The 144,179-nt window shown below is 41.8% G+C and overlaps 3 protein-coding genes across 4 annotated transcripts in view; 2 read left to right on the top strand and 1 right to left on the bottom strand.

Annotated features, from left to right (window-relative positions):
- Positions 1-24,774: 24,774 nt before the first annotated feature.
- POLR1D (RNA polymerase I and III subunit D) lies at positions 24,775-42,600 on the bottom strand. The gene is made up of 3 exons (XM_053936531.1): positions 42,152-42,600; positions 34,287-34,361; positions 24,775-26,142 (listed from the first exon to the last, which is right to left on the bottom strand). The coding sequence occupies exons 1-3, from the start codon at positions 42,175-42,177 to the stop codon at positions 25,857-25,859; spliced, it is 387 nt and encodes a 128-aa protein (XP_053792506.1). The 5' UTR covers positions 42,178-42,600; the 3' UTR covers positions 24,775-25,856.
- Positions 42,601-42,803: 203 nt separating this feature from the next.
- LNX2 (ligand of numb-protein X 2) lies at positions 42,804-102,966 on the top strand. Of its 2 annotated transcripts, none has more exons than XM_053936127.1 (10): positions 42,804-42,954; positions 76,189-76,713; positions 84,553-84,791; positions 85,846-86,045; positions 89,553-89,924; positions 91,437-91,583; positions 93,761-93,938; positions 95,615-95,846; positions 97,588-97,746; positions 100,571-102,966. In XM_053936127.1, exons 2-10 carry the CDS (start codon positions 76,313-76,315, stop codon positions 100,704-100,706), a joined length of 2,064 nt encoding a protein of 687 aa, XP_053792102.1. In that variant the 5' UTR covers positions 42,804-42,954; positions 76,189-76,312; the 3' UTR covers positions 100,707-102,966. The 2 variants fall into 2 exon arrangements, with proteins under 2 accessions (XP_053792102.1, XP_053792103.1); XM_053936128.1 differs by lacking the exon at positions 42,804-42,954 and adding an exon at positions 49,968-49,993.
- A 37,151-nt stretch (positions 102,967-140,117) lies between these two features.
- The window catches only part of MTIF3 (mitochondrial translational initiation factor 3), a 5,461-nt gene continuing 1,399 nt past the window's right edge, over positions 140,118-144,179 (top strand). The window contains exons 1-3 of the mRNA XM_053935665.1: positions 140,118-140,195; positions 142,184-142,647; positions 143,867-144,012. Of these exons, the coding sequence (XP_053791640.1) occupies positions 142,185-142,647; positions 143,867-144,012 (609 nt within the window). The 5' untranslated portion in view covers positions 140,118-140,195; position 142,184. The remainder of the gene's footprint in view (positions 140,196-142,183; positions 142,648-143,866; positions 144,013-144,179) is intronic.

Here is a 144,179-nt window from a genome sequence, read left to right as displayed (position 1 = left end):
TGTCTTCTTTGTTTCTGATGTTTCCTACCCAATAGCAGCTGCCTTTTCAAACTCTTCTCTGCAATTTGGACAACATGCTGGTGTTATGGCTGTTTCTTAGCCCAAGCTGAAAACTACATATAACCCAGAACTGTACAATCAGGACTGAGAAAAAATAGAAATCAAGAGATATTCACTGCATCTGCCAAACATGGTAAATTATAAAGCTCACTGTTTTTTTTGCTGCTGTCCCATTTGCTGTGCTGGTCTGGCAAAAAGTAACCCAGGTAAGGACTTTCTGTTTCATTGCAGACTCCCTACAAGGAACTATTTTCCTGACTCTGTGTCCCCAAGTCTTTCCCCCACCTGTTGCTTTTCATGTGCTCCCTCCTTTCTGTTACCTTGGACACAAGGTGTGTGTTTGTAGTTACTCTGTTTCAGCTGCAGGAAAAGTCCAATCTCCAGCTATCTTTCAGACTCTGAGTTAAGCTTATTTTTTTCTCCACTTCTCTGTCTTTACTCTTTACTTTCTCTTCCCTGCTCTGGTCTAAAAAATAAAAAAAAGTTATATTTGGCTTTTGCTACATAAACAAATGAATGACACATAAAAGAAAAAAGCACAACTATCACGACTTTCACCTTCTCAAGTGAAGCAACCCCCAACTCCAATATTCTATTGAATGGTTATTGAATCTGGATGGAAACTCTTGAAGACAATTTTCTGTCATACAGACATCTTTGTCAAAACCAAAATGTGTCCAAGGAAGAAAACAAGCAAGAAAAATTTTCATTTAGAACTTGCAGTGTGTTATCCTGTTTTTATTATTCCTTAGTATGGAAAAATGGGTATTGTAAAATATTCCATTTTGATAAGGTCAAAACATAATGGTTTGACACTTTTATTCATTATGATGTTACTGTAGCACATATGTTTTATTATTACCTAACTTTTTATTACAATGCTTTCTCTTTATTAACATTAAATGAATTGTTAAATGAAAAGGTACTGAATCACCAAAGCAAAATCCTTTTAATGAAACTTTCCTAATAAAACACCAAAATGTTTGAACTCATCTACTTTCACCAAGGCCGTGTGCACTGATGACACCCTCATTACAGCTTAAGGTTTTGGTTTCAATTTATTGATAATAATTCCTCATTAAATTTTGTTGAAATGGGATGTGCATTTAAAGCAAACAAGGGTGTTCATGACTAAATATGTTTAAACACCTGATTTCAAGCAAGCCTTAGCTGTGTTCTGTCACAGATGAGGCTGAACTGATATGCAGAAAGGAGATGTTTCCAGGATCTTGCGAAGATGAGACATGAGTGGCTGAAACACATCATTCTTCCTCTGCTCTGCCACATGTTCCTCTTCTTGGTTTTCAAGTAGAAGCCTGTATAGTAAAATTCTTGTTTAGATGCCCCTAAACAAAGCCAGACTATCAAAGAATAGAATCAAAACTCTGTGGAAAATAATGGAACATTTCTGACTTCAGTAGGATTGTGAGAAAAAACCCAAAATGATATTTTGATGTTCATAACAGTTTGTGGCTCAGTGGGAATACATCAATGTACTTTGAACTTTAGAAAACTAATTTTCCTGCCCAAGCATTGTGTATTGCTTCTCAGATCAAGACAACATTTGTAAAAGTCTAACTGTATAAAGCAAAGTGAACTTATTAGCTCATGAGATGGACTCTAGGGAGGAGCCACAGGTAAATTACTGTTGAATTTCTTTTTCATGGGATAATCAAACAGAGATCACCTTTCAATATTCTCTGCTCCATGTGGCTTTTGAATGAAGTAGACATGATGTAAGATTTTCCCTTTTTTTTCCTCACAGCCAGTGATGCCAGTCTGCCTTATTCACTGACTTCAGTTTTGGCCCAGCACAAGTATAAATCATTTGATGAGATACTCACAGATCTGTAACCTCTTCTGACTTCATCCAGAGTGTTGATGTCTGACTGACTCTCCTGCATTTGCTCACCTGTATCTGCCTTGGCACAGAGGAAGCCGAAAAAGCTGTAACAAAAAAATCCATATCCTCTCCTTTCCATAGCAATCATAAAATATGTCATGAGACACTTGGCAGTTGTCTTGTGAAAATTCCACTGTTCACTTTTTCCAGTTCAGCTACCACAAGCAGAAATTATTGAAACTGAAACTTTTACTCTAGAGGTGCATTGGTGTCAGGGCTGGACCCTCCCTGACTCCTGTTCATAATCTGGGAGCCCTGTAAGAGATCTTTTGGTCTTTACTATGAATTCTCTGTAGACTCAATTTGTAGGGAGAGCATGAACATCTGGCTACTCCTTTCCAAAAACCTGTAGTAGCTTCTACTCCTTTCCATGCCTCCTAGAAACCATCTATCTACCTTAGTTACAACCTGACCCTCAAACTTCACAGCAGAGAAGATGCACTGCCCACCAGAGCTGTCCACCCTGGAGCTTTAGCAGCAGTGCCTGGGCTCTGTGACTGCTGTCCTTCAGCAGGGATGCTATTTATGGCACGAAAGGGAAAGGTGAAAGGATCATAGCCATCACTATGCTCATTTCCACCAGACTTTGGTTCCACTTTCTTTAATGTAGGGTTGTGGCAAGACATGAAATACTGGACAGATGGAAGGTATATTTCTTTCTGTTGTCCAGCTGTGACTCTCTTATAGAGCACTATAAATTGCTGAAGATGCTGCCTTCATGAATCTTGCATTCTTCTCCTTGCTGATGGATGTGAGGATATGTATAATACTCCATTGTCTGCCATCCTACAGGCACTTGCTCTCTACTGTACTTTGGCTGGTTTGTCTCCTCATGTGTGAGTGTATTATACACACTGTCACCACTAGAATGAGACTTGTCTATACTCTCTACATTTTCAACTACAGAATTGTTAAAATGTTTGGGGGTTTTTGGGGTTTTTTTATTGGAACTTAAACTTGTGAATCTAGCATTTTTGGAGAAAGCTCAGATTGTTAAGGAATCAGCAGGACACATCACCAAGCTACAATAGGTTCACTTTCATGTGGATGCTGTAGCAGGCAAGCCTTCATGGAAAAACTCTGAATGTGAATTTAGCTAGTTTTGGATAAAGACGCCTTTCAGCGTCAATAAACACCATGAATGCAGCCACGGTAGAGTTACAACTTAATGAGATGAGGGGAAGTGCACAGGGTCAGGCCTCATCTCCCGGCCTCTGTCATGCTAATCAGCTGGGCAGCCTGCAGCTGAAAAACTGCTGGAATTTTTATTTGCATTTCATTTAGTTGGAAGGAAATTGACCCAGATGGTCCACAAAGGCAATAGAAGGCTGGCAAGCAGTCTAGTGCTGCACACTTTTCCGAGGGGCTGCACTTGTCCGCCCGTCCCTCTTGGAGCCCAAAACATAAAAGATTAAAACAGCGTAAGGGAATTGATTTCATGATTTTTAGATAATTTCCCTAAGATTTCAGAAAAGACCTAAAAAACCTAATTTAATCAGCCAGGAGCTCAATAGTAATTAAAGGGAAGAAAAGCTGAGATAATGAAAGAGGTGGTGGGGATTTTTGCTGTTGCTGGTGGGAACCTTTCTTAATTAGAAAAAGTCTAAAATCTAAATGATGTTAATGACGACAAGCATGAACATTTATTGCAAAGACACTGTATTCTTGGTCAGTTCAGATGATTGATTGCCAAATCTGATAAACTTCCTTAGAAAAAGCTAAAATAATTTGCTACGCATTTGTGCAAGCTGAATATTTCCATGTGTTTGCTCAAATGAAGTATATTGGTGCCACTGTTATTCCTTTGGACAAAGCTTAGATATTTGCACAAGTGTTGTTTGATTCTACACCATCTGCTCATGGTTTCACCTATTTTGCCTTGAAAGCTTAGGTAAAGCTTTGACAAAAATAAGGACACTTCAGATTCCACCTAGTTTTTCACTGAATTTTTACAGATTACAACATTTCAGAGCAAGTGCAGCAACCTCACAGACCTGATGGCATAGCCCCTTAATTGGAAGATACAAACCATAACTGTAATCGTATTATATAAAGCATTTCCTAAGGGCAAACCTTCAGAGGGAAGTTGTCATGACACACCAGGACTGCATGAAGCTGGAAGAAATGGCTGAGGATCCTTTATCTTCTAGTGAAGATACCACTGTACCAGTGAAGGTTCTGCCCTTCACCTCCACCCTTCCCTGGAAAGGGGGAACTGACTGGTCTTCCATTTCTGCCAGCATTACTCCAGTCCAGGTGAAGCTTCTCTCTTTGTAGATAGTTTGGTGGCCTCAGCCTGCAGCGTGCTAGCCCCTCTTGTCTGGGTAGTTATTGAAGATGAGTAAACAAGTCTTCCCAGTGCAAGTCCTGGGGTACAACACCAAGGTGACCCAGACATACCACCTGGTTCCTGCTACAGTGGAGACAAAGACCTGGCCTTTGTCTTCAAAGGAATCAGTGACTCAGCCATGAATTGTCTGGAGGATTGTTCCTTCCCATCATTAAGACAGTCACACTTCAACTTTGATTTTATAAAGCTTGCACAAAGAACTTGTCCTTGGTCCTCTATGCAAAGAAGATTGGGATAATTTCCTTTTCCAGCACAATTAATAGTCCCAAACTGCTCCTAAAGTCACTGTTAACATTTCAGTAGCTAAGAAACAATGGAAGAATGATAGGTCATTAGCTCCTTTTCTTGATCTGGTAGCGGTCCCTCTAGTAACCTAGGGCAACTTATAGGACAAATATTTATAAGGGAGACAAGATTTATGTGGTTCTGAAGACCAAATAACCAAGATGGAACATCCTGAAATCATACCTAAGAACCATAAGGCAGCATGCAGAGCCACTGTCCACACTGAAGGTGGCTAAAAATGTTTCGGGCTCTGCAAGTCCTTAAATTATCTCTGAAGAGATCAATACTTTCCATGTGGCTTCCAACACCCCAGTTGCCCTCCACTGTGGAAAGGAATTATGCTGACTATTGGGAGTGTCTCAGGGATTGAGCACATTGCATATGAGTGGTGTTGACTTGCTTGGAAGAACAAGCCTGTTAACACTTTTATTTGCACACATCCTCCTATCCACTCAGGATCTGGGAGATAATAGGACTTGACAGAAAATGTGGAGGCCTGAAGTATTCAGATAATGCACATTAGACCTTGAAGCTCATGAGAAGCCTCTTAAAAATGCTTAAAACAGCTCCTCCAATGAGGGTAGTGGTGGCTTCACCACAGGATGATCCCCTGGAAGTAGCAGTGGGCTCAGCAATGGTGCAAAGTGAAAGACTTAGGAAGATCAGGTCAGACATTCAACATCACTTGGACAAACTTACTCACAGATATTGCTGCTTCTGTCTCCTTGGGAGCCTTCTCAGTGCAGATACAATCCAACTTCGCAAATGAGTAGGGAGTCAGTGCTAGAACTGAATGGAGCAGGCCCTGGTACACAAGCTACATTTTGACTCGTGCCCAAAATCCAGATGTAAAACCAAAATTGCCTTCTTTTCATACCAGCAAGACAGGAGAAAAAAAGTCTGAGGTAAAGGCAGAGCTTTTAAATTGTAACTATACCACTGCTGACCCAGAGCTGTCTCATCTGCAGTGTGTGCAACATGCTCACCACTGAGCTGCCCGTTCCAGGTTTCGGTGTTGCATGAAACCAACACTCGCTGTCCGGGGTAGCTGTGGTGTGCACATGGACTGAACTCACTGCGCCACACATGAGGGCAGCGGCAGGCTGGGCCTCAGGAGTCACACTCATAAAGCCCTGAAGGATGCCTACAGGGCAGATGGTTGACTGAGCTTGTTCTCTGCCCCATCTTGCTCATGAAGCTCATGCTGAAGGATTTTGGATGAGTACAGTAGAAATGGAAGCAAAAATATGAAAAAGGAAAAAAAAAAAAAACCAAACCAAAAACCATCTGTGGAAAACAGCAATTTCTTTAGAAATCATTCATTATGGTTAAAGAGCCTTGCTATCACCTTGGCACATGTTTCAGCAGCTATCACTAAAAAGGGTTACCAGAACAGAAGCCATTGCTGCTGGAGAAAATGGAAAGACTCATTTCAATTAAGCTAAAATAAAACTAAAAGCTATCAGATGAACTAAACACAGTTCTGGGATCAATGAGTCCAGTTGTCTCTCACTGCAAGACTCTGAGCCCTACAGGTTTCCAAGTATGTTTTAAGGCATTTCAGTATCTTTACCACATTTTCCTTAAAGACTGCGAAAGAAAATTTGTTGTTTCTGCTGGAATCCTCAGAAGGTCTCTAGAAAAAAAGGGAATGTTTACTCAAACACCTAGCAAGGAGAGCTACAGATGGAGCTGGACTCTGACTAACTCTCCCTCCCTGCTCAGCAGTGATTCATGCTGCACCAGGGCTCAGCCTGAGGCCTGCACACCTGTGAAGGTGCAGGCAAAATAGAGAGCCCAGTGGGGACAATAATAATGACAGCAAGTCCAGAAATTTGATAGACAATGAAAGAACTGGAGTTGCTCTATTGTATGTCTGGGATTTTCTCATAGTATTTTTCAAATATATCAAGACCTGCAGGAAATGAGCAGAATGCTCTTGCTGCCCATACAGGACAAAAAATAACATACTTAGGTGCAGTGTAGGGGTTCCCATGAGACACTTGGAACACTTGCTAACAATGAGAACAGTGAGGGACTGGAGCTGTGCTGGAGAGGTGTGTGCTGTCCAAACAGCTTGTGGAATACCCCATCTGACAGATAAGGGTGATCGTGTCTTATGGCGATGGTTTGTACTAGAAGACGCCTTGAAAACCCCTCCAGCCTTATTTTTGTAACCTTTCAGAGTGAATCTGCTTTGATGACTTCAGCTCTCTGGATATCATTGGTTTTATTCTGTAGAGTCACCTTACACCCTAGGTAAGGGTGTCTGCAAGGATTCATCCCTCTAAAAACAAAATAGTGTCAAGTACAGGTCTCTACTATGTGGGTACAGCTCAGCTAAATGCATTGGGTTTGCAAATTCTTGTCCCAAGTCTGAATTTGATTTTTGTGAACCCAATAGAAAAGGTGTTATAGAATTGATAAAGGGAAATTATTCCAAAAAAGCATTATTTTAATGGAAGAAAAATCATCCTAAACAGATCTGCAGTTAAAATTCAACAGAAAGTTAATTCATTGGTAAAGCCACTCAAGCTTGACTAATAACAGTCTGAGCCAGAAAATCTAGTGATTTAAAGTGAACCCTTAGCTGCGTGCATAACTTGATGCATAAGATGCCAGCTGCAGAAATTGCCATTTCAAACCTCACTCTGGGTTGGCACAATGGGAACAAATAGGTCTCAGCTGCAGGTGAAGCCTACCAGACCTTTCCCCTCAATCCTTGTATAGTGTCAGTTCTTCTTTAAAAACAGCCATTAAATTATTGCCATTGTCTTGGGGGAATGGTGATTGATGCCTCTTCTTTTATGCTAACTCAGCTTGTCTCTCTGCTCTAAAAGGCCTTGTCTTTGGCATGGGTGTTGGTAGCACATCATTAGGTTTTGGTACTGGCTCGCAGCTCGGCAAACAAGGCTGTCAGATGATGAGGCCGTGCAGGATTAGTACAACCCTCCTCAACTCTTCAATGCAGGGAGCCACAGGCTCCTACCTGATGGGGCTCAGGCAGGGCATTTTGCAGGGAGTGTCTTCCCCCCGTGAATGTTATGTGACAAGGTAAAATACCAGGGCTTTGTGGTCCCGTTGTATCAATTGGGTGTCATGCCACAGGTGGCCTGGGAGGATGCACACAGGAGAGTGGGAGCTGTGGGAACTCCCGTGATGGCAGTGGAGACAAGCCCAGCCATTTCAGGTGTTTATGTTGGCATTCAAGTGCTGTTGCTTTGTAGTTGGCTGGAAATGTGAGCTGCTCCCAAGTGTGCTGGTGCACTGCAGAGGATAGCCTGTGTTTGTGCACAGCTGATTGCTGCTTGTGAAAGTACAGCCATATACCTGCAGAGAAGAACCAAAAAGAGAAGTGAGAACAAGGAGAAAGAGAAAGCCCTAGAGGTCTGTAAGGACAAAAAGCTTGATGTGCAAACACCGGTAGAGGTCCCCAGCAAGCACAGAGGTGCTGGTGGCTATCCCTGGGTGCTTTGTGCCATGCTGGATTCCCCAGGAAGCACGGCGTGGTTCCAGAGGTGACCCTGACATTCCTGTGGGCAGAGGAGAGGGTTGGCTGCCATGCCAACAGCAACCTCCCTGCTATGCCACTCTGCTGGCCTGTGCTGGGACTGGGACTGAGCTGGGAGTCTGACCTGCCAGCACTGCACTTCTGGATGAAGAGAGTTTTCAGTCTGAGCTATGATTTCAGCTCAAGTAAGTTGTTTTTTGTGTGTCTTCCTACAAAGCTGTGTCTTCCTACAAAGCAAGAGTAACTGTGCTATACTCACCAGGTAACTTCGGAGAGCAAATTTCTATGGAGCTGTGGGATGTCTTTGCAAGGAGATTATAGGGACAGGGAGGACAACGGTAGGAGTGTTTGAAGATACTTTTATTGTGTGAAAAATATTTCTTCTAAGACTATAAATCTTGCAGTAAAAGAGACAGGCTTTACATCTCTCTGGTCCCACGTGTAGCACCACCCTTCACCTCACTGGTCCTGTTCCCCCTTTTCATCCCTTACCCATTTTCATCGCAAGTTCTTCAAGCAGGGAAAGTTTCTTGCAATGTATCTGAATCAGCATAACATTCCTCTAGTACTGACTGCAGCTTATCAAAATAAAATGAGCCTTAAATGCTTTATTTTTTCATTTCTACTCCTCAAACAGCCATAGTTTGAATTAGCTGTAATCTTCACAGTTCATAGGCTTCAAACTTCCAAGTAAAGACAGCAAGTATTAAAATAAATAGGATACATCAAAATTCTTACTTAAATGGATAAAAAAATGTAGCCTATCAGTTACACATCCTACCTGGGGAGTGTGTGAGGCTTGCCCATGTTTCTGCTCTTCAGAGATGTGTGGCCTGAGCTCAGGGGTTGTTACCTGGGCTGATTTTTTAAGCAGCCTGACTCAGGAGGCAGCCGACGTGTGCTGCAGCCACCAGAGCATCCAGTAGGTGTCACATGGACAAAATCTCTCCTACTGTGAACCTTGTTTGAGCCAAAGCTACCCACAGGACTAGTGAGACTAGGACTCCTACTAGTGAGATTTCTGTGATGCTCGAGATACAAAATAACCCTCTACGTAGTGCATAATGTAGTTTCCATTTATCTCATCTTGTGTTCTTTTTCATTTTTTTTAGGAAGAAGAGAGATTGAAAACCTTATTTCTCTCATGCATTGACTATTGTGTGCAGCATCACAAGAAGGATGTAGTAAAGTCAGAAGAAAGAAAAAGGCAATGAAAATTACTCTGGGGTGAAGCAGCTAATTTATGTGGAGACACTACAGAGGCTCCTTAGCTTAGAGGGGAGAGGGCTGAGGGGTTATGTACAAAGTTCACCAAACCACAAACATGATTGGAAAGGCAAACTTGGAACTGCTGTTCAGTAAATCCCTTAATGCAAGTGCCAGAGAGTGCTCAGGGTAACTTGGGGAGATCAGTTTAAGACAGAGATCAGTGCATGGCTGGTAGGAAAGATCTGGAAATCGTGTCCATGGGAGGCTGCAAAGCTGAGTAGTATCAGCAGGTTCCCAACTGGATTAGACACATCTGCAAACAGCAGGCTCTTCAGCTGGGATTCAGGATCTGTGCAGGTACCTCCCACTAACATCCCATCACCTCTGGGTCTGGGGGCTTCCACAGCAAGTGATAAAAATCCTATGCTGTCCCTCACAGGAGCTCCTACTGCCCACAACAAAGGAGGAGTAGATGGGTGGATGAGGGATGACCAGACCTCTTCCCTAACCCACTAGGGTGTGTCCCAAGTTCACCTTCTGCAGTTTTCTTCCCCAAAGGAAGAAAAACTCTTGCTCTCCCCAGAGCCCAAAGAAAGCTCTCACTGCAAAGGGGACCACCTTGGACTGGCAGGAAAAGGGAGTATGCCATGGACTAGAAGGTTTTCACATCTCTCAATGTGGTCCTGGAGCTACTTTTATTCTGCTCTGGTGGTCAGAAACTATACTCCTTTAATAGAAACATTGTTTTAGAGTGACCCTGTTTACAGTCAACTCCAAACAGCTTTTTGCAAATGTTTTCCCAAATACAAACTAATCAGTCTTCTTTGGTGGCATTCAACTCCTTCTTCATCTCATTCCTTTCCAGAAATGTGAGGGCAATATGGTTTCTTAGGATATTCATGGACACAGAGTCTGGCAAACATGTTCCTTCATGAAGAGTCACAGTAGGAGGGATCATCTGGTAAATCTTCAAAGCTCCAGGAATTGCCCAATTGGACATTAGAAAATAGTGTCTCTAAGTTACCGGTTATGACCCAGTCACAAAACATAAAAAAAAAAATCTTGGAAATGTGCAAAGCAATAGACAAGGAATCTGCAGACAATCCAGAGACTGCCCAATGCTGAGCAGAATGCTATGGGGGAATAATTAAGGCAAACAAAATCCTTCTACAGATAATTTTGCAAACAAGAAAATGTCAAATAAACCAGCTCTGTTCAGGACTCCTGTTCTAGATTTTGGAACCTTGATTTTGTACAAAATCAGAATAATAGAAAATAATAGCTCAAAGGGCTGTTTTAGATTTGGTTTGGTGAGTTTTTTTCCTTAAGTTTGCAATTGCTTCTTCTGAATGAGCACTATGCCCTTGGAAGATTTCTGGGGACTACAGAATTCAATCAAAAGCTATAGAAACCTTCCTTCATACCCACATTTTCCCATCTAGCCGTTCTGAAGGATGATGTCCTGCCATTAGCCAACACCAAAGACTTCCATGTGTTGTTGCTGCTTCTTCCTTTCATCTTTGAGATGATGAGATATATAAAATCATAATTCTGTGAACCTAGAAATAGAAGCAGAGCCTATTCTTTTACAGACCTACTGCTACATGAAGGGGATTAAACCTGCTCCTGGACTTTCTTTTGAACACTTAAACTCATCAGTGATCCCATATGAGCTGCTGTGTTTACTGAGTTAATTCATTTTATGGACTAGAGCACTGGTTTTGCATCAGCTCAGAGCTGGATGCATTCTGCTGGAAGTTCCTGAGAAAATATTTTAACTTCTTCAAAGCTCCTGAGAGCATTGCTACTCCAAGGGACCATGAAGAGCTAGCTGTGTTCAGAGGGAACGAGGAAAAATGGTGGGTGTCAGGATGGCCAAATTTTGGCTGCACAGGAATCAAACACAGCACAGGCTAACATCTCTCTGCTCATTCCTTTTGCTGTCTTCTCCCTCTTCTCACACTCAGTCTGCCATCTCCAAAGGCACCAACTCCCTCAGCCTTTAAGGTGAGCAGGGACCCTCTCGGTTAGGAGCCGTTATCCCCAGTCCATGGGCCTGGTGAGAGCCTTGTCCATGAGAGCCCTGGAAAAGTCAGGTTTCTCCACCAGGTTATCTTGGTTTACTCCAGTTGGATTATGGGGACTCCTGCCCTGTCATCACTGCTGCTCTGCTTTGTGTTCACAGAGCTGAGCCTGCAGTCACATAACCTAACACCTCTAGGCAGCTGAGTCTCCCTCCTAATGCCAGTCATGAAAACAATTTGTTTTTGGAAGGTTGTGCCGCCAAATACTTGGATCTTGCATGATAACTTTTATTGACATTATAAAAGTGCAGATCTTCTTAAGGCAAGTTGTTTTTGAAGATCTGTGTGGCCTGTCATTTGACTGAAGTTCACTCTCATGTTTGTAATTTATTTTTATTCCACTCCACTCTTCCTGTTGTAAATAAGCCATGAACCTCTGCCAGGAAAGCAAGGTGACGAGTCCAATCCAGACTCATACAATGGCATCCCAGGGGAAAGACAGGAACCTTGGCTTCTGCTCTCAAACCCATCTCCATGGGGCAGGACCTGCCTCTGGACTGCCCCTGCCAGTTTTCAGTCAGTCTCCCCCTTCTCAAACCCACAACACCAACTGGGTCAGCCACATGCAGAAACATCTCTGGGTCCTTCTCACTAGGGCTGAGTGAAACCCCCAGGTTTCCAGCAGTTTGATGTCTGAGTCCATGTTGAAGCCTAAACTGAGACTTAAACCTATGCTTATTCTCTAAAGGCCTTAGGTTTTATGCTGTGTTTCCAGGCAGACTAAACACTAGTTGCAAAATTTGATCTCCAAATGCAGAAGATTTATTTCATGATACAGTAAAAGCTGATCACTTCTTTCTCCCCAATAGTGCGGTTGACCCTGAGCATGGCAAGAGTCTAGTGTAAAGCAACAAATCTCATCCCTGCCTGTCTGTGCACTAAAGAGATTTAAATATTATTTATCTACCCCTGAACTTTGCTATGCCCTGTTGAACAGATGACTCGGGGCAAGAAAAAATGGCCTGTGGGACTGTCTGCAAGCTTCAACTTTTTTTGTTCTCATTTTAGAGAGGGAAAGCTCTGATGAATTCCATCAAAGCTCTTGAAAAAACTGGACAAAACTGCCACTCCAGCTATAGCCCACACTTCAAATGGCCGTGAGATGGCCTTTTCTGTATGTTACATAGTTCAAGGAGGCAGTGAAGTGCTCAGTGGAAGATTTTGTATGGGAACTTTAACTTCCCATTCCATTTGACTTTTGGTCTTTAAAATACAGGTCAAATCAATGAATTTAATGAAGGCCGTGAAACACAAAGGCTTTGCCTTGCATTTTGACCTAGATAAAGGAGAGTCAGTCCAGGTCAAAAGGCTTTAGCAGCACTTTAAGTGGTTAGTACACAAATGTGACAGAGTGTTTAGACTCTTGGAGACTTGCAAGACCCAGTGACAAGCCGTTAAAAGTATTTGAAATAGCTGCTTGAATGAACTTTGATAAGGTACCGCTATTGTCTTCCATTGTCTCTTTCTTTTCATACCAAAACACCCCCAAAAGAACAAGAGTCAATGAATGTATAATGCAGTCCCACTTTTACTGGATTTGGGGCTTCTTTTGGCCCTTTGGACTTTTTTTGTGAACGGTTTATGCCATTTTCATTCATTTCCTCACATTAAGCCTTTCTAAGAAGCCAGTGATTAATGTGACTTGTCAGTAAGAGCTTTTAAAGTGCAATGATACTTTCAGAAGCTATAACGTGTCAATCGAATCTAAGATTAAGAACAAATTAAGAATAAATTTACTCTTAGTGAACCTTCTTGAGAGATGGAGCTACCCTGTGTGAAGGTGGTGGTGGCACTTTCCACCTCCTACCTCTCAGAACCAGACATCTGAGGCAAAGCTAGCTCAGAGCAGAAGACCTGTATGTTAAATTCTGGATTCATATCTTTTCCCTCACTGGGATTAAACAACTTGGTGAGACCATCAGGCACTTAACACACATTCACACACTCTATGCAGGCATCTAAGTTAGGTGTTTGAAATCAACTTGTTGGTAAAGGTAAGTTTCTATCATCAAAAATAAGTATATTTTAATGGTGGAAAGGGTACTGTCAGAAAGCACAGGATCTGCCAGATCTGCCAGAAAGCAAATCTCCATTTAAATATGTAATTATTCTTCATTACCAAAAAGCATTTGTCCAAAGAAAACTGGTAAAATGTGTAACAGTTCATTATTCAGGACCAAATTTGTCTAGAAAGACCAAAGTCCTAGTTAATTTGTGCAAGGCAGAAAGGTTCAGTTTTGTTTTGCTTTTCAATTTTGTTGTAAAAAGTCTGCTTCTTGAAAGCTTTCCAGGCCAGAGATCAGGTTCCCCCTTTATAATAGAAGCTATTAATGCCTGAAATGGGCCACTCTAAAGAACCACATGTCCGTTTCACATGGTTTGATAGCTCCAAGATTTTGCTCACTGTGCTTTTGGGACTTTTCTCAGTATTCTCTATAGTGAGATTTTTATTGTATTTTACCCTTTTGTCTGGTTTTTGTGTTAGAAATTTTTCCCTTATTCATTGACCAGCAACTTTCTGTCACCCATCTTTGACTTTTCTTCTTACATCTGCATTAAAGCTGTCATTTACTTATGCTTTTTCCCCTCTCTCCATATTTGGCAGCAAAAGCCTTCATCAGCTTTTATCCCTTTTTGTTCACATTATGACATAACCTGCACAAAGTGGCATAGCTCCCCAATTCTTGTATATAAAATTTGCAACATTTTTTGAGACGGGTCAATGCCCATTTTTGGGATCCTTTTCTTTATCTGAGTACCGTGTTAAAACTTTTTGCAGATGTGAGCTATTCAGGAGCAGCCTGAGGCTGCATGCAGAGATGGGGAAAAGAAGAAAAGGCCTTCCTATTTTGTGATTGCCATAGTAACTCAAACATTGCCAGGGTGTTTGTCGGTTTGGTAGGGCACAGCCAGGGAATTTTATTTCCTGTGCAATCAAGCCCTCTACTGGAGATCATGGCTTGTATGACACAGGGTTACAGAGAGGACAGTGGGCTTGTTAGGCCTGGGATTAAGCATTTCACTTTAAAATAATACCCATTTGTATCCATTTTGTTCAACATAACAACAGCTGCTGGCCCTGGGATGACAGGCTTGCCTTTTTAACCGAAGTCTCGTATGACATTTATGAATGAGACAGACTCCATTCATTTTCACTTTGAATTCACACTGGTTATTTTTGTTTTTTTTATTCTTCCTTTCTTTAACCATGTGGTCATAGTCAACATTGTTCCTCCAATTACATTTGTGGTTTATGAGAGGGCAAAATCTAGCCTTATTCAGGGTGTCAAATTGTCACTTTCATCTGGGGGGAAACAGGTTAAAAAAGAAAGGACATAGAAGTGAAGGAAGCATTTTATGTCAGTACAGTGGAAGCTTTTTATTAAACCAATGATACGGATGGAGAAAGAAACCTTCAGGTGTAGGAGATTTTCTTCAGATCTGTCCAGGAGCCGCAGACTGCAGGCAGTAAAGGTTTCTGTCTCTTTTCTGGGTCAGCAGAAGGACTTGTTGCTCCAAGAACTTCCCATGTTTCCAGACTGTGACAGACACCACTACTCCCTGCATACTGTGCTTTGCATGCACCCGCCCATGCCACTCTTTATCCACAGTTGCTGCTACTCCAAAGCATCCCAGCTTTCACCTGACCATGGCTTAGCCAAGAGGCAGCAGCTCCACCGACCTCGTCTCCCGGCCACCTTCTGCAGTGGGTCCCAAGACAGGACTGGAGACAGATGCACTGGTGCAGACATGGAGAGGAGAACAGCAGCTTTTGGAGAGGCTCCTTCAATGTCTTGATTTCAAAGGGAGTTCGATTTTCTGCTACTTCATGGTCATGCTCTCTGCTGACTTCAGGGCTATAGGCAAAGAGCCACCTGAGAAATTCTGATGAAGCTGAGAGACACCCCTTGTCCCTCATCCCCCCCAAAAATCTTGTTGTATTGGTTTGCACTTGTGATCTGAAGCACGTTAAAAAGTGAGGACCTTGTTGATGCTGGTGGCAAGTTTTCCACCCAGAGAATGCAGAGGAGCTCTGCAGCTGAATGAAGGTCTTGTGGTCTTTGGCCATGGTGGGCCTTCACGCTGCTGTCAGGTCAACACAGGGCATTCCCATTTCAGTCAGGCAGCAATGGCACTCCTGCCTGAGGTAATGCAGAGGGGCAAGGCCAGGGTGAAACACGGCTGCCCTGAAGTCTTCAAGGAACTCAGGATATGGACACAGGTTTCTTGTTTCCACCAGCTTGTCTCCTGACTTACCTCTCCTGCAGCAGGGCTTTGAGAGACTCACAAAGTTGTCTTGACACATCTCTCCAACCTAGACTCTGCATTCACTGTAGAACTTCAGTTCCATTTAAATATCAGCCAAAGTACTTGTAATCTGGCACACTGGGAAAGCTGTAAGAGAAGCCTCCCTTCTATAAAGCAAGAGGTGAAATTTGACTTTCCTTTTCCTTGACATATTCCCTAAAAAATAACAGTCACCCTGACTTTTCTCCTCCACTGAAGCTCATATTTATGAGCTTCCCTGACCCAGGACAGCAGCACAAAGAAGTTTGGTGCAGGTGACCTTTGGCAGAGCCTTGCAGCTGCCTGCAGAAAAAGCAAGATGGGGTGGGAGAAGGGAGAGTGCTCTTGGTGACACCAGCAAGCTCAGCATCAGATCCCTCCTGAAGGAGAGAAGCTGCCTTACACCATATTAGATCATTAAAAAAGCTCCTCCCTTTCATCCCTCTCCTTTTCCCTCTCTCCCCCTTACCCTCCTCCCCCATAGTGAGGTTCAAATTTTTTATTCCTGAATCATAAGAGAGGTTCCAAACTAGGTAAGACCACAAAGCTTCCTTCAGTGCTGGTGACTGAGGGAACAAAGAGGAAAACCACTTTGGTGACACCAGAGGGGCTACAGTCTGACTTAGGCAGATTAAGTACTTGCTTGAGCTGATGTAGAATGAATAACAATGAAAAGAGTGTACGTTAAGATGATGGAGTGACTGATCTTCTTAAGCCTCTATTTTTCATAAACTACCTGCTTTCAGATTGAAAAGTTTGAGATTAATTTTCAGCTATTCCCCTGAAGCAAATAGGATGGTAGTCCATTGCTACTTCTTTAAATATGCTTAAAAACCTGGATCCAGATCACTCAGTCCACAGTATCTTTGAAGCCTGAACATGCACATTACCCATTAACCCATGGAAAACCTTCCTCAAGGCCAGCTTTCCTCTGCATCACCCTGCTCCACTTTCTGCACTGAGGTGGCAAAGCTAGTGTGGGGCCTCCTGAAGAGGGTGCTCAACATGTGCACCCCTCCTGATGTGCTACCCACCTGGTGGGTGGGCTGAATGGGGCTGCAGTCCATGACCTGCCCTCTTAGTGCCCACAGCTGCACAGACCAATACTATAACCACCTGTAACTAATAACATCACACACAATAAGTCAGGAACATCTGGAAATACCACCTCTTGGACTGAGAGCAAGATCCATCTATACTACAACCCCAATTATGCCCTGAGATCAATCCAGTGATCTCAAAAAGGTTCATATGCATATCTTCCTTCCCAGAGGAAGACTTTCTTCATCAGCATAAAGCTGTCTACATTCTGTGCTATTGTGGCCTCTCTATTTTGGCAATAAATCAAATTTCCCATTTCATCTCTTTCTTCCTCCAAGCCAAAGAAACAATCCTGTTGGGAGAGCCACCATTAATAAAACAAACATCTTTATGCTAGCATAGTTGATGATCATAGTATTCTTTAAGTATTTTCTCATTTCCACTACCAGGAATTCTTCTTGTCCCATTACAGAAGCTACAAAATATTAGGGAGTTGGCATGCTTTTATGGTGTCCCTTATCTATGACAGTGAAGTCAGTCACGCTGCTGCCAGTAAACAGTTGAACCAATAACAAATCATCACAATGTGACACTTGGAGATACTCATAACTCCTTGGAGATATTCAGAAGTCTTCTGGACATGGTCCTGGTCAACGAACTTTAGGTGGCCCTGCTTGAGCAAGTGGTTTGAACCAAGTGACCTCCAGAGATGCCTTCCAATTTCAGCTCCTCTGTCATGCTAGGTTGAATGCTGAGTGTTATAATAATGCTAAGATATTGATAAACTAATGTAAACAGCTTTCAGAAAGGAAAGGTAGCAAAAATCAGCAAAGGATATTGAACTTTAAGGATAAAACAGACTGCAAAACAGCTTCACTTCAAACTTGCACCAGCATAAATTCACAGTAACTCTTTGGTTTATGGATTTGTGCAGGTGTAAAAAAGGAGTCCAGACCAATTCCCATAGTTCTGAGATAGGGTGTCTTAAAGGTAAGTTAAGTACAACAATGCATGGAAAATCATTGTTGTGGAAAACTTCACTTGGAAGCCATTTCACACCTTGCCTACTTACATTATTTGCAGAAGAATTTAACTAATTTTTTCCCCCTACAATACGCTTCATTTGTAAGTTTTACAAGCCCAAGCAACTCAAAATATTGTATCTGTATGCAGCTGTTTCCATCATGGTCAGACCTATTATCACAGCTCTGGTTTGGTGGGATCATGGTCTTTCTTGCAAGTGAGTTGTGATTCACTGGGCAGCAGTGAATTCTTACAGCATAGGATTTAGGATGGTAGAGGTATACATTTGCCTTTAGGTTAGAAATATTAAAATTCAGAGAGTGGTGACCTCTGAAATAGAGAGGTTATATGCCTTTTATATGAATTCCCAAATTTACTCTCCCAAATTTATTACATAAAATACCTACTCAATTCCAGAACTAAATGATAGGAAAAACTTACTGTAATAGCACAACACACGGTGTAATCTGGTTCTAGGGAGAGCACTGATGTGTCTCAGAGCTTGTTTGCAAGGTGTGCGCATCTTCCTCACTACAGTTGTCACATTAAGATTGTTATGTAACAGCTAAAATACACCTCTGAACTGGGAAAATCAGTAGATTGCTATTGTAGCTCAGATATTTTGAATTTAGCAGAGCTTAGAAGCTACTTCCATGTTTTTATCCTTTGCAGAGAGACGTTTGCCGTGGGATTTAACTAAACCTCAGTACAATTCTTCTCTGTGTTATTGCTTCACCAGGTACTTTAACATGAAAATGAAACACAATGAAAGCCAAATAAAACCTGCAGCCAACTCCACCGCAGCAAGGTACATAGTATACAGCTCTGTTTCCACTGCTGATGGAAAGGGATGCACAGAGCAGATGCCTAATGGCATGGGAGAGAGGAAAAGAGCCTGTGCTAGCTATGGCACGGCTGTAGTTGGCTCTGGCCCTGGAAGGGTTAAATGCTTTGTGGTGAGGTAGGATAAACTTCACTTAAACTCAATTCTGTGGCCAGTCTGATTGTTTTGACACCTGCACTATGTGAGGGATGGCATGGTCTCCTTTGTGGTGCATAATGACACATCTTCATTATTGTTCTAATACTCTGAAAAAAAAAAAAAATCCCTAATCTTTCTGTGGTGCCAGTGACTGTAACAATGCCGGGACGTTTTATTTTCCTCCTTGCTCTCTCTTTCCCTTAACCCGCTATTGTTGCCATAGCCACGATGGTGCAGTACTGCTGGTTCGGGGAAGTTTCTGTACTGTACCGCCCCGAGCTTATTGTTTAAATCTGTATTATTCAACTGTTCTGAAGATTTACATTTTTAATGGCTCATTTATGTAATCCCATAAATAAAGTAGCAGAAAAGCATCCCACACAAATGAGTGAATTGGGGTTTGAAAAAAGCTGCTGAAGCAGGTCACTCAGGGTCTCAGCTGCGGGGCCTTGATTGGTATCAGCGATATAACCACTGTGGCAATGGACTTAAGACCACCCAGTCAGCCCCAAAATGGTGCATTACCAGGGAATAGGGGAATAGTGCTATAGTTCAATCTCCCCTATTTAACAGGGAGCAGAGTTCTGCTGCAAAAAAACATTTCAGCCTCAGACTCATTTACCTTATAGCTTTGACAGCTGCACCTCTCCCGCCTTAAAAGTTTAGATGATTAGCTTTTCCCTCCTTGCAGCTGATGGCGATGGGCTTTTTTTTCCTTAGCCAGTATATTCCTGAAGGCTGATAAATTCCCTCTGAAGAGCCTGTGAATTCAAGCACCTGTCTGAAGAATTTATTTTACAAACTGAGCACTGAGATGGAGAAACATTCTAACAATTCTAAGCTTCTGCCCAGTGCTCCCTTTGCTGCCTCCCTCCCCACACACAAATCCTTCATGAACTGTAAAACCTCTGAGCAGGACAAGTCTTTTTAATTAGTTGTGCTAATAAAAAGATGGGGAAGATATTTTGTTTCTGGTCAGTTCTTACCCTTGAAAGTTGATTTTTAGTCGTTAACTCATAGAGTAGCCTCAGGCTGCCGCAAATTTGGGGTACTCTGCCTCGGGGCATCCACTGTGGCTCCCAAAGCATCCTGCTCTCAGGACAGGCACCAGCAGACGGCTGCATGGCTGACACCTCACACCCTTATGCTACTCGGCTCAGTCAGTAGGAGAAACCCACCTAATCCCAGGCTTGTGACCCTGGCACAGCTTTGGGTTGCACCAGCAAGCCTTACCACAGAGGGTGCCAGGCTCAGCTTGGGCAGCTTGCCTGGGGCTGCCCCATTTAAGGTGCTGCAGCCAGGCTGATGTGAGGCGCCATTCCTGGGGCTGCAGGATGAACTGATGGCACTGCAGAGAGCTGGTCCTCAGCACGTGTCCTCATCACCGGGACAGCCTGGGCTTCAGGGGAGCTCAGGTCACAGCAAGACTGGGTAGCTGGGGCAGGGGTACAAGCCTGACAAATGGACATAGGACTGGCACTCTTGTCACCACAAGAGCTCTCCTGGGGATCCCAGTTGGCACAACATATTTGGAAAACAGTTTGCTCTCCTATCCCCTCCAGGTGGACACCCTGCAGCTGCAGAGGGAAGCTTGGCAGAGGCACAAGGTGAGACCCTGCCATGGGGAGCATCTACCCCTAGGGCCTGCCATTGCCCACCTCCCAAATGGTACTGACAGGTAACAGTGGGCACCATCCTTCCCCTGGCAGCCAGGCCCGGTCCCACACATTCCCTCCTCCAGGAGAGCTGTGGGAGCGCACGGCTGTGAAGACAATGCCATCTCTCCTCCTGGCTCTTCCCAAGGCGTTCAGGACAAGTGCCAGCCAAGGCACCGGCTGGAGGACAGACAAGCACCACACAGAGCTGGAGTTGACATGACCTTGTGTCCCCATCTGCAATACCTGGCCTGCTGTTACTGAGACACACCAATGCTTCCCTCCACACACACAAGCACTTCAAATGCAAAGAACAAGGTGTTTTCCCTAATTCCACAGCAAAGTAGCCCTTCACAGAGATGTATGTCTGCAGGAAGTTCTGCTGGCAGATAAACTGCAGCAATCGACAGGCGAAGGGCAGACAGACAATAGCCATTCCTCAGTTTACCTGCTGGATCTTGTTCTGCCTAGCTGCATGGACCAGAGTCAAAGGAAGCTGCTCGGAGGCAGGGAGCAGGCAGCAAAACAAAGGCAGGGAGAATACCAGCCAGCCCAAAGGAACAGTGGGGAAGCTGGTAATTGGGCCATGTGTGTTTGGCTTTCGCCAGGCTAGCAGGTTTGTTTTTCCCAGGCTGGAGCCTAGACTGAAAGAGACACGAAATTATTAAAGAACTCAACCTAGAAAGGATAAAAAAACGAAAAAATGTTAGAAGCAATGGCTGGAGGTGAATCTCAAATAATGGGAGTGTGGTGGGGGCTCACCGTTCCTTTCCAAGGGCATAGATGCCTGGGAAATTATTTTCAATGGGCAAAGAAAAATGAAGTTTAGATAAAATTCATACCAGTTGACTTTTATTGCTAATTTAACTAACTTCTTAGCTGGGAGCTTACTGGGCAGGATGCATTAGATCTTGCTACAGAAAGGTAGAGCTGTGCCTTCCTGATCCCTTTCTTGTTACAAGAAGTATCCTGCAGAGATTCAAGTCTATATGAGACCCGTTGATGAGGCAGACACAGAGCCACCCTCAGGGATTCCCCCACAGTGGGGCTGATCCTCAGTCTTTTTGCCAGGCAGACATTGCAAGGAGCTGTACATCTACCTGCAGGTCTGCAGCACTTCTGGCAGGCTGGACATGTGCAGGAGCTCAGTGCAGCAGAACTTCCCTGATTCACACCACCTGTGGGTTTACTCATTGACACAGTACCAGGCACTTCCCTAGGAGTCTGTGCTTTCTCACAGAGATTTATTTAACTAGACTAACTCAGGTGCTTGACATGAAGGAGGTCTTTCCAGTAGCCATGCCCCACACAGCATCTTGCTGGAGTCCTCAGGGAGGGAGGTGGAGAGCCAGAGCATGGGAAACTCCACCTGCCTCTCCTTGGGGCATCCCCCAACTTAGTAAATGGACACTAGGAGAGAAAGAAGGGGGTAACACTCAAACTTTTATAGACGAAACATATTCTGTTCTCCAGGGACTTAGCAAGTACCTTTTCTGCATGGAGGGGTTCAGAGAGGTACTGACCATGCAGCACTGCCTGGAGGAGCAATGGTAGGTAGAGAAAACGGTATTTGAATATAATACACAGAATCAAGACAAGGTAACAGCTCATGTTATACTCTTTTCTTAATACTCTTATTATTTAACTTAAACAACAGCTCCTTACCAGCAACTGTCAGTTGTTACTGGTCCTGATGGATTAGCTGCTTGCTGGCCTTTTTCTTTGAGAAATTTTAAATGACAAGCATTAAGCAAACTTTCATCCCTCTAAAAGACACAGGCAATTCTTTACCAGGAAAAACTGGAGAATTCAGAAGACAGAGTCTCAAGCAGAGAAGAATGCCGACTCAAGTTTCCCAAAACCAGACTTTGGTTGTAGTTACATAATTGATATTGAGATGAGTGGTCACATTGCTGCTATAGCACCTTCTGCAGGAAAAAAATTTAAGGCCTTCTTTTAATCAGAGCTATGTGCTCTTTAACATTTACTCTTGATTATTTCCTATTGACAGTCACTAAAACAAAGTGTATATTAATGCAGACAGGAGTTTCATTCATAGATGGTGAGCTACAACAGGATTATTTGCAAGTGCAAAGATCACTCACATGAATAAAGATTTGGTGGATCAGTGACTCCACTGGTAAAATGACTAAAATCCTTCTTCAAATACAATCCAGATATGTTTTCCTGCTACTTATCCAAACAAGTACGCTCTTGTGTTGTCCCAGCTTAATTAACTGAAAGCACATAATTATTAGTGAGAGCTTCGACAGGACAGGAGAGGAAACATGCTTCTTGGTGATCAACTTGCAGCCACAACAAAAAAACCCCCAAACCAGCTCTGTGCAGGAAAAGCAACCCCCTCCTGCTACATTATTCCATTGATCTACAAACATTTACATCTCCTTTGTTAACTAGTTTTCTGTAGAAATTTCATGATCACTAAGGAACACTCTTTCAACTGCACCTCAAGAAACTTCTGGTTTAGAGTGATCCAGTCTAAAAAAAGAGTGTGTGTTTTTGCTCTAAAGTTGTGTTACACATGAAATCTATCGGGCTTTTCTAGGACGTTCAAGATTCATTGTAAATAATTCAAATTGGACTTACAAAAGAGAAGAGGCTGTACAATGAATGCAAGAACTGCATGTTACTATCTCTCTGACAGACAAAACTAACAAAAGCATTTCATGATGGTTACATTAAATGTTTTCTACTCTTTCACATTGTTTTGTGATCTACATTCAGTACCAGATTGATGAAAATTAACATTTGGAGGATTTCTATCTAACTTAATAATAAAGTCTAAAGAACAAATTGTTCTGGTTATGGCAAGAGAATAGTCTCACCTGAATAAACTTTATCCACATAATGTGCACTGAAACGATACACAGACAACACTGGTAGATTAACAAGGAACACCTGTGAAGTACTGCTGCAGCAACACTTAAGGTAATGTGCATTCCCTTCCCATGGGAGTAACTAGGGAAGCTGAGACCAAAAACATACTATTTATTTACATACTTATTTAACAAGGCACTTTTACAAGTAACAAGTGCACAGCAGTTAGTAACACATTTGGAAAAGTCATGTACAAGTCTTAATTTTCAGGGTTAAATCCTATCTTTAGGTTGCCTTATAAACATGATGCTGGGGCTGCACAATATGAGCAACTGCAGATGAAACACAAAACTGGCTTTGTGCACCCAAATTCTTATTAAAAAAATCATTGTGCTCCCTTCCAGTTTACCCATTCTGTGATTCTATAAAGAGTTGCCTTAAGAACAGTTAATGAGCAGCAGAGGATCTTGTTTTTATTAAGTACACTTAAAAAAGAAAGCATTAAAGATGGAATTAACCAATGGAAGCTTAATAATTTGTGTGTATTCTGTACGTCAGAAAAATGTGGAATTGAATCTGAACCTACCATGACCACTGATGAAAAGCTTTCTCCAGTTATCTGTGCAGGTCATGTCAGATCCTTTAGCTGAGCATTTCCAGTATGCAAGCATTATCAGCAATCCAGACTAATATGAGAGCATGCTCTTATCAGTTTCCCTGCCTGAAAGCCTGGCATAAATTAATACAGCATCCACAACAGCCCTTATCCCAAAGTGGTGTCTGAAGGTCTGAGAGTTGAAATCTCTCAGGACAGCATATACCAGCACAAGCCAGACCAGCAAGAAATCACAAAAAATTGTTCTGTGGAACATCTCCAGTCCAAATTCTGACCATTAGTGAGATGAATTCTTTGCTTCAAAGTCACATCCATCCAGCACTGTCGCTGCAGCAGAGCTCAGCCCGTGTTATAGCTGCTGTCCTTCCAAAAAGGGTTAATAAGGAGTACACAACAGTGATCAGCAAAATAAGGACTGCAAACACCATCTGTTTATTTACACTGAAGATAGTCCTTATATTCTCCAAAGATACTACTTTTTCATTGATCCCACTTAAATAATTGTAAATTTTCTGAAAGGCTGGGAGTTCGATTTTAGTGCTGTGGGTCTTTCAGGGAAATAGAGGACCAGTATATAACTCCTCAGGGGAAATGTCAAAGTACCCCACTTCATTGGATATGTTGACTCTGCCAGTCTCCAGAGGGTTCAGCACCAGTATTTCTATTTTCCCACTACTCAGAAGAGTAATTCCCAGTTCGTGCACCAAAATCCAGCCAGAGCAGACCTCCACCGTGTCCCTCCCGTGTGGAGCTGACACGAGCTCCCCGAGAGGCAGGTACGTGCAGAGAGAGGCGAGGCGCTCACACGCCGATAGGTGGCACTCTTGCTCTGACTCAGCACGGACGGGCCGTGGAGCCGCGGCCCTCCTGTCCCTCAGAGGGGCACATCTCAGTTAAGAAACCATTAAAAGCATTAATTCCGCAGGGCACTTTCAATGAACATCTTCGATTTTATTGTCAACACACTAAAAAACATACCTACGTTGAAAACAATTATTTCTGAGAACAGTAAAATACAAAATATTTCACATAGAAGTTTGTTAATGCAACACAAACAGAAGTGAGACATAGAAGATGCCAATGTGTATCATTTATGCTCATTGTCACAGGTTTAAGAACTGTACCACTCCAGAACTGTCACACAGGCTCGGAAAGTGAGCATTTGACAGTTTAAGCATCACCTCTGTATTTCTAGTATTACATATTCACTTGGAAACTTTCTAGCAGTGAACAGAAAAGATGAAAATTTTGTCTTCAGGATTTGTTTTGAAAGCACCATGACAACAGACTGTTCCAACTACTTCCTTACGGAGGGAAGTCTAAACAGAGACAATTATTGCAGTTGCAGCTTTTTAGGGGTAATGTTTATTGTTATCTATGATAGGTTTCTGAATATACATTAACAAGCAAAATCAGTATTTCCCGGCAGTTCCTCCTGGACAGCAAAACCAGCATTGCCCAATTTAAATTTGTTCTTTTCATATTAAAGAAAGCAATCTCTTATATTCTATACAAAATGCATATGCTTGGCCAGGTACTGACCAGCTTTCTCTTCTTCTAGATTCTAACCCAAATAAGCAAAACTTCCTTTATTGGTTAGCAGCAAAGAAGTTTTGCAAACTTCACACAATAAATAGAATTCTACTTAATTTAAATTTATTTCCAGAAGAATGACATGACTAAATGATTTGTATTAGACAGTGACACACGTATCACGCTCCATCACCAAGACCCTACCAAGACCCTAGGCTTAGTCAGAAGGGGAGAAAGGAACAGAGTAAAGGGAATGTCTGTTCTAAAACAACTGAAAGTTTTATGCTTACTTTGCTTTTCTCTTAAAGGTCCCAAAGAAAAGTTCTAAAGCTACCTCAAGATTACTTCTCACACAGGCAACTTGGTTCAAAACTCAAGTCTGAACATCAACTCTTCTTGAATAACTGAGACTTCCCCGCTTTCCTATACTCAATGACATTCCTGACTTGTAACAACACATTCTTGTCACTCTCCTCTCCTCATCGCTTGCTTGATCGCTTTTCATGTTTATCCTTTGTGTGCTGGTTCCTGCTTTGGTGCCTTGGAGGAGAGTAGCTGACTCTCCTTCTGGATTGAAAGCTGGGTGTATACGGATGAATTCTGCGTTTCTTTGGTTTTTCTTCTTTCCTGCTTTTGTTTGGTTCAGACTCCTTATCATCTTCCTTTTGCTCACGCTCTTGGTCTTGTTCTTTTTGAGACGGCAATGTGTTTTTGATGGTATTAATAAGAAATCTTTTATTTGTACCAGCAAGAGGACATTTCAACCTGTAAAGACATTTAAAAGTCATCAAAAGACAAGGTAAAAACATCCTAAAATAAGTCTGAGATTTTAACTTCAGTGATTTTAAGACAAGTTTGTGATTTTGGCTTTCCTTGCATGCCACCTAGTGTAAACTCCCAGTACAGAAAAGTAAGTTCCAGATCATCACCATTCTTTTATTATTATATATATTACTCTTTATGGGAAGAAAATTATTTTACTTCAACACAGTGAAAATCCACATGATTTTCTCAAGGTAGTGTGTGGAGGGGGAAGCAAAGGATGCCAATATACTTTAAGGTTGATGGTGCCTAACTTAGGTATTCAGAAATCAAACATTTAGTAACATACTCTTAAGTCAAATCAGAATGGCTTATAGAGATTACAATCTTCTAAAGTCAGCATTATCTAGTGAACTGCAATATTCAGAAAGTAAGATACACATGCATGAAGAACCCAAATAGCTGTAGCATAAACATACACACGAGACTTAACAATTTAAACTTATACTTAGCAACCACCAAAGTGTTTTAATCATTTTTCTTAAACAGTAAAGATACGTATCCAACTATTTTCCATTTTTTTTACTTTCTCACTTGCAGCTAAGCACTTTTGCACATAATTTATCAGCTAGTTTTAGGAAACAAGTATTGTAAACTTCATTTATCTTGTTGGTATCAGCTGTACTCTACTTATTCCCAATTTATCATCTCTTAAAGAATGGAATAAGAAAAAAACAAGTTTAAATATATTCCTACATAAAACAGAAATCACTCTGAAGACTTTGTTTATAGTTGGAGTCACTGTGGTGTTACTCTTCACATTTTTGAGACAAGTTACAGGATTGCTTTTAAAAAATCAGAGCTGTTAGAGATCACAGTAACTTATTGAATCAACCACAGTGTCATGGAATCCTAAGAGCACAATGTTAAGATCATCTATTCTACTTGAATATTTTGTGTAAGTGTAGAAATTAAACCCTAACTACTCAAAAACCTTTGACACTTCTAAACCATCAGAGCTATGAGAACAACAAGCAAACTACAACAAAGATCATGTATGATTATTTAACATACTTCATGACTTAACTGGACATGGAATTTACCATGGTGTTTTGCTTCAGGTCTGCCTACTAAGCACTCCTAATCATTTTTCTTGTGCTAAATCCTTCAAGAACTTAGGAGAGCAATTTTATAAGTATACAGCCACACTGTTTTATTTCCACTAGGTATTTTCTGGTACACATCTACTGCATAGAATTTTAGAATTTTTGAAACTTTCTTCATATAAATCTACACTATTTTTCTCAAATCCCTGTTTTAAATAAATGTAATCCAATAAATGTACCTCAACATTTCCTACCAAGGAAGGTAGCCTTCTCTAGGCTGCATCCAGGCAAAATCTATTTCACATCTGTTCTTCCTCTTGCTTTTTCTTAAGAGCTAATGCACTGATTCAAGCACTAATATATAGTGCTAGAATGAGACAGTCAATCTGCCATATAATAAATCCATCTGGCTGAAGCATTTATTTCTTTTTGACACTCTAAGTGCTGCCTGAGCTATACTAAGAATGAAAATTGATGAGAAATGCTGGACTTGAGAGTCAGCTAAGAGATGCCATTAGTTTACCATCATACTGTGATTAAAACGAGCCACCAGGCTTTCATGGAGCAGCAGTAAGTCACTGAAGAAAAACATTAGTTCTTAGTTTTGTTGACTTCAGACTTCAACAAAGCAAATGCTGCCTTTAAATCTTAAAGCAAACAAGATGTATGGCATGTGCTACATTACATGCACACACAGAGCATATTTACATATAGCTATGGTATATATGGAACTGTGAAGATTAAAAGTGAACTGTATGAATCCACTAATATCTTTGAGAGCATCTCTAATGGTGAGGAAATTGACATCTCCAAACATCGGCCATGGGTTTGCTGTAGGGTCTGATCCTGCAGTGCACAACTCATAAACAGGTTTGCCCTCAGGTGAGTTCTGAAGGGCTGGAAGGCAATCTTAGCCTGGGCATGGTGGAACATAATACTGCTGTGACCAGCAAACAGTGCCACAGAACTGATTTGAGAAGCTTTGCTTTAAAACAAACCAACTAACCAACCAACCAACCAGTAAAAACCAAACAAGTTAAAGAAACATTAAAGTTCTGAATTGAAATGTGCCGCAAGCAGAGCTGCAGGCATGTGTGAGGCAAGGACACAAACTGCAGTGCTAGAGCATTCCTATCTACCAGACTCCAGTTCTGTAGCAGAGTATTCACCCATTGTAAGGTTCACTTTTTGCTCTGAGTGCTCCAAAAGCTAGACCAAGCTATTCTCACTGACAGAATCTTGCCTCCCTCCATGAATAAATCTCACACCCCTCAAAATCTCTCCACCAAGACAATGCAACATACTGCATTTTCACAATTATATTACCTTTTGAGAAAAAAAAAAAAAAATCTGTCATTGTGAACATAGGTCAAATATTAACCCTATTTTTGACCCTTCAAGTCAACTTCTGTGCAGTAACACAAAATTTCCAACCAGCACCTGTCATCCAGTGCAGCAGTGCAGTTCAGCATACTATACAAGTTCTTAACAGTAAAAACATGCTGACACCATTTAAGACACAAGAGCACAATGTCATGTGCCAGTCTTGTCTCTGCTGAGTAACTGGACACACCAAATAGGATTGACACAGTCAACCTTATGATACAGAGCCATCTTTCCAAGAAAAAAAGTTCACTGTGGATGAACTGACAAGTACATTTCTAGCATTTCCAAACTATCATAGAAAATACCATATTTCAATAGAAGAGTGACTTAAGGAGGAGGGGAAACAGCTGGAGGTTGTTTTGCCAAACCAAGTAATCAATGCTGTTACCCTGTCATGGGGGACCTTACATAAGAGGATGCCTCAGAGGACACTGAAAGCTTTGAAATATGGTCTTGGCAGCCAGGTACAGCTGGCAGGACTTTGTAGGATCATAGAACCATCTGGTTTGGAAGGGACCTTAAAGATTATTAAGTTCCAACCCCACAGACACCTTTCACTAGACCAGGTTGCTCAGAGCTCCATCCAACCTGGTCTCAAACACTTCCAGAGATGAGGCATTCAGAGCTTCTCTGGGCAATTTGTTCCAGTGACAGCTTGACTTAGGATGTGCCCTGATTACAAGATTTTAACATATTTACTTTTCAATCTCTATCTGTACCCTGTTTCTCCTCCTCCTCCTCACATTCAAATGAAAGCTGAGGGGAATCCATTGCAGTGTTCCTGCACACAACACCCACTCAAAGACAAGATGTAACACAGCACTTCACAGTTTCAGTATCTTCATCTTCATCATCATCATCATCATCATCATTTTGTATTCTGCTGTACTTCTAACAGATTTGGTATTGAACAGAAAGCTATCTACAGGAATGAAAGCAATTTTAGGATTGTTTTACAAAGATAGAGTTAAAAATAATGTAATGCTTCCATATTTTTCTAATTGTAATTTCCTCTGCTCTTACAATGCAGAGCTGAACAAACTATCCAAAAATATAATGTTTTCCTGTTCTTACTTTACATGAGCTTTTCAAATAAGATGAGAAGCTACATTTGATTTAGCTTTAGCTCACATTATCAGCATCTTTGAAGATCAGACCTATACATTGGAAAAAAAGGCATCTAGAACTTTTTTCACACAGTAATTTTTGTGGCATTTTAATTGCCTTTCTTAGTCAAAGCAGAACAACAGCTTAAAATGGGACCTAAATTCACTGCTATAAAGAAGCTCATGAATTATGTACATAGAACAAAGAGAAACACTTCAAAGAAGCTGGCTTTATTTTAACTAGAAACAACGGAAACCCCCAAATAGTCTATTTCATCTATGTTCAATAGCCTCTGATGAAACAAATTTATCTAACAATTTCAAATATTCTTAGACTATTTGTCCAAAACTTCTCAGCCTGGATCCAACTGATCCTCCAAATGTTAGCTTCCAGACAACTGCTCTGCTTTTATCATCTCAGAAGTTCCCACATTACAGCATCATTGCTAGGATTCAGCCACAGATTCTGCTCTGTTCTGATTAACATTTCCAGGATTAAGACACCTTCAGAAGAGGGTTCTTCCTTACCCTTCTCTCACACATTTCCTTATTTGTGATTAGCTGTACTAATGCTTGAGCGAGATACATTAACAGCAGGATCTACATCATGTGTTATCATAGGATTCAGGAGACACCCCCCCCCCAACAAGAATCACCACGGCCACAGAATACATACAAAAGCAACACTGAAGGAACTAGAAATACTGCATTGCTGAATGAAAACTACAAAGAAGAATATCCAGCATTTCTTGGATTCATTTACTATGGACCTACATACTGCCTATCTGAGCAGTCCTGAGAGTATGGAGGTCAATGAGCTGAGATTCTTAACCAACTACGAGATCATGCAGCCCTCTGGCAATACTGACAGTTGTTCCATGTCCAAAGAGCCTCAGATTATTTCCCTTCCCGAACAAATTCTTGGTCAATATCATTGCCAACCTCCCTGCTGGTTACTTGTCCCAAACAGGGACAGGCCTTTCTTCCACTAGCCTTTAAGGTTGCAGCACCTGTCCATGTCATCCACATTAAGCTTTTAAGACAATGTAAAACCAGCAAAACATTCCCAAACTAGAGGAAATACTAACAATACTGTCCTGTATTTCAAAGCTCAGTCTTTGTATGAGAGACTAGGCTGCAGGTTGATTGCTTTGTACATTTTTTTTGTACCTGTCAGCTAAACTGGTTTGGATACTTGTATTTTTGGCTCCAGCTACCATCATCTATCTCAAATGATGAGACAGCAAAAGGTTATGCAGGGTGCTTGGGGAACCTTTTCAAACAGTGTACTTGAGCTACGGAGAACTAATCACTCTGGACAGTAACAGAGCAATGGCTTGAACCTGAGAGCAGTCAGTGTTGAGAGTGTTGCTGGCTAAGGTTTTGCTGCCATCAATATTCACCAGGAGACACTACTCCTTTGCAATGGTATGCACAATATAATCACCCCACCCAGGAAAGCCACTTCTCCATATACCTTCCTTTGACCAACTTCTGTCAAATGCCACTGACTCCAGAAATGTATTTCCCAGTATTCAACAGCTGCTGGAGAGCAACATGAACTGGAATCAGTGAAGTATGAGCAGTAGTAGCCTCTGCTTCTCCTTACCCAAAGACAGATGGCAGAACAAATCTTTTCTTCATAGGTTGAGCTGCTTCAACTTTCCAGTGCCAGTGCAGGACTGATGGCCTTACACTAGATGTCTCCAGGGTGTGTGCACCTCTTCTCCAGGACTCCTCTGACAAAGGGCTGAGGAATCCCAGAAGTCCTCATGAAACACACCTGTAAGCATTTTGAGTTTGGCATGGAAGGAAGGTTTTGTGTTTTACCTGTTAGCACTGTGCTTTTAGACAAGTTGGTGATGACCTTTTCTTTGCTTCTATCACTTATGATTTCCTTGATCTGGTCTACTAATACACATTTTCATGAACTAACTCCTCTGCTCATTTCATTTGCTATCCACAAAGCTCTGAGCAGAAGTTACTTTCTTCTCAGTAGTTTACACCTTGCAAGGTCACATGTCTGTCCTGATGTAATCTCTGAAGCCCTTCAGGATCAGTAACACTTGACAACATTTTGCTGGAGTGTGATACTCAATTGAGCATAGTTAAGTTTTCTTCCAAATATCTTACCCACCCATTTTATCTCCCATGTATTTATGCAATACTTAGCTGTTGGGCCAGTTCAGAAGCACCAGAACAGCATAACAGAGCATAAAAAAAGTTAAAGAGGTGACAGCAGTGGCAGTTTTTGTTCTGTCTGTTGTGCCTGCAGAACTGGACAGCAAAGACTTATTGAGAGTTTGCCTTTGGGGGGCTTGATACTTTCCTTACAGCCACACATACCAGCCATACACTAGCTTATGCCAAACCCTACAGCAGTAGATTTGTCACAGAAGAGATTACTACCAGTCTCTCTAAGGATAAATTCAGTGAGATAAAAATCCTTGGAGGTGCATTACATACAAAGAAATAATCTCTAAGAGCATGATATCCTGAGCTGCAGAAGAAGTGATGTCGCCCTGGTTATCAAGAGTTTTCTAAAGCCTTCTGAGTTTACATTCTTGTAGAGAACTTTCTCACACAACTTCCTGTAAACAATCTATTGTTTTGCATTCTTTCATAGAGGCGGAGAAATTTGATGTACAGGTAGTTTGTCCAGTGTCATTGGAGAGGTGGCACGTTCACCCTCCAATCCACTGGCATCTTTTGAGAACTATAAAAGATTGGAGTCAGAAAAAATAAATTAGTCTCTTCATCGTGACCAAGGCTGTGGTGCGTTGTTTTTGCTTGTGTCATCTGGTGACAAAGTACCTTGAAGAAGGTACTACTGAGCATATTCATAAACAAGGATATTCAGCAAATCACTTCCTAGGCACTGGGTATGAGCCACTGATGGACACAGGGCACCGCAGGAATGGATCCTTTGTTTGACCCAGTACAGCTGTTTACATGTACCTCTGCAGTCGAAAGTACTTCAACAGCCTCAGCTCAGGATATCACCATGCCAATCCCTATGTCAACAGTCTTCCTCTGCCTGAAGCAGTCTTGAAAGCCCTTTCCTTCTAAAACTTTTAACAGAACACTAACCCAACCAGACACCATTAATCTGCAACTGCTCTGAACAACAGGTCACCCTTGCTTATCCCATTCCCTGGCAGGCCTCAGGCATCAGGCTCTAGCAAACTGCATTCTGAGCTGATCATCACAGCCAGCTGAACAGGACCACCATCCTCTTACAAACAAGGAGTAAGAAGGAGCCACATTCAGGAGCAGATGCCCATACACTCTCCTGGCAGATATTCCAGACTGCACAAGTGGCAGCAAAATTGTACAGGGGCACCTGATTACCTTCCCAGAAATCCAGATCCATATCTGGATCAACTTGTAAATTCACAGTGACTGGATGCGTACATCACTTCATGGTGCTAATTATGTGCACTGGGTTACCTGGCCACGTGGCTAGGCTGCCAGGGTCAAAGCACAGTGGATCAGGACAGCTATAGCCACTCTGGGAGATTACACCAATTAAGCTATTTTAACAGAAACGGTATGAACTGCATCCCTGGAAGAAATACTGAGTAAAACATACAGAAAATCCCAAACCTGTTTGAAAACATAAAGGAATAACTTTTTTTTTTTCCAACAATACACTATTTTAATCTCTTCAGAGCTATTAAAACAAACAGACAACTGAACTGAGACCTTAATGAACAGTTCAGGCTTATCTCTTACTACTGTTGATGGAGGAAGACAAACCTTATCTACAAGTGCATTTAGTGCAGTCAACTGGTGCACTACTTGTGTGAATGTCCCTAGATCCAATAGCTTCTTATCAAAGTCATATACATTATTTTATGATGAATGACTGTCCCCAGCATGTTATTACTTCCCTAATTACAATTACATGCATTACATTCCATGTCAATCTAGCTGTAAAATCTGGAATATTGCATTGAAGAATTAATGCTGTATTCCATTTAAGATTAAAATACTGTGATTTTTTTTCCCAGTTACTATACAAATTAGCCCCTGGGTTTTAGGTTTTTTTAGTATTAGAAAGTAACCCTCTTCCAAAACTGGATTATACTTTTGAGTTCATTGAGCAGCTTTTTGGCTACAGTTTATATATGAATTGTCTACTAAAGGATAGTTTGTTGTCTTATTAATATAAGGCTTTAGGTTTCTTTGTCAGGTTATGAATTCCTTTCACATAAAACAGAATCTAACCCGGTAACATGTAGACAGTACGTAAGTACATGCACAAAGACTCATGAGATTCCAACCCAAACTTTGCAATTCCATCTATTATAAGAACATATTCCCAATTTTCCAACTGTTCTGTCTTCAACACATTCAGACAAACAATTTCATGCAGACAGAATTTACCTGATCTTCTTTCTTATTTAGACTGGAATTTTTGCCCAAGTATGTGGATGAAGACAAATTATTTAAACATGAAACACATAAAAAGGTAGAGACTTCTGTCACACATTAAGGACAAGATTTATTTTGGCATCAGCATTCATCTCTTACTGGCACAACTTACCAACCCATAGCTCCCATTGTTTCAGCTCTGGTTCTCCCACGTTTGGCCTCTTTAAGTAACTCTTCCACAGCCTTCCTAAATAAAAGAAAAAGGAAAAGGTCACCACTTGTGGAACACAAGAACTTGCCACTTTATGCACTTAGGCAAATAAAACAGACAGTTTTATTCACTGAAGTGAATTAAGCAATAAAGATGCTACCAAAATCACCTTGACTTTTAAGATAATTAAAATTCCCACGCACCAAGATTAAAATAAACATTCTGTGATATTAAAACCAACTAAAGCTGTTGCAAATACAAAAACTGTAACACTGGTTGAAGAACAGGGCTTAGGGCACTTCAAATCCTTTTTAAGCATACTTTTGCCTGTGAGAACAAGTTGGGTATCCTGTCATACTACAGGAACTCATGGAAAAGGAGTATCTCCCAGGTAAGCCATCATCTGTTGGAGATACATTCTCCAAGATGCCAAGTTCAGCGCCAGCAACCTCACCAGCTACTGCTGCCTTCCCAGGTAAGAGAAGTGATGGGGTGGGATGGCTACTTGCAGGAACATAAAAAAAAATGGTGCAAAACACAGGCTGTAGCACTGGAACATGACAGATGTTGCATACACAGGTCTTCATGAAATTGCAGCAAAATCTGTTTTTTCCCCAGACCCAGAATTTGCTATCTGAGCATCCTGAGCTAGGTTATAGCGATGATGGTGGGAACACATGGCTTTTATAGAAGCTTGCCCTGAGCCTTCAAACAGTAATGTCAGACAAAGGTGAGGAAAGAGGGGAAGAAAGTGTCTGACTTTTAATTACCAGTTACCAAACTTGGTGATTCAATTTTTAAGAAACCTGACTGAAAGATTAAAAGCCTGCCATTGTTATTGTACTACAAAATCTGTAACAATTTATAATTGAAATAAGAAACCAAATAATCTGAGCTACAAAGCATTAATAAAGCACACACATGGGTATTTTAAACAGCTATGACTCAGTTTTAGGGAAAACACCATAATAAATTAATATGGTGAGACCAATTGTAGGAATTAGGCAGGAATGACATGCCTTTAAGCATTTGAGACTTTTTTTTTTTGTTATATCAAAGCTCAGACTGACTTGGCATCCACCGTAGCAGCCTTCTAGTTCCACACCTTCATTATCAGACATTGTTTCCTAATACTGTACTTTCAACATCGCCCTTATTCACTGCAGCTTTACAAAGCCCTTTTAGCTTGCACAGACAAATTAAATGCAATGCCCAGATCCTCTCTGAAATAATGTTTCCACTCACTGAACTTATATCCTCTACACAAGTAAGCCAAAAGCTACACAAACAAGTTTTTAAAATTTGCTTTTAGAGGCCTCGTGGGACTCCATATTCCTCGCTCTCTTCATTTTTACAGCTTGGTTACAATACAAACAGTTCCATGGCTGCCAGCTTCAATTCTAAAGGCAACAGCATGAGCAAAAGGAATGCAGCATGTAACTTTCACATGAGAACCATGCAAACACTTGGGGACTGATAGGAGGGAAAATTAGGGACAGGGGCACATTTAAGAACTCTGTCATCATTTTGACATCTTTTATAGCAAGCACCACTTAAAACTTGCTGTGGCAATTATTTTTGGGCAATCAAGTTGCAGAATTACAGTAACACGAAGGTACAAGCAGTGATATTTTTATCTTCAAGAGTATGGTATAAGACCTATTTACATTTTTGAGTGATTAGACTTTTTCCTCTCTCTGTATTCCAAGGTTACAGGCAAAGTTCCCATTGCATATATCTTAATAACCAGTATCATAAATGTATGTGTCAAAATAATAGAATAATTCCTAGTCAGGCAAAATGAGAAGTGTTTTCTATTCCTCACTCAGGGGAAGAGCTTCATAATTTTTTTCCAAAAGGTCAAATGGATAGACTGAAAAAATGAAAAACTGGTAACAAAGAGGTATGTCTGATAGTTACAGGCAATGAAAACACCACGTTATTACAGAGACCACCCACGGTTTGTGATTACAGATGACTGTCAGGAGAAGATGTATGATGCTGCTGAGAGGCCAGGCAGCCACAACTCCATATCCAGGTCCAACCAGCAGCAAGGCTGAAAATCAGCTCCTAGGAGGCAGATGCACACACCAGGCACTTACACTGCTGGCCACATCCATCACAGCCAGACACACAGCATGCTCAGACCTACAGCTTCATCCTGCTCTTCTCTCCAGCCAGATGTGGGAGCCCCCAAAACTTCAGCCCAACTGCACTGGCAGTACAGACCATCACACAGGGTTGACTGGGACACCCTGGTGCCCCAGTATCCAACTCCACTTCAGTCTTGCATGTAGAGACACACAGACACACATACACATCTCACCCCTAACCCTACAGTCTCTTCAGCAGCTGGCCAGGACTCCCTGGTGACCCCAACAGCTAGCTCCTCCTGGCTCTTGGAGATAGAAGCTCACACTCCAGCTCTCTCCTTATTCATCCACTTACCAGCTATTCCAACTTGATCTTCACCAACAGCCACACGGTCCCTCATACACCCATACTTGCTCCAGTACTACAACACAGATAAAAAAAGGTTCCCAATGTGTTTTACCCCATTTCAGGGGCTAACATTTGGTTTTACTCACTCCATGAAATGTCCCCAGTTGCCAGCACTCAGGCCTCCAGCCCAGGGCCCAAGCCCAGCTGCTGGCAACCAAACCTTCACATGTACCAGTTGCTGGCACCATGGTCCCTCCAACCCCATAGTCTGACTGTAGCTGCTAGCACTGAGATGTCCACCCCCTCCCCTCAAACAGAGTCCTTCCCCCAAGAGAGAGTCAGAAAGGAATTTAACAAGAAGACAGGACAGACTGTGATGATTAGGCACAGGACACAGCCAGACAAGAGTACCAACCAGCAGCCTATACACACATGACCAGACCTTTTTATTTCCTTGTTCCTCTATTTTCCCACTCTCAACTTCTCCCCACATCACTAGAACATCACTAGACTTTCCCTGTCTTTGGTTTCTCTCCTATACATCCCATAATAAGCCACAAGTGAAACAACACAGACCGGTAACCAGGGTGACCACCAAGCGACACTGATATTCTTAGTATTCCCAGCTGCAACATCATTTGAGCAGAACTACTCCCCTCTTGCTAAATCTTCCCTTTTTGACCCTTTCCTCCCAAGAAACCATACGTGGTCACAAAATGCTTTTCTTCTGCATCCCATAACCCCTCCCACAGCCCTATGCAGCATTGCCCTTAAGTCCCAAAGGGACTTAAGTCCCAGGACTGACTCATCTTGATGGGTATCATGCTTGGAGGCCCAGGCTGTCTCTTGGGATGAGCCCTGAAGTGGGAGGGGGGCCCAAAGAAGACCTTATTGTGAGTTCCCACCTACTGTATGTGTCCCCATGCTCCTTTGGGCTCATGGAGATGGAGCTCTGACGGGCTGGTAATTCTTGGCACGGGGATTGGAGAAGCCAGGACCAGGTGATGTTTGAGTTCCCCCCATCCATCATGGTCTCTCTGTAGTCCTCACTGGGAGCTTTTGGCACATAACCTAAAAAACTCTGCCATCTCCACACACGCCACCATCTCATTAAAGATCCTGATGAGAGCTGTAATGAAAATATATCTACTGGGATTCCTTCACAGCACACAGTCAGCTACAGAAGGGCACAGATCTGGAGTAGGAGGGCGGTGTTCATGTCCAACATCTCCCAGTCAGAGAAGGGGCATCTTTAACAAATACATCCTCATGAAAGCATTAATAACTGTTTGCAGTCTATTCCACTACTATTAAAGCTCAAAGACCAAGCTTCTCCTCCACTGCAACTGCTACAGAAGGGCACAGATCTGGAGTAGGAGGGCGGTGTTCATGTCCAACATCTCCCAGTCAGAGAAGGGGCATCTTTAACAAATACATCCTCATGAAAGCATTAATAACTGTTTGCAGTCTATTCCACTACTATTAAAGCTCAAAGACCAAGCTTCTCCTCCACTGCAACTGGCAAAAATCACACTTAAGCCTACTTCCTGAGGCTCTCCAGGTCCTGACTGCAAGCTGCAAGGTCAGGAAAAACAATTAGCAAATTTTAAAATCAATTTTCTCAAAGCAGTTTTATACTAACTATACAACTTATTTTTAACTGTGCATGGGACTAGAAATAGAAGTGAATGTTGGTATTCCAATTACAGCTGAATAATGGATATCAAGACCTTCAGTCAAACAAGTGACTGAAGACACTGACAGTGTTATTTAAAATTAAATCTAATGAGCTGGTCCTATCCGCTCATCCTTACTAAGAAAACTGATGAAAATGAAAAACAGGAATAAAACCTAGGCCACAACTACAAGAGCAAGAATGAAAAGAAGCACAATACACCACAAGCTTCCTGACATTTGTTCAAAGTCAAAGACATCCCACATGGGGGATACGAATGCTCTCATTCTTTGCTGATCAGATTTTGTACTTATTTAAGTATTCTACTTGCCAAGTCTTGTGAGTGCTATTTGCAGCACATTTCGGCGCTGATATTCTCACCAGCCTGAGTAGTGAAGTGAACGTATCACTCCATTTCAAATACCAATCTTAGCTTGCAGACTACTTTTTTTTTCTTTTTTTTTTTTCCCTTTTCACCAGAGGTAAGGAACACTGAATCCTGACACTTGACTTTAACTGTTAAAATCAATAGTAAGTACTGTTAATTTTCTCCAAGGCACAAAGCTTGCTTGCTAAAAAGTGTAGTTGGGCTGCTTATACAGCAAAAATATTAGATTAATTATTCTCAACTCAACTACAGGCCTCTTGTTACAGAATTATAGCTTTCTTTGTGATTCAGAGCAGCATCTCCTTAGGAAACACTTAATCCCAAGTAAATGATGCTCTAAATAAGCTTGGCAGGTACTTCTAATAAAATATGATATCCAAGGTTGTGAAATACTTGTAGGTATTGAAAGACAGAATGGATTATGGAAGGATATGGACACACAGTATAACAAAGCCATTTCCTCTGTATTTGAAGAGAAATGATGCATTTTCTGTGCTTCAAACACACAGAACCAAAATGACAATACTTTAGGAAGTAGAGGGGGAAGAAATATTTAATTTTTTATATAGGAATGAAAATGGTGACCTCCATAATATCTCAGTGTATATTTAGTTGAAATAAACTAGGAAAAGCAGTTTCAGGTGCTTGCAGAGGAAACAAACTGAACAGCTCCTGCTAGCTGATTCCCAACTTTTTCCACCTCCTTCTTAGGTCATAACTTCAAATACCATTAATCATATGTTAACATAATTTAGAATTTTCTTAAGAATCACATGGAACCTTAAGGCTCAGGGTCTTCACTGATGTACCAGCAAGTTCACAGGGGAAAATCTCAGTTCATACTTCCATCAAAGGTTACAGGGTAAGATGGAGTAGAGGATGTAGTTCAGTAGAATGCAGCAAATATTACTGTTTTACACATCTGTGGTATTTATAGCTTTTAAAGTTTTAAAATCCACAGAGTGCAACAGTCACACAGGAACTCATAAGTAAGTACTCAGCTTCTAGGAAAACCTCACTTCATATTAAAGTGAGGAAAACATCAAAAGCAAGATCAAGTGAGAGTCAGAAACAGTAAAATTGAAAAATAATATCAGAAAATGTGGCAGTAAGGATAAATTAAAAGAAGCTAGATGAAGAGACTTCTCCTTAGATAGTAACAAAAATATAGGGCAATTGACTTAACAGATCACTTTTTGGAATACTGGGACACAAAATTCATTTCTGACCTGAAAAAGCATGCAGAAAAATATTACACTTCTTTTTCCCTCATGGTAAATTAAATAAAAAGCACATGAACAAAAACCTTAAGTTTTTATTTAAGACCTGTGCATTGCAAGACAAGCCTGAATTCAGAGACAGACTTCTCAAAATATTCCACATAAACCCATTTTTAAACACTACAAATCCACTCAAAGGAGTTAATACTGTCGCTACAAAACAGAAACGTTATTATTTGTATGTTAAACCCATAATATAAAACCCTTAAAAATTATAAGCCTAAACTACCATTGCTACACTATTCACAGGAGAATATGATCAGTAAGTTATTGAATACGAATCTAAGGCATAATGTCTGTAACCCAAAGGATAAAGAAAGGTCTGTACTAGACTGGAAGGGCTCTGTACTGAAGACTGTACAGGGAAGTACTATTTAGAGTGAGTAATACCAAAGTACACCCTCTAAATGCACACAGCACAAGCTGCATTCAGGGTGCTACTACCGAATTGAGCTGTTATGAAAACTTAAGGTATGAAAAAGTAACTGATGATAAGTGGATCCAGGACAGGAAGAGACAATTGTCAAGTGCACCACACTGTAGTTATAATGTGTTTGGGGCCGACTAAACACCCTCTGAGGTGCACAAGGAATGACATGGGTTGGTGACACCAAACAGCTAAATGCTACTGTGCCACTTTGGTAAGTGACACTGGGCTTCATCCTCATTATTTACCACACTGCCACAGAACAGGAATAGCAAATCCCAACTTGGACTGAACCTTCGAGGAAGAGTAAAACTTTGAATGTAGTTCCTGGGAAGAAGAGCATTAGTCAGGAGGTGACTGTGGAGCAGTCGGCTACAGCTGGTGAGGTCAGCTATGCCCTGAACTGCCCAGAGAATCCCAGGTCCCCAGCACGGCAGCAGCAACCAGAAGGCAGCATGGAAGAACAGTGGCATAGTTTCAACTTGGCATGAATGAAAAAGGTTTAATGGCACTAGTAAAAATAACATTCATGCATACACAGAAAGAAGCTTTAATTATTAAACTGATGATCTGAGAGCAGAAGTAGCTCAGCAAGAATTAAAAGCCTCTTAGAAAGCATTAAGTGCTCTAGTCCCTCCACTGTCTCAGTACTACTGCTTTTGGCACATTTCAAATACCTGCCAGATATAAACAGAAAAAAGTTGTTTTCGGTAAGCATACCCAGATACGGTTTCTTAAAAGTTAAAGGAGGAGAACAGTGCAGAAAGCTTCTGGTCATCACTTCAATGTAACAGCTGTTTTAAACAGCCATAAGGAAAGTGAACAACCCAGAAATAAGCTTGCAAAAAAAAAAAAAAAATTCCCATCACACAAATAGGAGTATTTTGCAAAACATTTGTGATATAAACACCAAATGTCTATTCCTAAAACAAAAGCAAGAGAGGCCTACTTTGAGTATCCAAACATAGAAATCAATGTTTTATTCCTCAGTGTTTGCTTGGGAGCACTGCAACTCAAAACGTGCAGCACGACAAATCCACTGATCCCAACGAAATGCCAAGTAGAAAACAATTTTATTTTTTGACAAAACAACTACCAACCATTTTGTATTTTTTTGATACAAGAACACGACAATTCTAGCAACTAGTCAAGGGGCACATATCCAGCACTGAAAATTGAAATTCCTGACAACACAAGGTATTTTGGGATTTTTAAAATTTATTTTACCGAGTCCACAACTCATCAAATTGTAGCTAATGAGGGGTGAACCATCCAAGACCTTCCAATCTTGTTTCTAAGCGACATCAGCACGCACCCAAAGTTCTGTGCAGAAGACACGGCAGAAGCAGCTCCAGGCCGCGCTGCCCTCGGGGCGCACCCTGAGCGCACGCCCACAGGAGGGGCTCTCTGGGGACAGCGGGCAGAGCCCGGCGGAGCTCGGGGCCAGTTTTGCGGCGCGGAGCGGTCGGGCCGGGAGGAGCCGCCCCCGGCCCCAGCCTAGCGCTGCCCGGGCCTCGCGGCGCGGGAGGCGCTGCCGGGCCCTGAGCGGCGCAGCAGCCCCGCAGAGGCCGCTCGCTCTCGGGAGCGCTCCCCACGCTGTCGCTCGTGCCTCACCTCTCCAGCTCCGGGTCCTCCTCCATGGCTCCCCCACCGTCCCCCGCTGTGGCTCCTCAGGGGCACGCCGGCGCCATCACCCGCTGTCGACCGGGCGGGGCGGGGCAGCTGGGCGGGCGTAGGGGCCGGCGAGGACCCCGGCGGGAGGAGCCGGGGCGGTGCGAGCCGGGCCCCGCCACACCCCGCCGGGCACCTGCAGCACCGGTGGTCGCGCCCCCGGCCAAAAGGAAAGCGGGGGCGGTGGGCTCACTAGCGGGCAGGACCCCCGTGCACCTCCAACAGAGCGGGGGAAGCAGACGCGGGGCGGTGACTGAGTGTGGGGAGGGCGGGAGCGCCGCTGGGGCTCTTAGTCACGGAGCCGCCCGGGGTTTGCTCCTCAAACACGGCCGCAGGGCTCGGGCAGGCGGGGACAGGTCCGCGGGCATCCCCGGGCGGGCAGCGCCCCACCCGGCCCCTCCTCCGCGCCAGCCCCGCCCGCGCTCCCCACCGCTCCGGGCTCCGCACAGCCGATCAGGCGAGCGGCGGGGACAACCCGGCCCGGGGCTCCGCCGCGTCCCGCCCCGGCCCCGCTGCCATAGGCTGCGGTTCGCCCGGCCCCACGCCCGGGGCCGCCGCCGGAGTGGCGGAGCGCCGCTGTCACTTGGGCCGCGCCGCTGCCCGTGGCGGGGGGCGGAGGCGGGAGCACCGGCCCGGCCCGGCGAGACACGTTCTCCAAGTGCTGCTGCCCGGAGTTTGCTTCCCATAAGGCGGGGCGGGCGCAGCCGGCGCGGCTGAGGAGGAGAGCGCTGCGCGGAGCCGGCGCGGTGAGTAACTTCCCTGCCCCGCGCGGTGCCGGGCGGCTCAGCCCCGCTCAGCCTCCCTCAGTGGTAGCGGCACCGGGGGTCCCCGCGGGGGCGGCGGCGCCGGGCTGAGCCGCTCTGCGCAGGCAACAAGTACGGGAGTGGGGCCGAGCCCCGGAGCCGCCGTGCGGGGCTGAGGTGGGATCCTGGGAGCAGCGTCCCCGCCCTGGAGCCCCCGGCTCGGCGACGGGGCTGAGCTCGGCGGCCCCTGCAGCGCGTCTCTGCGAGGCTGAGCTCTGGGCTCGGGTACTGGAGACCCACTTGGAAAGCTCCTGGTTCTGGTTCCCCCGATACACCTATGCTGCTCTCGTGTCGCTTCATTAAAGAAGCTCTTTCTTGGAAAGGAGTCAGATTACTGTGTGCGGGGGAGGCAGAGAACAGCTGCGAGCGAACCCCTGCTGCAGGAGCGGGTTTCAGGTTGTGTGTTTTACAGCTGCGCCAGAGGAACTCGGGGCTGGCTGCGAAATGCCGCTGGAGTCCTTGTGGTTGGCAGCTATTTCCAAAGGTTCACTCTAGCCCTCGGGAGCTCTGACCCACACTCCCTGGTTTCTCCCCTCATTAGTTAGCTCTTAGTACTGAAAAGGTGGTTAGAAAAGTTTTCGTCTTTTATACTTTTAACAAGGCGTGCTTTAGAATTATCATTCTCTTGACAGAGTCATAGTACTTGGTCAACTAACTGAGAAAACCGTTCCTGGAGCTCTGGTGGGGATGAATCTGGTAGTCCCTGGTGACTTTTCCTACCGTGTTCATAATGCATAGTGCTGATTGTTTACTTCTCTAGAAATCTATTAAGTACTTCTGAGCTTCCTTTAATTCCTCTTTTAATTACGTGATTTAGGGGTTTGGTTTTTGTCTGTGTGCAGAGTAAAAAATGTCTGTGAGGGATTAGCTTTGGACTACATTTGATAGTCTCTGGAAATAAATTTCCAATCATAAATACTTTCGAACTTATGTTCAAAATAGGAACTGGTCTGAACCGCGCTCTCATTAAATAAACACTTTGAATTACTGATTTTATTTTTTTTATTCCTCTACCCACTTCTTCTGGCTTTGTAATGCTTTATTCTAAGCTGCAATCCAGCAGCAGATCAAGGAGGCTTAGGAAGAAACATCAGATGGTTTTGGTTAGTGTCCCTTCCACTTGGAAAATAAACATGTTAGTACCATATGCTGCCCTGTCTTTATTAAAACAAATTTCCTTAAAATGGAAACAAGTTATATCAGTGTACTTGCTAGAACTGTAAGACTTAATAGGAGTCCTTTATAATTACTCTTTTTTTTTCTAATTATCAGATCACTAAGGAATCCTCTCTCCTGAACACAGTACAATATAAAATTATTAACTCCAGAGTCAGCAGGCTGCAAATAACACTATTGTGCCCAAGTAGATTTTTTTTTAATAAAAAAAGGTTGTAATATTATGTTTTAAAGTGCTTGTTCTGTTGCAATTCGAAAATGTATGGATCTTAAAACTCATTGTTTTGCTATGAGTTTTCAGTACTGAATTTCTAACTATACTGACCCTTTACTTTGCTTGGTGACTTCAGCAAGAGGGAGCCCAGGGCCTTGGACTCAGGCCTGAGATTTGCAAAGATAGTATCTTTTCCGAAGACTGCACCTGAATTTTCTGTTACCAAAACAATAAAAAGTGTGACTGTTCAGGGACAAAACTTTGCAAGAGGAATGTAAGCCGGTGATTGGGTGGAAAAATACTGTTAGGCTCCTGAGATGGGTTAAAAAATAAGCTTACTAAAACCTGTACTGCCAAAAATGGTGGCTTTGGCATTGCAGCATTTGGCATTTGTTTATTGTGTGCTCTCATGGAAGCACTGATCACCTCAGTGAAAGTTTATTTTTTTGTAAGCCTTTACCCATACTGAGTGGTCTCAATCTTGGTATATATTTATGGTATATATTTTAGTACTGTATTTATATTACTAAAAAACAGCAGAAGTTTGTTAGCTACTAGTTAAAACTGTATATCTGAAAATATACCAAAATATCCCCCTCTTCTTTCATCTCATTTTTCTGTACTTCTAAAAAATGTTAACATATTTGAAAGCAACTGGAAAGAAGTTATACCAACAATATCAACATGAAATGTGTACTAGATGTTAAATAAATATAAATTATTGCCTTGCATCAGTAAAATGTTGCTTGTTTAAAGAGCTACTGGACATTTACTGCTGTAACTAATAAGAAAACAACACTTATTTGGTGTTAAAATGCTCCCTGGTTTAAAAGGCGCCAGAGGAAGCTGGTTGCCTATTTGATATGGCAGTGGCTTGTCTCTGGTATTTGAAAATTCTGTGTTGATTTGGTTTGCAGAAGCATTTTTAATGTGACACCACTGAAGTGCCTGCTGTTTAATTGCTTTCTTAGGTCAGTGGAGTTTGTCCTTTAGAAATTGTAGTGACTTTTGAAGATGAAAATGCTTTTAAATATTAGTATTAAGTTATATAATTGATAGGTCAAGGTTTCTATGGAGCAATAAAAATTAATAATATTGTGGCATGTACTTTTTGTGTTCTTTTTGTTCTAATTCTGTAGATATTTGTGCTTGCATATGCTTAATTTTAAACATCTGGATATTTCTTTTGCAATGAGAGGGTCTGTTCTTAGGCTTAATGATAAGCCTGCATGTATGTGTTTTCAGGATTTATGTTTGCTAAATTCATGGGCTGAACCTGTCATGTGTTTTCATACCGACTGCTCTGTATTCTACATGAGATAGTTTAGGTGGCTGATGGGACTGGGCTGCACCTTGACACATATGGAGATGCTCCCAGCCCCACTGTTGTGTTGTGTACCCGAGTTGGCTTCGTCCTTGCAATGTGCTCTGCGGTACTACAGGCATGTCTTTTATTTCTGAAGCACTTTGGTGGTACCAGAGATGTCAGTCCTTTATGTTCTCATGGATGCTTATTTCAGCTGATGTCAGTTTAGCAAATAATTTGCGGGCTGGAACAGGCGCAGAATCTCTTGCAGAGTCTTTCCTGCTGAGCTGTGTGTTAGGTGGTGAACACAAAAGCCAAAGCATGCAGCTGTTTGATATAAAGTCAGATAACTTGTGAATGTACAAGATTTCAAATTGGTTTGCATATTTTCCATTCAAATAATGGGAACTATTTTTGACATGGAAACTTGGGGTTATATAGCTGAATATTTGCAGTCTCATTTTTGCTTCAAGTAAGCAAGTTGATATTGCTCTGGAGTTGTAGCATGTTGTTAAGAGTGCCTAGAATTTTCTCACTGTCATCACCAGATGAAATATTAGATCAAATACCACATCAAACCAGATCAAATATTAGATTATAAATGAGTCAGAGCAATGCTATATGGAATGTAATTTTACCCAGGAAGAGTTGGTTCACTTTGGGATGGAGTAATAGATGTTCTGTTTTGCCTGGCTGTTCTTCCTTAGTTCCACAGAGAGAAATCATTGAGTCATCACAGAATGGTTTGGGCAGAGAGGGACCTTACAGATCATCTAGTTTCAATCCCCCTAGGAAGGAACACCTGCCACTAGACCAGGTTGCTCAAAGCCTCATTTTGGAGGAGGTGATCTTTGAATATTAACTGGCTTTTTGGGGCTCCTCTTCCCTCAAGGCCATTATCCCATGATGCTCAACCAAGCAGATCCCTGGAGAGGCCAGTCTGCTCTCCTGAAGCCTGGGGTACAGAGCCTGCTGTGCTCACTGCTTGCTGCCTTAAGGTCCTCAAACTCCACCATTCCAAGGTCACTGCAGCCAAGGCTCCCCACTAGCTTCACATTCCGTACCAGACCCTCTTTGTTGGTGAGAACAAGGTTCAGTATAGCACCTCTTCTTGTTGGCTCTTCTGTCACTTGGAAGAGGAAGTGGTTTTGTATTTCACTGGAGAGACTTGACACACTTGATCACTGTTTGATGGACTATACAGGATTTTTCAGAAGAACCCTTGTTTGTAGAACAAAATGCACTTTGCTCAAGTAGTATATCCAATATATGAACTAATCCAGTTTTAAAATGTTGTAAATGGTAGTAATAAGTAGTTTTCAATAATGAAACAGAAGGAACTATGACTTATTTATCCATTTTCTAAAAATAGAGCACAATGAAAAGTGGTCTGTGTTAATGGAGAACCCATAAGTGCCTGGCCAAAGGAAGGCACCCAGTAGCTGCAGAAAGGCAAACCAGGACTTTTGGATTGTGTTGCCTGGAGTGGTGTAGTGCTGTCAGATATTATTCTGCAAAGTGGGGGAAAATGAGCTACATGTTTCCTGCTTCTGCTTTGTACATTCCTTGCAGTAGGAGTGATTTTGAAGTGTGATACAGGCTGTGTTCCCCAGCCCCCGAGATCACACTACCACTGTGTGTTCCCATGACCTTCTCCGAAGAGGTTGCACAAGCCCAGTGGAAGATGTCAGGATGCCTGTGTTGTGTATTCCCAGGGGCTGGCTCTTTAGAAGACAGTTGGGAGTAAGCACAGTTTATTATTGGGTTCGAGTCAGTGTTCTTAAATGCTGACGCTTTTATTGACTCTTGCAGTTGTATTAATTGTGTAGATTTTTGTTATATTCTTCGCATGCAATTTTTTCTTGAATCTGAGCTCTCTGCCACAGACAACCCTCTCTTACTGCAGTATCATTGTCAAAAACTGTGGCCTCAAAAGACCAAAGAATACCAGTGATGGAAGATTTTTTAAGCTGTTACCTTCCTGTGGCTTTCTTTGTTCTTCAGATTGGCACTAATCCTTCTTTCAGGGTTCATAGATAGGAAGAAGAAAGCTGGTGCAGCAGAGGTTTTTTGGCACAACAGAAGAAAACTGAAATTCAACCAAAGTTGATGGAGGCTGGCTTGTGTACCGAAACCAGTTTGTGGAAAGCGATTTTCTGTGATTGCTGTCTTATGCTCAGACAAACTGTCGTGTTCTGCCACAGGAATGTTATGTTTGCTTTGGAAGGACCAACCAGGAGGTTTTTATTATAATACAAAGCAACATTTCAGAATCCAGGTGTTGTGATTTTTCTGGACATGGAGTTTTGGCTGGCATTCCTGAATAAAGTCTTAAATTAAAAAAAGCTTGGCTGGTATCAGTGAGCCACCTTTGTTGGTGCGTTTTACTTTGTGAAAGTGCTTTTGTCTACATACCTCATAGTCTCCAGATGAAATGAGCTACGTCGTAGTGGCAGTAGAATAGAGCCTCTGGTGGGGGTTTCTGTGGCTCTGGCCATGTCATCCAAATAATTCCCCTAATTGACCAGCAAAACCAAAACACCAAGAAGAAAGCCCATAAGCCCTACAAGGCTCTTAAGCTAACCACGTTCTGACTTCAACACAGCTGGTTCTTCCACTGGCGTCAGTAACAGCCTGTGCAGAGCGGCAAGTTCAAAGTCTATCTTAGGGACAAGTAGCCTCCATCTAAGCAAGTCACATTTCAAGGAAGATGCTGGAGACATTAATGTCTGGGTGTGCCTCATGGATAGTGCACTGAATATCTGTGATAGATTAAATACTTAAGTTTGCATCTTAAGTTGCCTCTACGTGTTTGGAGGTTAAAAGTTACAGAAAAAACCCAAACGAGTTACTATTATTGCCTCCTCTGCATGAAGTGGATTCCTTGTTACTTCCAAGTTGATGAATTTTTTTACCCATGGCCCATCCTTCTTTGTCTTCTTGCCTCTTCTTACTGGATTTATTGCCCTGGCCCATGTAATTTTCTCTTGTGTTGCCTTTTTTTAAATCAAATTGTTTAACGCTTGTTTTTAACCAGACTGAATTAACCATAAGTGAAAGCTGGTCGATGCATCACAAGACCACATAGATCCTGACATGTTGTGTAAGCGTTCTGATCGTGTTGGAGAGTTTGCCATGAGCCCCATCCTGATCAAACAGCTCTGAGTACCCTTGACACAGTGCATGTGCACCACAGCTCTCAGCCAAACCCATGCTGCACCCCGGGGGCTGCCCCAACTCTGAACTGAAGTAACTTGTTTTTTAAACTTCTCAAAAAACATTTTCAGTCAAGCTTCTTCCGGAGCAGGTTGATGAGGGTTTCCTTCTGTCTGGCCTCTTTTTTCCTGTTTTTATGTCTTGTTTGTTCTAGAGCAGTTTTCTCAGCCTTTTATTGTTATTGACAGAAGCTAATGAAGGCTCACCCAGTGAATTAGTAAAATAGTTCTTTCCTGCCTTTATGTTAATTAAAAATTAGTACTGGTCAATTCCTGGACTGTTTTTACAATTAGTCCATTGCTAAACTGTCATTTCTGTTTCAGATGAAGCTTGAAGGTTTAAAATTCACAGGGTTTCCTGCCTAGTATTAAACTAGTATTGAATGCCTTCAGATTTTAGGTTTGCTTCTTAACTATTTCAATGCCTTTTAGATGTTGAAGATACGGCTAGACTAATTCAGATTTGATTAGGCTAAAAATACTTGTGAGTCTGTCATGCATTTCATGCCAATGTCTTAAAAATGTGTAAGTTAGGTCTGTACATACACATAAGAAAGCCTCGTAAGAATTCAGTGACAGCTCCCAGATGTTTTTTTGAAATCACCAGTAAAAAAGGTATCTTTCTACTTTGTCTGACAAAGTAACTACTCTTCATTCCTGTTACCAGGGGGTTTGCTCAGCATGTCTGTTCAGCACTGATACTTTTACATTCTGTAGCTGGAAGGGACATGAACTGAATTGGACTTCACCACATGTACAGCAGCAAATATACATGTTGTGATGTATTTATACAGTGTTGGAATGATCCTGCATAAATAATCTATAAGGATTTAGTTGTGAGGAGGGTGTTTTCCCACTTTGAAATCCATTTTGACTGTAGCTGCTGACTTGCTATTGAATGTGGCTCTACGGCTTTTTTGCAGGGAAAATAACTTTGCGGTGAAGCAAAAGTGAAGGTGATTCAGTGGTGGTAAAAAGGAGAATCAGCAGCACAGCTTGTCTGAGCACTTGACCTGAGCTGTCTTGCCGTGTAAGCAGAAAAAGAGAATCTGTGGGAAAATTAACGCTAAAGTGAGTGGTAACACAAGATTTTGGGTTACTGGAGTGTGAAATGAAAACTGTTAACAGTCCTTTCTTTTGCAGTAAGGGATGTGTGCCATTGACCAGAGAAACGCTGTAGAAGTGTAATGCTTTCCTAACTCATTTTGAAAAGTTTGGAAAGCTGTGAAGCCAGGAAATGTTCTGAAGTGTTGTGCTGTTACAAAGTTGAAGATACTTGACTAGGAAATTTCAGGTACAGCTTGACTTGCTGCCTTCTACGAACAATCACGTGTGAGTTTCACAACAGGTGAAGCCTTTAAGTAAGCCTCAAGTTCAGTGAAGGCAACTTACTTTACACAGTAATGTCAATGTTGTGCTGAGATTTTTATTTTTGCCTCAAATTGTCAAAAAGGAGAGAGTTATGTTTTAGCTGATACTGACTTTGAGGATAAAGAACATGGTTTGTTCTGAGGTGTTCCTAAAGGCAAGCCTGTCTATACCCAAAAACCTGCTAAGCAATTTAAGTTGATATGCAGGAGAGAAGGGACTTTGCTACAATGCACCCATGTGTGTTAGGAGCAATTGCTATCCTGTATATATAATTTTTCAGGTGATGTATCACATGTTGAGTCGTATTTTGCCATCCCTGTAACTTGACCATACAATTGAATCCACAGTGGTGACTCCATAGGGTCCTTTATGGGCATGAGGGTCCTTTTGCCTGCTTCTGCTCCCAAGGAAGTCACTGAATTCAGCACAGTTATGATGATATGGTTACAACAAAGCATCCCTGATGGGCTTTCTTTGCTAAGGCTCAATTGCTGCTTGTAGAGATCTGGTTAACATTCTGTTTGTCTGCTTGAACTTTACGTGTGTGTGTATATATAAAATTAATTTCTGTATGTGAAAAAGTAAAACAGCATAAAAAGGTAAAAAACAAGCCCTTTCTCTTCTCTTTTCTTTTCTCCCTTCCTTCCTTTCCTTCCCTTCTTTCTCTTAGAAATCCTGCCAGATTTAGCTCTTAAGTATTTTTATGGAAGAATAGAGTAGAAATACCGTAGTGAAATATATTATAGAAATATGATCCAGGATGTTTTTACCAATTGAATAATTGTTCAGTTCTGTAGTGTTTACTTTTTAGTTGTGAAGTAAATAGTCTTTTGATGCCATCAGCAATTACAGCAGTGAGGAGCTTCAGTCATGCGCTGTTTAAATAGAAGAGCAGTACTGTTATTTGTCAGCATTGATTATAGAAAATATCAGGAACAGTTTATGGGTTTCATTGTGGGGATTTTCACATAAATCGCCACACCACAACTTCAGAACACAGTAAATGGGTGATGGAAAAAGATTAACCTTTGTAAGATAAAAGGAGTTATTTTCTTAATTTTCCAGCTGATGAGTAAACATGAAAGGAAAGACATCAAATTTCTTTTGCTATCGTGATATATTTTTATCTGACTGAGGCAGTCCACAGGTTGTTCTGTCCTTATTTTATATTAAACTTAGTTTTTTAACATAAAATTATCCTGCTTCTCAAATTTGAAATAAATTGGAAGCAATTAATAAATGAAATAATCAAGCAATCATTTAATCAGAGTTAAAACTTTATGTAAATATATTAAGTATTCATATATAAAATTGCATTTAAGTATAGTGATAAGTCTTTATTAGAAAGAGTGCTCTGATTTAACACAAATTGACAAGGATTAGGATTTCATAATTAATTAATTACTGTTTCCTATTTGAGGGAGAAGATACTTTCCCCAAAGATTTTGCGTTTAATACTACCATCATTTTTCCCAGATGTTCTTGAATACATTCTGCATTGTTTTAAAACAACTCTAATCTTTAATACGATTATCTGTAAATTTCCTTTGTTTACTGAGGGATTTTTTCAGATTATCAAATCATTTTATATACAAATCCTCCTTTCCTTGGTGCATACTGTAACTCTCCATTGCACGCCCAAAGCAGTGCCCCAAATGAAACGAACTGGCATCAATTATTGATGATTACTCTGCCCACTGGGAAGTGAAATCAAGTCTCCAGTCTCAGTTCAGGATTTGTTTCAAACACAGGGTAATGAGAGCAGGTGCAGGGAGACACTGGAGCGTGTGCATTGATTTGCAGTGTAAGCATAGGCAGGTGACTACACGGGATTGAGAAGAGAAAATGATTACAGCCGGAGTTGTCATTGCTTCTGAAGAACTTGGCTGGTGTGTTTTCCTGGTACCAGCGCACCAAAATGAGAGGCACTTTTTTTTCCTCATCATGGTGGTAATGTTGCATTACACTGGGGCATGTGATAGCACTTAACAGGAGGGGAGAGCCCCTCTCTCCCTCTTCATCTGCCTAAATTGGCCTGATTTGATTTGCTCTGACTCCATCAGGCTTCACCAGCTATAACTGTACTCCCTATTTCTCATGCACCAATAACTGTCTTTCAGTGGGGTTTCCTAAGTGTGAAATCAAGTAACTTAACAGTGGAAGTATGCTTAAGCATCCTTTCTGCCACTCCCTTTTGTGTCTGTCCTTTGTGTGGGGTTGAGTTGCAGGGTTAAAAAAGCTTCAGAGCAGAAACAACTGAGTTACAACATAGGTTCAGGAGAAGTGAGGGAAAATTGAAATGCAGTGGATAAGCTAAAGCATGGCATTTCTTTGTTTTGTAAATTACCTCCATGTAATTGTAGGCATCGTTTACATGTAATTTTTGACATAGTCTTTTTAATGCATCAGTTGCAGCAACTACATCATTAGTAAAATCCTTATTGCTTGTGAGGTTTAGAAGGAGTTGGAAATACTGTCTGAGCTACAAGACCGCTTAGAGACAGCTGAAAACTATATTATCATTTAGGGGAAAATAAGTCTGCTTGATTTGTTTCTGGAGGACAAAGTAATGAGTGAGGATTTGGGTCCAGCCAGATTTCCCTCACTGCAACTTCTTTCCAATGCTGGTAGCCTCTTATGGGCCTGCCTGGATGTAAAGCATTCACTCTTGCCTGTTGTTTTGGTAAGCTGCTTTCAGAACAACAGACAAAAGAAGGGAAATACGCATTGTTTTTCGAAACGCAGTGTGGAATTTCTTGGGACAGAGCAAGCTGTGCAGAAACATAAGCATTTTTCATGTTTGAGGTTGTCAGAATCTGTTGCAGGAAAAAAAGGTCGGATATGAATACAAGAGTCTGATATTTTCCTATCAAGACTGCCCCTCCATTCTCTGGATTCAGGAGCTCCAATGCCAAATGTTAGGCAGGAGTAAGAAGTAAGCGAAAGAGGATGCATCTTTGAAGGACAGAGCAGTGCACTGAGAGCTTCCCTTGTTGGCAAAAGCCTGAGTAAGCAGGTGGGGCTGGCAGTGTGCCCTGAAGGATAATGCAGTCGGTCACCAAGCTGGAGGGGAAGGTGAAGCCCTCACTTCTACCCAGCTTCTCAAGAAAGGGCTTCTGAGCCAGCTTCTGGCTGCTGCCTCTTATTTCACCTTGGGTGCTGGGAGAAAGCAATGGTAGCTAGGACTGAGACAATGCAAGGCTAAAAAAAGCCAACCAAAAAAATCCATGTATATAGTATTGATGGCATTTAGAACCGTGTTGGTTTCTTTCTTTGGTGAGTTCCAAGCAGCAGCAGGGCCAGCGTTTCCTTTCTTCTGCAGCTGAGCTGCCCCAGTGCTGAGAGGCTGCTGTCCGCCCACCCAACCAACCCAGCTGCATGTTGTGTTGGCTGGGGTTTTATGGTGCCCCTGAGGCTATTCCTGGATGACAAGTCTATATTAGAGAAATATTTTTTTTGTGCTAATGCAGGGGCAGTCTAGCTGAGCACAGACAGTGTATTGTTAATTTTCCAGGCTGTTGCTATCTTACTCTCAGCCGTCCCTAGACATCCTCACCATTTTATGTTTCCTCTCTAATGGCATAAGCCAGGATGTCATAATATTCAAAATCAAATGTACCAGAAAATATAATAAATTAGAGTTGGGCTAGCAGAGTAATTGAAGAATAAACTGAATTTAAACCAAACAGGATTTTGTTATGAACTGATTGCTATTCAAAAAATGCACCAGAGGAGTGTGACTTCATGTAGATTTACTATTGATGGCAGCATTTTCTAGATGGCTATTGGCAATAAAGAAATGAAAACGGTGTGAACTTATGGGTTAGTACCAGAACATAATAATGCAGTAAAGGAAAAGTACCGTTCTTGTTACACTACAAAGCGATTCTGGAAGAAAAATTTCCCAGTGTTTTATTTATTTATTTATTTAAGATGTTTACATGTATTTAGAAATCCTTGAGTTTATAAAAAGGGAATGCGGGCCTTGACATGGAAATAACTGAATTTTTCCTTAATTCTTAATGTAATTCTTCTGTAAGAAACTACTTAGGAAATGTAGCAGTAGAGTGGGTTCCCCTCAATTCAGAAAATTGAGTTTAAGGACATTTGCTGTCCTTAAGGAATCTTAATGTTGTTTGCCCAGACAGTTTTACAGCAGATAGTCTGTGTATTTTTCTTTGAGTAGAATTGTCTATTTTGTATTCCATTAAAACCAGGTAATGTACATACATAAGACATTTTCCAAATAACCCTTCAGCTGTGATGCTAGTAGAGATGTAGGCAGATGGCATAAGATCTGAATTTGTGAGCTACAACTTACCTGAGCTGAGCCCTGTGTTCTCTTCTCTTGAAATGTGAAAGGAGATAGAGCCAGTGAAAGGCACCCTGAGGGTTGCTTGTACAACCAGAAGCCATGGGAAAGCCTGTGCAAATGGAAGCAGTCAGCAGCAGGTACTTGGTAAAACATAGCAAGTGTTGTCTGAGCTGCTGGATTGAGGAATCTGCGTGGGTTGTGCGAGAGCCAGCCCTGTGCTGAGCAAGCCTGTTGGTGTTGAGGCAGTCAAACTGAAAAACCATGCTGGACAATACTTTATTTTCTATTTATTCTAATTTTGAGAATGCAAATGTAATTTTGGAAGGAAGAGATTGTGGGGGGCTATGATCCAAGCTCAAGGCAAGACTCTGCTGCTTTCAAAATTGTGTGCTGTGGTGGAACACCAGCAAATGGAAGGGCTGTTCGGTGGTAAGAATTGAACAAGCCTTTGGTGGCAGTAGGGGCAGATGGGGAAAAAAGCAATATTACTGCACCAAAATAATTAATTTTGTAATAATAAGCAATATGATTTGTTTAATTGAGCTCTTTTAAATTTAAAGGTTTAAGTTGTGTTTAAATGTGAAATGGTATTGTTTATTTTCATTATTCTTGTAAAATTTAAATAAGGTTCTCTACCAAGAATGGTAATTAAATCCATTTGATTTTTAAACTAATGCTACAGAATAGTAAAAAAAAAAAAAAAAACAGCTCTTGTGAGTTAAATACTTGAATATATACAGTAAGGTTTAGCATTATTAAACTAATTGAAAATGCTGTTAAATCCCTTGATTTAAATTACTTTGCTGTGCCATGACCTGATGGAATTAGAAATTAATCCAGAAGATGCTATTAGTAGACTACTTGTATCTCTCATGTAATACTTCAAATGAATTATTTTTCACTTAATAACTTATCTCCTTGCATCCATCCCATATCCCATAGAAGTGGGCTGAAGGATCACCCCAGGAAGGAGGACGGGCAGCCAGTCCTGGGCTGACTGGGGAAGGCCAGTGAGGGCCAGTGTCATAAACAAGCTGCCAACAACCTTGTCTCTCTCTTCAGACTTGTGTAGGAGAGAACTTGGGAGAATGCTGTTATAAAGGAAAAAATAATCTTCCTAACAGTAGGGGGGAAATAGGCAGCATTTAACCCACTTAAAAAGAAACAGGCAGTACAGGAATTCCTACAGGAAGGTTTTGTGGAAGGTAGCCTTCCAGATCTGGTATTTCTGCTTGCTGCAATGGGAAGTTCTGGTACTTTGTGAAAAATTAAGAGCTCTTCTGTGCTAGTGAGGACTCCCTGCTACTTTCCATCTGTCCTGCATCCCAGGTGAGTTACCAGACTTTTGGTGAGTTACAAAACACTGCTTATCTTTGAGAGCTTTCCCCAGTGGAGCACAACACTTGTAACAAGCATTGTCTGATTAAGTTTTTTTTCTAGCTGTGGTCAGTCTCTTTCCTGATACTTTTTACCTTGTTAATTTAGCACATGGAATCTGTGAACTATGGGTGGGCTCTTAGTGCAGGTAAGACCACTGGAGAAACTTTGAGTGCAGTTGTTAGGGAGAAATATGATAGGTAAATGGGGTTCTTTCAGAGACTTGCGGAGCATTATTTTCTTTCAAAATGCAATGGTGGCTTTGAAGAAAGTAATTATTTCTGATAAAGTTCATTTCAGTAGTAACATTAGAAACAGTAATGTTCAGTAAACATTAGAAACAACTCAGTTTGAGCAGTCCAGATTGTTTTGGAAGCTGCAGGCAGTTGAATGGTGTATTAGAATTTAAGCACTATATTTTCTATAACATTTGGAAGCAGAAAATCTAAACCATTTTCACAGGGTGAATGCATCCTGGAAACATGCAGCAGTTACCATGATTAACCATTGGAAAATACTGTAGTGCTCCATCTGCAGTAATGTGCCCAAAAGTCCTTTGAGAACCAAAAGGTGCTGTTGCTGGGGTGTGGGGCACAGGCGGTTCCTGGGGCCTGCCAGTTTCTGACACGAATGCTTTCAGTTAACACGTGAAAGCTGGAAGGACTTTGAAAAGAGAAAAGTTTAGAAAAAAAATTAGAGGATGCTTTATGGTATTTATTCAGGAACGCTTCTTTCCTCATCCGATTGGTAAGTAAACCACAGTGCATAAATGTAATAGAAGCTTTCATAATTTAAAAAATATGTTTATATATCTGGTGGCATCACTGATAGGCAGCTAATCCAGCTAGGTATGCCTCGTAATGGTTTGCTACAGACTGAGTAAATATCATAAATACCTAATGATGGGAAGCCCTCAGAAGCAGTTAACATGACCAGCTAATACCACTAGGTAAAGATTTCACTCTTGGATCCAGAATTACAGAAGCGTGTATTTAATGTGTACACGTGAACTAATTGCTTCAGGTAGTTCCATTGTATAGTGATGCTGTTGGGATCAGCATTTAATGCTGCAATTTCTGTTGAGGAATGCTTTTTCTGCATTAGGTAGGCAGGGAGACAATGTTATGTACAGTCATTGATGTCATTGCATGGTGGCTGATAAGAGGGACAGGTGGGATGAGAGATCTGAGACCAATGTGCAAAACATCTCTCTTTGTACACCCTGCTGCTGTGGTGGTGTTGGACTGCTGAGGATCATTGTATGGTATGTTGTTGAATCCTTTTAAGGAAAGCCTTTTAAAAGGAAAAGCCTTTTAAAAATCTAGCAAGTCAGCTTTGCCATGGAGACTTCTATGCCTGAAGAATTTCTCCAGTCTGTTATTTTAAATTATGTATGCCCCAAAGCAAGTATAAGTAATAAAATCGGAAAATACCAGGGTGGAAGAGATCTCAAGGATCATCTGGTCCAGCCTTTCTTGACAAAAGTACAGGCTAGACAAGATGGTGCAGCACCCTTTCCAGATGCATCTTGAAAGTGTCCAGCATTTGGGAATCCACAGTTTCCCTGGGGACATTATTCCAATGGCTGATTGTTCTTGTTATGAAAAACGTTTCTTTTGTGTCCAATCAGAATCTTCACAGAGGTAACTTGTATCCATTGCCCCTCACATTTTCCATGTGTCTCCTTGTAAAATAGGAGTCTCCAGCTTCTTTGTAGCCACCCTCTAAATACTGGAACACATTGATAAAGTCTCCCCTAAGCCTTTCCTCAAGGCTGAACAAACCCAATTCTCTCAGCCTCTCCACATACAGCAGACTTTCCAGTCCTTTGATCATCTTTCCCCTCTCTGGGCCTTCTCCTGTTTCTTCACATTGCTTTTGAATGCTTCTAAGTGTGTCCATTAGATAGGGAGATGAACAGCTCATAAATTCAGATGTTGCTCTGTTTCATGTTCAGTCAAATAGACTTTGATGGTTTTAATGTAGCAGCACAGAGGCATTTTGAGTTTTGTGAATGCAAAAAGGAATATTAATTCCAGCTTTATCTCTGAAAGGTTCAATGAAAAAACAGGGAAGAGCCTTTCACATGTTTTGCTACGTTCTTTTCCTACCTTGGTAAGAGCTGCTTCTATTTAGCCTTTATAAAGGATGTGTAGTAGCTGAAAGGAAGCTTTCTTCATGTTTAAGAAAAGAAAGAAAATGATGAGTTTAGAAGAGCATCAGCAGAAATATTTAATCTGGCTTACGGATGGTCTCTTTATACAAAAATGGGAGAGCTACAGATTCAAACTAAGTCCCTGAATGAGACAATAGTTTGTTTGAAGTGGCATACCAGTAAAATTCTTTTTTTTTTTCCTCTCAGTCCTTCCACATTTCTGAAGAGGGTGTAGAAAAAGCCCATCAGAAAAATTCATAAAGGTTAAAACCTTTATGATTGTCAGTGACTTAGAGTTATTGGGTAAAGGCGTTAAATAAGTGGAGTATACAGTGACTGTATCATTGGCAGTATGTTGTTCTGTTACACCTTACAAAGTTAAAATGTCATGAGTTGAAAATGTGTTTCCTCATATTTATGCACAACATAGACCAGCACAATTGCTCAGCTAAATAAACAGGACATTTTCAATTATAAGGTGCCATTACCTTTGTGTGTTCTTGTCATTTATGAAATCAGTGGGTGGTTAATTAAATTGCTCCTTTGGACTCTCCTGAAGGCTGTGTATTAATTATATTTTAGTGGTGGTGTGCACATTTCTCAACTTTTTAATGAGGGTAAAAGTTGTTTACCTTTTCCTTTGTGAGTACTTTTTTTTTAGGTAGGTATAATATGGGGTTTTGTGGTAGGTTTTTCTTTCTTTCCCATAAATCTCATTATTCAGCTGCTCTTTTCAATCATGTGGCATGCCTTAGTTTAAATGAAATCTTAAAATGTTAAATTTTGTGTTGCAAAGTACTACTAAAGCTACAGAGTCTGTGTGTTAAACTCTATGTTGTTGGAGGGAACAGGTCCAACACTCTGGAGAACAGGCTTCCTTCAGCCACTCAGGTCTTTTGAAGACATGGCTTCTGAAAGCAGTTCTGGGGCTCACACCCAGAATTCTTGTTCAGCCTGTTGGCTGAGCAGGCAGATTTTGGCTTTCCTCCTCCTTTCCTTAGTAGAAGGAGCAGCACTGATGCTTGCAAGTGCAGAGGGAGGCTTGGGGCTGCAGCGCTGAGTTGGGGAGCAGTTTTTGTGTGGCAGGGTGAGGGCTGTGCCTATACCCCCTTCCTTTGCTGTGTGGTGTTTCACCATGCTGTTCCATACAGCTGAGATCCTCATGGTAAAAATCGTGCTATCTTAGCAAATGCTCTTTCCAGCTATGACTTTAATTAATGACACATGTGCTGAAGGAAGCCCCTGTAGGTGTAGCACTGGTGTGCTCACAGAGTAGCTGGGATTGGTTTGTGTTGGTTCTTCCGCTGAAATGGGGCTTTACAAGTAGATGTAAAAACCCAAAGAAAATGCTGCTAACCTAGCATAAGTATCATTGACATTGTCATTTTAATGCTGTTGGAAATGTCTCTAGCAGAGGTCAAAAGTTTTCTTAGTGCCATGTCTTTGAAATACCATCACAGGTTTTATTTCATGGGAAGGAGCAGAATGGGCCTTACTTCTGACTGGACAATTTATTTAACTGATCTGATGGTCTCACCAGGGATGATGTCTCATCTAGGCCATGCAGCTATTCCGTGAACCAGAACAACATCAGTCCTCTTCATTATGCTGTTTATCCAAGCCTGTTTGTTTAAAGCCATACCAAGCCAAGAAGAGGCAGGAAAAACAGTTTTGCTGCTTTTTCATAGGGATGATTTACTTTGCAGTCATATTTTCTCAAGTTGAGGGTATTATAAAGGCCACCCTGAAGTCTTCTGAAGTATCCACTGAGACCTTAGACTGAACCCTTTGTTGCTGGAGAACACTCTTCTACTGCTCATTTATCATGGTGTTTGTAGATTGGGTTTTTTTGTTTTTTTTTTTCATCTACTTCATGGAACTAAGTGAAGGAAGAGGACAGTCTTGAGGGATATGGTAGTTATCACATTTAGCTGGTTGACAACTCTCCTGTATGTAATTTGTATAATGTCCAGTATAAGGGAAAAATAATACTGAAGTATTCAATTTGCAATTGAAGTTACTAGACATTATAGAAGCTGCTGTGGAAGATAGTTGTTTGTAGTTTGTGAGTCTGCAAATAAGCATGATTTTATAGTATTGAAAAAGCCAGAAACTTACTTAATTTGAAAGAAAACCATAATAATTTTCCCCTTCTTTTTTAATCGACAATTTCAGGTATGTAAAATGGACAGTAAAGCAATTTCAGGATGTAAAATGGACTTTCTGCATTGAATATACCTCTAGTATTGAGATAGTGAATTATAAAACTGTACAAAAATTTAGACTTTCAGAAAGTATGTGCAGTTTTGAGAAGAGTTTCAATATTCCACTTTAATTTTCTTCTTTAAAAAAGTAGAATTTTCTGAAATAGGGGAGTGGAAGAAAGAAAAAATGTTACATAATCTACTTTGTTGTTTTTCTTGCAAACATTGTGTTGCTTTACATAATATTTATAGCATATAGCATGACAGGGACTCGAAATGTCCCATCTGTGTTGTAAAGCCACCATACAAACGGCGTTACTGTAAGGATTCCTGCACAGGTCATCCCCGCATTCTGCGAGGTGTTCTTACAAAACTGATGTGCTACGTGGAGTAGCTTATGCATTCATGAGAAATTGCTGGCAACATTTTAGCCTGCAGTTAATTTTAATGTTAAATTTAGGTTTTGAAAAGGACACAGTGTAAGAGAGTGCCTGCAGATCTTTTACGCTGGCTTCTGCTCCGGTTAATATTTGCTGAGCCACCGCTGTTAGGGCTTCACTCATATTCGTGTGAGGTTAGGTGATTAATTTACTGCTTTAAGGAAATCAAACCCCAAGAGCTGCTTAGTGGCTTTAGGAGGAACTGGTCCTGTTTTAATTACCCGTTGGTGAATTAATTTGTGTATACCAGCATGCCAACAACCTTTTTCCTTGGAGTTCCTTGTTGTCATGTGATATCCCCTCCTCCAGGAGATCAACAGTATATTCTTCTTTTCCTGTTGGGCAGGTGTTCTGTGTTGCCTCCTCATCTCCACTGGGATGGAAAGCTAAGAAATGTAGACTAAAAAGGTGATGAAAGGAAGGGGCTGTCGTGCTCTGTGTTGCAGGTTTTGTAACAGATCCTGGGTTCCGGCTGCCAAGAAATCGTACCAGGGTGTTTCCAGAGCTCTGCTCGGCATTTTAAGGATGCTCCTCTTCAGAGGCTGAGCGCCGAGTCCTTAACTGCAGGTTAGACCTTGTGATGAGAATTGCAAACAAGAAATGTGGGGGATGCTTTTGATTCGGCTTGTTTCAAATGCATAGGCTATTCATACATGAAGTGGAAAGTGAGTCTCTTTTAAATTAGCTGGTTTGTGCTTTTTGTTTATTTTTAAAAAAATTCTTTTTCCTAGACTTTTTCCTAAATTATATTGTTCTCTGGTATGGGTTTGTTTGTTTTTTTTTTTAACGGGATGATGCTTTGCAAAATGTTGTGGTCAGGAATCTAGATTTCACTTAACTAAATACAAAGGCTCTTTCTGGTGATTTGTATGTATGTGTGTGAATTTTTAAAGATTAAAAAAATTTTAGCTTTGCGCAGTTGTAAAATTCAATTCTAAAAACACATTACGTGAGATAATCTTACAGAGAATCTTTGTAGTCAGAATGTGAGAAGTGGTGAAATAAAATGAAACATTTATGCAGATACAAGCAGAGGTTTGTGTACCTTCTGCCTGAAATTAAACCAATCTCCTCCTTTCTCATGGCTGTTTGTATTATTTATAATTGCATGAGATGTGTATCGAGAGGGTGGCTGGGAAATAAGCTCTTAAATATGAAAGCTCTTTGGTCTCCTAGGATACGTATGTAGTAATAGTTGTACAGTTATCATAAGGTTTTCCACTGGGCATCCTAGAAACCCTGTAAACTTCCAGGTAGCCTTTATTAACCACCTTGCAAAAAGAAGGTTGCTCATTTTGCTAGGTGCCATGCAGAGCATGCAAACTTTAAGTAACATAAGTCCTTTGATTAAGACTTTTTTAAAAATTAGGAAGAGATGACATGCTTCTGAAAAATAGAATGAGAAACTAAAGATCATTCAGGCATTTGCTCCTCCTATTTTCACTAAATCTGTTTGCCTTCAGGATTTGTTGATATATAGGAATTTTGAAAAAACTGCACTTAACATTTCCAAGTGGAAATGTTTGTCCGAAAGAGTACTTCCAATTTTGCTGATTCTCCGGGATTTGAGGAGGAGAAGGAAGGGAAGAGAAAAATGGAGGAGCAAGTGGGGTGTCATGTCTGGCTGTCAAGAATTATTTTTCTTAATTGAAGATAGGAAATTGTTGAAGAGGTTCAGTGGTTTTGTTGTTGAATTTTCTTACCCCAAGCATACTGTGTATCAGTGTTAAACCTAATTATTTGGGATAAGATTTTATAGGAATGAATAAGGTTTTATAGCAACTTCAATGCACGCTTTGGCCCCCAGTTTTCCACTAACTAGGAATCTCTAAGCCAAAACACCCCCTTGGTTGCATTTGAAAGTTTGAAGGGAATCAGGAGGTCAGTGGAAAACAGGGGGTCTCCAGCCAGCCAGAGCCTCAGCAGATGTGCTGTTCTCCAAATCTATCATCTAGAAAAGACCACACCTTTTATTATATATGGGAAAGCTGCAGTAATTTATTTTCATGTACTCAGTGGAAACAAAAAGAGTCTTTGTAAACCCTTTCTGTTTTAGATTCCATTTAGTAATAAGGTTTGGCTAAAGCTAAAGCAACAGAACATGCTTTAACAGCAAAGTATCAGTTCAGAATTTAACTTTATTGAAACTTAATATTCAGTTAAACTGGTCTGTGTGGACAAGCACTAAATCTGAGTTCATACATTTCTAGTCCTGAAGTTTACAAAGGGAAATGTATGCAAATTACTCCCTTCAGCCAAAGTATGGTATATTATTGCAGTAGCTTTCCAGGGTAACTTCTTGGTTCCATGAGTAGTTTTATCTTTTCCATCTTAAAATTCTTCAGCTAGGATGGCCTTTTCACGACTCTGTCCTCCCTATGTCTTTTATTAACAGTGTCAAGTTGCCTAGGATATTATCTGTTGTTTCTGTGTTCTTATCCCATATGACTGATATTAAAAGGCAGTGTTGCTTGTAGTTGAGTCTTCTGCTCTTAAAGCAAATTGTCTCCTTTGAATGAAACTCTTGTCATGTTCTTGCCTGGAGTTCTGGTTTTCAGATTGCACACAGAAAGGACAGGATAAAGGCTTTTAATTATTGTGTTTCCTTCCTCTTGGTTCATTAAATTGAAATTTTTAGCTTTTTCACTCTGAAAATCAGTGGAAATTAAGTCTGTTTTCTTACTACAGTGTTAAACAGTTCTTCACTGATGTGTGAAAAGCTGGGTTTCTGACCCAAATGTCTGTGTCTAGGTGGAAACTGGTAACTGTAGAGCAAACTGTTGTTTGGGGGTTTTTGTGTGGGTTCCCTCATACTTCCTTGTATTAGAAGCTTGATGCAGAAGGAACCCTTCTCAGGATAGTGTGCACTTGTTTTCTGGGTATTCCTTAGCTTTTTTAGTGGCTGTCAAATGAAGATGACTAGTGGCATTGTCTCTTTGACCCACTAGACCCTGTTCCTCTGAGTCACTGCACTACTCTGAACTTGATAGTAAGTTTGAGTTACTTCTTAAAAGCTCTGGATTTTGCAAACAGGAAGTTTGCAGGTGAACTTCCGAGTAATTCCTTGAATCCTTGTTGCTGCTGATAGGAGCAAAAAAGCTTGGAAGTCTTCTATTTCCAAATAATCCATTGCATGCTAGGTCTGCTGCATGAAGATCTCCTGGCCATATGAACACGGCAGCTACTGCTACCACCTCTGTACGAAGGGTAGGCAGGTGTCTACAGTTCCTCTAGTCCATGTGTTGCATTTCTGGCATCCCACAGTCTCTGTGCACAGCACTGCTCCCTTTTTGAGGAAAAGAAATACGTCCCATGGGAATGTGTGTACTTATCTTGGAGACCCCGTAATACTTTGGGATCGTTTGCACAGCTCCCAGTGGAGCAGGAGTGTTGTTGGGGGTAGTTTCTTGCTTTTGGACAATGTAGCAATTAAAAAGGAGTTTAGAAAATTAAAAAAAGAATATTTCATATAAGTATCTGGCATAAAACATGTGAAAGTGTTTAGTATGAGTTGGGAGTTAAAAAAAGTATGGAAATAAAAGGTGGTTTGAATTTTTTATGTCTGTGAACCTCGCCTAACTTGTTGAGAAGTGCTTGGTTTGGGAAAATGAGAATTGTGGTTAGAGAGTGTAAAGAAGATGGACTCATTCCAGAGGGTGAGTTGTCTGCCTTTTAAAGACCTTTTACCAAAAGCACTGCTAATGAAGTAATATCCTTCAAAGCAAGACTGGTATTTTAAAGCTAGCTCTTAAGGGTTGAATACATAGAATAAATGAGGAAGCGAAAATTGTATCATCCCCCACAGATGCAAAATTTCAGCCTGCTAAGAAGAGATTGGACAGGGAGGAGGAGGAGAAGGTTGGCTCCTTCCTGATGTAGCATGTTTTTGTCAGTCTCTGTTGCTGCAACCATTTTGACCATGGATACAGAAAAGTGGTGCCTGAAGTTAGGAATCTGAACTGGTAGGGCTCTTTAGCACACCGCTCCTTTACCATTGTCTTCCCAAAACATGGTGAATTGGAATTCCTTGCTGATGTGAGTAAATGTCTTGTATATATTTTGCAAATTTATTGTTAACTATTTTAAGAAGTGAAATGCATTTTTCTTTTGTAATTTCGTGCCTTTGGTTTTTTTTAACAACTTACGTTTTGTTTGCTAGTTGAGTGTAGCAGTTGGAGTCCCGATGCCTCCCCACCCTAGCAAACTTCTGAGCTTTCCCCCTGTTTGCTTGTAGCCTTCTATGAGGACTTAACTCTCTTTTATTGAGCAAATTTATTCTAGTTTATTTCTTGATTTATAGTTCTGTTAATATATCTCTTCTGTATAATTTCTGCATATGGCTACCAGTTTGATGTTTTACACAGATGCTGTCACTTACCTGTTTTTAATGTCTTTTTTTTTCTTTAGTTTTAATTTTTGCTACTCACTTAGAAGGTTATGATTTTAATTTTTTGCCTTTCTTTAGGAGTATTACCTTTTCTTAAAGAGAATGAGACTACCAAGGAAAGCAGACAAATGCTGCAACAGCAGTTCAGCTTTCCCTCTTCCACATTATTCATTCTGCAAGGGGGAGTTAGGAGATTACTGCTTAACATTTAGCCCCTGTCACTCATGTGAGAACACATAGCAGGGCCTGCTGGCCTGCTTTGTGTGTGCACTGCTATGCAGCTTTGCTAATATTTCTCGCTTGAATCTTAAAGAACTGTTTTTCAGCAGTGTTACCACTGAGGTAGTTTCTTTCTGAGAGCACTAACAGGAGCCAGAGGACATGCTAAAGCAACCAAACTTTGCACCTCAGGCAGGTAAAGAGCTGCACCATAGAAGCTTCCCTATGTAATAGCTAGTATTTTTTAGCATACGTGTGTGTGTATATATATATATATATATATATATATATATAAAGTGCAATCAGCCAAGCTAATAGGTAATGTGAAACAAAACGCTGGCAAACACAGCTAGGGGATAGAGAAGTGGTTTTAGAAAAAACGTTTGTGTTTTTTTCATTCAGTAACTGTTGTCTCTACTCTTTCTTGGTGGCTATGTAATTATAAGGGCTGAAGTGGAGAATATATGATTCCTATAGCAGGACTAAAAACAAATGCTTCCATATTATTTGTGTCTGTCAAATATATATAATATAAATATATATAATACTTATTTATAATATATATATTATATATATAATATATATATATATAGAAATATATATATATAAAATATATCTAATAAACCAGACTGGATTTTACATAGTCACAATGTCCACTTCCTTTTCTGAATCCTGTCTGGAGGCCTCAGATCAAGTCCTAGTCTACTGTGTATGTAAAGACCTGTTTGCATACAAAGTATTTAAATTGACTTTATTTAAGATAATATTTGTATATTTTAAGACTATAACTTCTAGATCTGACATGTTCTTATTATGTAAATTTTGCTAATGTGTGGGGTCATTTATTTTCAGTATCTGTACAGAGTACATCTGTTGCAGTATGACAGGTAGCCTAATTGGAAGGTCTCAGTGTAAAGGTTTTAATTTCTGGAAAGCATCCTACAAAATAATATGGGGCTATTTTGCACAAGTCATGTTCTGCCTTTTTTTTGTGTCCCCAAAGCTGGGTCAGGCAGCTGACTCTGAAAAGAATCTTTTTACACATATCAGAAGGGAAGTTTCTCCTGGAAATTAACTGGAAATCAAGTTATGTACAGCAGCAAAGTGAAATGTCTTCAGTAGACTTAACAGGGAGAGGCACAGCCATCATCCTAAAGGGTTAAGAATCAAAGAACTTGTCTTTATGGTGGCATTAATTCAAACACAGGCTAGTGCATGGCATCCTAACATAATTCCCAGGCATGAGTAGAGACTGCTCAGGCATGCCAGTGCTTTTGGAATGAGTCACCTGCTTGCCAAGGGGTAGCCAGAGCCAGCCCAGCTTTCCCTGATCCCTGGTTGTGCTGGGCTGCAGACCAAGTGGGGCAGTTGTGGTGGTGAATCGGTCCCTCTGCGTGCAATACCCCTGCTCATGGGCAAGTTGTAATTTGGCCTGCATGTAGGTAGCCTGAGTTAAATGCTCTTGACTATGGGCTCAAGAAGGCTCTTATTTTCTTATTTTCTTTGAGAGTTCTGATGATACTTGTTTTATTTCATTACTGAGAAAATAAGCAGTCTCTAGGCAGGGCAGACCGGTTTAAGGGGTTGCCTTAAATTCACCAAGTGATGTTCCTTAGCTGCTGGGGTTTGGCAGGTTGAGACTGAAAATTTAAGCTGCAAGCTTCAGATCAAGTCTAGACCATTCTCTGTGCTCTTTCTGCTGTACTTTCAAGTTTCTTTCTCTGGCCATGGGTTGTCATGGGCTCCTTGCAGGCCACAGGCATGCACTCCTGCAGAGGACTCTGCCTCCTTTCCTGCAGGAGGAGGACAGTGTGTAGCTTATCATTTATGTGAGCTGTCTCTAAACCATGTCCTCTTGGCTCTGTCTTGCACAGATCTTAGATGCTTGTTTTCAAAGAGACTGGAGGTTTTTGTTAGCTTAGGAGGTGGCTTCATTTTTTGCACCCTATGTCAAAGCTAAAAAAACTGCTTAGTAACAGCACAGTTTACCTTTGAAAATAGCTTTCACCGTCACTCAAGTTGTGATTGATGGGGGAAACCAGCTGTAACAAGTTATGCAAGGTGGCATATGCCTGAAGGAAGAGATGGGATGGTGTTTCTCCCTGAAAATAGTTAAGTCCTACAATTTAACAATTCAGAAAGTTCTTTTATCCTTTCTACCCCTCCACCCCCAGCTTCTCTCTGTCATCAAAGCTATTTCATTATTAATCCCAGTGCTGTCTCCCTGAGTTTCCTCCATGCACACCCATAGGGATGGGGGCTGGTTATAAAGAAGTGTGGAAAAAGGGAACATAACTCTCCAATTCCTTTATTTTCTTTGACTCAACTACTGCTCTTTAAAATTTGAATTAATTAAATCAGAGTCTCTCTGTACATACCCAGGAATGAGCGAAGTTTAATCTAGTTAAGTGTATTCTGTTCATCCACAAAAGTCCCTGTTTCAGGGCAAAGTGCATAGGGGAGGGCTTTCCAGAAGGTTTTAACATCTTGATGGACAGCTTTCTGCTGCCTTCATCTCTCCCAGCAGAAAGGGTGGCACATATGGCAAGGGCTGGTGGACAGATTGCATGGCAGAAAATATCCATGGCGGATAAGCAAATGTTTTACTCTTTCTTGCTCTTCTCTGCTCCATCAGTGAGAAGAAAGCCTCATTAATTGTGTCCTTTTCTTTTTGACTGTTGGGGTACTTTTTTCACTTCCACTGGATATAAAAGCCTGCCTGTTATAGCAGCAGTAGTTAAATACTGCTTTCCTTATTCTTTTTGTGCTAGGAAGGAAATTTGTTTTCAGGTCTGCTGGCAGGTAAGTCTGTTTTTCTTCGCTTCTATTTAATTATGTTTCTTTCAATTTACTTTTTCACTGCTGCAAAAATCCAGAAACTAGTTTAGGTACTTGGAGGTTTCTTGTAGGCTTTATTAATACTCTTAAGCCTAAAAGTTGCAAACCTGCTTGATTGCCTAGAGTCCTGGGAGCATGTTGAACTCCCCAGGTGCTTGTCTTGTGTTTGGGGGTTCCTGGCATGGGGTGATTTTTGACACAAAGCAGGGTTAGCCCCCAGAAACAGGCACTACACTTTCCACTTAACAGAAAATTTAATGTACCTACAGAAAATAGATCTTCTTGCAAATTGTAAAGGGAGCTCCTACCTCTCTTATGAAACATGATGGCAGAGATAGGCAAATACTTGAGCAACACTTTGATAGAGTGGGTAGCAGTGCCTGACGAAGAGAGGGTGCAAGTTCAAGTTCTCTCGTGGGGTTTGTGCTTCCTGCAGACCAGGGCATCTAACTGGCCATCCAAACCTGGGTGGCTCTAATCTAGCTTGGTTTGTGTGTCATATTTCCTCCTTTTTCAGCATTACTCTTGTTCAGTAGGACTATGCAAAATTTAATCTGTAGATGTGTAGCTATATCTTGGTTAAAGATTCATACTTGTCTCCTTTTCTTCTATTCTGAGATGATTTATTGGATGTAGCTCTGTATTTGCTATAAAGAATGGGTATTTCATTGCAGGAACCTCCATACAGTCACAGTCCTTATCTTTCCTGTCTCATTCGAGACCAATTTGACTAAAGTAAAGCTATTTTAATCTCCTGGTCCCAAAATAGAAGCCATTCCATTTGTGCCACAGAAGATGGCTGCAGCAGGATTTTTGCCTGTTTGAGCAAAACCTTCTGCTCACTTGTTTTGTCTCTGGGCGCCGAGTCCCTCTTTCCTCCTGTCATCCCCTGATGTCGAGCATCTCTGGTTTTGGGAGGTGGGCGTCATCTGTCATCTCTCCTAAGGATGGTTAGTCTTGTGCTGCCCCTCAATTCCAGACATTCCAGACATTCCTTTGCTCTCTGGTGTGCCAGTAACTCAGATCCCCTGGACCTCTGCAGGCAGCTGTGGGGCAGAGAGGGGAGCGCAGGCAGTGCTCCTGTGGTCCCCCTGCCTGGCGGTGTCTCATGCCCCTGTGCAGCAGGGACCTTTAACGTTGTGATGGTAATTAAAGCCCATAGCCCCCAGTTGCCACGGAAACGCAGCACTCCACAAATACAAAACACAACTTAGTCCTGTTAATTTCCCCAAATGCTCCTTATTTGTCAGATTTAAGTAGGGTTTCATGTCATGTCCTTGAAAAATGCCGGACTGTGAAAATCCCCAGCAAGGGAGTGCGTGTGCACTTTCTTTTTGAGGAATTGCATATAAAAACCCTCACCCCTGGGGCAGGGAAGGACAGTCGTCACCTATGACCTGTTGCCTTTGCAGTGATGGTGCCACATCAACACCTGGTGTAGGGCTGACTCCTCGTCTGTGAGGGCATTCCTTTGATGGAACAAAAAGACTAGCACAGAGGCAAAAAATAATCTCTGGAGAGGTGGTTTTACTGCAAGCCCAGCATTGCCTGGTTGTGGTTCAGTGGAACAAAGTTGCCATTCAGGCACAATACTATTTAGTTTGAATACAAAAATTCCAATCATTTTCCTGAACAACTTAAAAACGTGGAAGAGGTTGCTCATCAGCACTAAAAATAGGTGTGTTGGGTAATTGGCATATGGGGCTGCAGCAATAGCAAAAAGTGTCCCAGGCTAATTGCTGTGCCTTGTCCATCTCCTGTAGATTTTTGACTTGGAGCTGCCAGCTGTCATGCTTTGACAAATCTTTCATTTGCTGGCATTTTCAAAAGAGGAGGAATCTAACAGGATTATTGCCTCATGAACTTGGGCAAGGATTGAATTGGGTTTTGGTGTTTCAAGGCAGTGCAGCCCTTGGATATCAGTATAATTAACATGGATATTGTAAAGTCAATACATGTTGCTAGTACTGCTTCACTTGTTTGCTATATGACTTTTAATATTAAAGCAGAGATTGTATCTAATGAGTTAGGTCATGCTTACTGGGAGATGGGAAATAACACTTTTCCCCTATGGTGATGTTTGCTAGCTATTTATTCTCATTATGTTTTTTATTAATTTCTTCTGTCTTTTATTCTTTCACTTCAGCTAGGGGTCTGCTTTGAGAACAGTTAGAAGTCATCATCCTGATGCTGTAATTCCTTTGAAGAATACTGGACTGGGAACTAAGAACTAATGTTTAATTAATGTTATGATGTGGTTTTAAGCAATGGGTTTAACCACTGTCTAGTTTTTCTTTCCTGGGACTTATGTCAAACACTCCTGACTTCTCAGAGATCCCGCTCATAGCTGTGGCATTTGCATAAAGCACAGGGGAATTTCAGAATTATAAGACCCTTCCTATCAAGCTTAGGCAATCAGGGACTATTGTTCATGGAGAACAGATTGTGGAAATCCTGTGACATTTTAAAATTAAGCCAATCTTTCCTGAAATCCAGGGTGACGACAGTGCTGTTGTTCAGAGTTATTGATTGGTGTGTGTTTTGTATTACCCCTCAAGGTCAAATCTGCCTGGCCAGGACAGGACTGCCTGAATTTAGGGTCACATGAAATCTTCACCATAGCTTCACCATAGTTACAATTTTTTCCATATGCTTCCTTGCCACGCTGGAGAGGAATAAGGCATTCCTGTGATGCCAGCCGGCAGCAAAATTTTGGGATCTCATCTCCTCTGGGATGAAGAGAAGAAGCAACCAATACCGGTGGACAATTTTCCACTTGCAGTTGGTTTAAACTACACAGAAGAAATTAATCATTGATTTAGTGGTTAGATAGATTTAAGTGCAAATACATCCCTTTGGTTAGAGAGTTCTTAGGTGCAGAACTGAGATTTGCATCCCAGCCATTTTGGGATACAGAGAAAATGGAGTCCTCCAAAGGAACAGGGGTGTCATTCATCTTAGGGCATTCTTTTGACATTTGCTTTTGGTTGAGAAAATTGCATAGACAGTTGTAAATGAAATAAAAAATTGGGGTATATTAAAGGTAATTTTTAAACAGAGTAGTTGGTAAGATGGGTATTTTGCATAGTTGTTTACTTCTGGGATATACTTGGGTTTTTTGTAAAATTTTGAACAGTCAGTAAATGGGCTGTAAATCTCTAGGATTTTGATAAGATAATGTAGAAATAGATTGCTTAAATCTCTGAGAGCATTAATTGCAAAATACATGTTTACATTAACTTCAAACTGGAACTAGTGTTAACTATTTGTGACTTACATAAAGACAACCACAGTTAAAAGGTTAACTTACTGCTACAATTCCAGTTTGCTTGTGGTTTTCCTTTTTTTTTTTTTTTTTTTTTTAATAGCACCCATTCGGAGAGAAGAAATAAATATTGTGAAATCTGATGTAGGTATAAAGCCTGACATGTAATGCTTTTGTAAAAATGTGTTGAGCTTCTCTAAAGAATGTTCATTGTATCAATAAATCAGAACTAGAGGCCTAAGGATAAGGCTGTCTTTTTCAGTCTAAAATCACTCTTGTGCACACTCCACTTAAAAAAACTAATAATTTGCACATAAAATTTGCAGTTGGGTGTCCAGTCTTGCCCAGTTCCCAAGTGGATTGTAATTTAAAACTGAAAGCAGGGCACCACCTGCACTATTTGACTGTTTTAATGAAGTCCTGGGAAAATTATTTTCTAGGGAATGACTTGAATAACGGGCCTGGCTGGCTCTTTTACCCACTTCGTATTTTTTATAATTCTGGTTATTTTTCCTGTTTGCAGCTTTCCTGAGCTGTTATCATCCTGTGGAGCTATGACAGGAGACATAGAAAATAATATAAGGAATGCAGAAAGAGGGTTGAAGTAGGGTATTATAAATGGCAGTGCTCTGGTATTGTGGATTTCAGGGATATAGTACTTTACATCAGGGAAATTTAGACCTGACCTGTCATCTCAGCTGTTGCTCAGACCACAAACTCTGTGTTTGTGAACTTTGTAAATAAACTGGTATTTTGCACTGGGAGCAGATGGTAAAATAATTTAGGTCAATAATTAGGCAGCCACAGTATATGATCAATAAAAATCCTCGTGATAGTTTCCTCGGTCATGGAATGGGCTTGCCCCAAGTACAGCACAGCAATGTGAAAACAAAGAAATCTTGATTTTTTAAATTTTTTTTTTCCCAGTGTGGTAGTGGTATCTATTTACTTATTTATTTTTGTTGGTTTAGGGGTTTTTTTTGGTGGTGGCATGTCGCAGCGCGCCGTCACGGGGGCGTGCTGGGCAGTGAATGCAGGGGCAAGACCGTCCCCCTGCGAGTTCTGCAATCCCAGTTATCAGCAGGTTCGGTGCAGGGACAGATAACGAAGACCTGGGTCTTGGGGTAAACCAGAGTGTATTTATTGGACGGACAAGATGGAGCCCCAAGACGAGACTCGGGATGGGAACAGAAGTTTTATACAGTAACTCAGGAGGAGGGGTGCAGGAACATTAACCAATGAGGGTAAAGCTGGTAAGTGGTCTAAGGTGGGACTAAACTATTATAAACCTATCAGGAGAGATAAGGGAGTGGAATAACACAAAGTAACAAATAGGGTGTTGAATATAACAAAATAGGGAACACTCTGGAAGGAGGGGTAGGGATAGGGAGGATTGACAAGGAACATTCTGGAGAAAGGGGTGGGGAAAGGGAGGACTGACAACTTGGAATGGAGGGGGTTAGGGAAGACCTTGGGAAGATTGGCAGCTCAGAAGAGGAGGGGATTAAGGAGGAGAACAGGGGGCAAACATGAATTTTAAACAAAACACACTACAACAGTGGCAGTGAGATTTTTCTTTTCTTTTGAAACTTCATTCTGTAATCCACTATCTCTTTCTTCCACAGCTCTGCTGGCAGAGAGGTGGTGGAAGGGTGGTCATGTCAGCTGCAGAAGAGGTGGTGGGCTTAGTTTATATGGCATTTATTGATGGTTTAAGTTACCAGGGCAGTGACAGCACTGAGGCAATGTCGACTGCCACCAGGAACAGCCTGTCTCTGGCTCGGGGTAGCACCTCTCTAGCAAAGCACAGCCCAGGACGTTTGTCCCTGCACCAGCAGCATTCAGACCCTGGGATGGGCCAGCAATAGGAACAGGAGTGTCTGCTCACCTCCTGCAGTGGTGGCCATAGAGTGACTGCCTGTGTCAAGCTCTTGTGATTACAGTAAATAGAGCCTGTCTCTGCGTATAACTTTCCTAAGAGAGAAGGCTTGTGATTATAGTTTTTTACGTGGTAGTGAATGCGTGGTTGCTCAATAACTTCTCTGGTTTTATGTTTTGTTCAAAATTTAAAGGAACTCATTACAATTTTTAACACAAAAAATGTTTACTTACAACTTCCTAAAAGAGAGGTGCAGATTTCTTTGACCATAGCCAGTTATAAATGTCAAAATATCTCATGGGTATGTGTACTCTATGACACTGATTCATGCTCTGTCACAGACTGCCATGTGAGTTACACAGATTTTAAGGGATAGAAATGCTAGAAGCCTTCAAGGAGGTCATTTTGGGATGGTCACAGTCAGGAGTCTCCATTACAGTAGTGACAGAATGGTGTTGGTTTTTCCATAGTCTCAGTGATGGTCTTCAACATGCTCATGGTGGGATGGGGAGGGGCAAGTACCAATATCCACACTCCTCATGACCAGTGACAGGACTCAAGGAAACAGCATGAAGCTGGGCCAGGAGAGGTTTAGGTTGGATATCAGGAAAAAGTTTCTCACCCAGAGGATAGTTGAGCACTAGAATGGTATCCCCAGGGAAGTGGTCACAGCCCCAAGGCTTACAGAGTTCAAGAAGGGTTTGAGCAAATGCTCTCAGGCACATGGTTTGACTCTTGAGGTGTCCTGTGCAGGGCCAGGTGTTGAACTTGATGATCCTAATGGATCCCTTTCAACTCAGAATATTTTATGATTCTATGTATCAGGAATTTGTTCTTTCTTGAGTTTTGGTTGCTTGGAGAAGGAGGAAGAGTCCTGGTTGTAGTCAGTAGTAGGAACAGGTGTACAATTTGGGCAGCACACTTGTACAGTGACTTTTGCTGCCTGATCTGTGTGTCACTTTGCTCTGCAGGGCCTGTTGGTGTTGCAGGTACAATACAACTCATGCCATATATTCCTCCCCTGCCTTGAGTGACAAAATAATTTGGTAAAGTCACAAATCAATGCTGTGTTTTTCTAGAACATTTATCTGGTTTATTTTACATTACATAAAGACCAGCCATTAGATGGGTCTCATCCCTTCTGTGTTAATCCAGCAGCATGAATGCAGAGTGAGAGAGCTGTGGTTTGAACACAAGGGCCCCATGCACTGCTCTTATCTGCTCTCCAATCTTTGAGCTCTTACATAATATGTTTAAGACTGTTTTTTTGACTAATCTCTTTTGGGGTCTCATTTTGTGTTCTTAGTCTCCAGCAACAAAGAACTGCTATGCTCTTCCCTTGTGAAATCCTTTCCAGAAGGTGCACATTATCTGCTACAAGACAGGGCAACGATGAGCATCAATTTCCATGGTAGAATAGAAGCGTGGATTACAAATTACTATTTAATCCTTTTTGCGTCAAAGGATATAATAATCCTTGTAAAATGTGCTCTAAGTCTTGTGCTTGGCTGTGTGAGGTTAAGCGGCAAAAATCAAAATAGGGAATCTCATAAAAAGTAAGACACAGGAAAATGTGTGTGTTCCACATTAAATTTCAGAGTATATGTTTAGAACTGCATTTCAACAGTCGGAAATAAAGATGATGAGCTGATACCTAGACTACTAGTTCTCATTTCTCTGTATCTTTTCTACTAGTCTGCTAGAAAACACTCTCTGTTTTGAGAGTTGCTTGCTGAATTGCAGTAAAGAATTTTGATGCAAAGTAAGCATTGCTCTAATTTGATTTTTTTTTCTCCCCCCACAAGTAAGAACATTTACCAAAACTAACAAATATGGAGGTGTCTTAAGACTATGAGGAAATCTGTTTTATTTTCTAAATCATCATGCTGTGTGTGTCAGGTGTTGTGATTCTGTAAGGGAGAGAAGGATAAATAAGCTTGGGAGGGATAAGGATTTATTGTTTGAAGTTGCAGACTGATGGCTGCACAACTTCCTGCCCAAGCAGCTATTTTAAGAGGGGCAAAGTTTAATAAAATAAAAAGTTTAGAAAATAAATCCCATGGTGACTGACCTAGAGTTCTTTCTTGCCACACTGAGTGTGCTGTAACTTTTTTAGGTAAAAAGCAAGACAAGTAAGTTGTTTGAAACCAGTAGTTTCATATTATTAGTTTCTTCCATATCATTATTACTGGCCTCTGTACTAAATCAAATGGGCATACTGGATAGAATCTGTCCTTCTTACTGTGTAGCAATCCACATAGAAAACCTAGAAGTAGGTGATGATATATTTGCAGTATTATGGAATATAATGGAATGAACTAGGCTAAGCCATTTGCTGTTATTTTCAGTGCAATGTATTTAGAACATTACTAATAACCAAATATTCTGTATGGTCAAAATCCAAAAAACAGAGTAGGACCAGATTAAAATTGTTATCTCATATTAAAGAACACAATTATTTGATCATATAACCATCACTCCACAATAGGGTATTTTTGTGCCAAATGCTAATTGCATGCTTCTAGTGTGACAATGCATAATGTGGTGTCCTTGCTGTCACAAAATGGTCATCTTGCAGATGAAGACTGTGCACTGCACCAGCCCTTAGGAAGCCATAAAATGTTTGTGTTGTAAAAGGATTCGTATTTGTAGATTTTTTGCTGTTCTTTTCTTTGACAAACTTAAAAAAACCCAGGAATATTCCCCTGATCTACCTTGGTCTTGGACATTTTGGTAAACCCAGATGTCAAATGCTTTAAAGACAACACCCATATTTCCTGCAAAATGAATAATTTGTATTTCTTTATTTGTTGCAGAAAATGACTGAAGAGCATATATAAGTCACCCTGGAAGAAGTTGCTTTGCTGTGAGCTTTACATGAGCATCCCCATCCTATGAGAAGGAAGAGGAAAAGGATCCATCAGCCTTCTTAGCTGTAAAATGGGGACTGCAGGTGATGACATGGCTGCAGTGGAGCAGAATGCCTCCTTGAACCCTCTGTGCTTTGAGTGTGGCCAGCAGCACTGGACAAGGGAGAACCATCTCTACAACTACCAGAACGAGGTGGATGATGACTTGGTCTGCCACATTTGCCTTCAGCCCTTGTTGCAGCCGTTGGACACTCCCTGTGGACACACTTTCTGCTACAAGTGCCTAAGGAACTTTCTGCAGGAGAAGGATTTCTGCCCACTGGATCGAAAAAGACTCCATTTTAAACTCTGCAAAAAATCCAGCATCCTTGTTCATAAACTGTTAGACAAGCTCTTTGTCTTGTGCCCCTTCTCTTCTGTGTGTCAGGAAGTGATGCAGCGATGTGACCTGGCGGCGCATCTTAAAAACAGGTGAGCGCTGCAGGTGCTTGCGTTGCGTTTTCCCTACACGCTTGTTTGTGGCTAGTTTGTGTAGCAGTACAAATTGTGGGCAGGAGAAGGGGAGAGAGTTGGTGGTGGCTTTTAAATTCACAGCAGAAGAACTGTGAAGAAGACCCTAGGAAATGGTCAAGTCTGTAGCTGTGCACAGGCAATGCACTGGATTACCCTTCTTTTGTACATCACAACAGAAGATAGTGAAGACTACTTGGTGATAGCTATAGGGAAAATGACATGGATCATTAGAGGTCTGAAGAGAACTATTTATCAAGAAAAATACAATAGTGAGTGATTACAGTAGGAGGAAAAAGGTTGAGGGAGTGGAAAAACTAGAGATGTGCAAACTCTGTCTGCAGAGAGGAGAGAACTGGTGCAGTAGGAACAAAGAAAATTGAGTTCAGATTTTAGGGGAAAAAAGCTTTATAGTGGTCAGGCACTGGCATAGCTTGGTTAGGTGGTAGTTGTCCATTCCCCATTTTTAGAAGTGTTTATGAACATGTTAAACTTTGATCAGGAATAGTTACATCAGAATTGATTCTGCTTTGAGGTAGGCAGATGGACATGGTATCTCTTAGGACTGATGGACCTTCTCTGCCTGTCGCCCAGTCCAGGGACACTGGTGACCACCCAGACAGGTTTATTTGAGAGGTGTGTGGACCTACTGCATGGATTTGTTTCCAAGTCTTGGTCTTTGTCCATTTGGAGACTCCTGGAGTCTCTTCAGGTGGAGAATGATGTTGCAGAGGAGACTGGGAGTGTGTGTGTGTGGTGCGGATGTGCCTGCAGGCAAGTGCTCTGCAGAGAAGGGGAAAAGGACAGAGACCACCTGCCTTGGAAACTGTTTGCTCACATTCCTATTTCCAGTGTGCCCTCTTCAGTTTTCCACACATCCTGAAGGCTTCTGCAGATTCAGAGGTTGGGAGGACCCTGGGCATGCAGAAAATGCCACAGCCCTGTGGACTGTGGTGAGCATGGAGCTGCCTGGCTGTTTTTTTTTGTGGTAGTATGGTGTCCATGTCAGGGAGGTACAGGAACTAATTAGGAGCCTTTCTCTCTAGGTTTTTATCTTCTTTCTTTTTAAGTTCTCCACATGGCTTCCATGTTAGTTTAAGCACTTGCTTGTTTACTAGTGGCAAGTATTTTCTGATCTATATGATGACTTGGGGGTGGTGAGGAAGCCTAACTGTTTTGTGATTCTATTTTAATAAAAGGCAAAAATTAACTGATTAGATTTTAATAAAAGGCAAAATGCTAGCAAGACTACTGCTAAATATTTGATTCTTCTTCTGCTTTCCCATTGTCATATCCCTCACCTCTTTAGTCCTTTTTCCTTGGCTGACATAGTTTTGAATGATATTAGGGCTGTTTAGAACAGGGTCATGTAATTTACTTGTACATAGAACACTATGTATGTACTCTTTAAGTATATGTGAAATATCCATTTACTTAATGCACACCGTTATAATGGAATTCAAGTGAGCTGAGTCACAAACTTTTCCTGTTTGTCGGCTGGAAAAAGCTTTCAGTTGCAGAAGGCTGCTCATTTTCAATTCCTTCTGTTGTCCTGGTTATCTTGGCTGATGCACATTTTGAGTATATGGTGATTTACAGTTTTCAATTAAGTTTATTTGCAAACATCTGAACACATATAAAATACCATTGCTGACATAAATGATGGCAGCAACTGCATAGTTTGAATTTAATTCTATAAGGATTAGTGAATCCAGTAAGCTTCTACTACTGATCATTACATTTAGGAAAGAAATAAAAAATTCAGTATTATTGTAATTGTCGGCATTGATTAATATAAACCAGTCTCAACAAGCCTTTACATGAGGTGGTTTGTGTTTCTGAAGAAAGCTGTATGGTTGGTTAATTTTCACTGTCTAAAAACTTCATACTAGGGTTTTCCAGTGTTTTTTTATTGGCTTCATTTGAGCATAAAAGCTGGAAGAAAATGTTGTTTTAGCCACCAAGTGCCTCAGAGTGTAGGGAGCATTACTGTAAGATGCTCCCACAAGGAGATGAGAGGCATCAAACACAAACCTGGTTACTTCACAGTCACTGATTGCTCTCCATGATACCTCATTGCACAAAGAAAATATTCTTGATTTCTCAAACTCTTGAGTTTCATTACATCACTTGCAAACTTGTTTTTAAAGTTAAACACAGTGCATGTAATACATGATTTAAAGGGCAGAACCATATGAGTCATGTACTGTTTTTCAGTCACTTGGTATAGAAAATTTGTTAGTGTTTGGTAAAGTAAGTGTCATTTTCATTCCCTGGAGTTGTTTAAGGAAAGACTGGATGTGGCACTCAATGCCATGGTCTAGTTGACATAGTGATGTTTTGTCATGGATTGGACTCTATGGTCTCAAAGGTTTTTTCCAACCTAGTTAATGCTGTATTTCTGTGATTTCTAGATATCAAAGGTATATTTATGGGAAGAAAATCTGACAAAAAGTTAATGAGATTTTCTGTGTATGATTTTAATTGAGGTAATTCTTATGGATTATTCAGAAGTGAAAGAAGTCTATTGTACAAAATCATATTGTGAAATTCTTACAACTTTATAATGAGAGGGTTGAGTATTGTGTTTAGTGCTTTTTAGTTGGGTTTTAGCTGTCACCTCCTGTATTTCCCTATGGTAGCTTAGAGTTACCAGTTTGGATGGAGACATTTTTCCAACTGGGTAACATTGCAGGTAATTTTATGTCAAATTAAGTTTGACCTTTATGTAGGGTTGCATTTTTTGGAATTGAAGAAACAATTGAGCTATTCACTGGGTGTCACTTAGCATGCTTAATATATGGATTTAGAGTAACAAAATCCATGGGAAGACAAGTTGTAAAGATACAGAACTTTGTCATTCAAAATCATGGCAATGCCAGTTAGTTTGGTGTTTATGTCAGTGCTGGTGAGCCCTGTTCTTCCCACCCTCTCCCATGTTAGCTGCAGGTACTGTCCCTGCCTGGCACTTTGGAGCACCAGAAGTGAAGAGGATCTATGGGATTTAACCCTCTTTTGAATAAGTGGATAGGCAATAGATTCATAGTTTTTACATGCCATATGGACTCTAGCCATTGCTGGAAAGGTAAACAATCTCTCTGTGGTTGTTCTCTGTTCTGAAACCACTTGCCTCCTTGTAAGCTTCTCACATTGTTGGGTAGGAGAGGGAAGTATTCAACAAAAGCACTCTTATTTTTCCTTAGTCTTCTCTGATTCCCAAACCTAGATAACTCCTGGTGCCCCATTTCCCCCACTTGCTTATTTTTTTCCTTTCTCTTTTTTTTTTTTCCCTGTCAAAAGAGAAACTAAGACCCAGACACTTAACTTTCCAAAGCTACACCAGGTTTTACTTTGAGTTGTAGCTGTAAATCTTGCCAGAATTACTGCTTAAGGTCACTTTGCTGGCAAAGTTTTATGAGCAATAGCAAAGGCACTTGGGTTGCTTCTTTGCTTAAATACAGGTCCTGCTTGGAAAATGATTTAGTGCAACTGGTTTGAGGTTATTTAGTGTGTTTGCTTTTATCAAAACCACTGGACTGGGCAGAAGCTGATGGCATATGTTACAATGAATTCTTTCTTTTCAGTAGTCAGTGAGCAAATGTGTTTTTCAAGCTCCTACTGTTATTCCACAGAAATACCCTGTAAACTACATCTTAATTTTGTATGAAAGCTCTTTTTATCAGCAGAGAGGGATTGCTGCTAGTGTTCCAAGAAGTCAGCTTTTAAATGAGAAATCCAGCAGACTTGGCTGTAAAAAAAAAAATAACCAACAAAAACCCACCAAACAAAAAGACCCATTTTTCTTCTCTGTCTGATAAGAATTAAGAGAAATTGAAGGTAAAAGCTATACTTTGTCACTGTCCAGAACTGAGCAGAAGCTGGTACTGAAGAGGGTTGAGGAAGAAGCTGCATATAAGCAGAAGCTAATTTCACATCCCTAGAATAACTGCCCTTCAATCTTCCCATTAAGTAAGATCACGCTGTTGCTTTAGCTGGGTAGTTTTACTATCATGGAATAGTTTGAGTTGGAATCTTACTCTTGAGCATCTTGATTCATGAAAGAAATGAAAGAATTTCTAAAAATTTTTACAACAGTCCTCCCTTTGTTTTTGCTCCTAGACAAGATGTTCTGGCTTTATTGGTAGGTATGAAATACCATTTCTCTAAGTTTGAATTCAACCCTTATTTATGCAATTTGTTTTATGAGAATGTTTTTATGAGTAAAGGAGTCCAATATTCAAAGCTTGTTTTGATCACAAGATGCCCATCTGTGTCCATAACGTGTTACAAGGTTTAGTCCAAAATGCTCTTTATCCCAGATATTTGGTGTTAGTGAAAGTGTGCACCTCTGGAGATTTATTGGCACTTAACTGTTACAACTGCTATATGGTTTTGCTGTTTGTGAATAATACATTCTTACTGCCAACAAAAATCTTTTTATGTTGCAAGTGGGAAAAAAAAATCTCCATATAGATGTGCTTGAATACCAATACAGGGCTTTGCTGATTGGAAGGTGGCATGCTGTGTTTAAAAGACCTAGGAACTGGCATCCCATGAATTAATGTCTCCACTAGACTGCTACTTTCCTGGCAATGCAGTTGCAGTGTACTAGACTGAAATTCAGAGTCTATTACAATTACTAGTTAATTTGGGTAAGAATCTGTGGTGTTTTGGCCTTTTTTGCCTCATACAGTGCTGCACAAAAAGGATTCCACTGAACTGAGTAGGTGTGCTCAGGAGGCTGTTTAGATTTCTTGGTACTAGCTTTTGAAATTATAATTAAACATCATTGGCCAAAATAAACCTCAAATCTATTTATATTTTGTGTGATGACTTTCATCAGCTGCCAGGTAATGATGGGAGAATGTGCTGTGTGAGGGAGGGTGGAGGAGGACCTGGCTGTGGTTTAGGAGGCTTTGACAGAAATAGGATACTTCCAGGGATGAGTTTTGTGCTGTCCTGGTTTGACACATCTTAAAAAAACCCAAAACTCTAAGGTGTGCTTTTCTCTACCTCGAGCAGGTCCTTTGGGCTCCTCAGGCCTTGTGAGATGGCTGAGTCAGAGTCAACAACAGTGCAGTGGTTTGCAGGAGGTATCTAAGGAAGTGTCTGGCTCACAGAAGTAGTCCAGTAAGGCTGAACTCTGCTGTCAGGCTCAGAGGGATTGAGGCGTGGTTCTCTGACAGTGTTGGTTTTGAACTGTTCATTTACTTCTTTGCTGAGAAATCACCACTTCTATAGCACAGTAGTTCAGGGACAGCAAGGACACGCAGCTTGGGGTGGTTTTGTTCTAAATTCTGGTGAATCAGTGTGGGAGAGCTTGTCTGTCAGAGCTCTCCCAGGAGACAAAAGGTTTTCTCTGCAAGAGCATTTACCCCTTGCTGTGTTGCTGCAAAAGTGAGTGATGTTGGAGATGGTTCCTTTTTTTCTGCCCTGTTGCCAGCGCTAACATTTGAGGGACCATGGGGCTAACCCATCAAGTTAAAATATGTTAGAAATACTGAGGGAAGTGATAGCATCTTTCCTTTTCTTGGTCTTTTGGGGCTGTTGTTTTGAGGTTTGCACTGTGAAACGATCAGTGATAGAAATTTCCTGCTGATTTTCACATGTAATTGTGTGTCTCTAGCCACCAGACAGATATATTGGCTGATCTGTCCCTATACCAGTGATTTTCTGTAGTAAATACTGTCTGGGCAAAGCCAAGAAATAGGGTTATGCTCCATCATTAAAATAAGAGAAACATTTTCACAAAGCAAAACCTTTCAAATAATTTTCATCTTTCCCACTTACACTTTCTTAACTTTGAAGAACAAAATGATCAGCAGTTTCTTTGGGAAAAGCCCCAAGGAATTATTTCTGAAATGCATCGTGTCATAATATGAACTGTCTCTAATGTATGTTTTTATACATATTTCAGAGCATATTTGGGTTACCTTTTCTACTCTTCTAAACATGGAGAACACAAAGGGAGACATGAGACAAGGGGAGAACACATAGAGAACTCCTCTGGGAGGCCTTATAGCCTTTAGATGCCTTTAGATACCTTTCAGTATCTAAAAGAGATATAAGAGCTGGAGAGGGATTTTTTTGTAAGGGCATGTAGTGATAAGTTAAGGCAAATGGCTTTAAACAGAAAAAGGGTAGATTTAAGTTAAATAATAGGATGAAATTCTGTACTGTAGGGGTGGTGAGGCACTGGAAGAAGTTTCCTGGAAAAGCTGTGGATGCCTCGTCACTGAAACTGTTCAAGGCCGGGCAGGATGGGGCCCCAAGCAACCTGGTCTAGTAGAAGATGTTCCTGCCCATGGCATGGAGGTTTAAACTAGATGATCGCTAAAATCCATTCCAGCCACAGCCACTCTATCCTTCCATGTATATCATAAAAAAAAAAAAAAAAAAAAAGGTATTTTCATATATATATCTATATCTAATATTATGTATGTATAACATGGCTGGGGGTCACAAAAGCTTTATCAATGTTCTTTGGATCTCAAAACTTTGTAAGCAAGTTGTCTTCAAAATCCGTGCTGAAACAGTCTAACCATATAATTTTCAGATTCTGCTTTAATAGCTTAGGATGTCATTAGGCTTCTGCTGACTTTTACTCTGTTAACACTTTTCTTCTCTTGCAAGAATAAATAATTACTTCTTTTTTTATAACAATTTGACAGGTTCCCAAACACTGAATCCTTTCAGGAATGTGGTTCCTTTTTTTCTGATACTGCTACAGTATGAGCATTTTGGGGTGGTCAGCAGCTTCAAAAGCAGGAACTTTAAGGACATCAAATACTGTAAGAAGTGATTTGTCAGACACTGGTAAAACTGTCACAGAGGTAGATGTAAGATTGATGTCCACATCTAATTATGTGCACATAAGTGCAAGACGATTCAATAAATGAAGGCTTTCTATAAATTTGCAACATTGTGGCCCTTTTTTTGCAATGATCTATTGTAGACTTTTAAACATAAGCAAAAAAAATACTGCTTTAAGAGTAATGGAAACTTTAAAAACTGAATTTGTAATGAAAAGCATCAAATACTGTTACATAAGGGAAACAAAAATTGCACCTCCTATGTTAAGTCAGAAAGAAAAAACAGGAGACAGGAGGGAGATGAGAACACCTTCTATTGGCCCAAGAGACAAGTGATGAACAGAGTTGTTACTTTTGCTAAACCTCTCATACAGACTCCTGGAGAAGCAGAATTTTATTTCAGTATTTTAACACTTAGATTGCAATATGGGGAAAATTTTCCTCTCTTTCCTCCTTTGAATAAGCCCAGGAAAATATGGTGCTTACTTCTTTTGGCTTACTAAGGTGAAAGGAGATAGTTTCAGTAGGTCTCCAGTTGTGTCTTGGAACAGGGCTTCTCTTATGCAGATTTTTTTTGCCATCTTTCCAGCAGGTTATCTTCCAGAAACTGAAATGTACAGAATCCACCTTCTAGTGGAAGGTATCCTTGTCCATGGCAAAGGGGTTAGAACTAGATGATCTTTAAGGCCCTTTCCAATACAAACCATTCTGTGATAACAAAATAAGTCCACATTCAAAAGGTGTTACGGCACATTGAGTTCATGGCCAAAAAACTACCTAGTAGAAGTTTTGTGAAGAAAGCAGTATTGGGGTTTTGTCCACTAAAATGTATTTTGGCCTTAAAATTCAACGCGTTTAATATTTTTTAATGCTGTGTTTAAAGCTATGGCTTTGAAGAAGACTGATTTAACTCAATGAAATACTTGGTCATTTTGTGTTACAAGCAGGGCTGCAGGCTTGAAGCATGATATCAGTGTTGCCTTTACAGGTGTCCTGGGGCTTCTCATCGGAGAGTTGCTCTGGAGAGAAGGAAAACGAGCAAGCTGCAAGCAGAAGCAGAGGGCGAGAGTGGTCTCGGCGGGCAGGAGCAGCCCAGCAGTTTATCTCCGGATGCTGATCAGGGAATAGTGCCAGCTGAGCCAAGCTTTACCTCGCCCGCCCTGCCCGCGTGGACAGACGAGCCTGGCATCGACAATCCGCCTTTCGAGGAGAACACAGTAGCAGACAGTATGTCATCACTTATCTTCTCAAGTCTCTTTTATCAGATGTGGAAACATTTGTGGTGTCAGAGCTTGTCTCTTACCTACTGTGAATGTGCATCTTCGTCTGTGGCTCTTTTCTTTTGCAGTTTCTGGAGAAATATTAGTGGATTTTGATTATGTGCAAGTTTACAACTGAGATAGTCTCAGGAAGGGAAGAAATATCTCAGAGTGTGTGCCGGCTAATGTGGTACTACATCATCATTTATTGTGTCATGGTGTAGTAGTTCATGTTAATTTGCTAGTGGGACTGGCCTCACAAGTGAGATGGAAGGAGTGTAGTTTCTGTAAAATTACAAAAGTTGTTCTCTAAGATGAGATTTGTTTTTCCCTGTTCACCCTTTCCCCCCAGCTGGATCGGCAGCCTTCTCTACGCACTGAGTGCTGTCGTGCTTGAGCAAAAAGGCAGCTGAGTTACTCCTGCACCCATCTGCACTGAATGAGCAGTAACACCTTTAGCATCTGGGATTTTAGAGAGGAAGTGCTGAGCCTTACCACAGAGGAAGGTGGTCCTGTCCCCTTTCTTCTCCTCTATTTGCCATCCTTTAGCATTCTCCTTTTTCCTCTTTAGTTGTCTCCATGTTTGCTCCCAAGAAATGGGCTCCTTAAGTTGACCCAGTAACTCAATAGCAGCTCCTCATGCAATTGCAAGACAAAGAGGTTATAGTGGGCTAACCCCTAAAATACATTTTTATCAACATCACCGAACGCAAATCCCCAGATGACCCAGTGAAGGATATGAAGTGGATTATAAAGCATGGGATCCAAAGGGTTCAGAGTATCCTATTCCAATCCAAATGACCCCGTTTCAGGAAGCATGGATGCTACTAAGTCATTAGCTGCTTTCTAACAAGCTAGGGGTTTCAACAAGTAGTAGAAGTCATCCATTTGCACTGGTTTCATTTTTTTGTTAAACTGCTGCTTTGTGGCCTGTCTACATTATCTTTTGGTGGTTTATTATATTGGAAGTGAATGAAGTAGAAAAGATATTAATTGTCTTTCTTTTTAAAAATAATTGGCAGCAAATCAACAGCCACCTACCTTGCCTGAAGGAGAGATCACTACTATTGAAATTCATCGGTCCAATCCTTATATTGAATTAGGAATTAGCATAGTGGGTGGTAATGAAACACCTTTGATCAACATTGTCATTCAAGAGGTTTATCGAGATGGGATCATTGCCAGAGATGGAAGACTTCTTGCTGGAGACCAAATACTTCAAGTATGGAACCTAATTACATATTCTGTCTGCTTGCTTTCTGTTCCTTGCAGAATTGTTGTTAAAATGAAATGGAAGATTTTTCTTGTCAGACTATGCTGTGTCAATGTTAGCTTTGCAATTATCAGTTGGAAATCAAATTAATATTCAGAGCAGAGCCTGTTGTTCTAGCACTTTTGGCTATCACGCTTTATGTTGTTTGTCGGACCAGTCCCTGGAATTATCTTTCCTCCCTAGCATCTGTTATCAACATTTAAAATACAAGTTTATTTGTCTGTTTTTAAATGTTGTGGGACTTGGTCCTTATTTCAGCTTTACTCATGCATTCCAAAGGAGCCCAAGGTTATTTCTGGCTAGCAAGTTGGCCTAACATGTCCTATGTAAGAAGCAATTTGTGGATTGTAAGGCTGGCTTTATCTAAACTGTTATTTTAATATGGCTTCACAGTTATCTTCCAAAAGCTGAGGCAGTTGACCAGCATCTTTCAATATGTATAAAAGTCTCAGTGTTAGGCTTCAGTGAAAAAAAAAAAAAAGCAAAATGTAAGTTGATTTTGATTGTGTTTTTTTGTTTTGGTTTTAAGTAATTAACCACAGGCAGTTTAAAAAGATCAAGTTCTATTAATTTTGAACTTCTGGTTTTTATATTTGGGGAAGGGGTTGTTTACACGACACTAAAGTAACTGAGTGCATAAACAGAGCAGTCACCCAGCTTCTATTTTTAATCATTACACCTGAAACAAATATATTATTGTCAATTCAAAGTTATTTCAGTAGGAATGTTGGCTTTTGATCTGGCAGCCTAAGATCAACCTAAATGTAGTTGTAAGCCTTCTTCATTTCACTGTTTTGAAATCAAGCTGATAGAAGTAGCTTAAATACAGTAGTTACCCTTGGAATAAAATTAGTTTGCACTTCAGAAAATAAAGTCCCTTTTGAGAAATGTGCCTTTTTCCACTCTTGGAGTGTAAGCATTGTGGCTGGCCAAGAAAACAACCCAAGAGCTTTCCAAGATGTTTCCTTTTCAACAAGTAATTGCAGACACTGATTGAATGCTGCCTCATTTATTTTTATACTAAGAGCTCTACTTGTTTGACAGAATAGGGAGCTTGAGTTCCAGTGAAGCTTTGGAAATTCTTGCTGTTTGGGCAGGTGTCAGTTACAGTTTCCAAAGCCATAAATGGCAGTGAATTGACTGTAAACAGGAATTTACTAGCTGCAGTGAGTCCTCCCTACCAACAGCCTGGCAGTGGGGCTGTCACATGCTAAGTGGGTGTCCATGAGAGTCCTCCTCTCATGCCAAGGGAGAGGTACAGAGGGTAAAACCTAAATTTTGAGGGGAGATAGAATATCTTTATTTCTTTGAATTTGCCTGTGCAGGTGCTGGACTGTTGTATTAAAATGATCGGGTTCAATCTCTGCCATTTGTAATTTGGTGCACTTAGGTGCAACTCAGCATGGACAATTTGGTTGAATATTTCTATAAATGTCTTACAGGGCTTTTATGAGCTGTAAAGGTGTAAAAGAAAGAGCCAGAAAGGACTGTGAGATGAAACTCAGCATTTTCTTGCCCAGTCAAACAAGAAGTATTACCCTTTTAAGAGCTGTGGGAACAGCATTTAGGAACAGCTACATAAAAGCTTGTGTTGTCTGCAAGGTGCAGATAGGTGCCTAACAATTTCAAAGCTCTACAAATTGTCTCTTTTTTGTGCTGGACTGTGACTGTAATTCATGTGAAGCATGTCCTAATGAGAATATCTTTCCCCAAGAAGTGCTAAGGCTGTTTTGTTCTAAAATTTTAAACAGCCTTATATAAAGCAGAATTACATTTTATTGCATATATTCTTCTGTGCCCTTTGAGTGCTCACATATTTTATGTATTTACTTTAGCTAGCTACAGTTAAAAATAAAAATGGATTTAATGTAAAGGCTCTGATGGATGGGCCCTAGTGGTTTTTGCAGGAGGCAGCTCTAAATGTTATTTCTCCTGGCTGTGCCCCTTCTCCCTCTGCCCAAGGTTACAGTCTGTCTCAGGGCAGTAGCAGAGCAGGACACCACCACGGTTCTGTCTGAGCTCATGGTGCTGCCAGCAGTAATGGCTTTGTGCTGGGTTTTGGGCTGGAGGTGTCTCGGGGAGGGTGCAGTCCTCCTTCACCATCGGGAACCACCACAGCCAAGTGGTTGGCACAGACTTCTGGGAGCCCCTCAGCTCAGATGTGTGGTTTAAATGTGGCAGCTGTTGTACACAGATTACTTTGTATATTTTTATAGTTTAAGTATTTTTATTAGATGGTGAGAAGCTACATGTTTGGTTTTGCTTACTTAGGTTGCAGTGAGGACTATTAAAAGGCTTAGGTAAGGCACATCAATCAATATAGAGTCTTTGGTGTTATCTTCTATCTGCTGAAATTGTGGGGGCAGGAGTTCCTCCACCAAGGCTAAGGATGAAATTCTAGTGTTAACTTTGAATCCTTTCTTACAAAACAAGGCAAACACAGCTTTCATGCTGAATTTTTGTCATACTCCTCTTTTCTACCAAATCTCATTGTACTGTCAGTTCTTACTTTAATAGTGCAAGAAATGACTGAAGATTACTGATCTTTGTATCAGTGGGCTGTATAACAAACACAATTCTTAGTTCTAGGTAGAGAAATTTTAATCTGTTTTTCATTTACAACTGAATTTTGGGTGATACAGGTTATAAGTCTGAAGCTCTGGCCTACTTGAAATCTGTGGAAAATCTAAGTTTATGCTAAGACTAGAATTAGTACAACTACCTTTTTTCTACTGTCTTAACCAATTTCATTATTCTTGACTTCAGTTTTTAAAAATGTTTTTTCACATAATGGAAATACTGCATATTGTAAGACACAAGCTTGCTTCAGAGATTTGGATGCATTCTTCTTTCAGCTATTATTTTGCAGTTTTAAGTGATGCTGGGCTTGACACTGAAAGCACACGCCATGTTCTTGTCCTGGAGAGCAAACAACATAAAGATCTAAGGAAGACAAGTATAGGAGGCAAGGAGGACAAAAACCTTGGCCTGTGATGGCAGAGGGTGTTCACTTTTGGGGACATGTCATCTTTGTGGGAAAAGGCCTAAAATAGTGCAAGGCTGGATATTAAGAAAAATTTCTTCACAAGAGGGTTGTTAAGCACTGGAACAGGCTGCCCAGGGAAGTGGTGGTGTCACCATCCCTGGAGATGTTTAAATGTAGATATGGAACTTGGATACATGGTTTAGTGGTGGACTTGGAAGTGCTGGGTTAACACTTGGACTTGACAATTTTGAGGATCTCTTCCAACCTAAAAATAAGTTTGTAGATTGAACATCCGATGTGAGTTTGCAAGAGAGAATGGAAGGACAAGAGAGGAAGCCTAGTGAAATCAGACATGTAGTTTGCTCCAAGGCTGGTTTTGCAGCAAGTGAATTTGCAGCGAGTGAATTTTGGGAAGGACTTAACTAAACATAGGAAAACATCATTGTGACTTCTTTTGCTGTTGTTTGCAGGTCAATAGCTTTGACATAAGCAACGTGTCCCACAACCACGCTCGAGCCGTGCTGTCGCAGCCGTGCTCGGTGCTGCACCTGACGGTGCTGCGGGAGCGGCGCTTTGGCAGCCGCATGCACAACCACGCAGATGCGCCGGGCTCCGGGCGGGAGGACAGCTTCCAGGTGACCCTGCACAAGCGCGACTCCAGCGAGCAGCTCGGCATCAAGCTGGTGCGCAGAACCGACGAGCCAGGGGTTTTTATCCTCGACCTCTTGGAAGGGGGTTTGGCTGCTCAGGACGGCAGGCTCTGCAGTAATGACCGCGTGCTGGCCATTAATGGGCACGACTTGAAGCACGGCACACCGGAGCTTGCTGCTCAGGTTATACAGGTAATTTGCTTGCCCTACCTGAGCCCTTAGCTTGGCTTTATTTCTAGAGTCTGTTCCCAGACAGAACAGCTTGTGTGAGGCCTAAAAGCCTGTGTCAATGTAATTTACAATGATTTATGTTTTGAAAATAATAGTAAAGAACAGGATCTGTTTTGGCACCTACCAGAAGAACTTCACCTCCTCGGAAGTGAAAAATGCATTAGTCTTCTCTGGAATGCAGCCTGAAGGCTGGAAGACAGTTCATGTAGCAAGGAGAGTAGTCTATTGTAGCATACTGCTTAGAAGGAAAGAAGAAAAAAAAGAGGATTATTATTATTATTCTATTTATGTATGTATTGTATTTTAATCTCTCAGTAAGCTCTATAGAAGTGGGCTTTGTTTTTTATTGATTTGCCTGTGTGTGGAATTGAGTTAAAACAAGAAAGTAATTTGTCAGACATTAGAGTCAACAGGTAGCAGCTGGGAAGTCAAATAGAGGTTTTCCATGAGTTCTGCATGGTACAAATCATTTTCTGAGTGTTCAGAAAAGGGCTGTTTCCAATGTCTGGTTATGTCCTGGACACAAATACTACCCAAAGCTTGTTGCAGGGTGACATATGACCCATCTGTATCCCCACAGGAAAACCTTTAATCCGTGTCTTTCTCCCAGTCTGTAAGGAAACAGATGCAGCACTTTGGTACTTCCTGCTGATGGGATGTTGGTGAAAATAGCTTTGTTTTTAGGAAAGTTAGAATATACCAGTAGTATGTTCCTGCAGTCTAGTGCAGTCATCTTCGCTTAAAGCACCACATAGAAAACTCTGGTACAAATGAGTAATAAATACTTGTTTCAGGAATAATTTCAAGAGTTTTCCTTGCAGTGAAATTAAAATAACAACCATCTTGGGAACTGTAATTTCAGTTTCCCAATTTTTGCATACAGTGATTGGAATTTAGTGCTGGGTAACTTTTACCTTTCAAGGTGTGGCTTTGCCGCAATAAAAAGAGTTGATGTTTTATTATCATCTAATAACTGGGTCTCCCAGTATTCCCCAAAATCCAGAATATTATGGTATGCTCATGTGTAACATCTTTCTTGCAGGTATCTTTGGGAAGTACCAGAGGTGTTCAGGGCTTTTGATCAAAAGCTGCAGATCTTGGAGCTATCACATAGGCATTTCTTCCATTTATTGCTATGTGTTGTTGGAGTTCACAGATGGGATGGGAATGAAAATGGAATGGGGTGAATTTTAATGTTTGGAGCTTTGTAACACAAAGTGAGAAATGGTCTTTTTGACAAAGGATTTTTAGCTGATGTAAAGGTAACATCAGAGGTGAAGGAGGAATGTTAATTTCCCCTCCATTTTGGGAGAGATTGCAAAAAGAAGCAAGTAAAGAAGTGTGCAATCTAAAAAGGAACTGGAAAACAAGGTCTGCTGTTGTCTTGTTTCACAATCTGTCATTTGTTTTCCTCCCTTTCAATCAATATCCTGTCAAACTTGATGATGTTTGATGACCTAATGTATTCAACAGGCGAGTGGGGAGAGAGTGAACTTGATCATCTCTAGACCCCTGAAGTCACAGACAGTCAGCATTATCCGAGACACCGGGACTCACAACAGCAGCTCACACCAACACCAGTCCCAGCAGCTGTTTCACAGCAGACCTAACTCACATAAGGTTGGTGCTTCTCCTTCTGAAAGGAAAAAATACTCATGTGGTGGTGTGTGTAGCAAGGCAAAGCTAGAAGAAAGGATTATATTTTTTTAATCTAATTAATAAAAAAATGATGATGACTTTCAAGTTCTCAAGTCCTGCATCATGTGTGGAGTAGGAACAAAAGATACACAACAGGTTTTCAGTTTGTTTTTGGATTACAGTGACTACACTGAAAGAAGCAAGTTCTGTGAGTTCATACAACTGTGATTGTTAGACCTTGTCTAAGACAGTGGCTGGTACTCCTGCATGGAAGGGCTGTCAATTCAAGACTGTTACACTTATTGTTGCTCTGTGCTGGCTGCAGCCAGGAAAGATGTGAGATGCCCACCATCCAGCATGTAAAGAGCATGTTGGAGGGATGTGTCATCTCCTTCATGAGTCAACAGTCCTGGCTACAAGGCTGCTGAGTCTCAAGCAGGGAGAGAAAGGCAAAATGAAGAGACTTTAATGAAGCTGGTATTATTTGGAAGACATGCTAAAATAGAGCTTGTGCTCAAGATGTTCTTTCAATTAGAAAAATGCAACGTCTCAGTCTTAAGTTGACTTTGTGAAATAATTGTTATGTTGACCATGTCAGTAAATCCACCTGGCCACTCTATTTGCTTTACTATTTAGCATCATATACTTCTGTTGGGATAACTAACATGTGTTGATAGTATTTTCTTTTAAAAGTGGGGATCATTTCAGAAAAGAACAAACAAGGCTCTAGGAAGGTTGTTTTCCTCCTGAGGGACAAAAGGGAGGCTCCTGAATACCATGGCTACAGCACTGGGCCATACCCACACAGTGATTAGTTTGTTGATGTCAGAGCTTGAAGCAAATTTGCATGTGCCAGCAGGAGCTGTGCTCTTAGCACAGTTGATCCAAAGTTGGATGAGTGGATTTTTCTCACAGATCAATGTTATCTGTGGGCTCTTTTAAAATTAGAAGTCCCATGTAACAGCAAGTGAACGTTTCTTGTATTTTGTATCATTTATCTTTCTCTCATTTACCTGTAATTGGCTTTGAAGCCTTGTGGCTCAAAATACGTTTATATGATTGTGTGGTAGCAGCCAGTCCTGAAGCCTGAAGCCCTAGAAATGAACTATCTTTATAAGCTATGATGTGTTTACATATAGCTACTTCCATGATAAATGTGTATGTGAGGAGCAGAGCCAGTCAGGAGCACATGGCATTGGAGGTCAAAGAAGACAATGTTGTCATTTTTCCAAGAGAAGGCAGGAGAATATATACACATTTTGAAGAATATCCCAGGTTATTTCTTCCATTATTTTGGATTCCTCGCAAGTATTCTCTCAATTTAAGATGCTACTACAGGTGTATGTGCAGTGGTTTGAATCATTTACTTAATAACCTGAGGGAAAGGCTTCGGCAAATAAAATTTACTTTGATTTAGATTTAGATCTTTTTTTATTGAGCAGAACTAAATACAGGCTGTACTTCATCATTCAGTTGTTGGAAAATTTAATATAGGATCTCTTCTTATTTCAAGCTTGAGTCTTCATTATAATCATTAGGGAGGTTGCCCAAGGTACCCATTACAAGCCATTAGCATCAACTGGCCTTAGTTTGTGCTCTGGGAGGTTCTACATATCAGCTGCAAAAGGGAACATGATGCATAAGGGCTTTAAAGGGTGTCTCACTGTCATCATGAAAATACATTTTCATTTCTTAGGAGCTTCTAAGCTCCTAGTTCTGGAGCATATTCTACTGACAAATGAAGTAATGCTGATGTTCACCAAGACTTTAAAAGACTTTTATCTGGTTTGTCTCCAGACTTCTGACCATATGGTTTCATAGTGCAGTCCTAAAATTTAGCCTCTTCCAGTGCAGGATGTTAAGAAAAACTAGAGTGAGATTTCAAAATAGGCCTTTATGAGCTTTCTATCTATGTTTAAGTATCTACATCCAGGGGGCTTTTGTTGGCAGTTTTAGGATTTTTTTGGAGGGGGCAGGGATCTGACCTAGAAGAAATCCAGCCAAAGCTGATTTTTGTTACTTAGTCCTTTGAAACTGTTCAATTCAAGTGCCAAAATGTGGCTTTGGGGTGTATTTAGTTGGTTTGTTCTGGTTTTCAGTTTTGGTTTGCTTGGCTTTTTTCCTTAGTTTTAACAATATTATTTATCCTTATTAAACAGGATCTCTCCCAGTGTGTTACATGCCAAGAAAAACACATTACTGTGAAAAAAGAGCCACATGAATCTCTGGGAATGACAGTGGCAGGAGGCAGAGGCAGCAAAAGTGGCGAACTGCCCATCTTTGTGACAAGTGTGCAGCCTCACGGGTGCTTGGCAAGAGACGGCAGGATTAAACGAGGTAGGGTTTGGTTTCCCTGGTGGCATGCCTTCCTCTGGATGCTTTTTGATCATTACATTCTCTGGAATCAGGTGGTGTCAAAAAATCTTCTCACAGATGTAGGAAAATGCTTATGGATGCTGTTCTTTGTGATTTAGTAACGGAAATACGGTATTTAGTGTTGCACTTTCACCCTTTATGGGAAGGGGATGTTTACAGCATGATAGCAGGGGAAGTGGATAAGATCAGGAAATGTATGGTTAAATTCTTTAAAGCTGCTGGTGTTCCCCTGAGCTGAGGGTCTGCTGTGATGCAGACACATCCTGTTTTTGTGTTTGATTTAGTGGGTTGTATCACATCTCTGTCCAAGGAATCTCTGCTCCCTGGTATAATATCTGAACAGCAGAGAAGCCCTGATGACAGGCCACAGTTCACCCACACAAAATTTGCCCGAAAAGCCACATCAGTGCTATTCCTGGTTCCCAAAAGCTTTCTTATCCTCTGAGACATCATGAATTTGCTGGTCTTTGGAGGTGCTGCAACACCTTGTTCCCTGGCTTTGTAAAAGAGAATGAGGAGGCAGAGGTTAGGCTCAACATAGGTGAAGGCAGTCGTGCATAATTGATGGCAAAGCATTTGATGATTAAAACATATTATGTCATATGTGAATCAGAGACTGCCTATGGGATCTCTGTGATTCACAGTTCCCAGAATTATAGAATGTTTCAGGAAAGAAATTTAGGGAAAAAACTTCACAGATTGAACATTTAAGAGAACAGTGTAGGAGCATCCTTCTATGCTTCTGAGAAAGGGAGATTTACACCCACACACCAGCAGGTATGCTTTCTTTTTCTGTACTACTATGAAAAACACACTTGATAGAACAATCACTATTGTTCTTTCATTATATAACATTAAAGTAGCCACAGAAGCTACTGGGAGGAAAATCCTTTCCAAAACTGAGCCTCATACCACATGTTTGCACTTTTGCTCTGGTTTTTCTGGCTTTCATTGTGTGAAAAAGGAGTCTGCCACTGGATAGTTAATAACATTCTTGTTTTCATCCTGGGGCTTCTTAAAAAACGGAAAACTAAAATTGTGGAAATCTTTTTCTGGCTTTGACTCTTTCCATATTAGCTTTGTAGAGATGCTTCTTTTCTTTCTTTTAATTAACTGAGTTTTGTACCAAACTTTCCAGTAGTTTTTGAATTCCATTTTCTTCTCCCAAGTTATTAAAACCAGATGAATTAAAGCAGTCTGTGGAACCTCACCTGTCTACAATAATTGGTTACTTGGAAGTGCCTGCATTGCTCCTGCTATCATTCTTCCTTCACTTCTAAAGTTAGGGTGAACCCAAGATCCTCATCTGGAAACAGTTGTATCATGGCATCTGCAGTAGCAATTGCAGCTGAGCTGGTGAGGTACTTAAGTAATTTCTGTTTCAGATTTTCAGGGCATTATACGTAGGAATCAGTATTTGGTGTGTATGTGGAAATAAATTGCACTGATCCAACTTGATGCAGCTCAATACATTAAAGTTTCAAACTGACGATATAAAGGCTTCAGAGCTACTAGTCTGTTAGTTCAGACTGTCTCAGGTCCAAAGACTCCTGTAAGGAATGAAACCCTAGCGTGGGAGGTGCCGTGGGTGGGCAGGGCTGTCGGACTGATATGCTCTCCCTTGCGGCTTTGTACAGGTGATGTGCTACTGAACATCAACGGGATTGATCTCACCAACCTGAGTCACAGCGAGGCCGTGGCCATGCTGAAGGCTAGTGCTGCCTCTTCAGTAGTTGCCCTGAAAGCCCTGGAAGTCCAGATTGTAGAGGAACAGCCCCAGGCTGATGAGGAACAATTGAGTACCATCAGTGAAAATGAATACGATGCCAGCTGGTCGCCATCGTGGGTCATGTGGCTGGGACTTCCAAGGTACGGAATTAATCAATTAAGTACTTACTTAGCTGTTTCAAGATAAGTCCTGCAAGAGACATAAAGAAGCAGAGACCTGCATAGCTGCAGCACATCTGCCCTTATTTCTGCCTGGCCATCTCGGCTGTATTCAGTTGGCAGTGTGCTTAGGAAACGGGCTCTGAACAGGAGCAGTGTTTCCTTAGGAAACTTGAAGATGAATAGACTGGATTTATCCCTTCACAAACCATAGTAACTACCCATGTGAAATCTTCTGTTCAGACACAATTCATCTTTTTTATTGTTTTATTGTACTGTAACTTTCTATAGAATATCTAAAACCAGAGCAATTACTAATAAAACCACAAAGTACATATCCATCTGTCTCTTTGCTAATCTGCTACCTAAGTTTATGAGGCCCAATACTTAACTTCAGAATATTGCATCAGATTTTGGCCATTCTGACAGACTCTTGACATGTCCTGTGCCAAGACTGTAGCCGTGTAACTACAGGCTCACATTGTTTTTTTTTCAAAAATCCACTACCATTTCTGCCAAACACAAAAACTCTTAGAGATTTGCAGCAAGCTCCCTCCCCTTAACTGTACTCTGCAATCTGCTGGACATCACTTCATTTGTACTCCTCACTCTCTTGAGGCTGCAGCTATAATCTCATTCTGGCATCACTTGCTATCAAGAAGAGCTCCTACTGCAGCTAGTAGAGTTGTTAACTTCAGTCAGGGCATGGAGGTTAATTCCTTTCCCTCTGACGGATTTACCAGATCTGTACTTAAAGTGTAAAATCACAACATGAACCAGACTGGGAGCAGAATGCAGTTGAAGATAACACAGCCATGCATTGGCCCTCCAGAGGTTTCACTTTTTCTGAGTTTAACTGTCAATGAATTTATCTTCTAATTAAGTATTAATGAGTAATCTCAATAAAAGGCTCTTGGTTTTGGTAAATATACTTTCTTTTCATGCTTTAGCAGCAGTTTATTTCCTACCTAGTGGTTTATTTCCTACCGAGTGGTTTAGTTCTTTCATGCTACAGATGCCCATGTGTGGCTCCTAACATTTTGCTATGCATTGTGCTTTAAAGCAGTGCCAACAACCATAAAGAACTTGGTATTTTTAAACTGAAAAGTTAATTTCTATGTCTGTTTACTTTTTTAAATTACAGTCATTGCCAACTTCACTGGCAAGAATTAATTTTCACTAGGGCTGATAACATACAGTTAGTGAAGTGTAATCTGAATTACTTACATTCTGTATAATAAAATGGTTAGTCATTTATATTTTCATTACTGGTGATGAATCAGTACAGAGGTAATGAAGATTGTGCATGGATTTTTAATTTTTACTTAAAGTAGTAAAAGCTTAAACTGGCTGAGGGTGGAAGACAAATGCTCTGCATTTTTGACTTGCAAACTGAACACATCAGGTATTGATTTTCCACCCACATTGTTGCCACCTGTGGAATCCCTAAAATGCAGTTCTGTTAATGTCAGTTTACAGAGTTAACTGTGTTTAAGTAATTATTCTAGCACTGTGTTACTTCTTTTAAAACACTTTTCTGTCTCAAGATTGTGGGGGTTTTCTGGTAATTGGTTTGAATATCGCAGAATTACTCTGGAAGCAACCATCCCTCCCCTTCTCTACCACACTTAGCACAGTGGTAATGATGAGATAGCAGATGCTGTGCCTACTGTAAAACCATACATGGCTTTTTCTCTTGTTATCCTGTGCTTCCATTCCCCAGCTGCCTGCATAGCTGCCATGACGTGGTGCTGCGGCGGAGCAATTTAGGGAGCTGGGGCTTCAGCATCGTCGGTGGCTACGAGGAGAATCACACAAACCAGCCTTTCTTCATTAAAACCATTGTTCTTGGAACTCCTGCCTACTTTGATGGGAGACTAAAGTAAGCCAAAGTAACAATGGGAAAAATAATAAAAATAGCAATAAAAGCAACAATAATGAACCACTTTTAAATAGTTATGTGCAACTAATTGCTTAAGGAAATGCACTGTAGCATCTTGTGCTGCTGGATCATGCAGCCCTGTAGTGCTTTGCCTCCTTGATGAGTGGAGGGAGGTAACAAGGTGTTTCTGTTGGGGAAGGGGCATCTCAGAGGTGATGGCATCTCCTGTGATCTTCCCCAGCTGTGCTGCTGATGTCACCTGCTGTCTCCCTGTTGAATTCCACTTTAGGCCAAGAGACAATGTGCACTATATATGTGCAGAACTTAGCTAGTTTTTGTCTTTCTATAAAATAGCTAAAAGTTAGAACTTCACTTCTGCAGAGTGGGCAAAACTGCTTTATGCTTTCACATAGCCTTCTGAAGCCACTGGAAACTGATGCTGAAGATGGGTGCTGCTGCTTTAATAGAAGGGCAAGAAAGTAGATGATAAAGATTTCTAAAAAGATTTTTTACAGACTCAAGTCCCCATGACATTACCCTGTCATTAGATGTCAGGAAAGTCACTGATAAATGAAGCAAGTTCAGCAGAAGCCTGAGATGGTGGAGCTGGAGCACTTGCCCCACAGGAGAAGGCTTCAGGGGCAGCCCCTGAAGCCCCAGCAAGCCCCTTCCAGTACTTACCTGGAGATAGTCAAGGAGACAAAGCCCAGTGGTGCAGGGTGAGAGGATGAGTGACACAGGCACAAATTGAACTAAAGAGCTTGAGACTGGTTATGAGGAGAAACTATTTCCCTATGAGGATGGTCAGGCAATGGCATAAGTTGCGTGGTCTCTGCCTTTGGAGGTTTCTGTGACTACTGGGTAAAGCCCTGAGAGTCTTGGTCAGAACGTATAGCTGACCTTGCTTGCAGTAGAAGGTTGGGCTATAGACCTCCTGAGGTCCCTTCTGACCTTAAAGATTATATGACTTTACTTGCGTGTTATGTTTGGATGCAACCCCAGGTTTAGTATCCAGATATACATCTTAGCTTCGTGTAGGATTAGTTCAGAACTAGGACTTAAAATTCCCATTAAGGGTTCTCTTGTTCATAAACTTGATTTTTTGTGAAGGTGGTAGTCAAAAATACACAACTTGAAGTTTCATGGCATGATTTTTACATGCAGATTTCCTTAAAAAGTGACTTAAGAATGTGCTTATGCCTAGAGCCTTGACAGTAATTGATTTTTCAGTTCAGTGACTAAATAAATAAATAAATAACTTGGCTGAACATAAAATTACTTTTTTTTTTAAACTATGGAACAGTTTGGATTAAATTAAAGATCTCAGTTCAACTCACATAATTTCAGATTGCAGACTTAATAACTAGAAGTCTTCACACAAATGGAAATTCAAGCATCATTCCTAAGAAAAATGGAAGAATCATCATGGTGACATTTACCCCCTTGTAACCTATGGAAAATATGCTCTTGTGTGATAATGAGGTAGTACTCTCTTTTCAAATGTACCATTCCACTGAAAATATGGACTTAAAAATGGGCCATCAACAAGGGAGAGCCCCTTAGTACCTGCAACTTGAGTTATTGTGGGGCAGGTCCCTTCTAAAGCTGTTCTGTTTTGTTTAAATTATCTAAATGTTAGTCTGGAGAGGAAGGGAATAAATAACTTCACAGTTCAATAGTTTAGACAATTTTCTGCTTATATGATCTGTTTGGTGTGATTTTATAGAAGGCAAAATGGCTTCCTTGGAAAGGCTGTGGGAGTGAGATGTCATTCAGTGAACTGTAGCACTTTGGTTTGGGTGATGGGGTTCCTTGGCTCAGGCAGAGAAGGACTTTTGAGTGCACATTTGACTGGTGTTGGTAACTGCTCCCTCTTCCTCTGCCCTGCCTTAGGGAAAGCTCAGGAGAGTTTCTTTTTGCCACCCATTTTGGTGCTTTCAATACTTGAGTGGATCAGTTTCAGGAAAAGTCCTGTTTGATCTCCAAATCACATTTGACTACTCTGGGGATTGTCACACACTCAAGTTGCAAAGCAGAGGTGTCTAGAGAAGGAACATCCTCAATACAGAAAGAAATTAGGTGCAGTTTTGAATTTTCTCTTGAGGTTTTAAAAACCAGAACTTAACCCTTTAAGGTCAATTTTCTCAGGGCCTGCAAATGGCACCCTCACAAATTTCTGTTACCCATTTCAAAATGCAGAGATGCTGTAATTGAACCATCTGCTGAGGGAGATTTCAAGCCAAATGGTTATATTTGACAAAATCATAAGCCATTGAAAACAAGGTTCTTAGTTGGAATGTGGTTGGTTGGTAACCATAAGTATCTTTACTTACACCTCCTACAGTAAAGGCATGTTTGGTGTAAATGTGTTATAATCCACACAAACAAACAGAAATGCTTCTGTCATGCCCATGCTATCTCATCTTCTTTTGACTCCATTAGACTTCCCAAATGTCTCTTCTCATGTTTCTATACAGGTCAGCTCTTAATGCAGAACTATCTTGGTATAAGAATGGAAATAGAGTGATTTGGGAATTTCCCAGATGAGTTTCAGATTAATCCTAGAATAGCTGTAATTTGGAAGGGACCTTTAAAAAGTTATCTAGTCCAACACTCCTGCAATGAGCAGAGGCATCTTTCAGTAGTAGGACAGACTTCAGATTGAACTGCTTTGGGAATTTTAAGCAACACTTTCCAGCCTGATGCAAAGGAGGAAAGTACCTACCCCCTACCACCCCAGCAGTGAAATGCTGTTTGTTGGTGTGTGCTAATTACTGCAGACCAGGACTCATAATGTGTTCTTTTTACTTCTTGTGTTTTGTAGGTGTGGTGATATGATTGTTGCTGTGAACGGACTATCCACGGTTGGAATGAGTCATTCTGCACTCGTTCCCATGCTGAAGGAGCAGAGGAACAAAGTGACTTTAACCGTGATTTGCTGGCCTGGAAGCCTCATATAGAGTTGTGAATCACTTTGGTTCAAGCAGCATCTTTTTCTAGATAGCTGGCACAAAAATCTCCTCTATCTTTTTTTCCTTATTGATACAGCTGGTTAAAAGCAGGGCCAAAACTGCTGTATGTTCATTTTTTACAGGCCTCTCAGACTTATTCTACCTGTTCTGCCATCCTGAAATAGCTATTTCTGTTTGCTATGTCTATTGCTGACACAAATGCAGATATATTAGAGCTCACAGAGAAACCCCCACTCCACTGTGGCTGTCACTGAGCTTTTCCCATCAGACTTGTAGGGTCTGCAGAAGAACTTAGCGGTTCTTTGCGTTTCTCTGCAAAGTCCTCAAGTTGTATTGTGATATATAAATGTAACATTCATGTGCCCTCTCTTCCTGGCAAAGAGAACGTGTGTCAGTACCAGAAGGACACATCTGTCTGCTGCTGTGAACCAAAACCTGTTTCCAAAGGTTACATCTCTTCATTCCGTAAACCTTTCCGTTCTTGCTCCCGTATTTTGGACTGATTCAAGTATTCCATCTTACCCATCACAAATTACTTGGTCCCCCAAATTTTTCTTACAGGGCATCAATGTTCATAGAAAAGTAGGAAAAAAGCCTGATATTACTAGAATTTTTATAAAGTGCAATAATTGGACTCTTTGTTAGGAAACTTTAATATATTACAGAGTTTGTACCCTATACAAGAAATACGGAAGTAATTCCCGTTGCAATGCTGGCAAGGATTCATGTGCCCAAGGTTGCCTTTGAGTGAATGGCTTGCAGTATTAGACTTTACTTATGAATGTTTTGCTATGTCAGAGAATTTTGATGAACATTTTTATGAGGATCATTTTTACCGTTTCTATTGTAGTTGTCAGCTCTCTTTATTCAAGTGTGGAAACAATACTTTGACTCTTACTTTCTAAATAAGAGAAGTATTTCCAGGGAAAAAAGCAAGCTGTTAAGAAACCATATGTTACGGTTTACAGATGAGCAGGCTAGAAGGAAAGCTCTTTGATTTCAAGTCCAACTGCAAAGTAAGCTGCAAAGTTCACTCTTACTGTCACTTCCTGACAAATGTGCAAATGCCTTGATATCAAATGCTGAAAAGAGCTCTTTTGCATTTCAGGATATTTTTTTTCCTTTAGAGAGCACCTGCTATTAAGTTGTCAGTAATACTGTTTGTCTTGGATTGTATTTAATATTTTTACAAACCAACCTGTAACTTCTAGACTTTGCCTTTCCACGATATTTGCAGGCTAAGCACCCACTTGTTTAAGAAAAGAGGGGTGGAGCACAGAAAGAAATGTGCTGACCTGGAGCTAACCCTGTGTGTTGTCAGTGTTCTCAATATTTGAAAAGAGCTTCATTTATAAACCAGGTTCCCAACCTGGACTGATTTTATGAATGACCTCTGTATTGTATTATTAATTACCAGAGAATGTATTTGAGAGTCACAGCATATTTCAATTGTGAAGCATGAACTTTATTTTTCAACTTAGCTGGTGTAATATCGGGGCATATTATCGCATGTCATGAATTCCAGTAGCATTGTTTTCAAAAGAAATAAAAGTTACTCTTTTGCAAAAAAAAAAAAAAAAAGAAAAAGAAAAAAAAGTTTAAAATCTCATATTAATGGTTTTATTCCTCTCTGTAATGTATACTATTGGTTTAATTTCATAATATTCAAATACAAAAGAATGTCCTCTCCAGTATATTACTGTAGTGAGAATCCTTGTTTCTGAAGCAAACACCAAATTTATTTGATACTCTAACTGATTTAAGAACCAGCTTTCTCCCATCCCCAGATGGTGTTTAACTGTATGCTTTGCCCTTAATGCAGACTTTTTTGTGAAGTACATCTTAGTGTGTAGGCTCTAGGGAAGTTTTTTGACATATGTACTAGATTTAGTGGGTTTTATTTTAAAAATTACACTTTTCATTCAAAATGCTGCAAAAAAACATTTTTAGATTTTTTTTCCTTTTATATGTTAAATGTAACAAAAGCATGGGTTAGCTTAAACTGTGCAGTTTTGTTTCTGTGTGCTGTAGCTTTTGATCAGAATATCTAAGCGATAAAACTTCTGAATAAATTCACTTCCTGAATCATTTTTCCCCTTTCTCTTGTAGCAGCATAGTTGGGTTTGGTTTTCTGTGCCTTCTGTTTTAAATTATTTCAATATTATTTTTTTCCAAATATTGCTATCTAATTGTATGGTATTAATGAAGGATGAATGAAAATAAAAGTTCATTCTACACATTGTAATAACTCAAAAGTGTCATCCCTTTGCAAAAGATATGGGGAGCTCGGTGCAGACTTGGTATAAAGATAATTTTTTTTCTTCTGTGATTTATCATAAATTACAGTTAATGAATGTACCATAAGGGCCTGTGGGTATGCTCATCCTGCCAGGGTGACATACCAGCTGTTAAACCATTAATCTCAGCACTGAGAAGTGTTTCTAAAGTGGAGGTAAGATCTGTGCTCTATGGTGCTTTGCCACAAGTAGTGTTTCCTCTTTCCCCCTCCAAGCCAGCTGGTACTGATCAGCTGGAGGATGTTTTCACAGCAGAGACTTGATGCAAGGAGACAGTCTTGCTGGAAACATCAGTTTTACAGCTGATACTTGAGCCTCCTGGTTATCAGTTCCCATCTCCATCTCCTGCAGGCAAGGATGCTCTATCCTTAGATGTCTGCAATGCTAGAATAAGTCTAAAAACAATTTCTCAGTGATTTGCAGTAAAGTTGCCAGATGCTGTATTGCTGCTCCTTGCAGTAGTTAGGAATAGTTGAGTTCCTTTAAAAGAGAGCTATGCCTGTGTACAGAAATGCAGAATAAACCTGCCACATCTGCCAGTAGATTATGAGGTCTTGTATTTCTTGTAAGGTGGGAGCCAGACCATCAGAGTTTTGGTTTACAGACAGATGAATGAGTTCATTGCTGCAGGGGGAGGTGCACAAAGCTTTGTGTAAGGTGATGGATTTGGTCATCTGTGTGCTGGTGGTGTTTCATGGAAGGAGCACCTTTTCCAAACAACCCTAGGGATCTCCAGTTAAGAATGTAAAAAGAGTTCATTCTGCATCACAGCATGCCAATAAAGGGAAATTTAGAAAGCTTATTTGCCATACTAAACTTTCTTCTTACAGTCATGAACAACTGAGGGGAAAATCAATGTCACAGAAGAATTGAAAATATGTATTAAGAATATATTTCCAAATTCTATAATAGATCTGGGGTGGATACAATGAAAATCTAAGCTTGATTCTCAAAATGTGACCCAGACAATATCAGAAGCAAGGCACGTTCCTTTTTTTAAAGAAACTTTTCTGAGGCAATTTTAATGGATCATAAACATTCATTAACAAACTAAGGTAGGAGATCCTGATGACTTAAAAGGTATGTGTATGCCAGGCAGGACAGCAGCAATGGCAAACACTGAGTTAAGGCAATATATGCCACATGGCACAAGGAAAAAGGCGGTGTAATGCCAAGGAAGGTCAGTGAACATCCTCATCCCAGTTGTCTCAGGCAACTTCTAGGTGAGCTTACTTACCTAAAAAGTGGTTCTTTGTAGACACACAGAGAAAGGAGGGACCTTGTCACGCCTGAAATAAATTTGTCTTGCTAGTGAAGAGCAATTCTTAAATTGCATGTTGCTCAGAGGATGAGAAAGTTTTAGACTTTATACTTCTGGAACAATTCAAATAACATTATATGGATAAGAAAGCTTACTCTTAACTAAATGTTGATGTTGTCCTTCTGTTTGTGGCCATACCTCACATGGATGAGTTTCCTGAATATCAGCAGGGTACAGATGCAACACCCATGTCAGTGATGCATTGCAGCTGATACAGTGGTGATGAAATCCCTTCTGTAGAGTTGCAGAGGTACTCAGAAATCAAATTGGCTCAAGAGTCTGGTTACAGACAGCCTGCTCAGCATCAGCTATGGCATCCACTGGGCCTAAAGCTGGTTAGAAGGAGAAGGAATATGTTTGGGTTTTGGGGTTGTTTTTGTTGTTGAGCTGTGCTGGTAAAGGCTGGCTGCGGGAGTCTGTGGGTTGTAAGCACAGCCAAACAAATAGCATGCTCCTCAGTGGGGAAAGCCAAGTTTGTTGGCACAAGGAGGGATGAGGGCCAAGTGCTCAGGCTGGGGAGGAATTGGGCATGTAATAGAAGGGCAGAGCCTGCTCTGTGACTCCAAAGGGCAAATACTGCATCTAGGAGGGGCTGCCCCTCTTTGCTCTCCTTCACAAGTAGTAGCCTTGACTTCCAGACCTTTCCTACCCTGGCTTAGCCACAGCAACCAGGTGTAGAGACCCTGTAGAGACCATGGCTCATGTTTAGAGAGAAGAGGGAATAGCTTTGAGGCCACTTTGCATCTCACAGCAGCCTGCCATGGTGGTGAGTGCCAGCTTCACCTTCTTGAGAGCTGGTGGTCCCAGTGGAGACTCAGTTTTGGGGAGTCTTAGAGGGAGGTGGTCTGCAGAACAACCACCCCCCACTTTTAAGGTGCAGGTGCAGGGGTTGATACAAACACATTAGGAGCACTCTCTAACTCGGGTCTTAGAGCTATGCTTGCTAACACTATGGATCCATAGCACACAGAATAACTTCTGCTGTGTAGGGAGTTCACGTGCCAAATCTCTTTTTACCCCAAAGCAAAACGGTGGTGCAAAACCAGCAGGCAGCATCGCCCAAAATGCCTTTTTTTCTGCCCATGAACAGGCAGCTATTGAGCCTTAAGAAGCCTTAGGGCAAGCCTGGGCATCTGATTCCACAGCCCTTTCTCAGTGAACAGCTCCACTAAAGCCAAACAAGCCGGGTTTGCAGTTTGGACACAGCTTTGTAGGGTAAGGAATTAAGTACACAATTAAGGAATCAATTTGGTATTTTGTTTGATCTGGGACAAACCAAAGTACTGGTTGCTTTGCTCCCAGGTTTTGCTATAAAGTGACTGTGGAAAGCTACAGAAGAGAAGCCTTTTAATCAGATTAGAATAGATAAAGAGTATAACCCCTTGGTTATACAATTGAGCTTTCTAATCATATTAAACTTTAATTCCGGCATCAGTGCCATATTGGAACAACAATAGCAAAAAGCTGTAAGCATAAAATATTACAGATCCTTAAACATATTACAAAATGTCATCCACTAAAGTTGAAAAATGTTATCGTGTTTGGGGAAATGTGCCAGCTGAAAAAAAAACAACACCCGCGAGGCTGAAGTCCTGTGTACATGTGCAGATTAAATGCAGCACAGCAGAGGCAAGGCTTGACCTTTTTGTTTCTTACATTTCTATTAATTAAATTGCTTCCCAAGCAGCTACTTCTGTCATGGCTATTACCCACCTTAGCCCTCATCTACCAAGGTTCTAAGTACACTTAACTCTTTTTGCAATCAGTTAAAGTGTCCCCTGTTGTAGGATGCAGCAAGAGGTGGCTCCTCTTTATTGGCAAAACCCCTGGAAAGAAACATCTTCAGATATCTTGCCCCTCCACTGCTTCAGCCAGTGCTTAGCATCCAGCAGTGCTTAAAGCCAGAGAGAACTGAAGCCAAGAGCCAAGGAAAGGGATGTTAATGCATTTCAAATGCCTGATTTAAGTGGGTTGACTTTCTGGCATCTCTGTGTTCCTACAGAGCTGAATTTCCTCTGCGAGTCAGGTTTGTGAGTACAAAGGACCCTGCTTGGAGTTGTGGTCTTGCACTGCACCTCTGCCCGTGGCTGCGAGTCCTGCCAGGATGCCTCCGGGCTGCAGCCGCCTTGAATCATAGCAATGATTGTGGCTGTGCCTCCTTGAGCAAAACAGCCAACAAATAATTGAAAACTGAAGGTATTCCTTTCTTCTTCCCTCCAGCTGGAGTTGCCTTTTCCCCCAGACGTGCCGGAGGTGCTGTGTGGTTTGTTTTGATGGAGCAGAGTCAGGGTACCAAAGACCTCAAATTTCAACCAGGCAGTCCTTTCTGGCTGCAGTGTGAGTGTGGCTGGCAGCTTGGCATGGGGTGATGGCTGAGAGGGCAGTCAGGACAGGCCAGGAGCCACCATGCCACTTCAGCCCTCATCCCATCCTGTGGAGCTGGTCAGGGATCCTGGGTTAGCTGTCCAGATGCAGCAAGTTTTCTCCTGTTTTCACCCCAGGGTGAAAAACACACCAACCCATCAATGGTTTTCACCTTGGGGTGAAATTTTATTCAGCTGAATATTTTGCACCTCACTGAGTCTTTCTCATCCTTAAACTAAATAGCATTTAGCCTCAGATATTTCTTCCCAAACTTTCCACCATTTTCTAGCCCTTTTTTGAATTTCCTGATCACTGTTCCTCTGGAGTCCCTACAACTGCTGCTTCCCTTCAATGTCACTTGGCTGATTCTCTACAACTGTCTCAAGTGCTGTTTTTTCCAAGGCATCTTCCAGCCCACTGATGCCTCCTCCAGGCTCCCAGGGTATCCCTGCCTCATCCTCTGACACGTAGCACACAGGGAGGTGTAAAGGCTACTTTGAGCTGGGGGTTCAGTGTGGCACCAGGACAACTGCTTGATTTTCTGTTCCCCATCCAGGGCAAGACTTGGACCCACCACAGCTGGTTCTTGGAGAGGTCCCCCCCCTCTGGTGCCCACCCCAGCACCCCACACACCGGTGGCCCCAGGTTGGGGTAGGGCCCACTCTCTAACAGCCTGGGAAGTTTGGCTCTTTGTGTTTCTTTGTCATTGGTGCCCTGGTAATTATGCACCTTATGAAGATATCTGATGTAATCATACCCTTCTAAAAATGCCTCGGATTAAAAGCTTTTCCTGGGTCTTTAGGTGATGGGCCTGCAATTACAGAAAATGAACTGCATTTTAGCGTTCCATTGAAATTAATAACAGTGGTTCTTCAGTTGACTCTGTGAGTAGTTAATGGAACAAACGGGATGCTCCACTACAATGAGGGTTTTAAAGCTATTTGAGAGAGATTCTGTGTTTCAAATAGGAAAATAATTTGCACAATGTAAAATCATTTTGTGTTTGCATCTTTGAGAAATAATGGCTCTGTGTAGCTTCGAGATGCAACTATTTATCAATAATTGTTTCAGTGTTCTCTTCCATCCTTTGCTGCACTGGAAAAGAATGACCTGCAGAGAAGTCTGGAAAAAGAAAAACAAGTCAAGGAATTCATGATGCAGAAAGGAGCTCCAGCCTGGGCTGAGCTCCATGAAGGGGTTTTACCATGAATCTTGAAAAATAGATTTGTGTGAGTTTGTGCAGGGCAGAACAACAAATATTCTGAGACTTGTTGAATTTCAGTTACTCCATCTCCATCTCGGCTCCATAAAACTCAGCCTCTGAGAGCTGGCAAATTTTGGAGTGCTGCTGGTGGGTGCAGCTCGTAACAGGGAGAGAGGAGCCAGCCCCTCTCCTACATTCCAGTTAACCTGACCCATAGGCAGGGGCAAAATAGCTCATACATCTTCTGCTGCATCAGCTTCCTTTCATAGATTCTTGCCAGCAGAGTAGAGGTGTGTTTAGTGCATCATTCTCCAGGGGAGTGGAACAGCAAGTGGTCCCTCTGTCCCCAGTGCCTTTTTCGTAGGAACTGGGTGGAGGATGGATGAGGATCCAGCTCTGCACCTCTCACAGTGAAACCAGTCCCACTGCTCCTCTGCCCTGGGGATACAGGAGTTTCAGAGCAGGTTCAGACATTCTTCCCATGGAGCAGATGTACTGCAGAGCCACCCTATCTTTGCAGACACTATTTTGGTGTCCCCGGATTTATCTCCCATCCACTGAACACCTCTGCACCGTGATACTGCAGCAGAAAAGCCACTGAGGGGCTCACTGGGATTGACAGCAGGGTTGGCTCCCTAATCCTGGTTCCTTTAGCAAGACAAGAAGAGCCCTGAGCATTCCCACCTCCTGCACAAGCAGTCCTTCCTTTGGGCTGTCCTCCCAGGGTGTGGGGCCAGTCCTTGCTCCCACATGCTATATCCTGCCAGGAGCTGCTCATCTGTCAGTACTGCCAGTTTTACTGCCTTTTCCCTGGGTGATGGCATCACCTATGTGAATTTTACTACCTTCCCTGACATCAAAAATAGTTCTGTTTTCAGGGCAAGTGTCTCAGCTGACCAAAGCAACCTGAACTGCAATCTAAAGAAATTGTGTTTTGCATGGAGTTCCTTGAATGAAACATTCACTCTTTTTTTTCTCTCTCTCTCCAAAAGTATCTGCCAGAAATCCAGTAAGACAATCATCAGCGAGACAGAAGAATCATTTTCATCAGCTGAGTCTCCTGGGACTCACAAAACCACAGGAAAATGTTCCCTCTATGAGTAGCCATGTATGCAAACCTGTAATTCACCTGCCTCCTCAGGTACCCTCAGGAAGGGTGAGAGGCACCAATTTCCAGCAACAACCCAAAAGCTCTGGCCTGGGCCCAGAACCACTAGTAACAGCAGTTCTTGCGCAGGAACAGGTTTTGGCAATGTCTTGCTTCCCAGCCAGGTCAAGAATGAGGGTGGGTAACCAACCAAAACCTCAGGACATGAGACTGTCTGTAGTTTTCTAGCATATTTATGGATAATATATTTTCATGGCCTATATGTTACTTATTGCCCATATATTATAATTATCCATATAACTAACTGAAACTACCTATATGATATAGGTTACAAATTGTGGATAATTACCTACAGGTTTGCAGCTTTTGGGTGGCCCGGTGGGCAAGACTGAGCTTTGCTTGTTTGTTCTCCTTCCAGACCTGCTGTTCCTCAAGGCACAGCTCTGCTTCCTTATACAGCTGTAAATCAGCCTAAGCTAGGTTTAAAAAACCACCCACAGTCAGCTTTTCTTTTTTCCCTTCTCTCTTAATTCACCTTTCCCTCACTTTTTGTACAGCCTACCTTTTCCAGAGGGCCAAGACCTGGGAAGGTCTGACCCCACCACCAGAACTGCTGCTGCAAGTACAGCCAGGACAGGTAACCCCTGCACAGGCTTTGAAGGCATCCAGCAGCAATGCTTCTGTTTACACTTATTTGATTTTATGTCTGTGTCTCATTATTTTTGTTGCAAGGAAGGCACAGGGAGGGGTTTTTCATCAGGAGTGGAGTCAATCAAGAAGCACCACAGAAACATCTTTTGGCAGCTGCTGCTGCTGGAATCCCATCTTCTGTGAGACAGAGGAAATCCTGCCTAATCTAATGAACTCTGATGTGTTTGCTTTTAGAAAATCCTTCCTTTATTGCTGTGATTGGTTAATTCTGTTAGCAAATACATCAACTACACCCACATCTTCATGTGTGTGTTACAGTCTCATGTGCCACACAACTGCACTGCACCTGGGTTATCAACAGGAGGTCTCTGTAATGACTGTGCCTTAATTTGTGCTCTGCCAGCACAAGAAGCCACAGCTCCTCAGCTGCTGCTGGTGGTCATGGCTGGGATACTCAAATGCCTCTTCTTGGAGATATAATTACACAAAAAAGCACGCTCCCTCAACAAACTCCTCTGTGTAGAGCTCCAAAGTAAATCAACCTTTACACACATGTGCTGAAGTCCTGGAAGAGGAGGTTTAAGTGGCAATGCTGCCAGTCCCCTTCTCAGAGCTACTCTGATGACTGGCTTCACAGCCATGACCCTACCCAATGCTGGTGGCCTTGTTGTGGCCATCGGCTGCCCCAGGCTGGCAGGGTCTTCCTGGGCACCAGCCACAGCTCCTTCTCAGGGACTCCAGGTAGTCAGTCAGAGTGAATGAGAGGTGGGGCTCAGGCTCATCCTTTGGTTGTTATTTTCCAAATGGGCAGGCAGATGGACATCTTCCTTATCTCGGGTGGAAGGCTGAACACAGAGATGCATCTTTGTGATACAAATTTCCCCTTTGTCTAGCGTTATTTTTCATTGTGGAACAGATAAAAGCTAAGCAGGGAGCAAGGAGCAAATCTGGCATGTTGTGACAGGCACTTGCAAACAGCAGACAAAATGTGCCAATTCCAGCTTCAGCCAGGTGTGTCTGACTGTCACTTGGTGAGTCTTTGGAAGATTTGAGTAGCAGATACTTTAATTATAAATGCTCAGCCAAGTCAATACATTTTTTCAGTCCAGAAACAGTGACAGACAAAAAAAAGGATTTTCTTAAAATTCAGCATGCACAGCAACATCCACAAAATTTAAAAATAAGATAAGCATATCTTTAAAGAAATGTAAATTAAAACTCATATATACAAACCAGGAAGAGCAATGGTACACCTATAAAAGAGTACACCTATAGGGAGACTCCAGGTAAGCTTCAGCCCAAACTTAGAAAGATACCTTTCCAGCCTTGGAAGCCTGGAAAAACTTGCCATTACGTAATTATGCTGCACTTCCATACCTAGAAGTAAAACACAGCTGTGCAATCTTTGGGCCACCCAGGACCTTCATGATGGGGAAGAATTGCAGCAGATGAACCTCTCTCCCACCCACGGTCCGGGAGTGAGGCACAGGACAGGGATGCTTTGCCCTGGCACAGGTATCTGTCATGTTGATACCTAATGTTTATACCAGGGAGCTTGGGCTCCCTTTCTCCTTAGTGAAGAGGAACTGCCACTTTCAGGTGCTGTTCATCTCATCCTAGTGTAGTTGTCTAAAACAAATCAGATGACTCCACTGTGGGCATAGCTTTTCTTCTCCCTTTTTTTGAAAGGGAGCAAGGATGAGCAGAGCAACTTTTGCACAACAGTGTCTAAAGCTCGGTGAGAGAAATCCTGCCATAGACAGCAGGAGTTTTCCAAGTTAGTCAGATATAAAGCCCCTGAGAAGGGCTGCTTTGAGAAAAGCAGCCAGGAAAGCGTGCCCTCTGACTGATGAGGGGGTTAGCTGAGCCCTGAACCCTGATGAGTGGGACCATCATCACACTGTCACAACCAGGCAGCAGTGCTGGGATGTGGGCTTAGAGGGCAGACATTTACATCAGACATAAGCAGTGTGATTTTAAACACAAAAATAATGCATTAGTTTGACCATCATGGTAATTCATGGTTTCTCAGGGCCATATGTTGCCTGCTGTACCTAAACTGAAGCAATGTTAACTCCCATCTTGAAGATATTCAGAAGCTGGCTGGACATGGCCCTAGAGAGCTGGTTTGAGGTGCTGGACTAAATGACCTCCAGAGGTCCTTTCCCACCTCAAACCTTCTGTGATCCTATGAAATAAAACAATTTCCTTATTAAAAATAATACGGAAGTTAAGAATGTTCTCAATCAAGCTTTTCCTGAAAGAAAACTGAGGTTTTCAAAAATACTTCCATCACTTGGGAGCACTTTGTGTTTGAGATTTCATGAAAATACACTTTAGTGGAAGCCTGCCAAGATCCATAGCTCACTGAGCACTTTCCAGCAGAAAGGATCATCCTCCTTCCACCTGGCTGGACAGGGGGTCATCACCACGTCTGCTCAGCAGGGAGGCACCATTAGGGTATCATCCTCCCCCTCCCCTCCCGGCCTGCCCCCGCTCCCTGCCACATGGTGGGGCCGTGGCCGTGGTGCCAGGCATCCCGCCACAGTCACCCCACGGCAGCCAGCCTCTCGCCTCATTCCTTCTCTTCGGATTTTCATGCACACGACAGACACACCGTGAGATACGGATGGCAAAACCTCATCCCTTCCTCTCCTTCCATGGCTCTGCACCTGCAGGGGAAGGGGATACTGATGTTGTTTAGAGACAAAGGTAAGAAAGAAAGAAAAGGAGCAGGAGGCAAAATAATTCTTCCCTGATGGAAAGCTCTTCTGTTTGTTCAGATCATTACCATATCAGCAAACCCACATAAAAGTACCGTTAATTTTAATACTTTCCCAAGACTAATTAGGTTTAAATTGGGTAGAAAATATTGTGCAAATAACTAGCCATGCATAAAATCCTCGGTGAAGTTTAATCAGGAGGAGGAGAAACCAGGGAAAATAGTTTTTATTAATGCATTTACACCATCTTAGAATTTCCCTGAATTGTGTTTTACCTTGGCTATAAAAATGAAAACATTTAAATTTCTTTAAAATTACATTTTACTTAATTACAGCCAATCCCTAATACCAGCAAACAACCCATTTTGCCTGCTTTTCAGCATAAATAGCCACCAGCCTCATCATTTCATAAAGAGTTGTTTTCCTACATGATGTTCTCTATGTGCAGAATGTTAATAGCTACTATAGCTGAATATGAATAGGCTTTGTAGCTCCACTTGAAATATAGAAAAATGGCCCAGACATTAAAAAAGATAAAAGGGAAAAGGGCAGTAATGAATTTAGAGGAAAATGAACATTAATGGTACTAGCATTACCTCATGTTCCACATAACAAATTATTGGAAATCTGTCAAGCACACCAAATTATCTACTCATCTGCTGTTGTGGGGCCCTTTGGAGCCATCCAAAACCAGCAAAAGCAAGACAATTTAAGCTAATTTTACTATTTATAACAATAGAACAGACCATTAAGATAAATTAATGTCATTATCAAGTTTCTATGAAAATGACAAATACCGCTATTTCAAGCAGCTTTAGAAGCTGTTGACTATAATGAAATCTGCTGTACAGGTACTAAAAAGAAACACTCCAAGTAATTATTTTCTAGTAGCTTGTTTGTTTCCTTCACATTCATTTACTTTCACCACAATTAGTTCTGTACACAATATATGGTAACTAAACAGTCAACACTACGCAGCATTAGGACTAATTAGACAATTATGATGCAGTTTTCAGCCTTTTAGTTCCTAAAGAGAGCTAGGAGTAAACATTTTAGAGGCAAAAATAGCGGCACCACATCGATTTGCAGGTTTGGAGTTTGAAGGAATACAAAGCAATGCAAGAAATAAAGCCAGGTAAAATTCTTTACTCAAAACAGCCTGAATTGAGATGGTTATTAAATGATCTAATTGCTGAGGCTCCAAGCACGAGGCTGGACATGGCCAACAGAAACCAGCTGGGGTTGGGGTGCTGGAGCAGGCTGGCTCCCGGGTGGGCTGTGGAGCTGGGGGTGAGAGCAGTGCCAGGTCGGTGCTGGCAGCCCCGGGCTTGGCTCAAGGCAGCCAGCTGACCAACAGCCAGTGTGGCACCAGTTGTGGATGGTGGGTGGAAAAAAATGCACATCCTGGGAAGATTTGTATGCATCCTTTCAAAACTTCCTCGATGTGGTAACTCCACGTGTTTCACGTGTACCAGCCCATCCCTTCAAACCTCCGGCACCACTGCGCTGGACAAAGAATCCTGCAAAAAGAATGTATTTTCTTACTGCCAGTCCTGACTGTCTGCTTCAGAGGATAAAGAAAACAGAAGCTCATGATGCCTCCTTCTCTACCACTCAGGATTTCCTGGACAAGGCTAGGAAGGATCCATATGTACTGCAAACACAGCACAGATGCCACTTGGTACATGAGCACATTCCAGCCAAAGTATCCATGTTCAGCTGCGTTAACCAAGCACACTGGAGGTAGCCATGGAGTGCTAGGTGGAGATGTCACGCTTTCCCTGGCCAGCCTTGAGTGTTTTTCCCCACCTCACTCACTCACACAGAGGGCAAAAATAGGATGAGGAAGCTTAGCATCCCTCTTTGAACTCCTTTTCACTTTCCCCATTTCTGTAGCTGCCAAGCTTTTATCTGCTCTGTGTGTGCCACTTCATGCCAGCGACATAATGAAATAATTTGCATATTTGCACATAATTTCCAGGGAACCATCTCCAACTTTGAAGCCCCTGTATGGCTGGGTTGTGGGGCCAGCATGAGTTGCAGGGATTGCTTCCCTGGTGTGATGCCTGGACAACAAAGCTCTGCCTTCATCCCTGCCTGGGGACAAGCAAGTTGGGCCAGGAGCCTCCTTCTTGCTCCAAACACAGCAAGGGGTTGAGCTGGGCCTCCCCAGATTGCTGTGGCACAAGCCACAGTCCTTGTTCTCAGCTCCCTGCTGCAAGGGTAATGCTCCACAGGGCAGACCCCACGTGGGGCAAGCTGTGCCAGAGAACTCCAAGAGCCTGAGGACAGGGTTCCCTGCTCCCAGGCCCACAATGTCATCTCCAGCCCAGGAACCGGTGAGGAAGGCACCAAAAGCAGCTGCTGATGAGAAGACCCCTCCTTTCTCCTTTTCCTCCTGGCCATTCCCTGTCCTGCATCTGGCAACACCACCATGACTCTGAGATATCTTAGTTTGGGTGCTTATCAGTTCTGTGCTAATGATAATGAAATGTAATTAGTCTATAAAAGCATTATCTCAACATTCATTGTTATTTATGGCATTTTATTATTATTATCAGGCAGGGATTTTATGAAGCAGAGATTTTATTTTTCCTTAATTAGACGTTTATGAGAGAATATCAAATCTGACAGTCCATTTAGGAATTTATTACAGAATAAAGAGACTCCAGCTGAAAGTCAGCTTTGGTTTATATGACCAGTTTTGCACTGGATTTAACAGAAGCTGCATCTGTCTGCAAATTTGACTCAATGTCCCTGACTCATCCATCAATTTAGGGAAGGCTGAACCATCCACCTTGCTCAAAGCTGCTTCTGAAGGCTGGAGATGCTTAGGTTGTGTGGGCATGCAAGAGCAAAGGTCCTGGGAGCTCCTGCAACAGGATATTTTCTAATGCTTTTTTTTACAGTAACTGCCTACATGAGTGCTTTTAAAAAGTGCTTAAAACCTTCCCAAAGCTCTCCCAAGAGCAGCTGGAGCCCAGCAGCCATCACACAGTAGGGCCTCAGTGACCTCAGTCACTCAGATGGATGCCTGAGCCCTTGGGATCTTCACTTCAATTTCTCTCTTGTTACAGTTTTTGGCCCTTGTCCTTTGTCCTGCATTTTTCATTACCTGGACAGATACTTGCATTGCTCACCTCAGAAAGATGCTAAAAGGAATTAAAATTTGGCATCTGGAAGGGGTGACCTGGCTACTGGTCCCTCATCCTGCAGCTGTCAGCAGCACCAGGGCATTCAGCAGCCGGGCGCAGGGTGGGGTGGCTTTGACAGGAGACAGCAGGGGCTGGCAGTCCCTCTGTTGACCAGGAGAGCAGCACCTTTGCAAGTGGCTCAGGAGCAGCTGCAAGGCACAGGACAGCCAAGGTGAACTTCTCAGTCTGCCAGCCCTTACAAAGAAAAGGCTTTTGAAGCCTGGAACTAGATGCAGAGCAGTAGGGAAGGAGGCAGAACAGCAAGACAGTGTTGAAGCAGGGATGAGGAATTCAGGGAAAAAGCAAGAAAACATGTCCCTTGTGTGCCTAAATGGTCTCTGCACACCCAAAGGAGCTGAAAGGGGTACTTTAACTGTGCACATTGATCACTGCAACCACTTCTCACCTCTGCAGTTCTGGAAGGTGTTCAATATTTAAAAGTTACAGTAAAAAAAAAAAAACAAAAAAAAAAAAAAAAACAAACAACCTAAACATTTCAAGACTTGGAGAAAACATTACTGTGAAAAACCTGAAGTGCTTATAAAGGATAGTGATAGGTGACCTTGCTACAATTTGTATGAACTTTTGTTCAGGGAGAAAATAGCAGTTGCGAAGGAACAGATAGAGAGGAGAAAGCCGTAGCAAAAACTGAGGAATGAAGCTGCAGCCATACAAATTCAGCCTGTAAGTGGAGTGCAAACCTCCACCAGCCAGGGTGCTTAACCATTAACTCTCAGTGCCAAAGGCAATAGCTCTTGCCGGCTCAAGGCTGGATGCCTGTCTCCCACACAAATAACTGGGCTCCAGACAGAGGTGAGCAAAGGGAATGTAATAGCCTGTAATAGACAGGCAGTCTGCCCAAGCGATTTGAGGTTCCTTCTGCCCTTAAATACTGCGGGTTTGTGAGAGGGATCTGCAGGCTGAAGAGCCGGGTCAGCAAGGAGCTCACCTGGGCACTCCCTGAAAATACACACCAGAAAGGACTGTGATGGAAATACCACAACAATCGCACATTTGCCGATTTTTTCAGAATTTCAGCTCTGTAAATCAAATACACCCTGGGAAGTTTCTGAGAAAGCAGGGGTTTTGTGTGGTCCTGTGCAAGCACAGGATTGTGGTGGAGGCAGGAAGGGAGAGATTTACCACAGGAGCCGGTTACACGCTTAAATACCAACTCTCCTTGTTCCATTACAAACAGATGGAGCCCCACAGACACCCACACTCATCCTCGCCTCCGATAAAGGCGGCTGGAGGTCAGCTCGGCTTTGGCAGCCGCGGACGCTGCGCCTGCCGTCGGTGCAGAGCAGCAGACCCAGCCAGAAAGCGTCAGATGCCCGACAGGCGACCAGCCCCACGTCTCGCACCTCAGCTGCGCTGCCAGGCGCCTGGGGCTGCTCTCTCCTCATGGAGGCTGCTCAGCGTTGTCTTTGTGCAACAGTAATAAAAATTAACACTTTTTCTGCAGCGACCGACCCAAGTAGGGAAACGAATATTCTTCTCCGATCCTTCAACCTGTCTCTTGCCAAAGCTGCTTTTATCTGTGTATGTGTGTTAAGGACAGGGACACAGACAGATGATGGAAAAAGCTGCAGGAGCACTGGTGAGGATACAGAGAAAGATAGAACAGAGCTTTTCCCCATTTCTCCATGCTTTAGCAGGAGATGCAGGACACCATGGCTGGCCTTTCCCTCCTGCCCTTGCCTCTGTGTGTGCAAAATCCAGAAAGCCCCAGTTCACCGGGAAAGTCCCTCTGCCACGACATAAAGTACAGCAAATTATCAGCAGATTTCCTGTCCATCAAGCTGAGACTTTGCAACAGATTCAGCCTGAATAACCCAAAAAAACACGTGATCACTGGTTTATGTTGTTCTGGACTTTTCTGAATTTGTGTTTAAGCTTTCCCTCTACACCCCAGAAGCACAGCCTGGATAGAGACAAAGAAATCTCCTCCACCCACTACCACAAGCATTTTTTCTTTCCCCCTGCTTGTAGCTGATGCAAGCATGCCATGATCAAGGGAATGAGATGGTGGTCAAAGTCTGCAGGCACCCTGGCACAAGCCACTCCAAGGCATGGGCTAGCACGGTAATTTAAGCAGCAGTGAAGTAAAATCCAAAGTCATCAATGTGCACCTTACTGAAAATGGAAGTCTGTGAGCACAGAGACAACGCAGGAGTGTACTAGCAAACCAAAAAGCATCAAACTGATCCTATTGCATAGTTACAGTCAGGTGAGTTTCATCAGAACTCTCCATTTTAAGAAACAGATGGATTTTCAAGGACTTTTCCATTCGAAGAGCTCAGGCAGCAGGAACCTGGAGCAGAGCTGACAACCAGCTCACCGTGGTGCTCAGCAACCTGCAGACACGATGCTAATAGCTGCTTATTACATCTTTCTCCAGGCTGGATGCAGACACTCAGCCTCTTTTGCAGGAAAATGATCCATAGTACAGGGTGTGCCAGGCTGTACTAAAGGAAAAGCTGTAGTCTCCTTAATTGTCTTTAAGCATCTCTCCTTCTTCCAGGAGAAATTAACCACTGTTCCATTCTGAAGATGGACAAAAGTGTGTTCCCTTCCATAAAACCAACAAAAGATTACAACTACTGAACAGTTGTCCCCCAGATGAATGGATCACCTGGCAGTAATTGCTGTCCCTGCACTGATGGAGCTTTTTAATCCCAGCAATGCTTCCTGCTCCCTCCAGAGAAGCCTTTGAGAAAGCCGCAGAGCTGGGTTTAGGGGCTGCAGCCCACATTTGCTGCCCCTGTGAGCAGGTGACCTCGGAGGCGCTTTGCCATGGAGTGTATTTCATGCCCAGTGGATGACAGTGGATGACAGCCTTTTTGTTCACACCCTCTGCATGCAGGCAGTGCCAGGCTGTCCAATCCCCTCTCTGGTGTCCTGCTACCATCAGGAGCTTCTGGGCCTTTGATGGCCAAGCTATGCCTGGGATGTCCCAGCACTTCACCCACATTAGATGCCACTGGACTCTGCTGCCCTCAGAGCTGGAAATGCTCTCAGAAGGATCCACCTGGGTGTTCTTGGCCTGAGAGGGATTTGGGGGACAGCACAGTCTGATTTATAGCCAGCTTGGAACAAACTACTTTAAACTGAAAAATTATTTGGACCAAGAGAGTTTTGGAACAGTGTCGGGTGACATGGGGATTATTTGACTTGCTTCAACAAGTTAAGGAAAGGAACTGGCACAAAAGTTGTCTAGAGAAGCAGATTTCTGATGTACCTTCCTGTGGGGAGGTGAGCAGCTCCTGCCATGCCTGAGGGGACCCTGACCTGACTGCTTCAGGGCTGCAGGAGGGACCTGCCATCCCTACCCCTGCACAGCTCTGCTGACAGGCAGGGTAGAGACACCTTGCCAAGGTGGAGGGCTCAGGGGCACCCACAGGCTGTCAACTTCCACAGTGTATCCGTGTGTGTGCCTGAGCTCCTGGGGAGGGCTGGAGCACCGATTATTCTGCCCTCAGTGAGGAGAGGAAAGGCACACACACACAGAGAAAGCTGACATGGAAACCTGCTAAGCAGCCTTGTCTTGAGTCTCATGTCCTGGAAATGGCTTCCAGCTGGAGAGCAGAGGGAAAGGCACTAGCATGACCACATCAGTGTGCCACTGTGGTATTTGAATTAAGCTCTTTATCACACAGCAGCTGTGGGACACAAGAACATGTGCACAAAGACTCTCAGGTATCAGGGGCAGCCACTGATGCTCTGCCTGTGTGTTTGGGCTCCAGAGTAGGGATGGGGATACATGGATACCCTGGAGGTATCACAAGTTCAAACATTCTCAATAGCTGCGCTGCATGGGGGATTCTGGTGTCTCCATGTGCGACATGGTAGGACCTTGGAAACATGGGAAGCACAGAATGTGATTCCTGGGCTGTACACATTTCAAATGTATTTGTATTGTGTACATTTCTAATTGCCACTAACAAGACAGTCAATCCATATTTCCTCCCAAATCCATCTTCAGAATTTGCTTCTGCTTCTGATCTGCCCACCAATTGTGCCAGCAGAGTCATTTGTGCAACACAGGGTGAACAGGATCACTGTGCTTACTTGGATGACAAATAACCCACCTTTTTGCAAAGTCATTTTTCAGCTGTTTGGCTCAGCAGTCATGAAGCTGCTTGTGCCAGTACAGCACAGGTGGTAGCATGGTGGGTGGGCATGAAAGGGCAGGGAAAGGAGACGAGAGTAGTGGATGATGAGAACTGTCTCCACATGAGGCTGCAGCTTTGTAGCAAGCAGCAATGAATCTCTGCCCCCTCATTGATGCAGCACATTCCTTTGCCCTCCTGGTACCCTGTTACATCGTGGATCTGGAGCAACCATTTTGCAGCCACATTGTGAATTCAGGTGCTTTTGGCCTCGCCTCTAAAAAAAAACCTCTGCAAAATACTTATTTTTAAACAGGATCAGCTTTTTAGTCACGATTCCCAGCACAGACGTAAGTCTCCCACTCAATTCAATGAGTGGTGTGACATAGCCTGGGCTGGAACAAGGGAAGTGCAATTTACAGCAGCTGCCGAGACTGCTTCATAGAGTAACACCATTGAGCACTCCAAGTCAGGACCAAAGTGGGATGTGTGGGTCCACAAAAGACTTCACAACAATAATCACAACATTCTTCAACACCCCCACATCCCTTTAAGCTTAGCAAGTGCAATCTGCTGAATGGCTAATGATGTAAGGCTTCTTAAAGGAATCTGTGTTTCTTTTAAGATTGGTGTGATAAAAACAAAGGAAGCAGGAGATGTACATTGTCACACTTCATGATGGGGACTGAAGAGATAAGCATGGAATATTGTGGTCCCTGAACTTTATCTCAAAAATCAAGTTCTATAAATAATAAAGCTTAATAAATAAATTAATACAATAAATAAGGTTTAGCAAATAAATCTTGCCAGCTCCAAGCTGGACCTGCTGCTGACCAAGGCTGAGACAGACACAGCAGTAACGCCTCTGTGATTACCTGTTTAAGAAGAAAAATGTTATTTTGCAGAAGCACTTGCAGCCAGAGAAGAGAGGAGTAAAAATATGTGAGAGGAACAGCTCTGCTGACACCAAGGTCAGTGAAGAAAGAGGGAGAGGAGGTGCTCCACGTGCCAGCACTGAGACTCCCCTGCAGCTCATGGTGCAGACCATGGTGATGCAGCTGTGCCCTTGCATCCATGGAGAATCAGAGAAGAGCTGATGTGCTCTTTCCTCAGTGGGCCTAATCTGCTCACACTGCTGTGCCCTTTCAGTTAAGAAATAAATCCTCTTCTCCACTAGCAGGTGTACCATGATGATGAACTGCACCCTGGAGCCTCAGTCCCACCTGGGGAGCTCACCGCACTCTCCAGACAGAGCATTTTGCACAGCACCTGTGCCACTGGCCTGAAGGACACAAGTCATGACTAAATCATGAAATGGCAGCTTGAATTAAACATCAATTCACTTTCTTAAAGCCCATTAATAGCAAGCCGTCTCCAATTGCAATAATTTGTGGTAATAAATGACAATTAATATCAGATTTGACTGGGAGAAAGATAATTTTCTATCTAAAATGAGGGACATGAAATGAATTATTATGCAGGTACTGCTCAAAGATACGATTTGGTTTGCTCATGGGGACCATCACAGGCTAGGCCAGTGCTATCTTCGGTCAGGACAGTTATGGGAGATCTTGACAAATGAAACATTCAGAGTCGCAGCTGCTGTGGATGGAGCCTATGGACTTTGCACTGACTGATGAAAAGTAATTTAAAACATGGATCTTAGGGCTTTCTTCAGCCAGAGTGTGAAACTCTGCAAGGACTGAGATTTTCTGGCTGCCTGGGAGAACATCCTGTCTCCATGGAGCATCTTTACATCCAAAGAGTTGCCTTAGATATTTCATTCCCCACTTGCTTTCATCTTACCTCAGGTACAACAAGGCCAGTAGGAGCTTTGCTTCAGACACCTTCATAACTACTTTTCCCTCTGGGCACAAGGAACTTAGTGCTGTTACCTTTTGTTTTTCTTCTTTTCTCCAAAAAGCTCCCACTCAGGTCCCTCCTGAAGAATCTTACAGAAGTGGGGCTGTCACAAAAGATCCTCCTATGAGGATTAATGACTAATCTAAAGTGGTTAAAAGATGTGAAACAAAAGGTGAAAAAGATGAGATAGTTTTTCACAGTGAAGGAGATAACCACTGGAGAGCTGTGCTGGCCAAGATTTTCATAAGTGATTTGGACAAGGGGTGAATAGTGAGGTGACAATGTTTGCTGATGTTGCAAAATTGCCTGGGAGTAACAATGACAACTGGGTATGAAGAGCTGCAGATGGATTTTACGCTGTGCAGTGACTTTGAGGATAAAACAGGAGATGAAATCCAACACTGAAAAACGCCAAGTAATGTGTATGAGGGAAAACAATCCTAACTATGGATGCTCAGTGATGGGCTCTAAATTAGGTATTATCACCAGGGAAGAGATCTTTGAACAGCTCTCTGAAATAACAGCTCATTACTCAGTGGTGGTCAAGAAGGTAAATACAGTATCTGGAGTTATCAGGAAGCAAAGAGACAGCAAAACAGAAAACACCATTATGCTCTGGTATGGACGTACTCAGACCCTGGATATTCCATCAGTTCTGTCTCACTACCCTAAAAGCATGTGCTAGAGCTGAGAAATTATGAGATAAGGATATGAAAGCTATGGAATTACTTTTATGGGAAGTGACTACAAATATGAGAACACTGAAATGTACAAAAAAAAAAAAAGAAAACGGATATTGATAAATTATTAATGAATCATTAATAAAGTTATTAATAACATTGAGAAAACAGAATGGCTATTTGCTGCTTCTCAAATAATAGGTTTTGAAAGGAACAGAAAAATACTTAAATTTGGCAATTGCCACAAGGTATGAGATATATAAAAGCACAGATGTGTTGTAAAAGGGATAAAATACAAATAGCATATGAAAAAATCAAACTCTATTAAAAAAAAAAAAAAAAGAAGAAGGCAATGCAATTTTTAGCTCGAGAAACTAGAAGTACACATTTCCATAAATGGGAATGGATATGAAAGTACAAACATGTATATGAATGCACACAAACACAACTATTCCAAAGCCAAAAGGGCAGCCCAAGGAAGAAACACCACGTACTCTGTCAGTACATCCTTCTGTAAACATCCACCCTGACCACTGTCAGGGGCCTCTCTCTCCCAAGACTCAGTCCCATGTCCCTCCTGTTCCTTTCAGGATCACTGTCAAGCACAGATGTCAAGCACTGTTCTCTGCCCTCGGGTCTCTCACTGGAATTGATTCTGCATATACAACTGCTTCCTGGGACACTGGCAGCTGTCTTGAGCTTTTAGCAAGAGAAGGTGCTTTTGTTTGTGACCATCTTTGTTCACATAACAGCATCTGTGCATTAATAAGAAGGGCGTGGTAAAAAAGAAAAAAATAATCCACAATTTATTCATTTGCTGATTACTCCTGCCAGAAGGAAACTAAATTGCAAAATCCTGAATTCTGCTGGGATCTGACAGGTAAGAACCTTGCTTTTCTGTCCTCACTTGGAAGCTTGTATGACAAAATTAAGTCAATAAATACCATGTTTGCAGAGGAGCTCGGAACAAAGGATCTAGCAAACACCAGGAGGAGGGTCCAAGTCTCCTTGGACCTGCAAGGGCAGGATTGATGCATGCAAACAAATGTTTTAGTATATGTCACACTCTTGGCTTCTGTTATAGCCAAAGTGAGCATCCTGTTGCTCTTTTCATTTTATGACACAAAATAAACCTTGTGACTGGGAGGTGCAGGCTGGCAGGAAAAACATGTGAGACTGCTCTAATGACACTGCACGTTCATTCCTTCCTCATGATTCAATGGACAGGTCTGGAAAAGGTGAGCCTAAAAAAGGACACCGCATTTCCATACTGTTGAGAAATGAATAATGCATTGGAAAGCAAGTATCAGCATCATTTCTCTTCTAATCAGTATCTGATGGTTTGACCCGGGCTGGGTGCCAGGTGTCCACCAAAGCTGCTCTGTCATCACCCTTCTCAGCCGGGAAGGGGAGAGAAAATACAACAAAAGACTTATGGGTCGAGATAAGGGCAGGGAGAGATCACTCACTAGTGACTGTCACAGGCAAAACAGGCTCAGCTGGGGGAGGGGGAATAATTTATCACCAATCAAGCCAGAGTAGGATAATAAGAAATAAACACAAACCTTCAAACACCTTCCCCTGACCCCTCCCTTCTTCCTGGGCCTAACCTTACTCCTGATACTCTCTACCTTCCCCCCCGCACCCCGCAGGTGGCTCAGGGAGCTGGGGAATGGGAGCTGCAGTCAATTCACGTTGTCTCTGCTGCTGCTTCCTCCTCAGTGGGAGCACTCCTCCAGCTCTTCCCCTGCTCCAGTGTAGGATCTCTCCCACAGCAGACAGCTCTCCATGAACTCCGCCAATGAGTCCTTGCCATGAACTGTAGTTCTTCACAAACTGCTCCAGCATGGGTGCTTCCACAGGGTGCAATCCTTCAGGAACAGGCTGCTCCAGCACGGGTCCCCTGTGGGGTCACAGCTCCTGCCAACAAACCTGCTGCAGTACAGACTTCCCACAGGTCACAGCCTTCTCTGGGACACCCACCTGCTCAGGCGTGGGGCCCTCCATGGGCTGCAGGTGATCTCTGCTCCACAAGTCGTCACAACTGGCTGCAGGGGAATCTTTTCTCTGGTGCCTGGAGCACCTTCTACCTTTCCCTCTTCACTGGCCTTGGTGTCTGCAGAGCTTTTTCTCTTCTCTGATTGCTATTTACTTCTGCCTAACATCTTTTTTCTCTCTTCTTAACTGTGTTATCTATCCAAGAGGCACTGCTGCCATCACTGATGGGTGTCAGGTCTGTCTTGGAGCTGGCTGGCATTGGCTCTGATGGACATTGGAGAAGCTTATGGCAGCTTCTCATAGACCACTCCTGTGGGCCCCCACTACCACAACCTCGCCATGCAAACCCAACCCAGTAGCATGAAGCACATTACAAATTAACCATTTTCCCCAGACACTTGGTGAATTAAGTAGCTCTAGGCTGGGCCCCTGTCAGGGTGGACCATGCCATATGCATTTAGAAAATTGCCCATACATTTAGGAAAGTGAAATTCACCCATTAATTAGTCCTGTCAGCATTTTCCCTGGAAACTGTCATTAGCACATTGAGCTAATTACTACTACTAACAGCACTAGTGGGTGTGTGTATGTGCAGGGTGGGGAGGAGGAAAGGTTATTCTAACTAAATAAAGGAAAGGACACCTCATTCTTTTTACATTAAATTCAGAATAACATCAGAATGAGATAAACCTGCTATTTTATTTACCTTCCATACTGGAATCTTTGCTTGTAGGTGGAAAAAATATTCAAAGCATGGCAGAAATCTTCTGAAGATCATAAACCAGAAGGAACAAGAGTCTTCTAGTTATCCTACATAACTCTGTGATGTTAAGTGTATTTTGACCTAAGAAAAGGAAACTGAATTTATGAACTTGTTTCAATACTACAGCAACGCTACTCAGGTCCTTTTCTACACATATCCTAGCTCAGGATATTTTCACACTTCCTTGTGTGAAGAACCTGGCTGGATAGGAGGACTTGAACATATCACAAAGCTATCTTGATCTGCCCAGTTCCTCCTGAGAGGTGAGCCAGGGGTGAATGTGGCAAGGCCTTGGTGTGACAGAACCAATTAGCAGCATTAACATGAACCTTTTTCATTGAGGTGTGCATCAGAAGATTTTCTTTGTGTGTCCCACAGGTTAGGAGCAGCTGTGCAGTCAGGGAACTGTGGCTCAGTTGATGGACAATCTTTTTTGATGCCATGGCAGCCATGTATCCCTATGATGAAGGTCACTGTATGAACGTCAAGAGAAGCACAGTGAAAACTCCTTGGGGAGCCTGCTGGCTAACCCAACAAGGCAACAAGTGAGAGAGGAAATGGCAGTATAGAGAAATGAAATTACTTTTAAAGGTCTTGGGGTAAGAGGAGGCAAACACTAAATCCAGGAATCTTAACTTCTCATTGAGTTGGTGTCATGGTTTTGTCTGGGACAGAACTAATTTCCTTAGTAGCTGGTACAACGCTGTGTTTCAGATTCAGTGTGAGAATAATGGTGGTAACACAGTGATGTTTTGGTTGTTGCTAAGTAGTGTTTACCCTAAGTCAAGGATTTCTCAGCTGCACAAGAAGCCAGGGGAGAGCACGGCTAGGAGAGCTGACCTGAACAGGCCAAGGGGCTATTCCATCCCATGAAGCATTATGCTCAGTATATTAACTGGGCAGTGTTGGCTGGGAGTGGGGTTGACTGCAGCTCAGGGACAGGTTGGGCATCAGCCAGTGGGTGGTGAGCAGTTTTGTTCATCAGTGTGGATCACTTGTGTTTCTTGGGTTTTGTCACCCTCTCTCCCTCTCTTTTCTATTATTAATAGAACTAGCATTATCATTGTATTTTATTTTGTTTCAATTATTAAACTGTTCTTATCTCAGCCCACGAGTTCTATTTTCTTTTCTTTCCTCACTCCTCTCCCCATCCCACAGGTGAAGAGTGTGTGTGTGTGGGAAGGGGAGAGGGTGTGTGTGAAGTGAGCGAGCAGGTGCGTGGTGCTTAGCTGCCAGCTGGGGTTAAATCACAACAGCCACCTTGCCAGCACACCCAGTTGCCCACCCTAAGCACCTCACAAATTTTTTCTTTTTTTATAAATTCACCTTATGCTGCACGTGGATACAAAGGAAAAAGAATTTTAACAACTCCTTTCCATCACGCTCTTGTGGCGTAAGTGCAAGTACAGCTGTAACTGCCAGCATTGCCCACAACTCTTCCACATGGACAGCCCTCCACCTGCAGAATGGGAGCAGTTGGGAGGGGAATGGCAATAGTCAGATCATTCACAGCAAAATACAGCTGGCAGATGGACACATTATCCAGCTGACAGGCCCAGAACATGCATAGGGAGACCAAAGGAATACCCACACACGTGGGCTTTCCAGAGTCACATAACAAAAGAGGGTGGGATCTGAAAGCATTTGGTAAAAGTGAATGTTTAGTGACCCAAATGTCAGAACTGATGTGTGTGCTGGGAACGATGTCAAGCTCCACAGGCCTGCATCCTCAAGAGAGAGAAATAACTGCTAGTCACACTATCCATGGATTACACAAGTGTCAGAATTGAGGATCCTCTCTTCTCAAGACACTGCAGAGCACAGCACACATTTGTGAGAGACTGTATAAGGTCACTGTAAAAAACATTCACCCCAATTAAACATCATTTGCTTTTTCTAATTTCACTGTAGTACAGTCCTTGTAACTATAACTATCCAAAGCTCTAAGCAAAGATTTGTGCAGGTACATGCCAATGAGCCCTTCAGCAGTCCCAGCTCTTCAGCACTCTCTTGCATACATAACTTTTCTCAAGCTTTTTATGCCTTCAAAGTTAGTAAGACAGTCTCTATGTGTAAAGCAATTCTAACACACAGAATCAGACCTTAAGTAATGCTTTGTTAGCCCAAAACCATTTTCTATTTAATAAAGACTAGCAAAAAGTGTTTCTTTCTCAATGAAACAAAAATACTTTAAATGAAATCGGGTCTCTGACATCAAATAGGGAAGTGGATTACTTAAACTTGCTAGGATTTTCACTTGCATTTCCTTGCCTTCTAATACTGGCAAATATCAGCTGTATTCCTCTAGCAACAAATTGATTCTCCTGTGGCTAAAATAATTGTATAAATACAGTTGCTAATCTTTCAACTCCTTTCAGCTGATTAATATCAAGTTGTAGAGACAGCGAGTTCAGCTTTTACTTGTGTAATAATATCTATTAACTTCTGCCCCCAATCTCTATGTGAAGATACTCCAGTAGAGAAGTAACATGAAATAAGCACAAGGTGAAAAACAATTCTGGTGCTGAAAAATGAAAAGAAAAAATTAAGGAAGAACTTGATCTGCGTCATTCATGCCAGATGGCTGCTTATTTAAGTAATCAAGTTAAGCAAGATGTATTTAGGACTATCTTGTTTAATTTGATTATTTAACTGAATAAACTGCCTGTAAGGCAGTGGGGTTTTGCACATATAATCAGGTCACATTCTACTCTGGTACATATTTGCAGATTTTGATATGGTTAGTTCATAATTTCTCTATGTAGCCAAACTGTTTTGCTTGCATGAGGAATGTTTTAGATCAGATGAGAATTACTCCGAGGCACCAACTGATATTATGTTAATGCCTAGCAGATTAATGCTGCAGCAAATTTGCATATAATGAACACAGATCACAACCCTTTGCTGAAGTGCACATCCCTATGTGCCTGGCCCAGATAATGGGCCCTTTTCCTATCAACAGGGAACCGGGAAGGGAGGAGAAGCAGGTTCTTTAATTCCTCTTTTATGCATTCAACAAAACTACCACCATAACTGCAGAGGTATCAAGTAGTTACTGCTACAGGAGTGATTATGCAAATGACATTATGCAACTCCAGTGACTGAACTAACACCACCCTAGGACTCTACATTTGTTCAGTCTACAGCAGATATTTCCAACCCTTATAGTCTTCAACAAAGACAAGTGCTTATATGGTCAATAAACAATGATATTCTGCCCTTTTTCCTGGCAAACTTTGTAAGCACTTATTATCTAGGGGGTTGTCCAAAAATTTTCCACTGAAACTGTTTTTATGGAAAACTTCAAGTTAAAAAACTGAATAGCTTTTTTTTTTTTTATACTGAAAGGATGTGTCCTGTCTGTGGAAAATTGTCCCCCTTCTGTCCCAGTGAATTGTGTCCCAAACAAAGCACATTTCCACAGGGATATGCTATTCTGAATATTCAGAGAATATTCTCAGAGTGGAGATCCTTTGAGCTGAGTGGGTTGACTCACCACAGGGTGGTCAAACACTGGGACAGGTTTCATAGGGAGGTGGCTGATGCCCCAAGCCCACCAGTGATCAAGAGGCATTTGGACAATGCCCCTTCTAACATTCTTTAACTTTTGGTCACCCTGAAAGAGGTCAGGTAGTTGGACTGGATGATTGCTGTATGTCCCTTCCAAATTAAATTATTCAATTCTATTTTATGCTATTTCATGCTATTTCTATTTCTATTTCTATTTCTATTTATGTTTATGTTTATATTTATATTTTATTCTTTTCAGGGCTCAGCTTAACTATTGAGGCACAATTTACTGAAATTAGTAATTGGTAATTCATTAGAAACTAATGAAATTAGAAACTAATGAAATTTAGTTCAGCTAGAAAACCCAGCCTGCAGAGGGCAATAAAGGTATGAAGAGCCTCAGGGCACTTCCATATTAAATCATTTGGCTCTACACTTTGACAAAATATGTTCAAAACTAAAAGATCAGTAGCTTTGTCCACTGTACAAAAATATACTGCTTGCCAACCAAAAGCTAATTTGTGAATTTCATTGACTACATCCAAATTTGGAAATTCTGTATGCTTTTTCTGTTTCTCCTGCAGTTTGTGAACGTGGGAATGTGGAAAACAACGTTTGCATACCTAGCCTGGAGCAATGAGAGACCACAAATTTTGACATGAAGCTGATAGAGTGAAAACTTGAACCTGTCTTTTGTTCCTCTTGAGCAAAGCCTTTGGCTCCAATGAAATGCTACATTATATACTATATTTAATTTTATCAGAAACACACCAAAGGATCTACGATTAATACAATTAAAACAAAATAAAATACTGTGGGACAGCCTCTATATATTTATTCAGACATTTCTTACCTTTTCATTATATAAATCACTTTGCTTGGCTCATGACTGGCTTTTTTTTTTTTTTAACAAAATTAGGAGAAACTGTTTAGCTTTTAGGGCATCAGTTAATTATACTTCAAGCTCATAAATTACAGTTGTTTTTCATTATCCACATATGGAACTGTAAAAGCAGAGCAAATGCTACTGTTATAACACAGCATTCCTCTCCAAAGTTTACAAAAGCAGGGTGAGCTAATGGAAAAAGAACCACTAAATAAAGCACCAACTGGCCCGGTTTCTAGGCTTGCTTCTAACTTTCTCCCTTTTTTGGCCATTTCAGAAAAGATACTGTGATTTCTCCCACTTTATTTTTAACCAGACATGAAATAGCTAACAAAAACTCTTATCTTTTTCAGAGACATGTTGAAACATGTTGGTTCAGATTAATGAGATTTGCATATTAAGAAAGTTATTCCAGCTCTGTTGCTCTATTTCCTTGTAAATAAGCAGACAAACAAGAAACTTCAGTTTCTCTGTGTATGCTCTTGCCCTTACTTGTTAGGGCCAGACACTAAATTTATACTACACTGAACATAGGAAAACATTATATCACTGCAGATTTAAAAAATTCAGATTTTTTAAAAGATAGTGTCATGGTCAATAAAACTTACAGAACTGCTTATTAGCATATTTTGCAGAATTATTTTCCTTCTACAAATTTAAACAGAATAAATGTATGTGAGTCTTTACAGCATGAATAAATGCTCAGTCCTTCTAACACTATCTATGTCTGATGGTTACTTGGTCTTAGCTGAATATGGGAATAAATTGTTTGATTTCTGAGTACAGTTACATGCTCTGATGCAGAGCTAGTTTCTGAATTCCTTTTAAAAACAATTACCTCCCGCAGTTCTTTAAAGAAAAAATTATGACTAATTTCTGTGGCTCCATCATCCAGGTTTAATTTATGTAAATAACTTATGGTCTGATACCATGTAAGCATCACTGCATATGAATACAAATAAATATATAAACTGATTGGAATGCAGAGTTGTCTCAGCACAACTGAAGTGCTTTAAAATTTTTAACAAGTCTTCAATGTTCTATTTAAATACAGATTATTTTCTTATATTGAAGTGGACTGAGCTTGTAGGACTGTAATTGCTTCTAAGAAAATGTATACATAAGGGTCTCCACCCTTCAATTAGAATGTAAAAGGGTAGCATCGTAGAATCACTCAGGTCCTGCTGATTCCTGAACTGATTCATACATAAGTAAGTTTTTTTTTTTTTTTCATCCAAGTTGAGGTCATAGTCCAAAATTCTTAGTATACCATTGGAGCAGACGACTCCCCTGAGGTCCCTTCCAACCCAAATTATTCTCCAATTCTGCACTTCTATCACAAAGTACTAAATTGTCTTTGACAGCCCTTTCTCCTGAAGCCAAAAACTTGTTCTTATAATCCTACATGATGTGGAGGGAGGGCAGAAGGGAAAGGGGAGAGAGATTATGAAAGTTAAACATGAGGTAATGCACTGTGGGATCTGGAACCACAACTGTACATCTTCTGGGATCAGACAATTTATGCAGGACGCTGAAAGCTGACACAGCTGTGAGAGGTTTGCTGTAGATGCTGTCTGAGAGTACACCTGGTATAAAGACAAAAGACACATCACTGTAGGAAAATGTGAAACACAAAACTCTGGATGATGAATTTCCCTATGAATTCCATGGAAAAATCCAGTCTGAATTCTGGTTGGAACAGAAAGAGATGCAAGGACAGATATGGATTATTGGTATGTGTGCTTTGTTGCTGAAGGATGTAATCTTTTTTCCCAAGAGCATAGTAGGGATTTTTGATATGATGTTGACATCTTGGACCAGGTAGAGCAGTATATACAAGGAAAGTTGAACTTAAAGAACATATCCAATTTTGCTGAGATCACATTGCAGAGCCAGTTATCCTGGGACTGGACCCCATCCTTATGGGGGAGTCAGAGGTACTGTGTAATTAATTCTGCAGGAGGCTTTGTCCCTAGTTTCAGGCACATGAACTGCACCTCCATAAAAGAGCAAAATTAAGGAAAACCTATCAAAATGAGTAAGATATATAGCAGCATGCTGGTTTATAATTCACTTTGAAGAAAATTAGGCACTGTGAAGTACTGAAGTTACCGCTGAGATTTCAAGAACAAAAAAATATGTTACCAATAATCAGGAAGTATGAAATACTATAAATCATTATTTCCTGACAAGCCAGGGATCAGAATTTATGTTTCTTCTTGTTCAAGATGCTACAGAAAAAGCAGGCAGTTGGGCAGTAAGCAGGGACACTCTGTCTTTTGAAGGACTTTTATTTTATTAAGGTTGTCAGTGAAACCCTGAGATAACAGGAGAGCCCTGGTGAAGTGCTCAGTGCAGGATTTCTTTATGGTTCACTCAGACAATAACAGTGCCTAACCTGAGAGCTGAGCTGCATTCTGATAGCCATGGTCCAGGTGTATAATTAGGGAAAGACACTGCAAGGAAAAAGGGAGAGAGATTCTAAGTGAGCAAAAAGATGAGAGGAGAAGCATGGGGATGAACAGACTTGTCCAAGGTCACAGGGTATGTCAGCACTGCAGACAAAACTCACATCTCCTGACTCCCAATCCAAGAATCACCCAGACAACAGAGCCATGAGACAAAAGATGTAGCTGAACTTCAGGCTGTGTGAATCCAGGGCTCTCTGGGCTGCTCTAACTCTTCTCTGCTGCTCCATCATTAAAAGCAAGCTATGATCAGTGACTTGTAACAAACAAATAACCTTGCTTCCATGTCTGCAGCCATCACCCTCACAACTTACTTCGCAATTCTCCTCCCCAAGCTTCCGCTCAGCCTGGACTGTTTGATGCCTGCTGTTTTTGTGAAGCTTTTGAAATTAATGCTTTAAAGCCTGTAAGAGCAGCTCAGAAGAAGAAAATAAAAAGAAGATAGTTTTACATTTTTTAAAAGATGCTCTTATTCTCCTCACAGCTGAGTTTTGGTGGCACCTTGTGAGCAGAATAGTAAGTGGGAGTTTTTGTTGTGTTTTTCCAGGCCAGTCTGTCTGGGCTATGGAGATCCATACTTTTTCTCATCTGTTTTTCACTGCAGTTAGGCCTTTCAAAGTCACCTCTTCAGCAGAGGCTGCCCCTATGTGGACCAGAGAGGGGGATACACAGTGCTTAACTGGTTGAGCCAGATTGTGCCACTTTCCCCATCTTTGGGGACAGAGAAGGCCCTGTATTTCTCCAGCTCCCTTTTCCCCTTCTCTAGTCCTTAGCCAGTCAAGAGTCTATACACCTGCCTGTACACCAAACCAGTGCGAATGCTTCTGTCCATGATCTACACAGACTTTCTCCAGATGTGCTAGTTGTCTGTTAGGGAAGAATTAATTCTACACCAACAAAAGAGCTCATACTAACTGATTCCAAACAGAACCCTCCCAGAAAAGTCAAAGTGATCACGTGCACCAAAAGGCATAATCCAACCCTCTGGAGAGCAAAACCAACTCTTGGTTCTACAGCTGGGAACCCAGCATTAGCCTGAGTTTACACCAATTGGATTGGAAATTTCAAGCCTTCGTCACACTGATAATGACACCACAAATCAGATGAAATAACATCTGTGAGCAAATGAGCACTGAAATAACTGATACTTAATCCTCAACTGAATTGTTGAGGCTTGTCTTGTCAGTTCCCAGCCTTCTTGCCTTCTACAGCAGACCTACAGTATAAAATACCAAGATTATAGATCCAAACCACCCCGGCATATTCCCTACACCTCGCAATTGTTGTCAAAATGCTCTGGCTCCTTCTCCCATCTCAAAATCCCCCTCAGCCTTATGCATCATCCGTGCAGCTCCTGAGCAGCTGGCAAGGCAAAAGACACTGTGGACTGTAGCTGATCATGGCATCATAGAATTATGGAGTGGTTTGGGCTGGAAGGGATCTTAAAGATCATTAAGTTCCAACCCCTCTGCCAAAGGTAAGGATGCTACCCACTAAATTGTGTTGCTTAAGGCCCCATGCAACCTGGTCTTAAAAACTTCCAGGGATAGGGCATCCACAACTTCTCTGGGCAACCTGTGCCAGTGCCCTGCTACCCTCTTGAGTAAAGAAACTCTTCCTAACATCTATTCTAAATCTCTCTTCTTAGTTTAAAACCATTCCCTATGTCCTATGTCTATCTGCCAGGGTAAAAAGTTAATTTTCCTCTTTTTTACAAGCCCCCTTTAAGTACTGAAAGGCCACAATAGCATCAGGTCTGATAACACCTGTGTGCTACCTGGGCAGCCCACACACATATACAGCCTGGTCAGCTGCATGAACCCTTCTACCAGAACTAGACACCCATTTGAAGGTCTCTCCATGGTTTTCACAAAACTTGACAGAAATACATTTTGTCATTATAAATGTACAATACCTTTGAGGCTCCTATTTCTTTGCCAAACTGGGCTGAAATGTCCAAACAATTAAAACTGCTGAGGGAACTTGCAGAGAGACAGATGGATAGGGAGACAGGATGTTCACATAAGCTTTTTTCCCCCCTTGAGGAAAACATTTTAAAAAGAAAAAAGAAACCTACCAAAATGCATTGTTTGTACTTATGAATTGTTACCAGACTTAATTAAATTTTAAACTGAAATTTTGATTTCAGGTCTTTATTTTGTATCAGGATAAAATAACAAAAAATATTAGTGATTTTATTAATTTTGATTAAAAATAATTGGAATATGATCTGTACAAAAGTGTGAAAAATGCTACTGAACCTTTTAAAATTATTTTTCTTCAATAATTTTCAGGAAGACTTAAACTTTCCTCATTTTGCATTCCAAGAATTTGACTGAGAACCTAACACTGTGCTACACTGAATGCATTTTCTAGTTTCTGCTTCTTCACTAAACTAGGAGAAAAAAAAAACACAAAAACCCCAGCATTGTACATTATAGACTAAAATATCTTGAAGGGAGATGACGAAGACTGTTGTTAAAGGCATTTGACTTTGATCATCTTTAGAGGGCAATAAAAAAGAAAATAAGATTACCTTGGGAAAAAATACATATGAAATCAGGCAGATTGTAAGGCTTCTGATAAAACACCACTCTTGGCAAGCTACACTGGAGAGAAAAAAAAAAAAAGGCAGTTCCTCTGTCCGTAATGTGTATTTTTTTTTAACATTTACAAATTATTTTTGACTTAGCCACGCAGGGAGCCTACTTTCAACCCTCAATTTGAAAATCATGGAGGCTTTATAAAGTCTTCCACCTGCATCTCTTTTTTGCATCACAGTTCTTTATCCTCTAAAGGATGAAAACCCTGCCATATAAAAACTTTGTTAAGCTGTCACTATCAATAGAGTAAAAAAAAATAATGGTCGACAAAGAAGAAACAAATTGCATCTTCGAATAAGTTTCCTTCATGCTCTTGTTAAAAGCTATAACCTCTGATGTTAACTAAATTTAACCCATTCTGACCCTTGCGGTGGCCCTTAACCTTTTCTTTATTCTTCTTCCTGTGGTTGCTGAAGAAAACTGGCCCAGTCATTGGAAAAGCGCTCTCTGTTGCACACAAAGCCCCAGCCTGGCTGCTAGTCTGTCAGGAGGGATAGAATAGACGGGGAGGTCAGCACCTGTGCTGAGAAGCAGGTGACAGGGAACTGCTTGGACCATTCTAGGGCAAGTTGTAATAGTTTCTACCCTTTAAATATCGCACTGTAGTTTCGGGTATTCAAGGCAGCGAAGTTCACATTTTCTTTGTGAATGCAGACTTTAAACAAATTAATCTATTGCTGTTCAACTGACTGTAAAATTAGTAGATTTACTGTTGCAAAAAAAAAAAAAAAAAGAAAAAAAAAAAGAAAAAAAAAAGAAGAGAGCTTTCACTTCCACTTTAATAAGGTCACGGATGTGTCCTAGGCTGCCAACAAAAGCAGCTTTTAAAATCTTTGCAGCTGAACCCAACAACTTGCAAAGGCTGTAGAACAATGTCTTCAATGTACAGTGAAAACTCGTCTCCCTACAGTCAAGATGTAAAACTAGACAGTTAAAAAACTTTCTATACTGTGAACTTTTAACTCTAATTGCATCTCGCCCCAGGGACCCTCAGGCTTGCTCTATGATTAACATTTTAACAAATTCAGTCAGCCTTGCTTTTCAGGGAGCAAAATTGGTTCTTTGCCTGGATTCAGTAATTCAGCCCAAGCAATTTAATAGCAGAGCATGCATCTTCAAAAGATTTGTTTTAATTCCCACAACAGGGACAGATTTCAGAAATCAAACAAAACTTTATCTGCTTCAACTATATTTGTACATTCTGTGCAGGGCATCAGTTAGCAGTGATCATTTACCACTCACTACAACAAAATTTTGGAGTTTGCTTTAATTTTTTGCTGTCTCTTGCTAGAATAAAAATAGAGAAGTTTGTGTAGGAAGCAACTTTCAAAAGCTGTGGATGGAAAAGGAGTAAATGAGCTACTGCAGATCCAGAAATCTGGACCTACTACACACTCAGAATTTCTGTGTCCTTTAAATACATGTTTACTTTGACGTGTTCTCTGCCATATGGCAATGCTCAGCTCAGCACAAGGGAGTTTTTCATCTGAGTTATGTGCTAAAGTCTTTCATAAATACTAACGGGAAAAGGAACACTAAGGAGTGTAAAGGGGAGGCTACGGCCCCTCTCTGAACCAGGGGTCTGCAGAAACACACAGCCACGATTATAACCAGCAGGAAGGTGGAGGGGGGCCATGCCAGCTGCCAGCAGGACTGGGGAGTGGGGAGGAGTAAGAGACTCTCTCCAAGTCTTCTCCAAAGCTTCCCTGCTGAAATGCCCTGTGAAGGAGGGAATTACACAGAAAAAAACAGGAAAACAGAGGTGCACAGGGTAAGCAGCCCTCCAGATGCTCAGTACTTTTGTAAGCACAGTGTGCAGGAGACTAATCACAGATTTAGTAATAAGAGTGAGAAAAACCTGCTGTCCCACCCACTGCAACTGCTCCATGTCCAAGGGTCCCAGGCATTGCATAAACCCAAAAATATCAGTAATGAATTCCTGATGATCTTGTTTGGCACTTGAAATTTTTTTAGCAGATATTCATATGCACAGCTCCAGTTTGGGAAGCAGCAAGATATTCACCATGGACCAAGGAAAGACCAGTCCTCCACCCAGAGCCAGCAGGTAAGAGCTCCTTGCAGGTGTAAGGCACTTTAGCAGCTTGCTTCCTGCTCCCACAAAATGAGTGATGAAGTCTGAATGACAGTAAGCCTTAGTGAAAGTCTGAATGACAGTAAACCTCCAGGTGAAAACACTGTCATCCAGCTAAGGGCATCCTCACTCTCTGCTGGACATTAAAAACTGCTCACTGTACCCATAATAAATAGCTTTGGGGGGGAGATTTTAAGTGGGGACTATGCTGGTGCTGGGTTGATAGCTAAACTAGATGATCTTGAAGGTCTCTTCCAACTTGGATGATTCTGTCATTCTTTGATTTTGAAATTAACCCCAAAACACAGAAGGACAGGAACCAGTTTCCAGCATCCTCAGGGAATACTGAAACCATCCCCCAGAGATCAGTTGTTAATGTGAAAGAAGTTTCTCAGTAGCATCTTGAGCCTCACAATAATTACTAACATTAATAACATCCACACTAGCAAATCCCTGCACTGCTCATGTACGAGGACCAGAAATCTCTCCATCCACCCATCCTTTCCCCTTCTCATATATTGGCATTTAAAATTAGCTGGGGAATGAAATGTCTTCAGTTTGGCACAAGGTCTAGCAGAACAGGCCTTAATATGGCACAAAAAATAACAAAGTGAAAACAACAACTTTGTAAGTAAATGTCAAATAAAAAAAAAAAGAAGAAAAAAAAGGCAGACAAAGATTAAGGAATTAAAAAGCAAATAAATGCTCTGAGTGTATTGTCAGAGGTGGGCAGAAGATGATGTGCATCAGGCAAAGTAGAAGGAAGAATGTTATTATTAACTGCACTTATTATAATAGTGTCTTTCAAATAATTAAGACTGCAGTCTCGCTGTGGCAGGCACATATAAAAACATGGCCCCAGGACAATTACAGTGTAAACAGACATGAGACAAAGAACAAGGAGAAAGAATAATAATAATGAACCCCCAGAAAGATCAAGTTAATTGAGGACAATCAGCATTCATTAGAAGGCTGCACGGTTTCTTGGCACGTATTTAATTAGAAAGGCATGAAGTAAAACAAGCATCAGGTTTAAACTTAACAGAATTAAACAATGGGAAGAGAGAAGGAATGTGAGGTGTATGCACTGAAGTACCTTGCTTCCATGCAGGTAGTTTTTATCACAGTGAAGAGGATTATTAGCTTTATTGCTGCTACTAACACTGCTGAAAATTACCTGTCTTGTGGTGATGCTTCTCAGAGTGGCAATAGTCGCTAACTGCAAAGGGGCTGCTGACACGCTCTCTTCTAATGCATATTGCAGAGCTGATGATGAAAAAAATATCTCTACAGGCCTCAGCTCTGCCAAAATTTCCCTTCATGCTTATTCAAATTCCACATTTGATTTCCAGACCATGAAAGGAATAGTAAAAATCTTTTTTGTTCTGCCTTTTCTTATTGAGGAATATTTCACTCTCCACAACTGGATACTGTAGAATTTCAATGATTTATGTTTCAATAGCATCAAACTGAGATCCAGTTTTCTTAGGCATTCCACTGATGTAAGTGATGGTAATCTCTGCTCCCAAAGAGCTTACATCTCTAAAGGCATAAAGCCTAAATGAAAAAAAAAAAAAAAAAAAAAAAAAAAAAAACCACAAAAGAGCAGATTGGAAAAAAAACAGCTCTATTTGCATATAATAGGAGAAGCAACAGTTGTCATTCAGGGTCTTAACACAACTCACCATCTACTTGGCTAATTCTGTTACTGGCATTTTTCCAAATTCATTACTGCCAGCAAGGACTTTTAATAAGGATAAGGTGATGTGAATGAACTTCATATTGTGAACTGATTTAGGGAAGTTTTCTGAGTTTGCACATGATTACCACGTGACATCTGTGTAGATGGAGAGCATTAAGCAATGACAGACTGTTTTTTACCACAATGACAAAACAAAACCAACAAGCACATGAAATGAAATCATTCTAAGACCACAGTTAAGAAGAGAAAGCTTTCAACCCAAACCCATAGAGGTCAGGTTTTCATTGCATTTCTTCTTCCTGGACAGAAGAGGGGGAGAGGAAAGAAGGGTCACTTAGCTGTGGCCTGAAGCATATAAAATAAAAAGTTCTGATTATTTTTAGGCAGGAAGGACAGCTGCTTTCCATAGCTTCATTTTGTACTAAATTCTAAACACAAGCACATGTTCTGTCTGAGTGTTGCTCCGGCTCCTGCCCGGATGGCTAAACAGCATCCCTCGATAGACACGAACCCCTGGGCTCCGGAGAGAGGTCCTCAGCAAACTCCCGTGCTTTTCAGTGGCTGACTGCCTCAGCTAGCGTGTTCCTTACAGCTGGGGACACGGCGCTTGCACATGAATTTCAGCTTCTCTTTCAAAGGTTTCTATCTCCAAATTGGACGCAGGAGCTCGCAAACCCGAGGCAGAGCCTCTCCTACCAAAGAAGGTAACAAATCCGTGCACCCGAGACGCCTTCGGACTGACTCACGCCGCTGCAGAGCCGCACACGCTGCTGACCCCTGCAGCCTCAGCTGTGCCGTGCGCTGCCCGCACCCCGCACACGCAGCCCCGCGGTGGGGACAGGGACAGGGACAGGGACAGGGACAGGGACAGGGACAGGGGTACGGCTGTGTTACACAGCCCGGTGCAGGGCTGCATCCGCCTCTGGGGTCACCAGCACGGGAAGGACACGGACCTGGAGCGAGTCCAGAGGAGGGACACAAAGATGCTCTGAGGGCTGGAGCACCTCTCCTTTGGAGATAGAACTGGGGCTGCTCCGCCTGGAGAAGGCTGCGGGGAGACCTCACAGCAGCCTTCCAGGGCCTGAAGGGGGCCTGTAAGAAACATGGGAACGGACTTTCTGGCAGGGCCTGTAGTGACAGGACAACGGGTTATGGTTTTAAACTGAAAGAGGGTAGATCTAGACTAGAGGTAAGGAAGAAGTTTTACAGGGAAGGTGGTGAAACATTATCACAGGCTGCCCCGAGGTACAGATGCCTCATACCAGGAAGCATTCAAAGTCAGGATACAGAGGGCTCTGAGATGAGAACGTCCCTGCTCTCCTGCTTATTGCAGAGGGATTAGAGTAGATGAGCTTTAAAAATCCTTTCCAACCCAAACCCAAATTCTATGATTCTATGCCTCTACACACACACAAAGCACTCGGCACCCACACAATGCCCTCTCGCAGCAACAAACTGCCCTGCTGGGATGGCCCCAGGGCACAGCGCCGTGTCCCAGCTGCAGCCCTCACACCCACGGCAGCGTAGCAAAGGCACAGCGGGAACCCTCAGAGCCGCGCAGGGGAGCAGCAGCTCCCAGCAACGGCGCGCACGGAACCGGGCACGGCACGTGTGTCGGCCTGGAAATGCGGGAGCACACGGGGACCGGGCACAGGGACACACGGGCACAGGGACCGGGCACAGGGACACACGGGCCCCGCTCCCACCGCGCGCGCTCACGCGGGCGCGCGCCGGCGGAAGCGCGCTCACGGGCACGCGCGGGGCGGGGGCGAGAGGCGGAGGCGCGCTCGGAGGAAGAGGAAGAGGAGGAGCAGGAGGAAAAGGAAGAGGGAGAGGCGGGGCGTTCCGCAACTTCCCGGCGGCTCGGGCCGGTTCCTCGGCTGCTTCGGCGGGCCGGGGCCAGCGGTTCGGCCTGGCCCGGCTCGGCCCGGCCGGCAGGTAAGGGGGTCACAGGGAGCCGCGGGTCACGCACACGGGCACGCCACAGGCACGAGCAGTGACCTCCACGACACGCAGAGCCGGGAAGGCGGACACGACAGGGCACGGTCACACACCCACGTACAGGCCTTCTTCCCTGTTTACAGGAGGGACACCCGCGGGAAGCAGGCCGCCTCCCACGGGATGCCACCCCCCTCCCGTGACGGCCGCCCGGCATAGGAAGCGGGCTGCTCCCGCGGTTCCCAGTGTGCCCGGAGCTGCCCGCTCCTTAGAGCTCCCACCCAGCGAAGTCAGCCGGCCTTGCCAACACAAGGAGGAGCGAAACGTACAATGCGAAACACACGTGTCTGGCGTGTTAGGCAGAGAAAAAGCCTTCCGTAAAAAAGGGTTGTTTTCTTTCAGACAGCTACGGCTAGATTTATTAGATTAAAATAGTGTCAGAAAATGAAGGAGAATATCAACAACACCATGTGTTTAGCAGAGCGAGGTCAACATTTCCTTAAAACAAGCTGCTGTTCCATTGCTGAGATACTGTTACTTAATTTTATAAATCAGTTGCTCTCAAAGGCAAGCCAGGCTCCTTTGCATGGAAGATTACTTTAATTATATCATTCTATAATGGAGCAGTGATGCCCAAATTGAGGACCAAGTCTGCAGTGCATGATCCAGAGCTGGTTTATGAAACCATTTAAAAAACAAGGACATCGTGGCTTTTGTGTGGTTGTGCACAAAGACACTTGGGTGTTGGCAGTGGGTGTTCAGGCATAGGGCTGTTTTTACGGGGAAGACAAAAAGCTGTTTTTACAGGGATCTGGACTGGGCAGAGGCAGAGCCCAGGGCAGGAAGGGAAGGTAGCTCTGACAGCTGGTTTTTGGCTGCTGTGGAAATCATCTTCCTTCTCTTCTGTGCCATGTGGCTAGCTTGAGTTCTGGATCCAGCTGTAGCACACAGTTTTTATGAGACTGCCCTGTTCATGAACTCATCTGGTTCCTTCTTCAAGCAGTTTGCATGTACATTGTCCCTACTGCTGAGGTATGCTATCCATCCCAGGCTCCACCCTGTCCCCTTTTCAGACTAAGTTTATTCACAGGCAAGTCATTTTACTTGTTCCTGTGCCAACACTGCTTAGAATTATAAATAGCTTTTTATCCTTGCTGATGGTTTACACCTTTTCCAGATGTATGTATGCACATGGCTGCATGTTTACACCATGTCATATATGTGTGTATATAAATGTGTATGCATGTATGTATTTATAGAGCAGAGTCACATTCTCTCCTGCGCAAAAGGGGTCTCACTCTTACCAACTCCTCTGGTGTGATACGTTTGGTTTCCTGCATCATCCTTGGCTTTTCCTGTAATTGCTTCCTTTCAAACATAAAATAGGAAAACTGCAGAGAATACTCACAGATTGCTCTTTATTTCCGAAGTTTTTTGCAGCTGTTAGAAAACGGACGATTTCTGAAGATTTGAACAAAATGCAAATAATGGGCAGCTGCAGCAAAATTGCCAGGGGGATTTAATAAACCGGGGAAGAATGGAAAAAAAAATCCGACAGAAAAAATGTCTCAAAGATGAGTTTCAGTGGTCTTCAAGCATGGGTATATTTGGAAGCATGCTTGAAAGTTTATAGCTTTGTGAGTACAATGTGAGGATAGATGCCTGTAACTATTTAGATTAAAAATTGAAAGTGAGGAGAAAGGAACTAGAAGTGTTAGATTCTTTAAAGAAGTTCAGGCTCAGATTTGAAGATACTGAAGGTAACATCAACTCATACATTTTGCTCATTTGTCATACTTTCTCTCTGGATTAAATCCCTTTGTTACTGTAAAATTACTGTTGATTGATGTTTCTGTATAGTTGTACCATGTATCACTTTAAAAAAGTAGTTGCAAACACGAGGGTTTACTGAACTCTGAGGTCAAGTCTTTCTAATATAACTAGAAGAATCTGACTGATGGGGTAACATGTGTTTTCTTCTTTCTCAGAATGACTGCCTTGTGCACAATGAAATATTTATGTCAAGCGACCAGAAATGAGAGCAGATATGCAAAAAAGTTCTTTGGTACTTTTCTGACACAGACAGCACAAAAGTGGCTCTTTTCTCCATTCTGGATGGTAGTACCTGACCCTAGGAAGTCAGCTGTGTTTGGGCTTACTCAACCATTTTGTACAGATGAAAAATCTCACGCACAACGAAAAAGTAAAGCAGCATTTGGAAGTGTTGGGCGAAGAATTCCCTATCGTATTTTGCACGTAATCAGCCAGGATGGGGAGAGCTTAGGAAACATGCACCGAGCAGAGGCACTCAGACTTATGGATCAAAATGGCCTGAAACTGGTTCTGCTTCATGAGAACGTAGAACCTCCAGTTTACAGACTAATGACTGGGCAGCAGATTCATGAAGAACAGCTTAAACGTGCAGAGAAGAAAAAAGCAAGTCCAAAGCCAGGTATGTGCACTGTAAACACTACAACACTGAGGACTTTGAAAAATGCTGCATTAAAAGTGGTTTCAACAGATTAAATCCTCTTACTTGTATTTGTATAAATCCAAAGCAATGTCACTGCAGTCCACACTATTAAGGATTTGTAGTGGTGAAAATAAAATTTTCCACAGAGGAGCCTTCTATTGCCCTTTCAGGATTTGCTATTTTGGCATCTGCTGACTTGTTAAAAAATACCTTTATTTGAGTGAATATAACTAGGCTGTGGTCCCATGAGACTCACTGAATTTCTGTTCTTTTACTAAGGCAGTTTTTCAAACTAAGGACCACATTCACCAATATAATTATATAGTTTGTCACCAGTAGTCATGAAACACTCTCTTCCTCATTTGCTGCTAGGAAGACAAAGTCTGGAGCACTTTCTTGTACAGAGTAAGAGAATTTTTTCGGTATTTAACACTTCACTTTGGGTTTTTTTTTTTCCTTAAGACCGCCTGCTTCAGCAGTTTATCAAACCGAGTTTGGCAAAGAGGTTTTAGAAAAGGCATGTGACCTTGTATCCTCTCATATCCTCAGGCTAACAAAGATAGCTGTGCTTTTGGGTACAGTTCTGATTTTAGAGGAGTACATTATTGTGGTAGTGAGTTGCTCTGTTTAAGAAACCACAAAATTATTCAGATGGTAACTACTTTAGAGAATCTTGAAGGAGGAAAAGACTGTAGATTGTTCGAATGTATTACAAGGCATCGTCGTACTTCCAGTTGAGTATTGCACTTCACCACCCAATAAAATGGGCTTGAAATGAAGAGCTATCTAACATCAGAGCTTTTACCTTCAGCTGTCCTACGTGCAGAACACAGGAATTTGCACACTAAGTCTTTAATTCCAGATCCAATGCTTACCTGCTTGTTAGACCTACATTGTGGATCATATGAACAAGACTGTAATTAAAAATACCTTAAGCCTTCTGACCCTGAAGAGATTTCCCCTGTGTGCCTCAAACATGCACTCAGTCTCCCATTTGCAGCAGTGAGTGTGAGAGTATCAAGGCACCACCCTCTCAGGTGAGAGTGGTGCATGCTGAGACAATGAGATCGCTGCTCTGAGAAAGCAGCATGGGAGGAGGGAGTCAAGCAGACAAAGCACCATAAGCTGATAAAAGAGAGCAACTAGTACAGGTTTGTCAAATGTTAAGCCAACAGAGTTTCAGTTCTGTTTTAAACAGGGGTGGTTCAGAAGGAGTTATCCTTTTCTTCAGCTATTGCCAAGAACGACTTAGAGACCAAGACTAAACAGATAGCACAGTGGATTGAAAAGAGACACCATGTTAAAGTTACCATCCGGCAAGCAAAAGGTAGCAGTACAGACATGGTAAGTGCACTCCTGAAAGTTGGACCAGTCAACATCATTAAATAGCTGCAGCTGTATTGACCTTCCTTATTGGGTACTGCCACAATTTTTACTATCTCAGTGGAGATCTAGGTCCCATGCAAGTAGTGGTTGCCTGCCTTAAGCTGCTCCTGTTCAAACACTGGTGA

The sequence above is a fragment of the Vidua chalybeata genome, chromosome 2 (genome assembly GCF_026979565.1).
Source record: "Vidua chalybeata isolate OUT-0048 chromosome 2, bVidCha1 merged haplotype, whole genome shotgun sequence".
Taxonomy (NCBI): Eukaryota; Metazoa; Chordata; class Aves; order Passeriformes; family Viduidae; genus Vidua; species Vidua chalybeata.
Note: the sequence above shows the minus strand (reverse complement) of the source record. Positions and strands in the feature narration are given on the sequence as shown.

Excerpts from the sequence above, each read along its gene's own strand:
- POLR1D (XM_053936531.1), bottom strand. The coding sequence starts at position 42,177 with ATGGAGGAGGACCCGGAGCTGGAGAG. Across the intron at positions 34,362-42,151 it reads GAGGACCCGGAGCTGGAGAG|GAAGGCTGTGGAAGAGTTAC; the intron begins GTGAGGCACGAG and ends TCTTTTATTTAG. Across the intron at positions 26,143-34,286 it reads ACAATGGGAGCTATGGGTTG|GTTGAAATGTCCTCTTGCTG; the intron begins GTAAGTTGTGCC and ends ATGTCTTTACAG.
- LNX2 (XM_053936127.1), top strand. The coding sequence starts at position 76,313 with ATGGGGACTGCAGGTGATGACATGGCTGCAGTGGAGCAGAATGCCTCC. Across the intron at positions 84,792-85,845 it reads GGAGAACACAGTAGCAGACA|CAAATCAACAGCCACCTACC; the intron begins GTATGTCATCAC and ends AATAATTGGCAG. Across the intron at positions 93,939-95,614 it reads AGACGGCAGGATTAAACGAG|GTGATGTGCTACTGAACATC; the intron begins GTAGGGTTTGGT and ends GGCTTTGTACAG.